This window comes from Drosophila busckii, unplaced genomic scaffold (assembly GCF_011750605.1).
Source record: "Drosophila busckii strain San Diego stock center, stock number 13000-0081.31 unplaced genomic scaffold, ASM1175060v1 hic_scaffold_38, whole genome shotgun sequence".
NCBI lineage: Eukaryota > Metazoa > Arthropoda > Insecta > Diptera > Drosophilidae > Drosophila > Drosophila busckii.
The window spans coordinates 1-136,878 of record NW_022872748.1 but is presented as its reverse complement, the minus strand read 5'-3'; the positions used below and the strand labels follow the sequence as shown (position 1 = coordinate 136,878).

The 136,878-nt window shown below is 37.0% G+C and overlaps 18 protein-coding genes and 1 non-coding gene across 22 annotated transcripts; 13 read left to right on the top strand and 6 right to left on the bottom strand.

The window, feature by feature from the left end:
* Positions 1-2,425: 2,425 nt before the first annotated feature.
* Positions 2,426-47,594, bottom strand: LOC108606229 (protein eyes shut; the record flags this gene model as incomplete). Its single annotated transcript, XM_033294815.1, has 6 exons — positions 47,149-47,594; positions 31,478-32,475; positions 26,872-27,020; positions 11,924-12,076; positions 9,882-11,839; positions 2,426-2,778 (listed from the first exon to the last, which is right to left on the bottom strand). Coding segments are annotated over exons 2-6 (3,068 nt in total), but the record flags the coding sequence as incomplete, so codon positions are not given.
* On the top strand, positions 9,105-60,771 carry LOC108606268 (MKRN2 opposite strand protein). Of its 2 annotated transcripts, XR_004458952.1 has the most exons (6): positions 9,105-9,127; positions 27,922-27,984; positions 48,776-49,246; positions 54,554-54,740; positions 54,800-55,303; positions 60,755-60,771. XR_004458952.1 is itself a non-coding variant. In XM_033294813.1 (5 exons), the coding sequence occupies exons 3-5, from the start codon at positions 48,945-48,947 to the stop codon at positions 55,199-55,201; spliced, it is 891 nt and encodes a 296-aa protein (XP_033150704.1). In that variant the 5' UTR covers positions 9,105-9,127; positions 27,922-27,984; positions 48,776-48,944; the 3' UTR covers positions 55,202-55,455. The 2 variants fall into 2 exon arrangements, 1 of the variants encoding a protein (XP_033150704.1); XM_033294813.1 differs by lacking the exon at positions 60,755-60,771 and having other exon boundaries at positions 54,800-55,455.
* On the bottom strand, positions 56,018-57,549 carry LOC108606282 (Golgi-associated plant pathogenesis-related protein 1). The gene is made up of 4 exons (XM_017996266.1): positions 57,458-57,549; positions 56,699-56,806; positions 56,414-56,640; positions 56,018-56,360 (listed from the first exon to the last, which is right to left on the bottom strand). The coding sequence occupies exons 1-4, from the start codon at positions 57,470-57,472 to the stop codon at positions 56,120-56,122; spliced, it is 591 nt and encodes a 196-aa protein (XP_017851755.1). The 5' UTR covers positions 57,473-57,549; the 3' UTR covers positions 56,018-56,119.
* A 6,576-nt stretch (positions 60,772-67,347) lies between the features above and the next one.
* On the bottom strand, positions 67,348-69,422 carry LOC108606232 (CG5792). Of its 2 annotated transcripts, none has more exons than XM_017996167.1 (2): positions 69,331-69,422; positions 67,348-69,285 (listed from the first exon to the last, which is right to left on the bottom strand). In XM_017996167.1, the coding sequence occupies exons 1-2, from the start codon at positions 69,370-69,372 to the stop codon at positions 67,399-67,401; spliced, it is 1,929 nt and encodes a 642-aa protein (XP_017851656.1). In that variant the 5' UTR covers positions 69,373-69,422; the 3' UTR covers positions 67,348-67,398. The 2 variants fall into 2 exon arrangements, with proteins under 2 accessions (XP_017851656.1, XP_017851666.1); XM_017996177.1 differs by having other exon boundaries at positions 67,348-69,279; positions 69,331-69,407.
* Positions 69,423-73,204: 3,782 nt separating this feature from the next.
* Positions 73,205-73,644, top strand: LOC108606306. Its single transcript, XM_017996304.1, has one exon. It carries the CDS (start codon positions 73,316-73,318, stop codon positions 73,607-73,609), a length of 294 nt encoding a protein of 97 aa, XP_017851793.1. The 5' UTR covers positions 73,205-73,315; the 3' UTR covers positions 73,610-73,644.
* Positions 73,645-75,945: 2,301 nt separating this feature from the next.
* LOC108606299 (myosin-2 essential light chain) lies at positions 75,946-76,773 on the top strand. Its single transcript, XM_017996291.2, has one exon. It carries the CDS (start codon positions 76,197-76,199, stop codon positions 76,659-76,661), a length of 465 nt encoding a protein of 154 aa, XP_017851780.1. The 5' UTR covers positions 75,946-76,196; the 3' UTR covers positions 76,662-76,773.
* Positions 76,774-77,951: 1,178 nt separating this feature from the next.
* On the top strand, positions 77,952-79,328 carry LOC108606273 (vesicle-associated membrane protein-associated protein A). Its single transcript, XM_017996254.1, has 2 exons — positions 77,952-78,599; positions 79,107-79,328. The coding sequence occupies exons 1-2, from the start codon at positions 78,002-78,004 to the stop codon at positions 79,151-79,153; spliced, it is 645 nt and encodes a 214-aa protein (XP_017851743.1). The 5' UTR covers positions 77,952-78,001; the 3' UTR covers positions 79,154-79,328.
* A 2,450-nt stretch (positions 79,329-81,778) lies between these two features.
* Positions 81,779-82,528, top strand: LOC108595405 (trypsin alpha). The gene has a single exon (XM_017980634.1). The coding sequence runs from the start codon at positions 81,779-81,781 to the stop codon at positions 82,526-82,528; it is 750 nt and encodes a 249-aa protein (XP_017836123.1).
* Positions 82,529-89,035: 6,507 nt separating this feature from the next.
* Positions 89,036-91,162, bottom strand: LOC108606241 (protein no-on-transient A). The gene is made up of 5 exons (XM_017996189.1): positions 90,894-91,162; positions 89,816-90,842; positions 89,453-89,761; positions 89,337-89,398; positions 89,036-89,189 (listed from the first exon to the last, which is right to left on the bottom strand). Exons 1-5 carry the CDS (start codon positions 91,056-91,058, stop codon positions 89,109-89,111), a joined length of 1,644 nt encoding a protein of 547 aa, XP_017851678.1. The 5' UTR covers positions 91,059-91,162; the 3' UTR covers positions 89,036-89,108.
* Positions 91,163-98,495: 7,333 nt separating this feature from the next.
* On the bottom strand, positions 98,496-99,242 carry LOC108606290 (Golgi-associated plant pathogenesis-related protein 1). Its single transcript, XM_017996279.1, has 3 exons — positions 98,950-99,242; positions 98,668-98,894; positions 98,496-98,618 (listed from the first exon to the last, which is right to left on the bottom strand). The coding sequence occupies exons 1-3, from the start codon at positions 99,145-99,147 to the stop codon at positions 98,528-98,530; spliced, it is 516 nt and encodes a 171-aa protein (XP_017851768.1). The 5' UTR covers positions 99,148-99,242; the 3' UTR covers positions 98,496-98,527.
* Positions 99,243-103,085: 3,843 nt separating this feature from the next.
* LOC108606261 (cilia- and flagella-associated protein 410-like) lies at positions 103,086-104,296 on the top strand. Its single transcript, XM_017996223.1, has 2 exons — positions 103,086-103,192; positions 103,253-104,296. Exon 2 carries the CDS (start codon positions 103,295-103,297, stop codon positions 104,195-104,197), a length of 903 nt encoding a protein of 300 aa, XP_017851712.1. The 5' UTR covers positions 103,086-103,192; positions 103,253-103,294; the 3' UTR covers positions 104,198-104,296.
* Positions 104,297-109,871: 5,575 nt separating this feature from the next.
* Trnay-gua lies at positions 109,872-109,963 on the top strand. The gene is given in 2 exon segments: positions 109,872-109,908; positions 109,928-109,963. It is a non-coding gene; the product is annotated as a tRNA-Tyr (tRNA).
* Positions 109,964-114,842: 4,879 nt separating this feature from the next.
* Positions 114,843-115,589, top strand: LOC108595394 (trypsin). The gene has a single exon (XM_017980623.1). It carries the CDS (start codon positions 114,843-114,845, stop codon positions 115,587-115,589), a length of 747 nt encoding a protein of 248 aa, XP_017836112.1.
* A 5,850-nt stretch (positions 115,590-121,439) lies between these two features.
* Positions 121,440-121,844, top strand: LOC117135017 (putative uncharacterized protein DDB_G0275629; the record flags this gene model as incomplete). Its single annotated transcript, XM_033294814.1, is given in 2 exon segments — positions 121,440-121,487; positions 121,719-121,844. Coding segments are annotated over 2 exon segments (174 nt in total), but the record flags the coding sequence as incomplete, so codon positions are not given.
* A 1,388-nt stretch (positions 121,845-123,232) lies between these two features.
* LOC108606251 (phospholipase A1 2) lies at positions 123,233-130,032 on the bottom strand. Of its 2 annotated transcripts, none has more exons than XM_017996202.2 (4): positions 129,743-130,032; positions 126,894-127,173; positions 125,372-126,208; positions 123,233-123,834 (listed from the first exon to the last, which is right to left on the bottom strand). In XM_017996202.2, exons 1-3 carry the CDS (start codon positions 129,936-129,938, stop codon positions 125,374-125,376), a joined length of 1,311 nt encoding a protein of 436 aa, XP_017851691.1. In that variant the 5' UTR covers positions 129,939-130,032; the 3' UTR covers positions 123,233-123,834; positions 125,372-125,373. The 2 variants fall into 2 exon arrangements, with proteins under 2 accessions (XP_017851691.1, XP_017851699.1); XM_017996210.1 differs by lacking the exon at positions 129,743-130,032 and adding an exon at positions 127,232-127,443.
* Positions 130,029-130,472, top strand: LOC108595383 (endonuclease G, mitochondrial). Its single transcript, XM_017980612.1, has one exon. The coding sequence runs from the start codon at positions 130,029-130,031 to the stop codon at positions 130,470-130,472; it is 444 nt and encodes a 147-aa protein (XP_017836101.1).
* Positions 130,473-130,564: 92 nt separating this feature from the next.
* On the top strand, positions 130,565-131,685 carry LOC108606228 (endonuclease G, mitochondrial). The gene is made up of 2 exons (XM_017996137.2): positions 130,565-130,778; positions 130,832-131,685. The coding sequence occupies exons 1-2, from the start codon at positions 130,608-130,610 to the stop codon at positions 131,621-131,623; spliced, it is 963 nt and encodes a 320-aa protein (XP_017851626.1). The 5' UTR covers positions 130,565-130,607; the 3' UTR covers positions 131,624-131,685.
* Positions 131,643-132,889, top strand: LOC108606221 (endonuclease G, mitochondrial). The gene is made up of 2 exons (XM_017996122.2): positions 131,643-131,875; positions 131,942-132,889. Exons 1-2 carry the CDS (start codon positions 131,702-131,704, stop codon positions 132,782-132,784), a joined length of 1,017 nt encoding a protein of 338 aa, XP_017851611.1. The 5' UTR covers positions 131,643-131,701; the 3' UTR covers positions 132,785-132,889.
* Positions 132,890-133,240: 351 nt separating this feature from the next.
* Positions 133,241-136,874, top strand: LOC108608338 (protein transport protein Sec24C; the record flags this gene model as incomplete). Its single annotated transcript, XM_033294812.1, has 6 exons — positions 133,241-133,780; positions 133,938-134,957; positions 135,015-135,465; positions 135,521-135,636; positions 135,696-136,563; positions 136,623-136,874. Coding segments are annotated over exons 1-6 (2,995 nt in total), but the record flags the coding sequence as incomplete, so codon positions are not given.
* Between the last annotated feature and the right edge of the window lie 4 nt (positions 136,875-136,878).

The window sequence follows — 136,878 nt, the reverse complement described above, 5'->3', positions numbered from 1 at the left end:
GTGAAAAATTCCAGCAGAATGCTATTGTTAATTAATGAAAAATAAAATATTTCTTAGAAATATACAGAGCATTTAAATGTATTTTAAATCAGATTTTAATTTGAAATATAAGAGTGCTGAGCTCAACATATAATTTTCCATTACGCTTTGTTAGCTTAATAGCTAAATTTGTAGTTGTTGCGCTTGAATTAAAACTTGATTATCTGTTTGCCACACAGCAATTAAACTGCTTGCCACATGCTAGGCTAAATTATAGTGCTTGACACTTGATCTGAGCTGCGGCAATTGGCAAGTTTACAATTCAGTTGAGTGCAATTACTTAAAATATAGAGCGCGGTCAAATTGTCGAGTAATCATTTTATAAAATCAACAAGCAAAAGGAATTCCCAGAGCGTTCAACGCTGCTCCACGCTCAAGGACGAACAAGCATAAACAGCACATTAAGGAATAAATATATCAGGCTGCTGGCCCCCAAGCTGGCCCCAACAGCAGCAGCAGCAGTCTGGCCTATATAAATAATTGAGAGCGAGAGTCAAAGAGGGAGAGGGAGAGGGAGAGTGTGAGCACATTTAATATCTTTTACTTGTTTTTATGACTATCGAATCGACCACAAATTTACTTTTTAGCACTTGCTCGCCCCTAGCCCAAAGGCATGTGTGTGTGAAAGAGAGCGCGAGTGAGTGTGAGAAAGAGAGCGGGACTATGCATGCTACACTGGATTTACGAGCAGCAAATTTATGAGTGTGTGTGTTTGTTGCCTATTTTTATTTGCCTTGCGTGTCTAATGGTCAACAGACCCAAAGGACTCACACCCTAACGCATTTTCACTTGATTTGTCCCCAAAGGCGTCGCATAGTCGCGTCAAAAGCTTTGGTCACACTCAAACCACAAAAGTAGCTTAAGCCTCTAATGATCCTAATACTTCTCTTCATACAATTGACATTTTACTTAAGCAATATTTTCAGCTACTGCGCTTGTAATTAAAAAGCTATAACAATTACCGCTAACTTCGCCTAATTACCGTTGGTTTACTTGCGGCCAAAAAACAGCTTGAGGCCTAATTATTGCGGCTTATGCAAATCGAATTAAGTGCATTAATTTGCTCCGACAACAAATTGAGCGTAATACTTTTGAATTTCGAGTTGGCCCAAACATTCAGTTTGGCATAAAAGCCAAGTTTGGCGAATTTAGTGTTTAATCAAGTGCAACTAATTGAGATTATCAATGACACAGCGCGGCAAGTTGATAAAATTTTCAAGTTAAATTGCTGCGAAATAAGCTCGAGGTCAAGCGAATTTGCCAAGGGAATTTAATTTGCAAAATTTACAAAGTTCTTTTAATAAGCAATTAGTTTTGAAAATAAATAATAAATATAAGTTATTATGCATTTTTTTTGTTGAAGTTATATTTGTTTTAAATATGCAAAGGTATTTTCTTTATTATTAAATTCCATTCAAGAAAATTAAAAAGGAAAATATTAAATAAATTTAAAGCACTTAATTGATTAAAAAAAAATTTAATATCAGCTTGAGGTAGTTAATATTTTTAAAAATGTGTGGTTAACATTGATTAAATTCGCTTTAATACGCCGCAAAGTATGCTATGGCAAATATCTATAGCACACACAACATTAAACAATTCTCGTGCTCGATTCATAGTCACTGATAAATTACAGAGGCTCAAAAAAGTATTTACCCAGCTTTTAGTCTGCGGCGAACTCTTATCAAATTGTAGCATAAATTGCTTAAGTAAACTTTTGGCTGACATTGCGCTGTGGCTTTGTTATCGCAATTGTCTATTGTTTTACTTATTTTTTTTTGTTGCTCTTGTTTTCTCAATAACATTTCTCATTTGAGAGTTGCAGCAACTGTTAGTTAAACGATTAATTACGCACGAGCCACATGCTCGCTCTCGCTCTCTCATGCGCTTTGTGCTTTGGCTGTGTGTGTGTGGGGGGCAAAGTTGAGCTTCCGCTTTGGCGCTGGCGCTGGCAAATTAAATTTGAGCCAGAAAACCTAACTACGCCAACTAATTACGCATGAATGCGAAGCCAAGGGAACGTTGCTGGGGACGACTTTGGGGCAGCGCAGCGGAAGCGTAAATGGAATAAAAATAAAATCGGCAACAAACGCAATTTATTCTACACTTGGCAGCATTATAATTTGTGAGGGGAGAGGCCATTTTAATAGGGGCGTGGCCACTGCTGACTGCTGACCCACATGCTGACCCAACACGAGACTCGACTCCGAGCACTCAACACTCGACACTCGACTCTAGTGTCAGGCGCAGTTTAAAAAGTTAATTAACGTGCCAGCGTTGACTCCACCCCCCTGCCCCAGCACTATTGACCCCTTCGGCCAGTGTGAACCACATAATTGCATTCCGTGAGCTTCTGCCAGCCACATCAAACTCCCTTTTTACTTACTCAGCTCGTATGGTAATTTCGTGGCCTGTATTTACGGGCGTTTCCAGTTCGCTCAGCAGCATCGTTTGCAGTCCGCATGAGAACTGGAATTGCATCAGACCCTTTTGCAGGAACAGCGCCATATAATGGCCGCCCTTGGTGCCCTGGGCGGCGGCCAGCATGATCAGTCCATTGGTGGCACGAGTGCGCACTTTCAGTTGTATATGCATGGGCAGCACGGCATCGAGTGCATCCTGCTGTGGTATGTCCTTGTAGATGCGATGCGATACATACGAGTCGCCAGAGAATGCGGCATTTCGTATAATAATGGGCAGTTCGCAGAGTGGACCTTGGCGATCAAAGCGGCAGACACACTGTAACAGAGAGAGAAAGAGACATAAGTTAGCTCAAATTGTTTTTATACACTTTAGAAATCAATATAGGGTATATAAAACTACTGCAAGCGTATGTAACAATTGTTGTATTAGATTATTTAGCTAACTTTACTTATAAATATGTTTAAGCAGCTTAAATTGTTGCTTTATTGTTTAACAAAGTGTATGCAGTAGTCGGTTTGTCACTTATTTGTTTTGTTTGCTATACAAATACACTTTGCTCAGTTCATTATCGCGTTAGCTTTTAGCTTATATTAGCTAAAATGATTTGTATACACTTTAAAAATTGAAAAGGGTATATTAAAGTTGTGCAATAGTATGTAACAACGAAAGGTATGACACATGTAATGCTTTTAAATATTTATATACTTCATAAGCAGTCTAAACTGTTGTTTGCTTGCAGCAAAGTGTATATAGTAGTTGGAAGCAACAAAGTATTGTGAAAATGAGAACTGCGTGCACTTTAAATGCTTTCAACTCTATTATTATTTATTAAAATTGTTATAAGCTAGCTAAACTATTGCTTAACAAAGTGTATACAGTAGTTGGCTGCAACCATTTTATGCAAAGCTACAAAAATATGAGAATTGCATAACTTTTAACTTTATTATTATTAAATTATTCAACTGCCAGTTAAGCTGCTGTCTAACAAAGTGTATGCAGCAGTTGGTTGCGCACTTATTTTGTGCTGTATACATTACACTCGCACAATTATTTCAGTTGAAAAGTTTGTCATATTGATAGCTATCAAAAGTTGACGGAAACGCGCCACGTGAGTTGCCAAAGTTGCTGCCCACAAACATATGAAACAACTTGCCACACAAGTGTTGCCCCCTTGCCACTTGCAAACTACCCCCTAGCTGCTGCTGCTGTCGCTAGTTAACAATTTCGTTCTCAGTTCCCAGTTGCCTTGCACTTCATTTGTTCCATTTGATGTTGCATTGTGGCTCTTGCTGCTGCTGTCTTGTCTTTTGAATTGTGTGGAGGGGAGCGTCGTTAAAATACAAGTTAAAAACAAAAAGTTTCTCAACTGACGCTCACTTAGTTGCCTCGTTGCACTCTCTTTCTCTCTCTCTCTCTCTCTCTCTCTTCAAGTGTCCCTGGGTGCTGGCATAAATTATTAAAGCGTCAGCAGAATGACGCCGCCGGCAACGCTCTAACAAAGTTAATTCATATTGCTTTTCAATTTATTGGCATTTATTTTTCATTTTTTCGGCAAAACTTTCCTAAATTGAAAATTGTTGCACTTAACTTTTGCGCTCAGTGCACATGAAAAGTCAAACTTTAATTGATTTAAGACTTAATTGCGGTCAAGTTTTATATTTCTTGGAAAGAAATCAAAAAGAAATTTTAGCGAATTAACAGAAATTTATTAAAGCAGCAAAAGCAAGCAGTTTAATTAATTTGCAGCAAATGCAAATGCAAAAAGCTTTGCCAACTGTCTAACTTTTTGTTTACTCATTTATTTATTTATTTTTATTTCACATAGCACAGCATGCAGTTCATCCCCCTCACTTTTTTTATAGACAACTTGCTTACACATTTTTGCTTTGCCACATGTGCGCTTCGTTATATTATAAAAAACATATATATGCATTTTTTTCAAGACCTAGAAGAAGGCTAGTGCTAAAAATCAACCCTCAAGCATATTTTTCTACACTTATTAGAGCTGCGTGTGCTGCATGAGATTTAAGCGCTGCTTGTTGCTTATGCAAAGTGAAGTTTTTGCCGCACACTCTGGCAACATTTTAATTAACGCATATTAAGCTGACGGCATTAAAAAAATATAAGCACACACAATGTGCTAAAGGTGCATAAAAGTGGAATTTGACAAGTGAAAAATTTAATTTTGAAGTATTAAGCTCAGAACTTAAATTCAGTTTGGCCAAAAAGTTGGTTTGCAGTTTAATGTACTAATAATAAATTGATTAAAAAAAAATATGCACGCATGTGGCTTGAAGGCTTTTTATACAAAAAATTATTTGCAAATAAATTATATTTGTTATTTGCTACGAAATATTTAAATATTTATTTTAGCTACTAATGTTTATTGATATAGTGAAATAAATAATAAATATTTTTCGCAGCACAAGAATTTAACAAATAAATAAAATAAAATCCAAATTAATTGTAAGATAAAACAAAAAAAAATTAGAAGCTAATATAAGCAAATTTTTGTATTAACTGTGAGTTGAAAAGTAATTGAAAACAATTTAGTAGCCTTAGATAATTTTGGCAATACTATTTAGTTTTTATATATTTATTTATTTCAAAATTTAAATTTGAAGTTCCATTTTTTTTGTTTATATGTATTTTATATATATATTTTTTTCTGTAGGTAGATATTCGCTACTTGCTTTAAGCTTTAGCTCTGTAGTGTTGACTGCTTAGTTAGACTTTTAGTGTTTGCCTTTGCACTTATTTAGATTCATTTGACAGCTGCGTTTGGCAAGCCAAAAATTAATTGTAATGCGCCTTTGAATGTCAACAGGCAAATGGCTAAAGGACACGCTCAGCTGTCTATGTGTGCGTGTGTGTGTGTTAATGACTGAAGTGCACTCTTTGGTAGCAGCGAATGCGCTAACGCAAGCGAGTGACACTCAGCGCACATTATGCGAGACGTGTAAAGGCTGCTGCATAAGAAAGAGATAGAGCGTGTGTGTGCGACAGAGAGGGAAAACGCAGACATGTGGTGTGCGCCTAAAAGGGCTCAACAAAGTTTTCATTAGTGGCGTCGCCTTTTTGGCGAATGCAAACGCAGCAGCAGCAGCAAGTCGGGGCTGAGGATTGGGTTAGCGCTAACCAAAATCCAGGCAAACATTTTTTGGAAAAAAAAGAAGAAGAAATGTATATAACAACCAAAAAAGTCGGCGACTGCCACTTGAAATGTGCTTAATGCCACTTTACGAGTGACTTTCGCCGAGTGCGACTGCCACTTTGCGTGACTCGCGCTGTCTCTCTCACTCACTGCCACTCTCCTACACACACACACACACCTACTGTCATGTCTTTTTGACTAGAAACGTTAAAAATATGCTTTTTCATAAGCTTACGCAGCTCACTTTGCTTTTCTTCTTCTCTCTTCCACTCTCTGTCTCTAGTTTTTCGCCTGTGTCAACGCAATGACAGCTGACATATGTAAGTGTCTGTCTAACTGTTTGACTAGCTTTGTGTGTGTGCATGAGTGTGCGTGTGTGTCCTTGTTGCTTTTGCTATTTATGTTGACTTCATACATATGTAAGTGAAGTTATGTTATTTTAGCTTGCGCTTCGCGCTCACGCTGTGCTTAAAAATTAACAAAATGTAAGCACAGCAGGGCTGCAAAGTTGCAACTATAATGCAGAATATTATTAAGATTAAAATAGCAAACAAAAATATTAACTAACTGCTGTTTAAATTAAATTAAAAAATCTTTGAAAGAAATGCATAACTTTAAATTTGTAAAACAAAATCATTATAAAATATAAAATAAAATTAATAGCTAAAATATAATAAAAATTAATATAAAATAAAATTAATAGCTTTCAATTTGTAGAATATTTTTTTTAAATATGCAAAATAGTTGATTTCTAATTTTTTATAACTTTGATTAAATTCTACAAAAAAAACATAAACAATAGAATTTATTTTTGAAATAATTTTTTATTTTAACAAACTTCAAACTATTTTTTATTGCATACTTTTTTGAAAACTTTTTGAAATTTATGCGAATATATATATTTTGTTTATATAAAAAATTTCAAAAGTATTTTTTAATTAATTCCAAATTGCTGTTATATCTTTATATATTCAATTTGAAATTTAGTTTAATTAATTTAAGTACAAAATGAATACAACCGATAGTTCTCTCTAGTTAATGCAGCCCTGTTATGCCATCTATTATGCATGCGTGTGTCGCACTTTCTCTTTCATCTTAGCCCTCTCTGCTACGCTCAGTTTTGTTGGCTTGCCCTCCCACCTGTTTGCTTTTGTGTATTTGTGCAGTTAGTTAAATTACTTGGCAACAATAAAGTGGCGCTTGCTCTATGAAATAATTTCCTTTGGCTTTTTATACACCCACACACAAACAGAAGCACACACACACACACTCATATCAGCTGCACAAACAGCTGTCATTCATTTTGGTTAGCTTACCTGCAAGCTACTCAGCGCTTTTGCTTTGGCCCTAACTAAGCTCTCACCCTAACTCGCTTCCACTCTCTTTGCTATACGCTATTATGTTATGCTAACAAAGTCAAACTGCGATGATGTGTCACTCACTCTAGCGGTAAATTTGTTATAAAAATTAAATTTTTGCTCCTGTTGACATGTTGGCCACTGCACTGCACACATGTGTGTGTGTGTGTGTGTGTGTTTGTTAGCCAAAGGTGTACTTTGGAGATCTGCACGTGTTGCTCACTGACCGAGTTGTATATTAGTTTGCTAGCTCTTCATTATATTCTGAATTTATTGCTTAGTTTTATTAAGTGGCGTTAAATTTTGCTTGCTTAGTAATTCATTTAATTGCATCAAAAGTTTTGCAGCTCAGTTATGATGTAAGACTAAGCAGTGTGCATAAATAATGTGGCTCACTGAACGAGCTTTAAGTTAGTTTACTAGCTTAAAATTGATTAACAGTGTTGTTAAGTGGCAATTTAATTTGACTGCTTTGTCAAATCATTTAATGGCAGTAAAGGATTTTTAGCTATAGTGTAAGCTTAGGCAGTGTTGATAAACAATTTGCTAGTTTTTATTTAAAAATTTGTTCAAATATTAATTTGACATCATTAATGGGCTTTTAGATTTGTGAATTAGCGTGAGACTAACCAGTGTTGCTTAACAATGTTGCTTATTGATCTAAATTAGTTGGCTACCTTTATTGCCAGTGTTGTTAAGTAACATTAAAATGCGCTTGCTTTGTTATTCATTTCTGTTTATTATACATAATTGCATTAAGGGCTTTCAGCTTAATTAGCACTTTATATAAGACTTGCCAGTGTTGCTAAACAATGCTAAAAGCTTTGTGTTTAAATCTACTTGTGTACAAATTACAAAATCTAGCAAATTCAGACATTAAGCTGAGAATTCGCAGAAATGAGCAAAGCTGCTTTACTTTGCTGCTCTCATTGCTCAGCTTGCTGCAAAATTCTTGGAAAATGTTCTAATGTAAATGCAAGTTGAGAGCTGCTGAATTTTGTGTATGAAACGGAAATTACTACAGTAAATGCGCAAGTATGTGTGTGCGTGTGTGTGTGTGTGTGTGTTAGCCCAAAATCCCCGTTGAAAAAAGTTTGTTTTTTGTAAAATTACCGCAAATATTTTCATAAATAGTTGAATAGGCTTACGTAGTGAGTTAGTGCTGAGGGGGAAGCAACGCTTTGTGGTTTTCTGTTGTTGTCTAACAAATTTCTGAAGCTATTTCAAGTCTGATTTTTAGCTGCTCTGTGGGATGCTTTGGCATTTGGCAGGCTATTTAAATAAACTTTTGACAAATTGAAGAGCATTGCAGTCGAATTTCAATTCGAAATTGAAATTGCTAGCCTCACATAATTAGTTTGGAAAACATGTCAAGGCTGCTGCAATTTTTCAAGCAAATTAAATGGGGAAATTGAGAGAGCAATTATACAAATACACAAGGTCTAAGCTGCAGCTACCAAACTTAGACAAAGCCTGCAAGCTTAGTAATGTTGCAGCAAATGTACAACTTGCAACTTGCAACACATTTCCATCCACAATTGTGGCACATTTGCTCGACAATCTACATGATTATTTATGCATTACCCAAGCTCAGGCCAAATCTGCATATGCATACGATGTGTGGGCTGCCTCTTTACATTTAAGCATGTGTACTACTATATGTTTGCCCATTTCAACTTGTCAATTTACAACTGTGTGTGTGTGTGTGTGTGTTCTCTCCTACAGCTGCTCATTAAATGCTGTGATTAAAGTCATTTGCCATTGCATAAATGTGAATTTATTTATCAGCATACTGCATTTGGTTTTAGCCTTTGTATCAAGCGTATTAAATTTGCAAGCATACAATGCCCCCATTAAAGTCAGGCTTATATATCTCTCTGCCAGAAGCACAAAACAAATGCAAAATGCTTCACAATATGCGTATTAAAGTGTTTAAGCTCTTTTGATATATTTTAGCTACCGAACAAGAGAGTCGGGTGAGCAATACAAATTATGCTAAAAGGCAAAACTATCGATTTCAGTGCTTTATTATATATTGTATATATTATATATCTAATAATATTTTCTTTCTTTCTTTCAGATTAATGAAAAAGGGACACAAACGAATTAAACGAAAAAAATAAGTGCGTTAAAAAGAAAACAAATTTTTGGGGTAAGTTTCACAATATGATAAATGAAAAGCTTTTTAATATTTTTCTAAATATTATTAATAGATCTTAAGGTCCAACTTGAGTGTTCTTAAGTCCCCACTTTGTTATTATTTTTCTTAATATTTTTAAAAGAGTTTATGCTCGCTTTATTTACAATTTAGGTTATTGCCATTTTTTTTTTTAAAGAGTTTCATATTTAATTTCAACATCAATTCAAAAATATTAAAATATTTTACTATATAGTAGACTCTCAAATACAATTCAACATTTGACTATTTAATTAGTGTAAAGAATTGCACGAAATTTCTCAAATTCATGCAAAATATTAGAATATATAATCTAAAAATATTTGTATTTTTTTGAAATATTTATTTTCAATTGTTTCGCTCAATACTTTTCTCTCTGCTGTATATCCGAATATTTACTTTGTAGCCGTCTTAAATTCTTTTGTAAAATTCTTACAACCGCTATTGCCACTAAAATATTTCTAGGTTTGTTAATTTTTGTTTTGCCTATTGCTACGGTAATTCGAGTGTTCGCTTAATGAAGCTTGCTTTGAAAAAAGGGGTTGGGGGTAGCGCCCACGCTGCGTCCAATTAGCAGCTCAATGGGGTTGAAAACTATGAAGTTCCTTTTTGGCGTTATCGTAGTTAACTTTTAGTGGGTTAACACACACACACATCGAACAAACAACAATCGATTACTGGGCTGACCCAAAAACTAGCGAATAGTGTACAGTTGGGTGGTTGAACTTACCCTGGAGCCCTCCGAGGTGGTAACACAGGTGCCGCCATTATAGCAGCCAAGCTTAATGCAATCCACATCGCCAGACTTTTCATCCGCACCAGCAACACCGGTGGCTACAGTATTGGAGCCTTCGGTTTCCTCGCTGCTTTCGGTGACGGGTGCTTTGGTTTCGGGTATGGCAGCGGTGCTGTAGATATGGAGTGGTGTAGTGGGTGGTGGCATAGTCTGCGCGGATTGTGTGGAGGGTGGTGTAGCGGCTGGCGTAGCTGGCATAGTGGTGGGTGGCTCAGTAGCGGGCGGCAGGGTAACCACAGGCCGTGGTGGCAAGGTGGGTACCATTGTGGGTGCCAGCGTAGTGAGTGGTGCAACATAGAGATCTTCGGTTATCATTGCAGGCGGCGTTGTTAGCTCCACAGGCTGTGGCATGGTAATAGCTGGCGGCATAAAAGTGGTGCTGGGTTCACGTTCCACTGTGGTGGGTGGTGCTACGGTGGTCAGCAGCGGCAGTGGCAGTTGCGTTGTAGTTGCGGGCGTAGCAACTGGCTCCAGTATGGTAACCACAATGTGCGGCGTTTGTGCTGTGGTTACAGGTGGTGCATACTCCTCCGATGAGGCACTAGTAGTGGTTACTGCCAGTGGTGGCGCATTGGTGGTGTATCTGCCAGCGCTGGTGCGATGTGTAGTGATGAGCACCTCAGCTGGGAATTCAGTAAAGAATGGTGCCGCGGTGGTGGGCACTTCATACCAGGGCTGCTGTGTTGTTTCATCTACAGCTGGTGCTGGTGGTGTGACGGTGGTTGCAGCTGGTATAAAGGGTGTAGGTGTGGGTTGACTGTACTCCACCGAAATGCTTGTCTCAATGGTGGTGACCTGATGCACGTGTATGCTGCTGGGTGTGGTAATGGACAGCGCTGGCTGCTCCACCGACTCGGAGCTGCTTGAGGAGCTGGCATAATCCACAGCTATGGTAATGCCGGGTGACACAACTGCTGGGGGTGCAGTGGGTCTTGGCGTTGTAGCAGTCTCTTCGCTGGAGCTGCTGCTGGCGCTAACATCAAAACGCCGCACTGTGGTGTATTCCGCTGAGGTAACCTCCTCGCCAGAGCTGGAGACAGCGCCAGCGGCAGCGCTAACTGTAGGCAGCGGTGGCAAAGTGGTGTAAATCTGATGGCTTTCATCGGAGGAGCTGGAACTGGCGACGCTGGCGGGTGCTGCTGTGGTGAGTGGCAAGCTGGGTGCTGCAGTTGTGGCTTGGACGCTGTGGCTATCGCTTTCGGGTGGTGCCGCCGTGGGCTTGAGCTCCACTGAAACCTCCTCGGATGAAGCAGAGCTATCAGCAGCAACGGTAGTGGTTAAGAGTGGAGCAGCTGGTGCTATTGTAGTCTCGGGTGGTGTTACTGGACGCACTGTAGGTGGCGCCAGTGTTGTTGTTACTGCAGGCGCACGTGTAACTGGAGGCGGCGCAACTGTAGCTGGCGCTGTATAATTGCAATCCAAGGACTCCTCGTTGAGCATTAAGCATTCGCATAGCATGCCCGTTAACAATGGCGGACAGGAGCAGCTAAAGGTATCAACGCCATCAATGCAAACGCCACCGTTCATGCAACGCGGTCCCAGCTGACATTCATCGTATTGGAATTCACACTTCTCGCCATGATAGTCGGGCACACAATAGCACGTGGGTATGTCCTCCTCCATCAGACAGAGCGCATTGTTCTGGCACGGATTGTCCGCACAGATGAGTATCTCCTCCTCGCAATTGACGCCCGTATAGCCCATGGGACAGGCGCAAGCATAAGCCGCCAGTTTGTCCACACAAACGCCGCCGTTTTGACAAGGCGACGAGTCGCATTCGTTAATCTCCTGCTGGCAAATGCGTCCATGCCAGCCCGCCGGACACTCGCAGGTGAATTCCAGACCACGACCCTCAATGCATTCGCCGCCATGTTGACAGCGCGCTCCAGTGCCTGTGTGCCCCACACAAAAATAATTATCAGAAATTAAAAGCGAACGATAACTTGATATTGAATTCGAGGGCTTGGGCAACTTACCCGTGTCACAGACGGCCACGTCCAGCTCGCAATGGACGCCTAGATAGCCCGGCTGGCAGGTGCAGGTGTAGCCATTGTTACGGTCACGGCAAAGTCCGCCATTTTGACATGGATTTGACATGCACTCGTCCACATTTTGCTCACAGCTGGTGCCTGTTGACATTCAACATTGAAAAGAGACAGCAAGAGCGAGTGGTGAGTGAGTGAGAAAGTGACGTTAATTGATAGCGAGAAGGGGGGGGCGGGGGGTGTGGGGTTTAAAAGTTTCGTAGCATGTGCTTTTTAATTAAAAATTTATGTTTGTGGGTTAAAGTTGTCGCTGTGTGTTGCGCTCATAAATAAAATCTCGTTATCTATAAGGTCAACTTTATATTTTGTTGTTGTTGTCACTTTTGCCTTTCATAATTTATTTGATTTTTTTTCACTGCGGTTTGGCTTGATTGCATTTTACCAATTGAATTGGTTTTTGTCGCCAACTGTACTTTGTAGCTTGAGCTGCTTGTAAGCTTATTTCTTTTAATTGCTCGCTCAATAGTCAAAGTCTCGTAAATTTGCAATTTGCATTGCCATTCACATACTTTTAGCAGCAACTGTTGCAGCAATAACCTTTTGCATTTTTACGCTTCTCTCTCTCGTTTTCAAGTTAACAAACAAGTGTACACACAATTCGAAGTGCAATTGAATGACTTTTCATTATATGAAAGAGCTGCTCTGCTCTTCGCTCTCGCTCTCTCTTTGCTGCTTGCAACTCGCTTTGTAACCCAGTATGTCTGTCTATCTATCTCTCCATCTATCTATCGACAGCACTCAATAATGAAAACTGCAAAAACTTTTTCGATACAAGCGCATCAATGGCAATCAAAACAAACCTACAAGTGCTGATTTTTTTATTTTTTGCAGTCAGCTGCAAGCAATATAAACAATTCACAAGTATATGCAGCAAACAAACAAACAGACACACACACATACAGAGACAACTACTGTTGTCTGTCAAGCTTCTAAGGAAGTAGCTAAGAGCGAAAGCAACTGCACTCAAAGTTGTTTAGAATTTATTGCTGGAACTGCTAGACAAACTTACAATGCTCTTCAATATTTAACTCGCTAACTAAACTTTGCTAACTGCAATTAAAAAAAAAAGCGCTAGTGCTTACTGCTGATTTCTTAAAGCTATTTGGCATTTAATTTAATATATTTTAGTTGTTTATAGTGCTAAGAGTAAGTTACGCATAAATAAAAATTTATGTTTGCACATTTTTATACGTAAAATTAAAAAATATGACAGTACGCTAGTGATAAACTTTAAAATTTATATTTTTAATATTTTTATATTGTTCATTTAGCGTTTGTTCATTTTGCTGTTAACGCTAGTGGCAAAAGCAGTAAAAAATAAGCAACGCTAGTGACGCAGCTATTAAATAAATAGTTTCAATATATTTAATTTAATATTTCATAAATTTAATTTCAAGATTTAGCGCCAAAAGCAGTAAAAAATATGCTGCAGCTAATAAATAAAAAGTTTTTTTATAATCTAATATTTAGTGCTAGTGCCAAAAGCAGTAAAAAATATGCAACGCTAGTTACGCAGCTATTAAATAAATAGTTTCATTATAATTTAATATTTCATAAATTTATTTTCAAGATTTTCTGCAAATGCTAGTGCAAAAAGCAGTAAAAATAATGCAAAGTTAGTGACGTAAATAATAAATAAACTATTTTATTATAATGCTGAACTTTAAGCTTAAGTTTTACAACTTTGCACACACACTGGCGCCTTAAAGAGCGCCCAAGCTTTGATGCTAGTGACAAGAAATGCCTGAAGAATACATTTTGTTGTTTATGCTAGCTAATATTGCATGATACAGTTGTTATGCCGCATCAAGTAGAATATTGACTGCAACAGCGCAAAGCATTGGGGGAGGGGTGTAAGCTGAGTGTGTGTGCGACAAGAGAGAGAGAGAAAAACAATGCTGGGGCGAAATACTTTTCAATTTTGTGCTCAACATGCTCAAGCAACAGCGAGAAGGCGAACGAGTCAGTCAGTGGTTGCCAACGGCAGCGAAAGCTGACGGCCAAAAGGGCAGACAGCTCTAGACAGAGATAGAGACAGCCAGAGCGACTGAGCGGCTGGCGGGCAGACTGACTGGCTGGCTGTCAGTCCTTTGTTGTTCAAGCAGCGCCCCATTGTGTATGCTATAGTTTTCTTATAGTTTGCCGCTTGCTGCAAGCGCCAACAGTGCGTATGAGTGATTTTTGCTGCTTCTTTCTTCTGTGTTTGTGTGCCTTGGAAAAATTTATTGCCAGCGAAATGTTTTGTAAGAACTTTTCGGCAAAATTTATTTGACTGCATACATGCGTTTTAGTCCCCCCACCCCACACACTCGCTCCCACCACTTTTTTTTTTGCTTTATTTTGGCAACAAGTTGGCCGAAATAAAAAGCAAAGAAAATGTGTTTAAAGTTTTGTCTGCCTTTGGCTTTTGAGGCAAAACTTGCTGCTGCTGCTGCTATCGCCTGTCTGCCCGTCTGTCTGTCTGTCCGTCACGTTGCAGGCAAAAGTTCTAGAACAAAACACCGAGCACTTCAAAGTGTCGAAAGCAAAGTGTCAAAAGAGCCAGCGCCAGTGCCCCCAGTGCTGGTCCGAGTGATGTCAAGCAAATTCTTTTGCACTTTGTCTAAATTAATGCGCGTAACTTTTTAATTTAATGCACAAAAATTGCATTTTATGTGCCACACGGTCGCTCTTTCTGTCTCTGTCCCTTTCGCTCTCACAGGTGGCAATTTATCACTCATGGCACATAAATAACGGCAGCCTACACTGATGGACATGAAAATGGCAGCAATGCTGTTGCATGCACTCATAACAGGCTACCAAAAATAGATAAATGTCTCTTACTCTCGCCCTCTCCATCTCTCTTCTGTCCACTCTGTGCTTTGCTGTGTTTGTTTTTTCCTCTGCTTATAATGCAAGTACAATGTAAGTCTATGCAAATTTAGTAGCAGGAAGTGTGTTTGGTTGTGGGGAGGGGGTGTTGGGTGCTGGGTGTGGGTGGCTGAGCAAAACGAACGTATATTAAATTTGCATAAGCACTAAATCAACACAATGAGCACAATGCACAATTCAAAGCTGAGAGCCAACAATAACAACAAAAAGAAAAATACAACTCTTAGTTTACAGTGTGCATTGGCGTATGCGCAACTTTGTTATACACTTTATACAAATTTTTTTAAAAATAAAACAAACGCAATATAGTACAAGTATATATAAATTAAAGTGTTGCATGTGCATTGGCTATATGCCCAACATTTTAATACACTTTGTACATATTTCATTAGTTGCAAATTCATTATTAATTATATTATATATATATAATTTAAATATAAAAAATTCGACACGAATTAAATTTGCTTGCGACTGGGCACAACTTTTTTTACACTTTATATAAATTTCAGTAAAATAATACAAACTAAGTACAGTTTCGTACTATATAAATCTATAATTTGTTAAGTTTTAAAACAATACTCGTACTAGATGTGCATTAGGCTCGGCACAACTTTGTTATACACTTTAAAAAATGTAAATTAAATATTCAAAAGCAATTGATTAAGAATTCATTTGCATATAGATTCTTAAGCTTCAAGCTCAACACATTCTAAACAAAGTTGCTGTATATGTTATAGCAATAATTATGATTTACGCTTGCGAACTTTAGACACTCTTTACTGAGATCTATAAACTTTGCTGCAGTGTATACAGAAAGTCAAATTGATTTAACTCTAATATACTGCTATCGTTTGCAGCACAATTTGTTTGCTCTATGACTGTGCACACATACACACACTCAATAACTCGCACTTTTATGTATGCATATAATTTTCACATTTGTGGGTTAAAGTGCGTGTAATGTAGGCATAACCAAAATATGCAAATCTGCTTGGCTGGAGTGGAATGAAATTTCAATCAAGACTAGACGAAAGTCAATGGCCCAGACGTCGCTTAAATTTGGCAAAGTATTTAGATTTGCCTAAAAGTAGACTACATATATACTTTTTGTTGTTATGCACAATATTGAAATTGTAGCATCATCATCAGTCTTAAAAGCTCTCAGTGCTCTAAATCGTATCGTATCGAAGTTGAGTAATAGTCGCCACCCCACCCCTCTCTTTCTCTTTCTCTATCTCACTCTCTTAGTGAGTAATGTTTTGTGCTCGCTTTTGGCAGCATATTGCGCTTTTACATTTAGCTCCGTCTCTTGCTGCAATTCAATATGTTTATGTGCCAAGCAGTTGGTTTATGATTTGATAGCGGCCTGGCTCTTAAAATGTTTCAATTTTATTTACAAACGTTGTTAAAAATTTAACAATTCATTCCAATTGCTGCACTTTATGTGCGAACAATAAAGACAGCGTTATGGGTCTAGGCATTGGGAATTGTAGCTTAAAGCACTTAAATTAAAATTTGACATAATTGTGAACGCCAGCACAAGCGTTAAATTTTAATCTATTTAATGTTTATTTAATTTACAACTGGGATTATTTTATTTTTACAAATTATGTGTTATTTATTTATTTAATAATTACCTTTAATTTTTTTGACGAAAAAAGTCAAAGAAGAAATTATTTATAAATGTTTTTAAGTTTCAAGAGTTGTTTTTAATTAATGTGTTAATATTTTTGTTTAATTTTTATTTCATTTATTTTTGAAAATATTATTTAAGCTCTTAAAAAGAACTTTTTAATAAATGTTGCCAACTTATTTTTAAATTATGCAAATAAGCTAATAAAAATGCAGTTGACATTAAGCATACGACATGTTGCACAAGCAAAATGTATGCTGAATGGCAAAAAGAGCAAACAGCAAAGAGAAAGAGAGAGAGAGAGAGAGAGAGAGAGCGATATGTATTTATTTTTGTTGCCAAAAGGCGTAACATAAAATGTCACATTACGCTCCAATTCAGGCGCAAATGCAGGAAGTGGTCAAGCCAATAGCCCGGGCAGGTTAAGAAAGAGAGAGAGAGCAACAGTATTGCTGTTGCTGTTGCACTTGCGAGGCTACATTATGCAAGCTGGCAAGACCCAATGCTTAACCCAGTTTTGTGTTTTTCTTTTATTTTTTTCGGTGCACATTTGCTTTTCTTATTATAGTTGCAAACCAACGACTTGTCAATGGTCAACTTATATGTATGCTGACTGCTGCTTATATATATTTTTGTTGTTTTTGTTGCGCTTGTGGTTTCTGCCTCGCAGGTTGAGTTTTTATATTATTTGTATACTTTTTTGCTTTCTGCTATGTGTGAAGTCGTTAAAGTGAAAATCGATTTTCATTTTATTGCTGCCATTGCCTGCGTGTGGTTTTGACTATTGTCTGCATGAGTGAGTGAGTGAGGGGGTGACCATTGGTCAGTTTTGAGTGCTAGGTGGTGTTTTTTTTTTATTTTTTATTTTGGTAAGAATGTTCACTCTCAGTCGCTGGCAGTCGCCGCAATCTATGGCATGTTTTATGAATGAATTTTTCAAATTGAATGCACACTTTCTTTTCGTGTTTTGTTGCTGGTTAATGGACGGGCCAGTGGTTGCCATGAACCACTTCACTCTTTTTTTTCGTTGTTGCTTTTAATTTTTGTTCATGCGCTTTGTTACATTTTTTTCTATTTTACAGCATTAATCAAAATTTGATTTGCTAACGCCACAGCCACAAATGTCAAAGTGCAAAGCACTTTAATATTCAATTGTGCGTAGGCAAATTTTGTAGTCTTCATAAATCTTTGATGGATCTGTAGAATTGACAGGCGAGACAATGATGCCATTAAATAGCATTTTATTTATTTCTGGCGCTTAACCTTGAGCCTGAGCTCAAATATATGAAAAAATAGCATGTGGTTGCTTTTATTTGTTTGGCATTCATTTAATATATGCTGGCAGCTGTTAACTTGGCTAAAATTGGCATAAATTTAATGGCTACATTTAAAATTGATATGAAGGTTTTACTTTATTTAGTACGTTGCTTTCTGTTCTCAACTATTTTTTAGTATCAAACTTAATTTAAATTTGTTTGTTGAACGTTTCAAGCTTTTCAATATTTTTGTAAATACTTTAAAAATAGCAAAAAATTCAATTAAATATTTACTCCAACTGTTTCTTTTTGGGCAACTATTTGTTTATATATTTCTTTAAATATTTTATTAAATTTGGCCAATTTTTTCTTTAGCTTCGCTGACAAAAATGTTCAATCTTGATAAATGAATTAAAAGCTCAGCAAATTCTTTTGTGTTTGTTTCGTACTTTTCATATTTTGTGCCATTATTTTATTTTCTATGCATTGTGCAGTTTAGTGAGCATGTAAAGTGATTTGTTTGCATTAGATACCCATGAGCTCAATAAATAGAAAAACCTAGAGTTCTGTTGTCTATTGCTTTGTCATTTTACCTTTTACGAAATTCTCATTTATTTATTTGCTTACGAGCTCAAACTAAAATTTATAAACAACAAACAGTAGCTGCATTTCTTTTACTTCTTATGTTTGTTTCTCCCCCTCTCTTTTTAATGTTTATTTATGTAAACTTGTGCAAAGTCACATGCTGCTGCTGCTGCTTCGCTCAATATCCTTGTCATGCACATGTTTTGCTTTCTTTTGTGCAACGCTTGTTGTTGTTGCGCTGTGAACTGTAAACATTTGTGCAACAAGGTACGAACATTTGTTTTTAGACTAGAAAGTCACAATAAGCATGAATGAGCTGCAACCGATAGAGAGCAAAAGACTGAGAAGCTGCAGCTGCTGCTGCTTCAGTTGCTTAACAGACTTGCACATGTTTCAAAAATTAAAAAAAAATGCAATATGGCTATACAATTTTTTATTAAAACGCTCTATCGATATATGCAAACTTTTCTATTGCTTTGCGTATGTATGAGCGCCAAGATTTCAGCAATTATAAGCGCTAGGCATACCAAATTTAATACGCAGCTTTGTTTCGATGCTATGCTTAGCTAGCTTATTTTAAAATTTATATATAGCGCACTTTGCCTGCTAAATTAATAAAAAATTGTTAGGTTCACGCATAGTCGACTGTGCGTGTATTTACTTTAAGCATTTTTTAATTAAGCGCGCAATTGTTTTGTTAGCTTTTAAATAAACATTTTGCTACAACTCGATTTCATTTTGGAAATGACAAAAAATGTACGCTAAGCCAGCAATAATACCAGTGCTTAGGGCCAATGTATAAAAAAATAAACAGAAAAGTGCAGCAGCGAGTCCTTTTGGGACTAATAACATTCTGTGGCTTTGTTTGTGGCGCAATTTGTATGCGTAGTTAATCCAGCCAGAAGGCAATCTATTTTCGTGGCGCTGGAATTCAAGCGCTGGAACGTAAGCTTCGAAACCAAAATAGCCGTCAGTAAATCGCAGACAATTGAGCGTAAGAGCGAGAGAGATAGAGAGACGGCAGCGTGCGAATGAGACAGTGAGCAATGAAATGCACTTTAGCTGCAAAGGCAGCATCACTAATCAGTGAATGCAATGAAACCAATGCAAGTATGTCACTCACACACACACACACACACACACACACACACACACACATACACATAACTTAAAGCTGCATGTGTGTGTGCACTTGAATGTCTTGCGGTTCGCATTGTTGCGTTTGCAATTGCAGCTCGCAGCTCGCTTTGCCTTTTTTTTCAACAGGAAGTCCCCAAAGCGCACACACACACACATATGTGTGCGCATGTATGTGTGTGTTTTAATTAATTGAATTTTGTACTATATTTTACACAGCTTTAGCTTACGTTTTGGCTTCTCTTTTTTTTTTCTTTTTTTTTTTTTTTGGTTTGCTTTGGCTGCCAATTTTCTATTGAATTTAGTCCTTGCTGCCTTTTCAAACTGCATGCGGGAAAATTGTGCTATTGCCAGCCTGCAACGTTGCGTAAAATTAGAAAGTATTGTGTTTGAAGTTCAATGGGCAAATTTATGAGTGAGAAAATCGTATTTTAGCCCAGCTGCCTGCCGTGCCGATGCCGATGCCGAATTGCTGAATGCTGACGCTAATGCCTAAAGCAACGCACACTCACATATGTGTGTGTGTGTGTGTGTGTTAGCTGCAATTTAGTGTGTCTGTATGTAAAGTAATTAATTAATGAACTTGTGCCACCTTCGACAGCAAATTTCCTATTTCCCATCTCGCTCTCTCTTTGCTATTCGCACTCTTTGCCGTATTTATTTTCCAACTTAATTGGAAAATGTTTATTGCCATGGTAAATTATCAGCCTAGCTGCCTACCTGATCAACATATTGCATTTCAGCAGTATATGCTTTATAATTATGTGTTTAGTTTACAACTGAAGTGCACTTGGCTTTAAATATAAATAAAAATACTTTGAAGAGTTAGTTAGTGCGCTTATATGTTAACAAAATGGCTGCAAGTTTTTTAAATGAATTAATCTACATAATTAAATAGTTTCTGCCTCTTAAATCACTTTAAACGTAGTAAAAAGCGCTTTAAAAGCTCTTTAAATAAATGTCAGTTTTTAATTAGCTACTAAGCTTATTTGTTAAACATTTAAAAGTTCTTGAAAGCTCTCACATTTGCTATTTAGCGTTAATAACTTCTCAATATGGCTGCAAGCTTATTATATGCTTAAATCTTTTAGCATTAATCAATATGCTTGTTTGCTAAAATTTTAAAAGTTTTTGGAATTTAATAAAAAATTATCAAAAGGCGCATTATTTGATAAATAAATAATTTAACAGCAGTTATTAAACTTATGTAGTAAAAGTTGAAGCAATCTGAGCTGCTTAAAAGCTCTTGAAAGCTCTGCCATTTGATGTCTTATTATATGAATTAATCTTTTATAATTAACTATTAGCATGTTTGCTAAAACTTCGATATAAATAAAAGTTGATGATAAGCTAATTATTTTGATTATAATAAATAATCCGCAGCTTTTTAATACTAAAAATATTAATAAAAAGTACTTGAAAGCTACAACATTTACAGATTTATTAATTTAACTTAATAAAATATTACAAAACTTTAGTTTTTTAATTACACTCTTAACAATTTAAAGCTCCTCTCGCTTGTTTTTAAATATTGTTGAAGACTAATGCAACAGCTAGTTAATTAAACTGCTTGGCAACTGTATAAAAAAGTTATTAAAGCTTATCACACTTTTTTATATAAATACTACAAATGTTATTTAAGCCTTTAATAAAATATGCAAAGTCGTGCAGCTGAAAAAAAAATACTATACATATATATATTGTTCTAAAAATCAGCTATTAATATTAATAGCGGAAATGCATGCGCATACAAATGGCAATTAGTGTGTGCTTTTGACATTATTTATTATACAGCCAATGTTAACCTAATTTGTAGTGTTGCCTGCAACAAGCAAAACGAAGCGAAAGAAAAAAATCTGATAGCTTTCAATTATGCGGCTGGCTAATGCCAAATCCAATAACGTACAACTCAAGCCACACACTCAAAAGTTCAACAAACTTTGCACACACGTGTTCATTATAAAATCAATATGCCAGATTATGAATATTTGATGTTATGTGTATGCAAAAATAACTGTTAAAGTCGAAATACCCAAAAGGCGATTGATTAGCTACAAAGTGGGCGCTGCCAAAATCAAATTCATTTTAATATGAAGTCAGACACACACACACATGCAAACAAACATTAAAAGCCATTTGGCAAGCGTAAATGAAATAAAAAATGTATGCAAATCGTTGAACCACATGAAATTCAATGAATTTCGATTTGTTTTCGGGGCTGTGTGCTACGAATCCCTCGATAAATCAGCAGCTGTGGCATTTTGCTTTTAAACATTGCTGCTGCGCTTTCAATTTTCCATATGCACATAGCATATAGATCTATGCTATATATGCTGGCTATGATTATGATTAAAGAGCATGGGGAGAATGCCAAAGCGCCAAGTGTGTGTGCCGCGCTCTAAAATTGCACAAAGGCAATGTCGATTGGGTACGTTTGTAAACTGCTACAAAAAGGCCAAAGCGAGACAAAAATCTGTCTGGCTACAACGCAAATGAAGGCATGACTGAATGAATGAAGCCAGCAGCAGCCAAGTCAAATGCATGTTTGATTGAATGCATGTGTGCGCTCTGAATACGTGAAAATGCGCAAAACTATGTGAGGAGAGCAGCAGCGCAACAATTTCGCCATCGCAATCGCAATTGCAATCATATTTACATATTCATGTTCACCTGCTGCTCAAAAACGAAAAGCACTGAAAACATAAAAGAAAATGCCAAAAAGGTGGCTGCGAAATTACGATAAAAACATCAAAATTAAATAAAAGCAAAAGATAAAAGCAGCAGCGGGAGAGAGCGAGAGCGAGAGCGTTGAGAATGTGAATTAAAAACTGCATTGCTGCAAAATTGCGCTCAATTTTTAATATTGTAATACGCTAACTACGGGAGTCTATCTATAGTTAAAGGCAATAACTTTTATAAAGCAAGCAGTAAACAACATTTATTTAAAGCAGCTTAAGGCTTTTAGCTGGACTTACCAACTAATAAGCCAAATTCAGTCGAATAATTCAATTCGAATTATTCAAAAACAAATATAAGAATAATTTTATATTCGATTTGTAAACTTGCCAAAGCTTATTAAAGCATTTATTCAAAAATTTGTCGCTTAAAACAATTTATTTAATTTTAAAAAAATATTTTCCTTATTGATTTGTAATTTTTAAACAATTTATGCGAATAAAAAACCACACACTCTTTCTCTCTCTCTCTCTGTCTCTATTTATTCAAAAATAAGAATAATTTTATATTCGTTTTGTAAACTTACTAAAGCTTATTGAAACATTTTTTATTATTTTCATAGCTTTGTTACTGTGCAAAAAATATATTTATTTAAAAATTTGTTGCTTAAAAAAATTTATTTGATTTTAAGTACATATTTCCCTTATTATTTTTAAAGAATTCTTTGAATTTCTCTCACTCTCCTTTTCGTTATAAATTAGTACAAATTTGTGAACTTTCTTCTATAACTTTAAGAAGTATGCGTATGCAATTGTTAAATATTATTCAAAGCAAGTTGAACCACATGAAATTCAATGAATTTTGATTTGTTTTCAGATAATTGCTTTTAAATTAAATTATTTTCTTTAGCTTTGTTATTAGTCACAAAAAATTAACTTACGAGTATGTTGTTCAACAATTCAAAATGCTACTAAAATATAACTACTTTTAGTTTAATATAAAGCTGCTAATTTTAAATTGGTAAAGCATAAAAATTCACTGCATAAGTTCAACTTATAATGCTTAAAAATTCAAAAGCAATTATTTGAACTAATTAATGCAACATTTTGTAAGCAACGAAGCTGCACAAAAGCTCATTAAAAATATTTATTATATAGCACTCATATGTTTGCTATAATATATCATTTCCATTTTATATTTATATTCATTGAGTTTCTTTTATTCAATTTAAGGCTTCTCGTAATTTGTTTATTTATAGCATGTGGCTGTTATTGAAGTGCAGCTAAATAAAAAATGAGATGCCAGTGCAGATTAGATGCGCCCAAGCTCTCTCCTCAGCTATGTAGAGTGTTGTGCAACTATTTTTATTGTTTATTTGCAGCAGAGTTGTGCATGAATATGAAATCCGAATAGCGAATGGGCATTGTGCATAGGCTGCAACTGCAAATTGCATTGTTTTCGCGCTGAATGCGGCACTCCTAAGGATGCTTGCCTGTTTACAAATTGTGATTGCATAAAGGCAGCCCAAGCAACCAGCCAACCAACCAACCAGCCAAGCAAAGCAGGCAAAGCCATGTAGATGCAACTGACCAGCATAAAAGGCAGCAGCAGCAGCAGCAGAAATTGTGTGAGTGTTGGGCTAAGGAGCGCAAGGTTATGTGCCCCAGTGAGCATAGATGTGTGTGTCTGTGTGCATCATTAGAGCATTGAGGCAAAGGCATATTGTTTGCATTTGAAAGCTTTAATTAAATTACAAACTGCAACTGTTATGCATACAATTCAAATGCGTTTGCCTTTGTCTTGCTCAACAGCTTTTTTAATCAAGACCACCACGGCAAAGGCTTAAGCTCAGCACTACTACAAAAATAGTTAAGTGGGTCAGTTATTATGATTTTTGCTTTCCGCTTGACCACCTCAAAGTGATGCTGCTGCTAAAAAAACGCAGCTCATCATATTAATTAGAATTGCTGCCAGCTGCCAGCATTTCCGGCAGTTTTTTATGCTTAAAATATTTTTAAAAAATATATATATATTTTTTTTGCTGCTAGCCACAAGCCTTAGCTATAACCCTATACGTCGTTTCGCTCTATATTTCTTTTTGCCTAGTTTATAGCTTTATTTCCGGCATTTCGCGCTTTGCGCTGCAACAACAACAAAAATCTATTTATTATAAATTCAGTTATATACAAATCTACTAGGTTGCTGTTGTTGCTTTGCGGGCAGTAAACATATTTTTGCTGCATTTTTGCTTTATTTACATTTCATTCTTGATTTATGATTTTGTGTGCTGGCAACATTGTGCATAATTTCATTTTGTTATTTGTGTTGATTTCATTTGCAGTGCTTAGTGCCTTAAAAAATTGCATTGCATTGTTTTCAGTAGTTAGTACAATGCTGCGTATACGCAATGCATTTTTGGTTTGAGTGTAGAAAATTAAAACATAAATTGCTAAGCTTTTAATAAAGGCATAACACAAATTGCATAAAGCAATTAGCAGCGCAGTTAGTGAGTTAAGTTCAAAGCTTAAAAAATAAGTTGTTAGCACTTAAATAAATATTAATTTTTATTACTTTAATAGCTATGCACACTTTATAGCTTAGAACTTTAAAATGTTGCCTACTTCATTGAGCTCTACTAAAAACTCTTTAAAATGTTGCCTACTTCTTTGAGCTTACAGCTAAATTACCAAACTATGCAACTTTTTATTGCTTGTATTATTTTTTAACACATTTATTTTTCTCTAATTGTTGTACATTGCAGCTATGACATGCGTTGCCTTTTGTTCAGCAGCTTTACCTTGCTAAGCTTGCATATATTTCTTTTTTCTTTAAGCTCTACAAAGTTTTGCCACTCACACAAATTTGCTGCAATTTGAATTTCGGTATTAGTTGCTGTTGATGGCTATATATTTCACTAAAATTTTATAAAGTCAACTGTAAAATACACCCCAGCAACACACGCACACACACACACATACACATGTATGCATAGTGTTAAGTGCTTGGCACACGTAGCTTAAGTGTGTGTGTGTGAGCCAAGAGTCTGAGCATTAGATACAAGCATGTTTAGACTTCCGTTCAGGGGCCAACGAACACACACACACACACACACACACACACTGCTGTTCACACTCATGTAGCGTGTGGCAAGGCTAAGCACCCAACATTGACTACCACAATAGACAACATTAAAGTTTGGTTTACCAGCCTCGACAAAAAAAAAGCAAGAAAATGGCAAAAGCTGGGGTGCTCCACATAAAATAAAAAATGCTAGAGTTGGGCAGGAAACACTTTGCACGGCTGCAATTTTATTTTATTTGCTTTTGGTAGCTACGCTAAAAGTTCTTTGGCATATTAAATGAAATTTTTTAATGACATACTTATTAAAATTTGTGTAAGTAATTTTGCAATAAGTAATGCACTTTTCAAATTAGTTAAGTTTTGCTGAAAAACTTTTTTTTTAAAAGCGCTAAAGTTAAAGCTAAAGAGCTTTAATGTGCTTTTAAAAGCAGCTAATTATAATAAGAGCAGTTAATTTAGTTTAAACGCAAAATATTTATGTAAAGCAAAGAAAATTTAGTACTTATAAAATAAAAATAACAATTATAACAATTAATTGCAGCTAAAATGCTATAAAAATAGCTAAAGAGCTTTAATGCGCTTTCGGTAATTTTATTTATAAAATTAAGTATTTAATGTATATGAATAATATTAACTTTAATACAAGCACACAACATTTATTTAAAAGAATTGTAGTTAGAAATGTTATAAAAATAGCTAAGGAGCTTTAATGTGCTTGAAGATTTTATTTATAAAATTTAGTCTTGGCTTAGTTTTGTAACAAAACAGTTATTGAAAGCAAGTAATGCTTAAATATTTTTATAATATCTAAAGAGCTTTAATGTGCTTGTGAAGCTTTAGTTCAATCACACAATTATTTAAAACAATTGTAGTTAGAAGTGTAATAAGAATAACTAAAGAGCTTTAATGTGCTTCTTAAGCGTTTAGATATATGAATTATGCTTGCATTATTTCAATAACAAATTTATTTATTTGCTAAAAATATTGCTAGAGCTTTAATGCGCTTTCGCAGCTTTGCAAGCTCTTGGCGCTAAGTGTAACTAATTGTCGCCTTAAGCCCCTAAAAAAATATTGCATAAACTTTACTCAGTCAGCGCCCTTATTTTTAACTAAGGTTTCTTTTTTTTTTTGGGTGATTCAGGAAACCAGCCACATGTGAGTAGTATGAGAAAATAAGTAAAGCAGCTAGAGCATTGTTCACATTTTTGCGCTCTCTCTCTAACACTCGCTGTCTCTCTCTCTCTCTCTCTCTCTGTTGTTGCAATGACTTGGCGCAAATTTTACAAATACGTTTGGCGTGCGGCAAGGCATTCAGTTCTAGAGCAGTAGACAAGGCTCGTTTTTGCACTCTCCGTGCTTGGAGTGGCTCGAGATTCGTTTTTATGTGTGTTGGCTTTTTTCGTTTGGCTTAATAAAAATACATTTTGCACGTGGTGTGTGCTACTGTCAAGCAGCCACTCCCTCAGCACCTCCCTATCCGCTCTATCTGTGAAGTCTACGCAACGATTTCAGTTTTAGCTGCTCAGCGAGCTGTGCAGTTTCAACTTCCAGCTTGTTGTTTTTTCAGGGTGTGTGTGTCTGTCTGTCTGTGTTTCTTTTTTGGTAGTATGTAGCATAAAAATAAAACCGCACACACTTACCAGAAAATCCTTCCGGACACGTACAATTGTAGTAGGCAACGCCATCCACACATGTGCCGCCGTTTTGACACGGTCCCGACCAGCATTCATCCCAATTCGTTTGGCACTGGATCCCTGTGTAGCCGTCAATGCAGTAACACGAATACGAGCTGCACTCAGTCGTTTGTTGTAGTTGTTGTTGTTATCATGACACGTGACGTGGGCGTGGGTGTGGGCGTGGGCGCAACGGTGTGTCAATGATGCATCAAACGTGGTGCATGCAGCAGCAGCAGCAGCGATAGAAAAAAATTACGTTTGTAGGCAAACGTAAAAAAGAAAGAAAAGTTGAATTGAGTTGAGAGCGCGAGAGGCAGGAAAAATACACAACAACAACAACAACAGAACAAGAAAACATTTTAGATAAAAATAGTTTTACAAATGCCACAATATGTGCGCTCTAGGCGTAACATGTTGAGCGTAACAATTACACTGAGCGAAATAGCTGCGTTAAAGCAATAGTAAAATTAATATAAGCATAAGCGATTTGCTTGTATATAAAATCGTTAGTAAATAAATTAAAACTGTAATTAAATTAAATTTAACTTAAATTATTTAATAATGAATATATTTGGCCTAAATAGATAATTTCTTCTATCACAAAATGAGTGATAAGATTTTCAAGAACGAAAGAATATTTGCTTGAATAAATAAATATATAATTTTTATAAATTTAATCAATAGTAAATTTAGTCAACTTAAAGTAAACTTAAAAATATATTTATTGATTTTATTTACTTATTTTATTTACTTTATTTTTTTTTTTATTTTATTAATTTTTTATATTTTATTTATATTTTTTATTTTAATTATTTTATTTATAATTTATTTATTTATTTTATTTTTTTATTTTTATTTATTTGTTTATTTATTTATTTAATTTTTTTTTTTACTTTATTTATTATATTTATTTTATTTAGTTTAATTACTAACAAAACTTTTAATGCACTTTTTGATTTTTGAAATGCATTTTCTTTTAAACTTATTTAAATTGTTTGTATTATTTATTTTTAGCTAAAACTGAGCTGTTATGAACGAAATTTAATGTGGCTTGCAAACTTCTACATAATCAAAAAGGTAAAATAATTAACATTTAATTACTTAATAATTTTTAGCTTAAATTGAAGCATAAAATTTGAACTGCTGAATTTGGAAGTTGAAGATTTGTATTAAATCTAAACTGTCTTTTACGAGTAAAACGAAGTTAGCAAGCAAACTCTCAATTTTCTTTTTAAACACAACAATAAAAATTCTTACACTTGATTAGCATATTTCTATGTTCATGGCTCTTCATTGTCACTTGTGGCAGTTGGGAACGTAATTGAAGTTTGCACACACACACATTGGCAAATAGATAGTAGATACTTTTGCTAGTTAGCTACATGGGCAATGTATCTTTATCTATGTATATGGATTTTGTACAGTGGCTCTGGTGAGTGCTATAAACTACGGCCAAGGCACTCGAAACATTACACTTGAGTAGAGGAAATAAATATTTGGTAGCCATTTGGGATTGGTTTTGTGTTTTTTTTTTGCAGCTACAGTGAATTGAAATTGAAACGAGTGGGCAGTGGGTAAAACTGTAATAGTAATGCTAACAGTAACGGCCAAAGGTAAACCCGTAAATGTTACCGTAACCGTAACCGTAACGGAAATGCAAAAGTGTCAGGGGATTGTTAGCGACAAGGCTTAACATGGGCAGACATTTGGCCTGCATCTGGATAAGTTAGAACACAACAACAACAACAGCAGCAGCAGCAGCGTTAATTAAAGAACTTTTCTATTGTATCAGTGTGTGTGTGTGTGTGTGTGTAGCGTATGCAGTGTTTTATAATGGATTACATTAGGATGCAGTACTGCAGATAAGCACTCGACTCATGTCAGTGCGACGAACTCTCTGAGTAGAAAACTAAATGGAATAGCACTTTGACGTTGACTAGTTTACCCTTGAGTTTAGCTGATTTGTTACATGACTTTGTAAGTGCATATGTAAGCAGCCTGTCATGAGAAGCGCATAGAGCGGCACTAACAATAAACTAATCAGCTGCCCATCAAATATCAATAACTAGCCGCGATGCCTTACAAACTTTATGATAAGCTTTAATTGCAGTCATAAATTTTATGCGCCAACGCATAAAGTTTAACTTATCGTCTCGTAAACGTTTTTTATGCTGCAAATTCTTGCCACAAGTTAGCTGAGCGCTCTGTGTGTTTGCAGCAAGCAAACAAAATAAAATGCCAGTTACTTAGTTGTATAAATGATGCTCGTGAGCCAAACGTAGCGCTTTGACTTGTTTGTTGGCAATTGGCATTGAGCAATACGTTAGGATTTAAGCATATATATATGGTGGGCTATATGGTATACTGAGCATTGCAATTGTGCCACACACAGCTCAAGTTGCATGCTTAAGCCACACAGCATGACAGTTTGAGCATTTGAGAATAGCTGCCTCGCTAAATTGAGATATTGTGTGTGTAGAAAAATAAAAAAAACTTTCCACTTTAATGTGCATAACGTAAAATAACAAGTTAAGGCTAGCGGCATTTCAAATTTAATGATAATATATAGAGCAATCAAAGCTTAAAGAAAATTTAGTAGAAATGGTGGCGTATACTTATTTTTGTTTGCTGCTGTTTTAAATTTAATTTTAATTTTTCTAATAAAATTTTTTAAATAATTTTGAAATGATTTAAAAATTAATTGATTAAGGCAATATTAAAATTATTTTTTTATGAATTTGGTAACATAAGAAATTATTTGAAATGTGTGGTAAAATTTTCAATAATTATTTTAGCTATCAAGGCTAAGAATTTATACAACATTCGACGCCATTTTAATATCTGAAACATAAATTGGCACAAATGAAATATAGACATTTTTAAAATGAAAATTTTGCTTTAAACTTTATTTTAATAACATTTTATTCAAAAATTATATTGGGATATTGCGTAGTTCTTTCACTTTAATTTATATTGTTTTATCTTATGCATAAAAAATTAAATTAAATGTATAACAAAATAAAAAATAAATAGCTTAGCTAGTTAAATTGAAAATTCATAAAACAATCGCAATTATTAAACTCAAAGCAATGCAAATAAATTCGTTAGCTTAGCTGCTCATTAATTTTTCAAACAAATCTTTGCTTTTTTTAAATTCCTATTTAATACAAGTGTCTGCAATGATGCTCAGCATAGTTTAAGCCACATTATCTACACAATTTGCCGCTGCAGTTGTTAATAATGCGCAGCTTATGCCGCTTTCAGCAGCATGCACTCAACTTAGCTGCTGCTAGCTGCTCGGCTTGACCTCATTTCAAAACAGGACATGCATAAAAAGTTTGAGTTTTATGTCTGTGTGTGTGTGTGGCGAATTCATTTGCCTGCAAAGTGGCGGCATCAACATATTTGCCACACAGCATATCCATGTGGCAACTAACTGGCTATCGATGTGGCCAACAGCAGCTGCAACTGCTGCTCTTGGCTGCTGGCGCGCTCAAGTGCCACAAGTTTATTGCCACTCCAAATTGCAGGGCAGGCAGCCAGGCAGTCGCACTAGTGTTGAAGTTTATTGGCTGGCGATAATCAGTGGCCAGCTGCAGTAGAAGTTGCATGCAACAGCGAGGTGCAACAACAACTACATTATTGTAATTTACACTGACAGCAAATAGGGCGCGTAATTTGGTAATTACTTAGCAATCAAAATAGTAGTAAATAACAATAAATAAATACATAAAAAAATAAGTAAAAAAGTAATTTTGATTTTTAAGCTACAATAATTGATTTAATTACAATTATTAGCGGCTTTGTATAGTTACTAATTACTACGATTAGAAATTCTTAAAAAATAATGCACCAAATATTTAAAATTATGCAAAATAATGGAAAATAATATAAAAGGGAGAAAAATAATTTCTTAGATTATATTTCTAATTTTTCTAATTATTTCAACTATTTATTTTAAAATATACTATTTGATTCCTTGATTAGTTTAATATAAAAAATATATATATAATAAATTAAATTTGCAGCGCCACTTACTTAAAAGTTTGTAGCAGATTATTGCTTATAAAAAATAAAATAAAATAATTGAAATAATATAAGAAAATTCTTTTTTAAATTATGTTTTAATTATTTGTAGCCATATATTTTAAAAAAATATTTAAATATTTTTTAAATATAAATATCACCAATTATTTTAAAATATACTTTAGATTCTTTGCTTACTTTAATATAAAAAAAATATATAATAATTTATATAGCAGCAGATTATTCGTTGCTTGCTCAAAAAAAATGGTTAAAAAAATAATATAAAATAATTGTAAATAAACAAAAAAAATTCGTTTTAAATTATTTGCAATTATTTGCAGCATTTTAAGCCATAGGGCATTACTTTTTAATTAATTGTATTAATTTCAATTGAATATAACTCAGCTGCAAATTAATAGCTATAACTTATAGACAATTTATCAAAGCTCTTACGCTCAGTGTAGTTACGCTTAGACATTAACATAGTCATGGGGTTGGGCTGTAGCTTTAACTAGCCAGCGAACTGATGCTGTCTTCCTCTTACCTGTTCAGGCCGTCAATGCAGACGCCAAAGACGCAGGGATTGCTGAGGCAGGCGAATCCTGCCTGGCTGCTGCCCACAAGTAAACTGAGACTGAGTAGCGTCAATAGCAGTCCATGTTGTTGTTGTAGCTTTTGTTGTTGTTGCCAGAGTCGTGCTAATGTGCTGCTAGTTGTTGTTGCTGTTGCTGTTGCATTTGTGGCTGTTGTTGTTGTTGTTGCTTTTGTTGTTGGCATCTTTTGCAGGTGGTTTCGTTGCATATCCGTTAATGGTTTCGTGGCTGTGACACTCAGTCCCGTGGTTGTAGTTCCATTTGCTGTCAGCGGTGTTGTTGTTGTTGTTGTTGCTATTGTTGCTGTTGTTGCTGCAATTATTTCAGTTGCTTTAGCATATTTAATGCATTCATTAATTAAATCGCGTCGACGGCACGTTTCCGCTTTTAATTTCTCACGCTCCATGGCTTACAAAAAAACAAAAAAAAAAAACAGCAGCTCGCTCTCTCTCTTAGTCGCTCTCTCTCACTCGCTTGTTTGTTGTTTATTTTTATGCTGCGTTATTCATACGCCCCGTTGCGCGCCGTACACTTTTGATTGATGCTGCTTCGTCTGCGTTTTGTTGTTGTTGTTGTTGCATTAAAAAGAAAGAAGCCACGCTCAAGTGCTTTATTAGTTTGCATTGTCGTTTTGCCTCGCACAATTGTTTACACACACACACACTTGAGTGCTTCTATTTATTGCCCAGCATCGTATCCTTGCCAGCGTCTCGCATCCTTTTGCATTTCCACTGGCCACTGGCCAACTTGTAAGCTTTTTTTTTTCTACTCAACTGCTTTCCGTTCGCTATTATTATTACTATTATTACTTATTATTATTGGAATCTCGTTTTTTCGCTCGGCGTTTCCTTTTGTCGCTTGTCGCTGCTCACATTTCAATTTTTTTCTCTTTCTCTTTTTTTATTATTTTGCCGCTGCAATTTCGTTTAGCATGTTTTCAATTTGCCAGCTGCAAATAGAAAATAGATACAGTTATAATTGTAGTGCTTGCATTAAATTTGCCAACAATGTCAGCATAAAAGAAATTGTTTGCAATATATAATTAAAAAATATTTATAATTCTTCTTTTACTATCAATTGTCTATAGTCAAAATTAAATAAATAAATAAGGCTTTAAAAGTAGCAGCAAAAAGTATGCTATAGAAATTTTTTATTGGAGTTTATTCAAAAATTAAGCTGGGTAAATATAAAATTAGGTTTTAATAATAAAAAAATATATAATTTATATCAGCAAATTTTCAATTGAGTGCTGTATTCGTCAAATTTTAAATTTATATATTTTAATTTTTTATTAAAATAAATTTAAATATTAAAGTGAAAGCTTTAATGCAGATTATTGCCACAGAGCTTATTAATTAAGTTATACAAAAATTTAGCTTTATTAAAGTTTTAAATAATTATAAAATATATAATAGGTGACAGTAAATTTTAAATTGAGTGTTATATTAGTCATTTTTAATTTATATATTTAAATTTTTTATTCAAATAAATTCAGCTGCATTTCTATTAAACTGAAAAATGCTTCAAACTGCAGATTATTGCCCAAAAGTTTATTAATAAAATGCGCATATTTAATATTAAATATTTGGTGCTGCATATCTGACTTAATTTAACTTATGCTCTTGGCTTTGACAAAAGTCACAAAATAGTTTTGTTTTATAGCTGCCCATATAGCATATGTCAAAAAGGGAAATGCAACTCGCTTACATGTCTGTGTGTGCTTAGTTTTGAGCATTAAAACAAACTGACAGAGACCAGACCATAACACACTGTTGCTGAGTAGAATGGATTAGAGAGCTGAACTCGAACAAAAAAGCAGCAGCGCAAAAGTTAACAACTTTTTGTTTGCACATGGCGAGCGCGGAATAAATATTTTTCATGGCAGCCACAAAAGACGCGCCACACAGAATGGGAGAGTGAAGGAGAGTGCAGATTTAGTAAGTGCGCGACAGAGATGAAGAGTAATAAGTTCAAAATTGAAAACGACGGCGAACAGTGCACGTCAATTAAGGCCAAATGCGAATGTGTCTGGCCATAAAACTGACCAACCAAAAAAGAAAAAAAAAAAGCAAAACGACAGAGAGGCAACAACTGTAGATAGTGAACGAAGCACACATCAACATAAATCCGACTTAACGCTGCAATGTGAGCCAAAAAGGCAAAACCAACAAAATCAGACAGACGAACAACGGGCAAAAGACAATAAAAGTTTCCAACGCAGCCAACGGGACGTATGTGTAATGTGTGTGCCAGGCAATGTGAATAGCGCACAATAATGCGAGCGAGTCTGGCTTATGCCAATGAGCACAATTGTTGCATCCGCAACAACAACAACAACAACAGCAACAATCTGTAAGCTGAAACCAGCAACACAATCATCTGCTATTTACAGCCTTTAGAGCCAAATTATGCAGTAGATCAGTTACTGCTAAGGATTAAGCTGGACATATGCTTATAGCATAGATAAGACTCTCAATCTTGTCAATCTACTAAAAGTATATTCGGCATAATCTTAAATAAGCTTAATAACAATTTTAATTTTAAAAAATTATTATAAAAATATGAATGGGTTAAGTTGGGCTTTCAGTACTTAGAAAATGCTTAAAGTATTAAATATATTTATTTTACGCATGCAAAAATTATTGATGAGCATAAAAAATGCTTAGGTAGACTTAAAAAAAATTTTATCCGACATTTAGTATAATATTAAGAATTAATTCATATTGATGACTATGAAACTCAATATATTTTTCATAAAAAGAATTAGTTTTTAATATTATATTAAATTTTCGCAAATATTTTTTATCTTTTTTGAAGCATGCTGTGATTTTTATAGTTGAGAAATACTTTTAATCTAAATATTTGCAACTAAAAATATTTTTATTTTTATATACATTTTATTTTATATACTTTTTATGTTTATTAAATTTAGTAAAATATTTTTTGCAACTAAAAATATTTTTAAAAAATACTTTTTATATTTATTAAATTTAGTGAAATATTTTTTTGTTGCTTATTTTGAAACAGACGATGTTGCTGAAGTAGTTTATAGCTGCATTCAACTAAGAAATTATATATAATATTTTTCTATAACTTGGAAAATACAACAAATAATATAAAAACATTTTTTTTTATATTTATTAACCTTCGAAATTATTTCTAGCAGCTTTAACGTTTTGTTTTATAAATCAAGCAACAACTCATTAGTTTGTATTTAAATACAACAAGCTACAACTTCTATTTAGATTTAAGTTTAATTTTATTAAACAATCTAGCCAATTTTGACTAGCATTTAGTAGAGCAGCAAACAGCAGCAAAAACTGTTGGCTTGACATGCTCAAGTGTTGCTCGTTCTTTTGCTGGTTTTGTTTGTTTAGTATTATTTTTTATTTTTTGGACGGTAGCACGTTGAGTGTTGTCAAGTGTTGAGCTTGGGCAACAAATTGTTTACACCTGCTGAGCACAAAATTTTGAGAAAAAAAAACACATACACACAAATTTTAACTAGCGCATAAAAAAGAGTGAGCGAGCTAGAGAGGAAGCGACGACGACTTGGCAACGTTGATGTTTCTTGTTTGTTTTTGGCCACACCCCTTGCTGCCGCCTTTTTTATGGCATTTGCACAACTGCAACTTTGTGTGGCAAGCTGCGCTGCTTAGGTGAAGCTTGGCAAGCTTGTTTGCACGCCCATGTGGCATGAGCTGGGACAGGAAGCAGTAGCAGTGTCATTAATGTTGGTCCGTTTGCTGTCCGCTGGGTGTGTCAACAAAATGTTGCAGATTTTCAGACGTTGACTGCTGCTGCTCCTTTTGATGACATTAATGAATGAGCCTTGTTGGGGGTAAAATGTGTAATCTACTGGGTAATTATAAGCAGGTTTATATGTATGTGTGTGTGTGTGTGTGTGTGTGTGTGTGTGCAAATGTATTTCTCTTGTGCTCTCTTGACTGCTGAGTGACAGCAAAAGGTTTGCAGGCAATGAGCAATGCAACTGGCAGCCAAGGCTAACTGCTCTGAACATTGTTGGTTGATAATGATGCATTGCCTTGGAAATGCGTTTTGTATTATGATGGAAGCAGCAGCAACAACAATTAACAGGCATGCCCAATGTAATTAAATGTTGCAACAGACACTAATTAAAGCCAATTCAGCATTGCAACTTGCATAATTTTCTAAAGCCAGAATCAAGCAAAATATAGCAAGAATACAAGAAATGAAATGTAAGACTTTAGTGGTAAGTTTAGCTCAAATATATTCTTTAAATTTTATAATATTTCATATCAAATATATGCTTCAAATTTATGAAATATTTGAAATAAAATTCCATATCAAATATATTCTTCAAATTTGTGAAATATTAAATAATATTCCATATCAAATATATTCTTCAAATTTGTGAAATATTTTAAATAAAATTCCATATCAAATATATTCTTCAAATTTATGAAATATTTTAAATAATATTCCATATAAAATATTATATATGCTTCAAATTTATGAAATATTTTAAATAAAATTCCATATCAAATATATTCTTCAAATTTATAAAATATTTGAAATAATATTCCGTATAAAATAATAAAAATAGCTCAAAAATATTCTCCAAATTTTTTTGAAATAATATTCCATATAAACTAACAATTATAATATTAGGTATACAAAAATTATATAGTATACTTATATTAATAATTTTATTTTTATAATAATTTTATTAAGAAATAAATGAAATAGTATTGCATATTGCATGAGGTATAAAATAATTCAAAAGATTTAAAAATTAAAAGCAAAATAAGACTTAAGAAATTACTTGCTATTTTCTTAATTTAAATTTATTGAATATATATTTCAACGCAAAACATAAAAATAAGCTTTTAATTTGCAATTTAAGCTTAAACTCATAAAAGCATTTGCTCAAATAATATAAAAGTTATGTCTACATTTTTACTACGACATAAATTAACGTATAATTTCATTATTTGAACTTTAGCTTTCAACTCCCAAAACAATTGTTCAAAATATATTTGTACTTGCCAAATATTGAATTAGCTTCAGCTTTAAGCTTTGATGTTTATAAATTATGCTTTTAGTAGCTGCTTGGCCATTAATTTAAGTTAAAAATGTAATGGCCAGCTCGCGCACTTCAACTGTCATTATTTGCCTAACGAAATTCAATTAACTTCACTTTGGGTGTTGAGCAGCCACCAAATTGGGCAAAGAGCACTCGCTGGGCACTTGGGGCTGTCCGAGATGAGTTATGAAAATGATTTGCGGCAACTGTGTGCGGTTGGGAAAAATGCTGCTCAATACGTCAAAGTCAGAAATTGATTTAAGCCAATTAATTTAAACGAGCCGCAACAATAACATGGCGCACGCCCCCCGACCCCTCCCCCCAACTGCATGTCGAAGTGGAAAAGTTTTGCTTCGCTTACGCTAAGAGTGCGCGGCGGCAGACACGTAAAGTGCCAAAGGGGGTGGAGTTGGGGGGGGATGGGCGTAATAAGTAGTGCTGGCTGTAATTGTATTTGTATTTGTGAGTTGCGTGTCTGAGAAGTTGGAATGGGCTATTCACTCATATGTCTAGCAAAAGACAAGTTAATTATTTTTTTTTCTACTGCTGCTTTGCTTGTGTGTGTTTGTGTTTATTTTTGGGCAATCGATTTACACGCGTGCGAACACACACATAGACAATTTCTAATTGTTGTTGCCTACTTTTGTGCGCTGACCAGCTGCTCTTGTGTCTACGTGCCCTTGTTTGCCTTTAACAGTTGTGTTCAAATATTTGCGCCATGTTTGTCAGAATTAATTAACAACATTTTAAAGTGCACACACAGCAGCACCAAAGGTAAGCACACTGTGCTAGCAATAGAGCGAGAAAGAATGAGAGAGCGAGAGCGATAGCCTGAGCTCATTTGCATTGCTGACTCGTCATATGCCAAGTAGATGATTTTACATTGTTTGCCAGCCGACGCTTTGCATAAATTCAAAACTTGCACACAGCCAAAAGGACAGAAAGAGAAAGCGAATAAACAATGATATTTTAATTAAATTTATGTGCACAAATTGCCTGCATACTTGTAACGACTACAACAACGACAAAAACACAAAAGCTCTGCAATAAATTTGCACAAAACTTGTTGAAGGCTTTATGCACATTTTTTATTTTACTCTTCTTCTTTTTTTTTTGGTGAAAACTGCATCTCATTTTGTGTTATTGACAGCATTTTGACATAACTGACAAAGACATTTGTAAAGCGAAAAATTTGCAAAAGCAGCGTCAAAAGCATTGACAAGAGTTTTGGGCTATGTGCAATTTTTTTCTCATGTAATTTATTGCAAAAGTAAAAATTTAGAAATGTAGCTAGCTAAAAATATTTGTATAATACACATTGCATTTAAATATATATTTTATATGACTATAGAATGCAACGATTTTATTAGAAGATTTAACATTAAAATTTTAAATTTCATTTATTTTTATTGATATTACTCCATGACTATTATTCACTATTATAATGCTTAATTAGTATACAAATATTTATTATTCTTTTTATTTTATTATATGCTTATATTCTTCAATTTAGCATAAGTCTTAATATTTTTTTTAAATCTTTGCCTTGTTTAAATTTAATTAATAGAACTCATAAATCTATGCTGCTTTCGTTTTGTATTAAGATTACTGCGCATACGTAAAATTCATAATATGAATGCTTGCTTAAAGCCAAAAGACGGCTTTTGTATAATTTTTGGTAATATTTTAATGGATTACTGCAAAAGCCAGTGCAAGAGGCCAGAGTAAATGTTGCGCCAGGCTCTCGTCTCTGCTGCTGCTGCTGCTTTTGTCTGTCTGGCAATATGCTCTGCTTCTTTTTGAATATATATGGCTAGCATATCCTGCGCCAGTTGTGAAGATTAAGTGGCCGTACGCGCGCAGTACAGTGATTCCACACACACACAGACGCACACAATGTGGCGTATACATGTTATAAGAAGATTGCGCATACGCCACGTGGCACCAAACTATCTATTTTGTCTGAACAGCAAAGAGTCGTGGGCAAGTGTCTGTGTGCGCTCGCTCGCTCGCACTCTCTCCCCCTCTCTCTCTCTCTCTCTCTCTCTTTCTCGCCAGCTTTTAGCTTGAAGCAGACAGCCTTGATAGCTGACCCCTCAATGTTTACTTTGGCTCTTGGACTCTTTTGCTTTGCTTGTTTTCTAAATGTGTTTTAAAAGTGTTTTCCAAAATTGCTCTTGATTTGCTTTGCTTTTTTGGCTGCTACGCTTCTAATGGCCTTTCGCTCTCTCGCTCTCTCTCTATTGCTCGCTCTTTCTTTTGGCTGTGTAAACACGCTTGTCTGCTGCCAAGCCAATATTTATTAATGCCATCTATTTTGCTAAATTTATATAACAATATTTGTCTTTGTAAGCTACACAGGCGCTGCCTTTAACCAACGCTACGATACTCTGGGCTAGAGAGTGTGCTTTTCATTAGAATTGATTTGTTGCTCAGGTAAAGGCAATTGGCATTCGAATTGATTGTTTTTTGGTTTTAATGAAAATGAACAGCAATTTGCAAATTAAAGTGAGATCTTAAGAATTATTTATGTATTTTAAGTACAGGTAAAGGGGCTTTTAAGTTAGTGGCATGAGATTTGTGTGGAAAAATATAAAATGCTGTCGAGTTGTGCCTTTGAAGTCATGTCTGTCTGTATGAGCGTCAAGATTTCAATAACTATAAGGGTTAGAAGCACCAAATTTGCTACGTAACTTTGTTTAAAACTTAGGATAGCTGAGCTTATATTATTAAGCCATATATGTCTGTATGAGCGCCAAGATTTCAGCAACTATGGGAGCTAGAGATACCAAAATTGCTATGTAAATTTGTTTATATTTTACGCTTGCTGAGTTTATATTAAAAAGCCATATTTGACTGTATGAGCGTCAAGATTTCAGCAACTATAGGAGCTAGAAGCGCCAAACTTGGTACATAGCTTTCTATTTATAATACGCTTATCTAGTTAGCATTAAAATTGTTAACCCTGCCTGCTCATGCCTACAAATTAAGGAAAACTGTTAGTATAATATTATTATACAATGTACTGGGTCTGCTTATGTCGACTACAACCATTTTTTATACATTTCTTTTGTTGTTTTGCTTTAGAATATTTATATTTCAAGCAGCAAACTCCAACTATTGCATTTGATTTTATGCTACAGCATTTCTCACAGTATTTGGTAATTCTCTTTGGTTGCTTGCCCGCAAGAATTGCAAATAACTTTAACCAAATTGTTTTGGGTGTGACGAAAGTGGGTGGAGATGTAGGGGCGTACGCTTTATTTATCAAAAATCAATAAGTGCACAAAATATGCTTGGGCAGCAAGCCTAAATGTATGCTACGTGGCTTTCAACCAGCAATTGCCGAAATGCGTAGTCTACGCTTCAAGGCAAACACACAGCGTGCCACAAAATCACGCCGCAAAACACAATAAAATGCCGCACACACACAGACAGCGTGAGGCACGTTAACTGTAGCATAAACAACATAAGTAGGAGGCGTGGCAAGTGTAGGCGTGCGCTTGGGGGCGTTTGGAAATGGAGCATGGCCATTGGGCCTAGGCGAAGTAGCAACAACTTGGTTACATCGATTATACAAAAACTGGGCGGCATTTACAGTAACAAGCCAGACGCGCTATATATGTATGTGTATGTGTGTATGTGTGTGTGTGTAAATTGCAGCTGTAGTTGAGCTACAGCTTATCGCCTTCAACTAGATTTTCAATGTTTACATTTGGCTCTAGCGACTAATAAAAGTTTTTATCGCTTGAAATGAACATTTTTTCGCTCACTCGCTCTTTCTCTGTCTCTGTCTCGCTTGTAGCCATGTGCATAATAATTTGTACGTTTTGTAATTAAAAATGTTTGCAGTTGTGCAACTTTGGGTACGCATATTTATGCAACTAACTGTGTGTGTCTCTCTCTTGCTGTTTGCATTTGCAATTGACAAAGTAAATGAAGCTAATTTGTATGCAGCTTTATAATTCGCATTTTGTGAATTGCGACAATTCTGTTGCCACACAAAATGTATTTTATATATTTGCATATAAATTTAACGCCATAGCGCGAAAAATCAAACAGTTAAATTCATATATGCATATGGCTTGCTGTTAACAAAATCTCAATTACCATAGTCAAATATTTAAATGCGCAATCTGCCGCAATTTTGATAAACTGCACGGATTGAAATGTAGGCTAATAATAAAATCGAAATTAATATATAAATTGCATGAAGATAAGCATAAAACTAAATTTATATTTAAAAAAATATTTGCAAAAGTAATAAATAGCATATGTTTTAAATATATTGCTCTAAAATCTTTTATGCATAAAAAATATTTAATTTGCAAATTAATTGTGCATTTTTATTTAAATTTTGCTAGTTTGAGGTTTTTAATGAATTACCACAATTGCTCTAAAAATGTAACGCTTTAGCCTAAAATATGCAATTTAAAATTAATCTACGCTTAACATATAATTTGTGAAATTTATAATTTAGTTCAACGATATTTAATATTAATTTTTTTTAGTTTGCGCAAATTAGTTTTACCGCAAAGCTGCGCGCTCTAAACAGTTTTGGGTATAATTAACAGTTGGTTACAAATATGCTGGCAAATTGATGATAATTTCTGTAGCCGCACTTTAGTAGGGCGCACGCCACGCCCTAATTGCAATATTTTCGCCTGATTAAGCGACAGCACGTAGCTGCAATTAAATTAGCTTGGGCCAAAGTGCGCGAAACGCTGAAATGGCGAAAAATTGTGCAAGCGCAAGAAAATGAAAATTCTTTTTTTTTCGCTTTTTTTTTTTTTTTTGTTTGTGAAAAGTTGAGCGTTTAACTTTGTTTGCGCTGGCATACGCTCAAAGGACTTTTATGCAATGCGAGAAGTCAAGTTAATTAAGCGTTAGGTGGGGGTGGGGCAGGTAATGCTGGTGACATGTAACCACCAAACGCGTTTGTTGTTCTTGTTGTTGTCAGCAGCTGACCAGACAAACGTGTGTCTGTTTCTGTTTCTGTGTCTCTCTCTCTCACTGAGTAGCTGCTGCTCAGTTTGCTGTTAAGGTCCTGGCAATAGGCCCACAACAGTTAACCGCATGTCCTGGTTGCGACTGGCGACTGGCGACTGTTGCTGCTGGCCATTGCGGTTGCAAGTGCGCGGCGCCATTTGTTGTTGCTTTTGACTTTGATGATGTTGCCACCAGTTGGCTGGTTGGTCGGTTGGTTCTCGCGGCTTTTGCACACAGTTGTTGACATTGTTAACGTTAACGTTACCAGTTCTTAGCTGTTATTGTTGCCTTTGGGCTTTGCCAATTATCAATTGTGTTGCCTGCTTTGAGGCGCATGCGAATTAAACTTTTATTTTTGTATAATATCTGCATATTTATTATGAAATTCATTTATGTGTGCAAACCACATGGCGTATGTGCAATAAAATTAAGTAGTTACCAATATCATATTCATTTTTTAAACGCATAATGCATTGCTTTTTTTTTATTTGGCAAAAATTAATTCAAAAACTTTTAAGCTCCTCAAACTGACAAATCGTGCGTTCAAATTTTTGAGCCAATTAATTAGCAGCAAATATTGAGCAAGTTACTTGCCTAAATTTAGTACAAAATTTTGTACGTTTATTTTGCTTTACAAAAAGTTTGCGTGGATTTCATTCAACAAAATCAAATATTCATTCAAAAGTATTTTTTTATTAGCTTTTCTTTAAATATGCATGTATTTTTTGAAGCTTTAATTTATTTATTGATGTTTATTTTTAAACATTTTTATTTGCAAGTTCTTTTAAAAGTTATTAAAGCAAAATTTTATATTTAAATATTTTTTTAGATAACATATTGTTGTTTTAATTATTTTAAATATTTTTATGCATTTTTTTAAATTTTTAAGGTTTAGCTTTTATTTGCAAAGAATTTTCGTATATATTTATTATATATTTCAAAAAGTATTTAAAAATTTATTATTATGCATTGTTTATTTTATTTTTTTTTGATATATTTTTAAAACTTGGAAAATTGCCCAAGCCTAATTCCACAATTACAATCTACAAAACCTTAGCTTGGGCCTGAGCTTTATAATGGCAAAAGTCCAGGGAGCTAAGCATAAATAACGGCAACTTTATGCGTTTTTATGACTGCAATTTTATGTGTAAAGGCAAATAAAAATATATAACAACAAATACAAATACAGGCAAGTCAGTTAGGTGTGCTTATTGCCTTTTTTTTTTTTGTTTTATTTGTTGTGAGGCAAGCAAGTTGGTAACTTGATAGCAGCCAGCTGAGCAACACTTTCACTTTGTGCCCATTAAAGGTTGCTGCAATAAATAAGCGACTTATGTATGCGACACTCACACACACACACACACAGACAGACAGACAGAGACACACATATAACCAATAACAGGTATTTGGGTTAGTAATGCCATTTACGAGCCCAAAAAAAATATACGAAAGAAAAATGAAGCAGAGAAAATGCATAAAAATGAGAATATGCAGTCAGTTGTGTATGTGTGCGTGTGTGTGTAATGCTATGCGAGCTGCTTTGTTTACAATTTGTGCCTCACAAATCCGTTGCCAATGTAAGCTGCAACAAAAGCCACCACAAATATGCTAAAAAATATGAAAAAAAATAAAAATAAATAGCGAATATATTTAAGCAGCAGTGTCGTGCCAGCAGCAAGTCTATTTAACTAACTGTGCATAATTCATAATTTAATTAAGAACTCAGCGAAATGAGAAAAAAAAGTTACAACACACACTCTGAGCCAAGAAGCCCCAGCACAGCTGTGTGTGTGTGTGTGTGTGTGTGTGTTTGGCTTACATTTGTGACCCTTGTGTCTAAGAGTGGGGCGCACAGCTGAGTTGCTGCACTTGCAGCTAAAATGGCCAGACGCCATAGTTAGGGGTCCGCCGTTAGTTATAGCCAAGAAAACTTCCAAGGCAAACTTGCCAGCAGCTTTAATGGCAGGTGTCGAGCTAACTCGAAGGCATTTCTTTTCATTTCGTGCAAAATGCATTAATAATAGAAATCGAAATCAAGACGAGTAGCAAGGAAAAATGAATTTGATTTTCAATTGGCAGCAGCATTTAAAATAAATGATTTTGCCAAAGCTGTGGCACTCAAGTTGGCTGGCTGCATAATATAAAACGATTTGGCAGCAAAGATATTGAAATTACATTAAAAATATAATGCATTTGCATATTGAAAAATTCTTAAGCTTTAAGAATTGTATATATAAAAAAATATTAATTTATCTAAAATATCATTGAAACTTAAGATATATATAAATTAAGCCAACAAAATTAAATTAATGCCAAGAAATGCTAAAGAAATATTTTTTTAGCTCAGTCAATTGCATCAGCTAAAATATTTTGAGGTTGTAGAACTAAATTAAAAAATAAGCTTAACAGTTTTATTTTAATTTTAATGCATAAGTCAATGTTTTTCGCTGATTTAATTGCATTAGCTAAATTATAAAACAATATCTATTATATATTAAATAGATATTATAAAACGTAACTCTAACTTGAATTAAAAACAAAATTTAAAATAAAATATTAATTTTTCATTATTTTTATAAAAGAATAACAGCTATAAAAAATATTTTGCAACCTTAAAAAAAAATAATTAAAAATTGTTAAAACCTTATAAAGCAAAAAGAGTTGCTTAATAATTTAAAGCATAATAATTTTGGCATTGTTAACAACTTTGTGCCCAAGTTCAATTTGTTTCTTATTAAATTCTTTATAAAATTTACAAATTATTTATACTCATAAATTTTACTCATAAATATGCATAGCACAGTTTTGAGCGTTACGAGGCATGCCACCAATTTTCTATGAAAATTAACTACATGCTCGACTTTAACGTTACCAAGCAGACAAAATTTAAGAGCGACAGCACAAAAATTAAAAGCATAAGGGCAAAAGCACTTTAAGTTTGCGCCATTAACATGACAGGCACATAAGCGTTTCCTAGCTTGCCACACACACACAGGCACACACATACACACACTCAAGTGCTAACTCAATGACAACAAAGAGTAAACTAAATTAGGTGTTGTACAGGAAGAGCGAAGCGAGCAGCAGTCCGAGGACGAGGCTGTAGTCATATGAGCTTGAAATTTAAATTTTATATTATTTAAACAACAGCGGCGGCAACAACAAACTGTGTGCGACCAACTTGAAATGTGTATGGGTGTGTGTATAACGGAAGCGGCAACATCAAAGCTTGCTTTTAGGGGGCGTGGCATGCGCACACCTCAGCGCCATTGTGTGTGTCTCTCACTCTCTGATTTAATTCGACTTGAAGTCTCAGCACAAGCAGCGCTGGGATTGCTTGCCACACACACACACACACGCACACACACACACCTTGCTAACTTTGTTGTCAATTTGGCTCATTTCATTTGAGCCTGTTTGGCTGCCTGCCTGCCTGCTAACTTGGCTTGTAATTTATGTGTAAACAACTGCAGCAGCGCTTATAACAATAAAACAAATTGTTGTTAGCTGCAATTTATTTTTATAAATATTTTTTCAAATTTATTTGCTAGCCAGCGAGCAAAAATGCTTGCGTCTTAATTTCCCAAGTTGCTACTAAATTTATGAAAATATTTTTAAATGAAAAGTAGCTAAAAATATTTGAAGCAGTCGCAAAGCCTAAAATATTCTCTCTTAAAAATTATTTAAATACATTTTAGGCTGGAAATTAATTTATTAAAAAATGCTTTAGCTTATTTAATAAATAGGTCGGTATGTTTTTTAATATCTGAGCTTGCATTCCGCTCTAACAAAATTTGTTTAATAAAATCTTTATAAATAAAAAATTGCTGCCTTGCAACTTCTTAAACAAATAAATTGCAGTTAAGTTGCTTTGCTTCTTATAAAAAATGCAAGCCAACTATGATTACAAACTTTATTAAACTTAAAATATAAAATGCTCTTTATATGCTTAAATATACTGAACGCATTGAATAAATAATTCAATTGCTGCTGCTCTTTGTCTATAAATGTTGCTTATAAAAATTCAATGCCAAGCATATCGAATGTCGTTGATTATTTTAAATTTTTGGTTTGGCTGGTTTGGCATATCATTTGCATTTTTGATGTACCACATTTCTTTTTGTTGCTTTAGTAGTAGTAGCATTAATATTTAATTTATACATAAAATAAAAATTTCGTAGCGCATTAAATTCACTTAAATGTGTGAGATTTTAATAAAAGGGGGAAGCGAGTGGGCGAAATAAGTTTCGGCAGCCTCTTTCATGTATTTGGTTGGCACAAACAATACTTTGGGTATGTCGTGCCAAGTTCTGGGCCAAAAAGGATGCAAGTTGTAATTTCATTTCAGACAGCTTGTCGACTAAACACACACACACACACACACACATGCTCAAGAGATAACTAGAGATAAACTTTTTGTATTTTCTCTGTACGCAGTTTGCAGCTTCTTCGAAATGTTTGCTACCGTTACGACAAACAGGCAAGACAAAAAATAAAAGAAATCAGAAAAAGAAAGCAAGCAAAGGCAAGCCGGTAAGGACTGCTGCATGTCCTTGGCTTGGACGCGTTGTCATATCCTTTATTGCATTTGTGTTTCGCCAAAAGGAGTCAAGTGTCCGCTTACAAAATGAATTTTTCACAACCAACAATTTTGTACTTTTGCGCCTGCTTTAGTTGTTGTTTATTTGCTTTATGCTTATTTTTTACTTTGCCGTTTCGTTTACTTTTGCGCAAGTAAAGCAAATTGAACTTTTCACTTTGCAGCTGCTGCTGCAAATTTTCATTCTTAATATGCAGCTTGACATAAACTGAAATAAACAAATTTAATTTCTAAATATGCGCAACTCATAAACAAGCAGAAAAGAAACGAAGACTGCGGCAGCTTTGTAATTGAAACTTAGTTTGAATTTGCTTTAATTATATTTAAATTGAATGCAGGCTTGTTTATTATAATATTATTAATATGCATTTTAAATATAAGCAAAGTCTTAAAGCTGGTTTTTAGTAAAGCTTAGTACAGCACATTAAATTTTAATTTGTTAAATAATAAATAAATATTTTGCAAGATTCTGCTGCCAGTTGAATTTTAAAAGCTCATGCCTAACTTTGTTGCCAAAGAATTTCTTGTTAACTTGAAATCAATGCTAAATTTACGCCTAACACAAATGAATCCTTTTTATGCAACAACTTAATCCCATTGTCAATATCAGTTTAATAAATGACTTATATGCTTGCCAATTTTATTTCGACGTTAAGTCAAAAAACTGTCACTTAATTTGCATTTCGGCGAAATTTATCTGCTGTTTACTTGAAAGTCGAACCCAAATCAACAAAACAAACGTGGGAGCTGTCAAATGAGAAACTGGGAACTTTGCCAAAGTAAACATTTTAATTTCTGGCCACGCCCATTAGGCGCATAATTGGCAAGATGAGAATCAGCTAAAAAAATAAGCAGTTATGCCAATTTACTTCAGCATTTCATTGTTGACAAACTTTCTGTGATGTATTTAAGATAAAAAAAAAGTTTTGTTGACAAATTTTTAAAAATTTAAGTAGAGTACGCACCGTTTAGGGGTTTGGGTCATTATCCTTGCATTATATGCGCTGCTGTTGTGTTTGTTTATATTTTTCGGCAGCTCTCATCGATTAGCCAAGTGTTGTTGCCATGCAACAAAAGGCGGCACACAGTAGTAAACGAACGACAGTGCGGCCAACCGAACTTCAAATAGATATTTAACCAACCCCTCAGACCGCAAAAGCCACAAAAACCAAACACACAAAACACTAAACAAAGTAGAGCAAACTATTAGACAGTTAATATTTTAAATGTTTTTTTATTTTTTATTTTTGTTTAGCGACAGGACAATTGCATATTGTCAAAGCCTTTAACACAAACACAAACACAGGCACAACACACTGAGCAGTGAGCACAGTTGGTTTTTAGTTATTACAGTTATTGTTGTATTGAAACTGTTGTTTATTTTTACCGTTAACAACTGACTGCTTGCACGGCTCGCCGTCAACTAGTTCCGCCTGCCAACGCATAAGCCAAGCCAAGCAGCCAAGCAAAGGGAAATTAATGTCCCCTGCACTTGCTGCTGCTGCTCTCTCGCTCTCGCTCTCTTAAGCAGTTGCGCTCGCGCTCTCTTGCATTGTTTGTGTCAATTTGGTGGTGAGTTTGCGCTTTTTATGCCAAAGTTTTGTTTTCATTTTGCCGGTTTGTTTACGTTTTGTGCCGGCTTTTTGCTATTGAACATATGGTTGGTGCTCTGCTCTAACAATTTAAGGGATATTTGCTGCATGTCAAGTGGTTGCTGCGCTATATTGACATAATTAGTTAATGTGTTTGTTTTCATTGTGGGCCACACATTACGCGTTGTATTTTCATTGATTTATAGCTTATAACAGCATTTAGTAAGAAGTTCACTTGGCCTAGTCAGAGCAAATGCAAATGATAAGCACTCAGATCAAGTTCTGGACAATTAAAATATTTCATTTACTTTGACTAACTAAACATTTCTACACTTCAATTTACCGCCCGCAGTGCCGCTTTGATTTCGCTCATAAGTTTGCTGCAAACCACAAACAAATAAGTGCACAAATTAAAATTGAGCGCAACCAACTTTTATATACACTTGGAGTATTTTTTATGGCGCGTCATATATTGAAAATTAGAAGTTATTTATCCGAAGCTTCTGAAATTCGGCAACGGTCAAAAACATGAGCAAGCGTTTTTGTGATTTATTTCAGATTTTTAAATATTTTTGAATTGCTTTTAATATCGTTTCTTTCGTTTTGCGGGGGAGGGGGCTGGAAATAACAAAATTAAAATAAAAGCATTCGGGTTTGGGTATAGAAGCTGCAACATACAAAATTTGATTGCACTAGCTCTTATACTTGCTGAAAAACAGTCGCTCAAACAGTCAGGCGGACAGACAAACGTAGCTATATCGACTCAGTTTATCTTGCTGCCCAAGAATATATATACTTATACCACGCCTGCTTCTCCCTGTTACATACATTTGCACAACTTCCTTATAAGCTTTTTCCATTTTTTACAAAAACGTCAAAGTGTATACAAATTTGATTGAATTTTGCAAGCAAAACTTACTCGTTTGTTAGCTAATGCAAACAACTTTGCTGACATGCGGCTGGTTTGGCTTATTTACAAGAATTTCACGTTTTATTGCAGGCCTGCGTAACCACAGGAGCGCAACCCCAAGGATAGCAACTGGAGCTGTAGCCTAAGCCTTTTTGCCTGGCTGCTACAATAGACGCAAGTGTATCAATTAGAATACGGGCCAGGGGCAGCTGCTGCGACAGTCTCTGTGTACAGTTGCCTGCCTGTCTGTCTGTCCGGCATGTTGGCGGCAACCGCAATGGCGTCTGCGACGACCACAATTACCTCAGATCCGGGCATTTTGTGCTTTCATCACTGCAACGTAAAAGTTTTCTGCTTCACACTGCCCCACACTTGTCCGCATTGCAATGCGCCGCTTGCTGCAGATGTGAATTCCAGTTCTCCAACCGACACCGCCCAGAACGAGACCAGCAGCCAGACCAGCACCAGGCTGCTGCCCTTTCGGTTGCCCTATCCCTTTGTGCGTGCCACACAGCATCCATGTGCGATTGTTTTGCGACCCTCCACTGGCGACTTTCTCAAGTGAGTATCAAACTAAAATATACAGAGTTACTTGGTTTGGTATCTATAAATAAATGTTACTAGGCTCAGTCATCGTAACTTTTATTTATAGCAAAATAATCTTGAAAATGTTCCAGAAGGGTTTAAATAATGTTTAGAGGCAAATAATGTTTAAATAAACCTTGAAATGTGCATAATTGTGATAACTATAGTTTTCGTTTTTACAGAGAGTTTAAGTTTCCTTTTTATTTATAGCTAAGTCTGAGTAGGCAGTCCCCAAAACACTGATGCCAAAACTTCAACTACTTAAATTAACAATCCAGCATCATATGATCATCATCATCATAAAAAGTATTTAAACAAGAAAATTAATATATAAATAGTTTAGATAATTTTTTTGAGTGAATTAATATTATATTAAAGATATTTTATATAGTAAATATTTTTTATGCCGTTAAGGGTTCAAAATATAAAAGTTACTGAGATTTGCTTTTTAAGAGTAATTCGGATTGGAAATTGTTTTTTTGGAACCAACGCCAAATTTGCTTGTCATAGATTGCAATGGTTTCATCGGCAGGTATCCTGATTCTAGATGTGAATTTTTAATATTTTTAGTTTCCTGCAGTTCGATTGCCTCATTTATTAATTCATTTCGACCCGAATTTATAGTGTTTATATAAATTGGTCCTTCGGGAGCCCGCGTCATTTCCATATAGGCCATTGGTTGATTATTCATTTCCACCGCATTTGAAACCATATCCATATTATTCATTGACACACAGTCCTAAAAATATTAATCATCTGGTAAATGAATCACATTTTCACAAATATAAACTTACACCTGTTAGTTGCTCATTTAGCATGCTAGAAAACTGTTTCTCTAGTTGATGGAATAAAGGTCTTTGTTCAGGGCTAAAGAAAGATGAGAACAATTGAAATATTATAACTTATAATTTATAAGCGTTAAAAATAAAAATCACTACCTTTCATTCCAGCAGTCAAGCATAATATTATAAATTTGCAGATTAGCATATGGAGGTTGACTCATTCGATAGCCCGTACTTAGTAGCTCAAATAGCTTATCAAGAGCAACCTCATCATATGGGCTTTGAGCTAGAGAGAACAGCTCCCAAAGTGTAACTCCAAAGGACCAAACGTCGCTATATATACTAAACTTTCTATACTTCAGAGACTCCAGAGCAATCCACTTGATGGGCATAGCGTCGTTTCCTATTAAAATAAACTAAAATTGATGCTCTGAGCATGAACAATTTTAGAATTTAACACCAACCTGACTTCATGTATATGCCAGTGGTATCAGTTGAGCGCGCCAGGCCAAAGTCACAAATCTTGACCACATTTTTTTCGCACAGTAGAATATTGCGAGTTGCGAGATCCCCATGAACGACTCTTTTGGATGTCAAATATTCCATGCCACGAGCCACTTGGAGGGCCCAACTAACTAAGTGAGTTGTGGTTATTGTGATCGTTGAAGAATTTGTTTCGTCACTGAATGGAAGATTGGGGTTGTCATCTAAAATGGATAACATGGTGTAATTTGAAACTCGCAATCAATAATCTAGACTACTTACAATCATCAGTCGTGCTAGTGAATTCCATAGCAGCATATCTTAAATCATTACTGTTGATAAATCAGATTATATTAACATGAATATAAATAAACTTACTTGAGTGAATTCTTGGCTACATTCTGCGCACTTCCATTCAGATCAGTTGTATTCAGTGTCGAATTTATCTGATTTATAAAGGCTTTCCGATTGCTTCGAAGAATGTCCTGGATACACCCAAAGCAGCAATACTCAACAATGACCATCAACTCACCTTATTTTTAATAAAAATTAATTTAGAAAATTGTAAACGGGTTGGTTTTGATTTGAGTCTTACGTTTGATGATATTTTTCGTAACGGCGCCCAAAAGATTCACAACATTCAAGTGCTGACCGAGATGAATCATTATTTTGAGCTCAGAGATTAATGCCTTAACTGCATTTTCGCTTGCTGTACGATCCACCATTTTCACAGCAACCGTAGTGACTGTTTCCATATCGTTAATATCTTTTGCTTCTCCTTTGTAAACTATTCCATAGGCACCGGCTCCTAACTGTTCAACTAAGTTAAGGTTTTTAGGGGAAAATTCATATTTGGGATCGTACGGCAAAAGATTAGCTTGCTCGCTTATAAGTATGTCCGGATTTATATTTCCTCCTTGTTCGAATGCGATTCGTAGTGCTTTGTGCTTCTTACGAATAAGAAAGTATCGAACAGAAGTAAAAATACAGAAAGTAACAAGCAGGCAAATGACGATAAGTAGCCGCACCCATGAAGTTCTTAGTGCTAAAATAATAATTAAATTAAAATATTTTCGAATATAAAAATAACACGAAAGCTAATACAAACCGCTTATATTGACTGTAACTGTTTTTTGAATAGAGCCTTTCCAGTTGCTTGCCACACATTTGTATACACCACTGTCACTTGCTTCGAGACGGAACACTTCCAACTTATTTGGATTTTTGCATGTGTCTCTATGATCGTTGTCTTTAAACCATTCAATAATCACTGGAATATTGGATGTGGCGTTGCATTCCAGCGAAATGACATCATTGTACCCCAGATCCATTACGGAATTGTCACTAAAACTTGTGTGTTCCCATTGTGGTACCTCTGCCTCCACCAATATTACATTGAGCTCTTGACATAAACTAAAATAATCTGAGCAACATTTGTATGTTCCACTGTCCTTGGCAGAGAAATTTTGTATTTCAAGTACGGAAATAGAACTTTCATCTGATTGTACATATATATATATATTAATAAATTTGTTTTATTTAAATAATTAATTTATAACTTACGTTCTTCAGAATCCAGTGTCTTTTCATTATGATACCAGGAGACATCGTTATATCCTTGAACAAAACAAGCAAAACGTTTTGATTCCCTTTCAATTGCAAAACGAGCTTGAGTATTACAGGAACCATTATAATTATCACAGGTTGGAATCTGATCATAATAAGTTTCTGCGTCGCATATAGCTATCTCAGGCAGTACCGAAACTTCCCTTGAAACTTCATCAAAATAATTTGTTCCAAAATAATTATTCGTTGCTTTACAAATCAGTGTTCCGCATGTTATGAGTGAAGGTATGAATTCATATGTATACATATCAAATTTAAGAGATTCCTCTGTAATCTAATATAAAATTAATATAAGATATTATACGAAAACATAATTGAAAACTTACATTAAAATAATTAGTGATGTTTTTAGGCTTAATTTGTAATCTTGGCTTGAACTCAAACGTTACATTAGCTTTCGGCCATGATGTTATTTCGGTTTTAAGAGTACCTCGTTTATTAAGTATTCTTATGGACGGGGGACTAAAAACGGTCAAGTTAAAGCATTTTAGTTCAAAATCTTTATTGTCACTTCCCTTGACTATGTAAATGTCATGTTCTGCAGTCTTCTCATATTTTCTTATTAGTGTAGTACTATTTTTAGTTATACTGATGTTATATTCGACACGATTTCTATCGATAATAGAAAAATCTCCTTCGTACCAGGTAAATGAAGGCTGATTCAGACTTTCAAAACTCGCAGTCAATTCCATTTTAGTTTTTGCTTCTATAAATGCTATTAGAAAAAGTCTCATTAAGTATATGCAGTATGAGCAATAGTACAGTTCTTAAATACTTACTGGGAATGCATTCAATAACACGTAGATTTATTTCTATCATTTCGCCAACATTGTCTGGCGAAGGCATTTTAGGTCGACATTGATACTTCCCACTATCAGCAATGCTTCTTAAGCTTAGAAAAAATCCGCGTTCACTATCGTAGTCTACTGTCGAGTTGCTAAAATAGGTCTGAAATTCAAAGTAATCAGTGCTAATTATATTATTAGTTCGTTTACATACCTTATTGTTAAACGTCATCATAACCTCAGTTCTAGGCATCGTTGGCTTGCAAGGTATATACAACTCCCTCCCTACGATTCCAAACAGTATATTATCAAACGGCACCATCAAATTTTTGGAGTCGTTGACGTAAATATAAATCAATTCGGCATTGTCTCTTTTTACGCTGTTATATAAAATCGGTTCATAAGCTCCATTTTCATAATAATATCCCAGCTTATCAGCACAGAAGAAAGCTCCAACGTTTCGTGCGGAAACATCGATCAGATCTATGCTAATGTTCCTCTTGCCGTAGGACTTTAGGTTTTCACCTGTCCTATTATACCACACGTACGTCTCTCGAACACATTTTAGGGTAATATTTTCGCCAGGTTGCAACACAAATGAATCATTACATGGTATTATTAATTTATTAGACTTTTTACCACAAGCCGAACCTAGAAGCACTTGTGTAAAACAAAAACACTGCTTGATTGGAACTTATATGTAAGATTTACCGAAATTATGCTTAAGCATATAGATAAATTCATTGTCATCATCATCCAAATAGAGATCATAATCATCATCATCATCGTCATCATCATCGGCTAGGTACGTTGATACAAATAATCCAAGGCACAATAGTAAAATCACAATAGTTCTCATTTTAAATAAATATTATCCTTAATTTTAGTATATTTAATTCTTTGCTTTGTTAACTATTGTGCGTGTTTCCAGCTTCAAATTATTTGTGAGACTAACTCGATTCCTATTGCTACACTTTGGAATAGGATGAATTTCAATGATTAAGAGTTACGGTGATTAAATTAATTTTATTAATATATATTGCACACTCCACCACACTCCCTGTTTATTTACCAAAAATAAAATTAATTTTATTTCAGCCTCTACTCATTATATTTAGTTGCCCAAGCTTTTATATATTTTATATTTAATTTATTTATAGTATCTGAGTTCATGTTGCTCATACATTTATAAAAATGCAACAAACAAATTTTGACTTTGATTTGCTCGGGACCTTGTAGAACTTTCCTCTACAAAATCGAGACACTCTATTGTAGACACATATGTGAAATACTTTGACCAAGTACGCGCACCTTTTTCTGTTCACCTTTCAAGTTGCTGATTGTTCCAATTCCATGACCTGGCCCCAGCACATCTAGATAAACTGTCATTGATGCTGTAAAACTCTTGATATAATTAATATTACTTTTTAGTGTGTGCAAAGTTAAGCAATTTTTTCGTAAAGCCTTTGAATTTACGAAATTTGCTGCTATGATTTTGTAGCATGTTTGGTAATTTTGGGTGATGCAGGTGCAGCAATTTATGTGTTCGCCCTGCTCTGAGTATCTATGTGTGTGTGCGTATCTGATGAATTTTGGTGTTTCCGCAGCGATTACAGCAACGCGACAGATTTGCATATCGCGGTGACCACATCCGCCGGCGACATTGTCGAATTCGATAGGCATGGACTGCGACGGCATCGACGCGATGATAATCCGCGCGACTGGTGGCAGTCGCTGCTCGTGGGCGATCTGCCTGAGCCCTGGCACGACTACTGGGACGAGCTGCTGCAGCAGGTGAGTGCGCCAGCCTAAATATCTGCATTCCACATCTCTAAGCTTTGCTTTACCTTTAGATATGCGCGCAGTCCGAACGTTGGTCCATTGCCCGCTACGAGGAGAGCAGCCACAATTGTTACGCCTTTGTGCTGGCCTTTCTCCAGGCACTGGGGCATGCCCAGCTGAGCGAGGCGGCGCGCAGCAAGACAAGCTTCTGCGAAAAGTACATTGTGCCGCGCACCACCACCGCCGGCAAATATATATCGCTCTATCGCCGCCTGCGACATGCCACCACCGGCAGCATTCATGTGCAACGCCAGCAGCAGCCCAAGCCCAAGCCCAAGCAACGTGGCCGCTGCCTCACTGCCAAAGCCACCGCCTGCAATGGCCAGACAAAGGCTGCGTCTAATGGCTGTGCCAACAACAATCTTGGGACACGTAGCCAGGCGCGTCAAACGCTCTGCACCATCGAGGAGTGAAGTTCATAATTGAAAGTGTTGTGTCAATTGAAATCTCATTAAATTTAACAGCAACAAATTGCAAGCGGCGGCAACTACGGAAATATCTGCGCTCTCTCTCAGGTATTTCCAACTTTTGCTCACACAAGTATTTATCAAAATTATACACACTACGTACTTTGTTCCTAAAGTATAGCCTATTAGCTAATATACCATATTATTATTATGCTGCACCTCTATTACATATGCTTATGTAAACAGTTTTAAGTCTTGCACGCCGATTGAATTACGTATTGTATTTTTCAAATTGAATACAGTTTATCTTATTATTATTATTATTATGTTCTTGTGATTTTACATAGTTAATTAAATTTATAATAATATTTAAAACGCATACGTCTTTTATTCTTATTCTATTGCTGTACAATAAATAAATTGTACATAAGCAAAATTCCAAGTAAATATTAAGCTACAAGTATATAATGCCTTTTCTTATATTTATTTGAACTACACACCCAAGGGTTAAGTTATGAAATTTTAAATGATTACACAGAATGCAATCGAATTCAACAAACAAAAAACTATGATAAGGTAGCTTTATTTAGAGTACAAGCTGCAAAAGAATGAAATTTGAAATGCTAATGCTAAAAAATGTTTTTATACACTTTTGAATTTTGCACCAACAAGGGAATATATATATTCTTCAGCATTTATATTTATTTTAATTATAAAGTTTTCTCTGTTGCTTAATTAAGTCTATCGACTATCAATAGCTACCAGATTCATAAGCTGAATTAAAAATAAATTGTTTTGTTGAATAATTGTTATGTTATTATGTATAATACTTGTTAGTATGCAAATGCATGTGAAGTGTATAATGAATTCTTAGAAATATTCTTTGCGCCTTAGAGTATGCTACACATTTTTAGCTGCAATTATTTAATATTTTGTATGCTTTTGAACTAGTTCATAATGTTGAAATGTTTGCACATAACCACTGACGTCATAGCTAACATTTGTGCTTCTTGTAACAAGTCTGTTTGGTTGCACTGTAGCAAGCTCTGACTGACTCTGACGCTGACTCTGCCGTTGGCCTGACTTGGGCAACACATTCGCTGCAAATCTATTGGCATAATTGCCCGGTGGGTTATAGTTGCAGACCACATACATTTCATTGCCGCTGCAAATAGTTGAAATTAACAATTGCTACAACTTTAGTTTGCTCAGACTTACCGTGTGGCCAAGCCCACGCCCAGTTCAGTCGAGTCCTTCCACACCAGCTGCGTGAAGTGACCAGTGCCGCTGCGAAATGCAGGGCGTGACCAATCATACAATTTAATTTCATCATACCAACTCTGCACTGTATCCGCACCCGTACGCTTGGCACCCGATGACCAATAGATGTTCTCACCATAGCCAGAATTTTGACGATGCTCCATGCGCTTAATTGCCAGCAGATGCTAAAGAGTTGAGCGTACACTTTGAATAATTCTAGAGTTACTTATGCTTATGACATACCTGTGCCCACTCTCTAGCAACTTGATTAAGTTTGCTGCTTAAGCGTAAAGGAGCAGCGCCATGTTCAGCTCTCAGCACATTGTGAGCCTTTAACACTTCCTGTTCAAACTGCAAATTAATTTAAGTAAGTATTAAGTAAGTATGTGCTAGCATAAAGTTAGTTTTAATTATAAGTCTATGCATTTTAATAATATAGAATTAACTAAGTTCGTTTGCTGTATATTTATTGCTTTATTAATCAATTTTAAGCTACTTTAGTTTTCGAATGTCAGTCGAATATAATTTAATTCAAAATTTATTATAAAGCTTAAACACAAATTCATCATAAGCAGAATTATGAAACAATTATTAATGAGATACATTTAGAAGTTAGAATAAATTTTGAAATATATTTTTAAAGTAAATTTTGAATTTTTTTAAATTTTTATATATATTTTTTGATTATTTGTAAGTCACTTTTAAAAACTTTAAAATCTATAGTTTACTTTTGCTTACTATAAAATTTTTGTTTACGATTTATCTATGTTACTTTAAATGAATGCAATTAAATGAATGAATTATTTTAATTTGTTTTTACAATTACATTTGTTGCGTATTTTTAGTAAAAAGTATAGATCGTAATTTTAATTTACTTTTGCACAAATTAATTTTGTAGATTACACATTTTAGTTTTGCAACTTTTGCGTAATGAGTTTCAATTATTCATGCCGTTATGTTTCAACAATTAACTATAATTATTCATGGCTTTGCTATGCTTACTTGCTGCACACTCATTGTGCTGCTTCCTGTATATAGTATTTTGCTTTTGTTAATTAACAATGCTGTAAGTTTTGGAGCTTGACACTCGTCAATATTTTAATGCAACTGAGCAGCGTTGAGCGGCAGCTGGCAGCTTTTAAGCAAAGCCAGTGCCACCCACAAATTGCTGATAAGCCAGAGAGAGAACGAAAATTGTAACGTTGGCTGACTAATCTGCTTATCAGCAGCAGCAGCAAAGCTGTTGCAAGGTTCTTTGCGCAGACTTCTCAGAGTCAATATTGATTTAAAATGCGAGTTTTATAGCCCAGCTAGGCATGAAATAATTGTTAGCTAGTAAATGGGCGAACTGCATTACTCATTGCATTGAGCTCAATGCTTGTCAAACTGGGCGACTGGGGCTGTCGTCCTGTCTCATTAATAAACGACATAACCATGAGGCAGGCAACACGTGGCAGTTGTGGCATGAGGCATGGCCTTTGCTTATGCAAAACTGTCATGAATCAGGTGAGAAAATGTAATTACATTCGCCCACGTTGATGAGACCAGGGCTCAGGCTCAGTCACAGGCACAGGCTCAGGCCTCGCTCTGCTACCGTTTGCAACTCTGGTCGACATTTCAACGCTATGTATATATAAATTGTATAATGTCGCTGACAACTTTGGCGACACGTAATCTACAAGTAAATAAGTTTTCCACGCAAACTTTTGCTTATGAGTTTCAGATCCGCCAGATCCTGCGAGACAGCGGCCTGAGCGGAAGTTTGCTTGTTGTTTGGCCCATTGGCTGGCATAATAATTTTCAAAGTTATTGAATTTAGCTGCAGCAGGCGCTTAGCTCAAGCCTTCAACTAAAATAAGCTTGCATAACAATTTTTTTTCATTGTTTTTTTAACAAAATTTATGCAAGAAATAAAATAAGCTTGAGGTAAGCTGCATTTGCACATTGGACTCAAAGCCTTTAATTAAAATTGTATATAATAAATGTTGAATGAAAATAAAATAATAAATTATTAAATTATATAAAGTAAATTTATGAAATTAATTAACAGCTTTTATATAAGAATTATATATGAGAAATGCAAGCTAAGCTATTAATAAAATAAATTTATAAATTTTTTAAGCATTAGCTACTATTTTTTATAAGTATAATATTTTTAGATACTATATTCCACACAATAAAAGTTTACGTAAATCGGCTATAATAAATTTATAATATATTATATTTTTTTAAATATATTTACTATATTTTATTCTATAATTTTATTCTATAACATAGAATAGTAGTAACATAGCATAAAATTAGCATTTTTTATATTTTGATTCAATATTTGAAAAATATTTGAAACAGCGATTTACTGATTAACGTTTATATATATATATATTATATATATTATGCTTGATCAGCAAGAGATCAAATCTCTTTACCTAGAGTTCAGCAACTATGACTTTTATTAATATCAAATGACCCAACATTTTGTATTCTATTTCCTCTGTTCAAACTATAAACAAACTTAGGAAAACCTTAGGAAAAAATTCTTCATCTTAGCAAATGACAAAACAAATTACATGCCAATAAAATTGTCCCAATAGGGTCAATGCCAGCATAGATTATCAATATGAATGCGATAAGCGTATGCCAATGGCTCCAATTGGCGTAAAAATTTGTTTGCGTATTTAAAGTGGGTCAATGTCGGGTTTACCGCTTTGTTTGAGCCGCGGCCCTAATGGGGGTGTGTGTTCAGTTCTGTCGACGTGTAAATCGAATTGACCAAGTCGTGTGTGTGCTTATCGCAGCGACTGAGTCAGCGCGGGATAAACAACGAACAACACACATTGTCTGGTTTTCAATTGTTTTGTTATTCTATAAAACGAAATTCCAAATAACAAAAGACAAAACGTGCTGAGCGCGTGTAAGCAAAATAAAATCAGATCACACCTTGGGGCCTTGAGCTGTGCTTACAACGGCAGCTCTATGGCTGCTCATTATACCAAAAAATACCCGCCCGCCGCTCACTCTCTCTTTCTCTTTCTCTTTCTCTTGCCTTTCAACACGTTCTCACATTGCGCATTGAAAATCTCAACTAATGTCAAGCGCTTTGTCGTCAGCATTGCAATGCACTTGCTGCTCAAAAGTGGGCGTGGCTCGAATAATACAAAATCATGCCACAGTGTGGCAGACTGAAAGCGATAAATGGCATTGCCCACTTTGATGAATGCCACTCCCCTCTCCCACAAAAGATTTGCCTCAAGCAAACTGCTTGCAATTTTTCAATTTTTCAAGTGTCAAGCTGCAATTTACATTTAAACTTAAATCTGCTTATTAGAATTATGCTCAAGTTGCGCCAATTGTGCTCAAGTGTTGCTTAAATATTTACACATTGATTGCGCTTGGGGTAGACAGCGTGGTTTGCTGATAAGAGCGCGTTTACAGTTATAGATAAGAAGCTGAGCATAATCAAAACAAAGCTAAACTTATGGCAAAGCCGCTAATAGAATTATTTTTATAAAATAATATAAATAAACATAAATCGTAGCTGCTATAATAATTACGATATAACAATTGGTTATAGATTTTATTTAAATAAAACAAACTAAATAATAGTTTTCGTTTCTATGAAAAATATAATAAGTTATTTAAATTTGGATTAACAAGTGAACAATTTTAACTCTTCTTATAAAACTTAAATTTATAAATCCTTATTTAATTCATTAAATATATTTTAAGACAAATAACAAATAAAATTGAATTGCATGCATTTTATGTTGATTTAGACTTCGGATTCTGGAAATAAGCTTAATAAATATAAAATAAATACTATAATATAGTATAGCATTTTTAACTCTTTTTTTAATTATATGTAAGTTGTTGCTTAGACTTACATTTTAATATGAATTAGTTTCTATTCTAAACATTATTTTATCGTTCTTTAAACTACTCAACATTGTCGTATAAATTTTTTAACTTTACTATTTTGTTTTCAAAAGCCAAAGCCAGCACTTGAATGGACCAGCAACGTTTGTTTTCCACTTGAGCTTGCTGCATTTTCACTTTTTTTGGCAGCGCATTTAACTTAACAAAGCAAAAAAGAAAATTCGCACAAATTTTTTGTGTCAACCGAAAGTTTTGTTCTTATTTTGAATGAATTTGTCGGTCGCCTTGGCAACTTGCATTAAATTGCAAATTTCTGTTGACTTTGTTTTACTTTGCTTGGCTCTAAAGTAACTTATATAGCATATCATTTATAAATTGTAATTTAAAAATATTTAATTTATTTTTATGCTTTCTCTTTGCTTACAGCGCATATGCGGGTAAGTCCAGCCATAAACTTTCTTTATACAATTATAATATTTCATAATGACAGCAGCGAAAAATTGCTGTTGGCAGTGCTTATGTTGGCCTTGCTGACCCATAGCCATAAATTATTGCGTATACGCGGCGTATGTAATTGACAGCTAGTGCATACATATGTAGGTATTTTGAATTATTTATGCTTATGAGGCATACAATTTTAATTGCTTTAAGCGCATGCCAAGCATTAAAAAAAAAGTTTTTTGCCATTTTTAAATAAAAATGGAATTTAAAAATTCATTTGAAGCAGCATATAGAACAAAAAATTAAGTTACGCTTGAGCTAAGGCAGTGCCTGTATCTATAGACAAAGATAAATGTGCAATATTTAAATGAAATCTAGCCAAGCTGCCCGTCCTCAGCGAGTCTATCGAGGCTGCATTTGCATATTGTCCACTTGTTTGTTATCTTTTTGCCAATATTGCAGCTAGCTGAGCGTTTTTCAAGTGCTCAACATGAGCTGTGGTTTGCACTCTAAACAGTTTGGATTCGAGACAAAGTTTACGCTTGAAATGGATATGCAATGCTCAAGCTCAAGCGCAGGACAAAACATGAAGCAATTCGCTTTGCTGGCAACTTCAGCGAGCAGCAGACTGCTTATTGGAAATGTCTGTGTGTATGTGTGTGCAGCAATAAAACTAAATCGTATTCAAACAGAAAGTTCATTTACAGTTCATCAAGTAGCGCTGCAAGTCTCGCTCGCTTCAGTTGGCCCCAAACGCTGCGTTCCACTTTATGCGCTTGGGCCAAGTTAGCAACTTGGCTTTTATGCTAAATTAAATGGGCTAACAAACCAACAAGCTATAAATATATACACATGTGTGTGTGTGCCAAAAAAAAAAAAAAAAAAGTTTAGCATACAAACTGCTAAATTGATTTACCCAATTTGGCGTTGCATACTTTTTGGCTGCAAGGCTAAAACTTTTGCCAGCACAGGTGACTAATGTAATCATTTCTGCAGTCAAGCGTTGCACAACTGTTGCGTAACGTTTTAATTGCTTGATTATATTATGTATATACATATATTTTTTTTGCCTTGTCAGCGCAATAATTTTCACAAATTGTTGCATACTTTCAATAGAGCAAAGAAATACATTTTACAGTTTGCTCAAAGGTCACAATCGTTGACTTATTTGCGCTCGAACGCGCTGCACAAATCGCTTTAGCTCAACGCTCGCTAAAAAAAAAAGAAAAATAAAATAAAATACAAATTGAAAGAGAAACTGTACTGGCCAAGGCGTTCAAGCATAAAATACCCTTGAAGCGTTTCAACATTTAGTGCAAACTTATTGCATACATAGCTATATGTATATATATATATGCTTGGAATATATACACACGTGCTATTTATGCTTTACTTTTTGATATTTTCAACGCTTCCAAATAAGAAAGCAGCTCAAAATGCATGCGAATCTTAAAGTTGCCTAAACAAATTTTATGTTGTTAAAATCTGAACATTATTAATATGACTGCTTTACATTTGTTTTGTTAGTACTAAAAAATGTTAAATTAATACCATAAATTATATGGAATGCAAAAAAAATATTTGATAAATTTATTGCATTAAAAATTTGCTTATAATTTAAATGAAATTAGATATTAAAAGTTATGAGTCAACAAATATTTTCAAGTATTTCTTTGCTATAAATTTGTTAACTAAAAATCAGTTGTATAAAATTTATTGTATTAAGTTTAGCTCTTTGTTAGGATTTGAATTTTTATAACTTGTTTGAAAACAAGCTGGCACTTGGATTAATTATTTAAGTTGAAGCATTTTTAAGCAATCTCCTTTGTTATTAATTGTTAGTTAGTTACACTTTAATATGCCTATTAAATTGGTGCTGTTTTCTCAATAAATTTGTTGAAATATACATTTTCACACATTTGCAGCCAATTAGCCAACATGGGGTGGTGGGGTGGTTAGGTGGTAACTGCTATGTTTGAGGCTAAGCCGCCTGCTTGCAATTTGCCTGCTAATGTCGAGTGGTGGCATAGAACTTGAGCATAGCACTGTGCAAACATTTCAAGTCATTTCGTCAACATGCAACATGAAAAACACACAGACAGTCCTTGAAAGCTTACATAGGAAGTGAAAGAGAGTAAGAGAGAGAGAGAGAGAGCGAGAGCGAGAAAGCAGAGCTGAGATTTGCATATCTTTTGATGCATTTGATGCAGAAAGTGGAAAAGCAGCTTGCCAAACCACTTTGAGGTTCTCTGAAGTTCACTGACGAGGCTTAGACAGCATATGGCTCAAATTGCCAAAAGCTGGCAATGCAACTATCTAACTATTTTGCCAGCTTGTTTGCGGTGGCAAATCTAACATGCACTTGCACACACACACACACATATATATTTATATATATAACTGTTCGACAGTCAGTTAATTGGCCAGTGCTGCAGTCAAATCATTTGAAAAGCCATTAACACAAATTAAAGTGCAACAATTTGAGTTTCTTAAATTCTATTCACACACAATTAGAATCAACAGCCGCAGACAAAGCAAATAATATTTCAGTTACCCAGACATAACTCACATGTATAACTTGCCAATTTAAGTTACCAGCAAGAGTTTCAAGCTCAAATTCAACAATTGTCTGTTCGTCTGTTTGATTGTTCGAGGCTACCTTGCAACAATTTTTGGTAAATTGCAGCTGGTCAGCCAAGCGGTCAAACGGCAAAACTTGCACCATAGTATGAGAATACACTGAGAGAAATTATTAAATTGTAATAAATAACACAACAATTTGCACTATGCTGAAATGTAGCGCAAAATTTATTTTACAAAAGTGAATAAATTCCAAGCAAAGCATTTCAAAGAATATTTTATTTTAGATCAAATGTTTTCAAATTTATTTTATAATAAATTTATAATATATTGCATATTTTATTCAAATGAAACCGAAGTGAAAAAATGCCAAGCGATTAATCTTAAAGAATATTTTATTTTAGATCAAATATTTTCAAATTAATTTTATAATAAATTTATAATAAGTTCCTTGCATATTTAGAACTTATTACTTATTCATTTCAATAGGAATAAATTATCTCAGATAATGCTAAGATCTTTTTTGAAAATATGAAATACATTTTGTCGTCAAATTACTTAAATTTCAATATTTAATCGTGGTTTTTATAACTCTAATCTCGCTGTTTACAATTTTTTAAAGAATAGAATATATTGATTAATTTTTCAATGCAAATTTTATTTTATCACATTTTGTAAATTATATTTATTTCATCAAAGAAATGTCTTCAGTATTTCATATACTACTTGCTCTTCACATAGTTGCCCCCAAATTCTTTCAAGTGTATCTTCTCGTTAGTCAACTGTCATCAGAAGCGCATTTACCTGCTGGCCGCAAAGCAAGCGTTAAAGTAGCAAATAAGAAAAACGACAACAGCAGCCAGTATATGGAAATGCCAGCCGATTATATGAGACTGAAGCTTTAGCTAGGAAGCAACATCAGTTGCTTCTGCTGCTGCTGCTGCTGCCAAGTGCGCCTCTATCAGCCATTTATCTACAAACGGGTAGCTAAGGCATCATGGCAATTGTTCCGGTTGCCCAGGCTGTGTGTAGTTGCCAATTAGAGACTGACAATGGGCACAGCCAGAGAAAGAGAGAGAGAGAGAGAACAACGGGCGCAATTCGCTGCTCGTTTCTTTCACAGCTCGCACAACTCGATTTCCATTGACGTTGAAACGTCAGAGCTCGTCGTTGTCATGACAACGTTGTCTTCTCACCACGTCCCAAAAGCTCTGCTGCAGTTGCAGTTGCAGTTGATAGGGCTTAGATGTGCGTTATAAGCGGGTTACGGCATTTTCATTTTGCCCAAGCACATTGCTCGCTCCTCAAAGGAGCACAGCTGCCACTCGAAGATTTATGGCTCTTTTCGCTTCTCACTCTCTCCGTCTCCTTTCTTTGCTGTGTTACAGCAACTGAATTGATATTATTGTGATTTATAGTGATGAAGCGACACAACTATGTCCTTTGCATATGAAGAGCGTTGGCATTAACAAACATTTGACAGTTAAGAGGCTCCAACGTCTGTTGCTGTTTGTGTGGAAGTTTTTAAATGAGTTATGCTATTCAATCAGCAGTTAACATCTATTTAAATTAAGCTATATCAAATGCTACACTTGCAAAAATTGCTTTAAAGTTGCCAACTAAAATAAAAGACTAGTTGGCAAATAAAAAAAATAGTAAATAATTTACCATTATTTTTATATTTACATCATATGCGTTTGCGTTTGCTTCCAACTATTTTTTAAGCAATATAGAATTTATTTCTTATCACTTACATACAAAAGTAGTAAAAAAAAAATTCCCATTATTTTTATATATACTCAATATGCGCTTGCTCTATACTGCACAACTATTTTTTTAACAATAGTTTGCCATATAGAATTTATTTCTTATCACTTACATACATGAGTAGTAAGCAATTTCCCATTATTTTAATATTTACTCTATACGCGTTTGCTCTATACTTCACAACTATTTTTTAAACAATATTTTGCAATATATTATTTATTTTTGATCACTTACATACAAAAATAGTAAACAATTTTCCATTATTTTTTTTATTTATTGCTTTTGTAATTACGATATTGTATTCAAACTAAATTTTCAAAATTTCCCTCTATTAATATTTGTGTTTATATCACACAAATATCCCATTATTTTTCAAACTGTTGCTGCTTTCTTTAAACACATTTCTAACATATTTTAAGTCGCATCTCTTGCTGCTTAGTTTATTCGCCACCCTTTAAGTTGTTTACCTTACAGCTGCTGATTTAGTGTACCTTGACCAGCAGTCAGCAGTTAAAGCTCGTTGCGGCTTCTTGGCCTTTTTGACATTCAATTAATATGCAAATTAAGCAACAACTCAGCTCAGCAGCCAGCAGCAGTCTCAGGTCCCTAACCCAATTCACATGCGATAAGCCAAATGCCAAAAAGCCAATTCGTCCCGAGTCCTTAACCCGCTTACTTCACACACACACACACACACACACACACACGACTTGCGCTTGTCGCTGCACATAGAATAAACAAAGAGAAAGAGGAAGAGAAAGAGCGAGAGAGTAGAGAATGCAAAAGTGTGAGATAGAAATTAGAAAACCAGCTTAGTGATTCCGCCAACGTGCGCAGATTTCGTGCATAGTTTCAATTGCTTGCCACAGGCAGCAAGCAGCAGGCAGCAGGATGCTGTATCCTTGTATCCTGGCAGAGTGGTGGTGGCAAGCCCACAGGAATGCCCCATGGAATTTACGAGCCGCTTGAGATTAGTTTCGCCGCTCTTGTTTGCCCTTAATTGCAAGTAGTGGGCGTGGTCAGAGCCGTGTCGCCAACTCAGCGAAACAAAACAAACGAAACACACAGCGTAACAATATTTCACATTGCGCATACGCCGCATGTGCCGCCACACAACACTCTTCTGTATCGGCGGCTATATGGGCGTCAGTGCATACTGTAAATATTGCAGTGGCAAGCTCAAATAAATACACTTATCTGTAGAGTCAGCTCGCATGCATAAATTGCTTGGCCCTGGCACTTGGGCTCGCATTTGTTTGGCATTTTATATCTCTTATTTATTTCCATTTTTTTACACGTCCCCCACATTTTATTGCAATCGCTGTTTATTTTTGCGTTTTTATTTATACATTGGGGACTGCAATTTTTTAAAATATTGCAGCCAACACCAAGCTCCATTTATATTTTATAGATTGTCGTTTCGTTACGCTTTCGAATTTCACTTCTTTTGGCTTTGCTTTTGCCATCGCCATCGCCATCGCCATCGCCATTGACTTGAGTGATTGTAATAAATTATTGCCAAGTTTATCACGGCCAATGGAGCAAAAGCTCTGGAGCATGCTTTTTAGTCAGCTTAAAGTGTCAATTGAAACTGCAGCAGCAGCAGCAGCAATGCAAATGCCAATTTAAATAGAGAATGAAAGCCACACTGCTTGCTAAACTGTAATTTATTGCGCTTATCAAATTCACGCTCACAATTGATAGATTTACTTACAGAATTTTCGTTTTAGTTTGGATATCAATATTAGTTTATAGCTAATTCTATAACATTTAAAAAGTTTTCACTATGAATCCATCAATGAAATAATGTACACAAATTTTGTATTAATTAGCCCTAGTCGCGAATTATATTTTGCCTTAAAAATTTCACTTATAAATTCACCTAAAACATTTTAGTTATATAATTGCGCTTTCTTAGCTATTCGCTTTCTTTTCTGTTCTATTTTTAAATTACTTAACCAAATGACAAGTACAATTTAATATTTAAAAGCCATTATATTTGTTTGATATACACAGTATTTGTTTAAAGCTATTTCTACTTCAATTAAAAAGTTTCTTTTAATTTTTGTAAATTTTTAAAAAAATTTATTTCGTTATTTAATTATTACTTTTAAGCCAGCTTCAAACCTAAAGCATTTAAAACTATTAAATTAGATTATATAAATTTTTAATGCTCTTTAATTTCAATTAACTAGAAGAAAGTTCATGCCAATATTTATAATATAGCAATATTTTTGTTTATATTTATTGAGCTTGTTTATAACAGTTGAGCGTGTTTAACATTAATTGGATGCAGTATTTTTAGTAGCGTTGGAATCATCATCAGCATCTGTTTTGTCATCGTTAATGGTTATAATATCTGGGCCAGAGCTAGTGTCCGCTTTAGTGTTACTAGCTGAATTATTGTTAGAGCTTTGTTTAGTGCTGCTGTTCGTCTTCGGCTTTGGTTCAGTGCTAATCTTTGACTTTGTGCTTGTCTTTGGCTTAGCAAGTGGATCCGTTTTGGGCAGCGTTGGATACACCTTGTGGAACTCTGGCCACTCAAAGTGACTGACGCGCCTGAGCTCATCCAGCGCCTGCTTGGCCTGCCAGTGAAAGATGGCCGAGTCCCACTGAGCCTGCGTGGCAAACACATCCTTGGCATCGGCTTCGCTGAGTGGTGGCGTTGCCTTCTGTATGCGATAATAGCGTGCCCACAAATAGACCATGGAGCGCATTTTGTAGACCCACATGCAGTTGGGCAAATAGCGTATAATGTCCTGCAGCACGCCCAGCTGATATGGACTAAGCTGATCCAGCAGCTGCTTCTTCATGAGCTCGAAGATCGTGCCCAGAATGGCCTGAAAGTTGGTGGTGTCCAGCTCCAAGGCAAGATGCGCAAGATTCATCAGCGTCTTGACCGCCTGCGGTTTGCTATAATTGAATGCCATATGCAGTAGCGGCTTATCCTGCACATTGACGCCCTTGTGCAGTTCCAGCTGCTTGGCTATGGCCGATTCGCACCAGCGAAAGTCGCGCCACCAGTTTGGCCAACTGTCGTAGCCCTGCTCATCGTAGTGCAGCTTCCAGTCCTCGCGCAAATGCTGACGTATGCGCTTGGCCGAGCTGCGTGTGCAGAGCGATGAACTTGCTGGCGGCTCAGCTGCAGGCTTAGCCATGGGCGTGGCAGCAGCCGGACCGCCTATTATGTAGCAATGGCGACGCTTGAAAAAATGCACGGCATAGGATTTGTGCTCTGGCTGCGGCAATTGCGTGGATTTGTGTGTTAAATACGGCAGCGTATGCTCACCGATGCGAAAGTGACGCGGCTGCTCCAGCTGACGCCGCTTAGACTGCGCCTGGCCCTGCTGATACGGCTCAGCTGCGCGCTTGCGTTCACGCCAATCATGACGCGGCGGCTCACGATGCGGCGGCAGCTCACGACGCGGCGGCGGCGGCGATTCAATGCGCAAACGTCTGGCTGGCGGCCTGGGCGGCATTGGCGTCAATGGCGGCTCATCCTCTCTATAATAGTTTATAACTGGCGTGCGATTGCTGTAGTTTATATCAAGCAAACCCGTGCTGGCTTCAAATTCTCGCACTGCATTTCTCAGCTGCAGCGAGCGTTCATATGGCTGCAGATAAGGCAACGGCTCTGGCAAATCACGCGGATCTGCATGTATATCGTACACATCCTCCAGCGGCGACGACTGCTGCTGCTGCTGCTCCTCCTGCTGATGCTCCCAAATGCGCACTGGCGTTGAGCACATGTGCAGTTGAAAGCTGCCCGCTCCACGATTCGCATAGGGACTCTGATAATGCGACTCCGCGCCATGCCAATTGATATCTCTAGGCGGCGATGGCGTGCGTGGATAACAGCGCTGTGGCTGCTGCTGCTGCACTGGATTGGGCAGCAGCGGCTGCGTCTTATTTTGCAGCACTTCGCGTATTGCACGCAGCACCATTGCATCCACCTCGGGCTGGCGCTCACTTCCCAGCTGCGCACTCAGCTGAGCCCAGCGCTGCGTATAGTAAACAAAGTCCAGCTCCTGATGCTCCAGCGTATGCAGCGCCAACTCATGCGCGCAGTTTGGACTCAGACCCAGCTTAAGAAACCAGTCGCGACGCTCGCCCAATTGTCCATAGTCCAGCTGTGCGCCAGCGCCATAATTAATGCCAAAGCTCTGCGGCTAACAATTTATATTATATATATAATATAATATTTATTTACTTACCTGTCCAAAGTTAGCACGATTCTGATAAAGATTAGTACGCATTTTTCCAAATATTTATTTAATATTTATTGCAAAGCGTTATATTATTTTATTTATTATTTATTTATTTTTCTCAAATAATATTTTTAGCTGTGTTCAGTTCGAGCAGCAAACTGTAAATGAAATCTGCAGTCTTATTAATTTCTAGCTGCGTTTGGGCTCTACAAAATTTACTTGAATGCAAAGCAAACTAGATAGGTAACTTAACACTATTATTAGTGCTTTAATTATCGATAACTTAGCTGTGCATAATTCGTTTATCGAGTGAGCTGTATTTTTGTATATGCTGTTGATAACGATTTACAGCTAAGTAAAGTTAGAAAATTTATGTTTTACTTTCAAGTGTTAGCAATAAAATTCACGCACGTTTTTGATTATTCAAAATATAAAATACAAGTTTGCTATAACATATAACATAGAATTAATGCATATAAGTATTTACTGTTTAACAAAATATTAATGCAAAATCAAACTTATCAATTACTTCAAAAATATTATAAATAATTTGTATTCCTTAATTTTAGATTATTTTTGAATTATTATATATTATCATTAGCATTAACATTATGTGCCAAAAATAATAATTTTGCATAGTTATTGTATCGATAAATATGTGTCGATTACTTATTATATTGAGCAAGAGTCCAAATAATTGTTATTTGATTATTAGCTTAGCTGCAATTCGTAATTTCCAATGATTATGCTTAGCAATTATTATTTAACAGCTTCGATTGTTATTGTTCTTGTGTACAAATCCAATTAATTATTTGAATAGTTATGCACTTATAGTGTCGCTGATTAAAACTATGCTCAGCTCTGCGGCGTGGCGACTGCTTAGAAAGTAAAGCAGCAAACTAAGCTCAAACTTGTGCCTGCTCGTTGGGAAATAAATTTTGAGCAGCACTTGCATAAAGTTGTTTAATTTGTTAACGTAAAGTGCACCTGAGCCAGCGTCAGAGAGCCCAGCGTCAGTTTTGTAGTCAAGCCAGCAGGCGAAAGCCCAAAGGCAAATGAATAACAAAAAAAAGAAAGAAAAACCTCAAAAAAAAAGACGTTGTTGCATATTAATTCAACAGAGTATTTCACTCAGCGGGCTGCCAGGCAGCCGCATACAGGCGAGGAGAGGGGGGAGTGTCCTGGCCAGGACATGCGACGCGACGCGACCACGAAAGACATTTATTGTATCCTTAGCGCGCTTGACAGACGCGTGCTGAGACGATGATGAATTTGCGAGCGACGACGACAGCTCCGCAGAGAGAAGAAAAGCGAGAGAGGGGTGGAGAAAGTGGGAAGCGTGTTGGGAATTTTGGGGCAAGGCAGAGCAAAGAAAAAAAAAAATGCAAATAAAATGCCAGCTTATTGAGTGAGCTTTAAGGGCGTTCGTCTGCGTTGTGGGCGTGGCTGGAGGACATGGATAGCTGCTCTTTAGTTGATTGAAAAAAGGTGATGCCAAGGTTGAAGCCAAAATGTGCTCAGACTTACGCCAGCCTGTGGGGTCGATTGGACTTGAAGTAGCAAACCCCAAAAAATTGTGCTTAAGCTAAATATTACATTTAATTTAAATAATTATGCAAATGATTTATTTAGTTACACATTTTTTTAATATATAGCAACCTCAATTGCCTTTTGATTTGCAGGGTATTTGCAGTTATCTCAATGTTGAGCGTTGCATTTAAATATAAAAGCCAAGAGTAGTTGGCATTTATGATAAAGTGCAGGGCATTTTGTATAAAATTTAAAAAGCAAAATAACTCAAAAGCAGTTAAGCTGAGTAACAGCTGAGTAAACAAAAATATTTTGTCAACAAAAAAATAAAAATAAAATTGAGGCAGGTAAATAACTTGGGATAAAAACAGGATCACAACACAATAAGGTGTCAAGTGAGCTCACACACACAAACACACACGCGTGTTGTTGAAAATATTTAATTTAAAATTCGTAGCCTCAAGCTATGAGTTTGAGCTGGCTTAGGCTAAGCTAAAAAAAGGGCAGAGTTAACTTTATTGCAGTGTATTTTTTTTTTTTTGCACAAATATCTCATTACTGCGCGCATGTAAATTAATTAAAATTCAATTAAATTCGGCACACGCACGTGTCGTTGTCGTTACTCTTGCCGGCGCGACGCTCAATCATAATTTCAATTTAAGCCAAATTACATTAAGCCAACTCACATGCGTGGGGGACGCTTCAAACAAAGCAAAGCCGCTTGTAATTGCTATATTTTAAATTTATCTATGTCTGTGGCTCTGTCTCTGTTTGCTAATTGCAAATTGTAAATCAGTTGCTCATTAACAACGCGTGGCCCTCATAACTCTTTATAGCTGCTGCACTTAAATTTCACTCTTGGCTCTTACTATTTGTATTAACACCTTGCCAACTGGCCATCATTTAATTAATTATTATGCATTATGCATTTAAAAGCTGCAGCCAATTACGCAGATAGCAAAGAAATATGTTTGAAAATAAAAAGCCCGCAAGCTTCATAAAAAAATCAATTAAATGACAATTAATCATTAAGCTAAAAGCATGCAGCAGTTTATTTATTTACTTTTTTAATGGAAAGCTTGTGATAGTGAAAATCACTAGAGATTATTGAGCTTGCAGCTTAAATAGCGCAGCTTAAATAAATTTTAAAAACAACATTTTAGTGGCTATGCTAATTTAAAGAGTTTGTTAAACTAATTTATATATATGTAGAATTGTTGTAGCTTATTTATTGCATTTTTTAAAATTATTTGTATATAATTTAGTCTCATTTTAAAGAATTTTTCAAACAATTTAAATTCTTATGGAAAAAAATTAATTAAAGAGCCAAACTAATCTTCAATTTGAACTTGACTTAACTAAAGAACTTCTATTAAATTTTATAGTATATTATAGTACTTAGTAAAATATATTTTATATATTTTGTGTATAAATTGAGTCATTAAAGAATTAAATTTCCATAGAAAATATTCAACTCAAGTCCATTTGCCTAACGAGCTGCAATTAAAGCTTTAAACAAGTTACACAACATTTTTCATTTGAAAACATCAAAATATTTATTCTTTAGGGAAACAACTTTACATATTTTCTTACAATTATAAACAACATATTTTACGCATTTGTGCCTTTGTCAATTAAAAATGCAACAACAAAATGATTTGAGTTATCTTTTTGCATTGTTGTGTGTGTGTGTGTAAACAATAAATAACAAATTTGGAGCCAAAAATGCAATTTTAAACGAAAATGCAGACAAACAATTGTTTGTTGTAATAAATAAATGCAAATGTGTGCAGCTTGGATTTGTCAACAAGCGGTCAACAAATTGACTTAACTGTAATATTGATTTAATTATAAAAATGTAAATTTCTGACCCACTGTATGTTGCATATGGCAAGTGCTGCATGCCACAGCGCCTGTCTGTCTGTCAGTAATTTCATTATGAGTTTTATGACTTTTAATTAATTTCAAAAGTGCACAATTTTACACCAGCCAACAAAAAGTTGAGCACAAGACTGAGGCCAGACCAAGAGACAGACCACCCACCCAACTGTCTGTCTGTCTGTCTGTCTGTCTAGGCTGTCCAGCCAGCCGCTCAGACTGACCGGAAGTATGCCATAATTTCCGCAGCAAACTTGCTCACTCAACTGCAATTCGCCAACAGCAGAGCAAGACAGACTGACTGACTGACTGTGCGATAGAGACAGCGCATTCAATTAATTTCACGTACTTCTCTTTTTTGGCCAGCAGCCAAGCAAGCAGCAGGCAAATGCTCATCCGGCTTTTGTTATAAACTTTATGCTTATTTACAGCTGCCAAACAAACAAGCAAAAACTTTCAAACGGAAATGAAACGAATTTCATATTTTTCACTCAAATACATTTCAAATTAGTCGACTGTAAATCATACAACAACATATATACGCTATATATATATACAACTAATTGAGGACTAAACACTCAACATGTCCGCCGAGGTGGAGGAAATGCTCAAACGCTTCTCCAGCGTTAAGAACATCATTGGCATACTGGTGGTCGATAACGATGGCATTGTCATCAAGTCCACAATGGATAACAGCGCCTCCATACATTACGCCTGCCACATGCAGATGCTCACTGAGAAGTGTCGCCAGGTGATCTACGATCTGGATGCCACCAATGAATTCATCTCCATTCGCATGCGTACGTCGTATTTTGAAATTATGCTCATGCCGCACGATAATTATTTTATTGTTGTGCTACAAAATGCTTGCGATTAATACGAAAATTATATTAAATTATAATATATCTAAATTAAGCAATAAAAAATGGGCAAAGCTTGTGTAAATAAAGTTTTGGCATAGACTCAAGTCTGGCAGCTCTACTTAGCAACCAATCAGCTAAAGTTGTAGTAGCTGTTTCCGATTTTAATATATTTACCTATATGCTCTGAATTTATAAAGCTGCTTGCTTGATCCATACTTATGCATTAGCATTGGTAATCAAATCAACTGTGATAAAAAATCTGCAAATAATTCTAAACTACGAAGCAATTCATAGAATAGTTCGTATAGAAATGGGCATGGGAAATTTCATTTAAATTAATATAATATAAATTTTTTTAAAAATTAGCAAATTGTTTTATTTTGATGCTAAGTAAAAAATTGCATCAATATATTTTTGAACTTACAGTTTTATATTTAAGAAGACTGTTGCTTATTTTAGAATTTAGAACAATGATTTCTATGCTGTATATACTTATTTCTTATATTTTCTTCAGCCATCAAAGTTACTCAGTCTAATCTGTGGCTTAGCATTCGAGTTGCTTGACTTAACTAAATAAAAATGTGCAGCTCTATTTTATGCACTTGCGCTTCATAATTAAAGCAAATAATTAAATGCTCTGCAATTAAATGCAATTTACTTAAAATTTAATGCGCATTTCAATTAATCAAATAAATTATGAAAGCGCATTAAAAGCTCAGCTCGCAAATGAAATATATCAATGCATCGGTTGCCATTAATGCAAATTATTTGCATTGGCAAAATGTATGCAGATTGTATTGAAAGGCAAATAGTTGAGTCCTTGCTGCTGCTGCTGCTGCCACTCGGCAAACTTATTTACAATAAATGAAGACTGACTGGCGCAACAAATGAAACTTTTTTGTGGCAGGCCATACCCCTGACGCTCTTCAGCTGCACTGCAAAAAAAAAATGTAGTATATAAAGTTGAGTAGCTCATGCATTTCATTTGATTACTTAAACATTAAACACACAAAATGCATTATGCAAGCAGCAAGGCTAACCAAGTGCATGGAAACGAGTCCTTCACTTGCGCCAGGACCTGTGCTGTGCTGTACGCTGTGTCTGTGAGCGTTGAGCTGTGGGCTTGTGATAATTTCATAAGCTAAAAATTGCATGAGATGCTCAGGCAAGCGCAGCCAAACTGACTGCAAAATTGCATCAAAGCATGGCATGGCAAACAGGACACACTACGACAGGATATAGCTGCTGCTGCTGCTGCTGCTGCTGCTACCTGCAGGCAATTGACAGCTTAGCCACAACTGCACTTGTTATCACACACACACACAGAGATAGAGACATAGACAGACTCACTGACAGACACTTGAGCGCAGCATAATTGAAGCTTGTTAGAGCAAACTAGTCGGAACGTTGACGTTGTGCGATGCGCTTGACTAATGAATGTGTTTTTGAATTTGCTACATGTCAATGCAATTGACTGCAAAAATTGTTGGAAGAAATATAGTATAGCAAATAAATTATGAGCCAGTGCCCAAGGTAGGTCTTAAAAGCTGTAGCTGTAGTAATTTATACTGTGTTATTATTTTAAATATAGTAAAGATATATTCAGAAACGAATCGAGAACTATATCGTTCACTTGCGATATGCCAGTGATAAATATGAGTTAAATACAAGTTACCATATCTAATACTAATAGGATAGAATTACATCAAGTCCTTAATAAACATACAAAATATTATTAAGAACCAAAACATCAGTTTTCAGTCTAATTGTAAGACTATTTTCAGATTTATACCACGCAATAAAAATTATAAATAATATTTTTTCATTACTTTATCAACTCTGGTTGGAAATATATTGATATTGATTGGGCTTACAATTTGAGCTAACCTCTAAATTTCAAAATACTGCAGCTTACTTTTATTTGTTTTTAGCTGATTTATTTTATTTTGATGAGCTATTGGATTAAAAATCCGACTCAAAGCAACCCAAAACTAGCTTCATGCTGATTTTAGTAGATTATGTAATTTTTGTAATTTTCCATTAATAGTAGAAACTATTAGTAATTAAATATTTTAAGCAATAAAATATTGCCTGCTGCGTTTTTTTCCTTGCGAATATGGCAACGCTTAATAATTAGTGAAGCTCAAGCTAAAAATCTAGCTATTTAGTTGTAGCCTTCAGCTTTAGCTTTTCTCAAGCCATAACACTAAGCTTAGTGCAATTGAGACTGCATAATGAATTTGCTTAAGCGAACACAACTGCTTTATCTTTAGTAAATTGAAAACCTTAGTGTGCGTTTTATATATTTCGTTAAATTTAAAGCAAGCTAAGTTAAGTTGCCTGCTCACAAAATTGTTTTGCTGCTTTTTATGTTGTTATTGTTACTTTGTTGTTTTTTGTGTCAACATGTCAAAATTAGTAATTGTGCCGTTTAATCAAATCACATAACAAACGGAAACAGTTGTCGCCCGTGCAGTTGTGCCACGGAAACGGAAATGTGTTTCCTCTAGACACACACACACACACACACACAGCCACAGTGAAGAATATTCGCAGCTTCCAATGTGCGCTTAATGCAATCAAATCCAGCAAGTTGTCAACATGGCCAGCCAATGCTCAGCCGAGCAGCTACAGAAGATACTTTGGACATTCTTGCAGTACGATCTGCGTGGCGATGGCAAACTGGAGCTCAGCCAGCTGGGCGACTGTCTGCGCGTGCTCGAGCGTAATCCCAGCGAGGCGAGCATACGTCAGCATATTCAGAAGCTGCGCGCCAGCAATGCCGCAATAGCTCGCATCTCCTTCGATGAGTTTCTGCCCATTTTGGAGAGCTATCCAGCAATTGCAGCCACATCGACGGATGAGGCGGCGCAATTTATCGACAGCCTGCGCATGTTTGATGAGCAGGGAACTGGTTATTTGCCAGCGGGTAAACTACGACGTATACTGGCCAGCTGTGGTGAGCCGCTCAGCAAGCATGAGCTGGACGAGCTGCTCAGCAATCGCATCAATGCGCAGGGTCTGGTCAACTATGTGGAACTTATACACGCAATTATAAAAAGCTAAAAAAGAAATACAAAAGCCGCGAACCGATTCACAATCTACACTACACACTACACTCCGCTACACATCACACGTTTCGTTACAATTTGTGCAATAAACAACATGTAGCAACATATATGCTATCTCTCTCTCTCACTCTCTCTCTAATCAGCGCGTGCTGCCAATTTTCAATTTTAGGCCAAATAATAAATAAACGCGCTTGTTCGGGTTTAGCCATTGCCTAGTTTCCGCTTACGCCTGGTTACGTAATGTTGCATTGCGTTACGCTAAAGGAAGCCCATAAATTGTCATAATACGCGTAATTCCCGCACTTGTGCGTTTGCATAAGCTGCTACACTGGCAGAAATTAGTTGAAGAAAAATTAAATATTTATGGTAAATTAAAAAATTTTCAATAAGCAACAAGTTTTGCTTTCAATAATAAATAGTTTGTATATTTATTTAGTGTAAATTTAAAAAAGTTTATTTTTTAAAACAATTTAATATTCATTTTTAGAAGTGTTAGTCAGCGTCCAAGATTTGTGCATCTAAATAATTTTGTATTATATATTCTTATTTTTATATTCGATTTTTAATACAATATATAATTATATTTATTTTTCTAAAGGCAACAGCTTAGTTTTGTTTAGTTATCCTAACTAAAATAGCCTTAAAATAGTTGACTAAATTATTTTCATATTTAATATGCAACTTTATAGCTTACAAATAATTTTATTTTAAATTGCTACTTAAAGTTCATTTAATTGAAATATTTATGTGCTTGAGTTTGGCAAACGAAACAGAATTTCTTGCACTACAGTTTTATCATTTAATGGCCAAAATAGTTGCCAATATAGTATTCTTATATTCGATTTTTAATATATAATAAGCCAACAACTTAGTTTTGTTTAGTTGTCCTAACTAAAATATTCACAAAACTGCTGATTAAATTATTTGCATATTTATTATGCAACTTCAAAATATTTTTAGTTTATTGCAAATTTTTATTTTAAGTCATATTTTTATTTGCTTAAGTTTGCGAATTTCTCGCAGTGCAGTTTTATCATTTAATGGCCAAAATAGTTGCACATTTGACAGCTGCGCTATTATCATGAACATGCCACATGCAACATGCAGCAGCAGCGGCAGCAGCAATGGCAGTTGATAGTTGTTGCTGGTCAAGCGCAATGGATTGCAAATAATTCTGGGCAACGGCAACTCTCTTTGGGTGGGGCTGGGGCTTAGAGCTGCCAAAAAGTTCGACTATGACTTTGGTAGCAGCTGCTGCCATTTCAAGTTTGTTTGTTGTCATTTTGTTGTCAAGCAAAGCGAATCAATTTTTACGTAAAATTTTTAGTTACAATTATGAGTGAATTCAAGTCGCAGCTGCTGTTCAATGTTAATCCGAAGCAGCTGATCTTCTATGCTCCTTACGATCGCAAGCAGCGCCGCTTGATCACCATACTCAATCCCACTGCACAGCGTCTGCTCTTCAAGGTGCGCTGCACTACGCCGCTGCACTACAGCGTCAGTCCCAACAGCGGCAGCGTTGCTGCCTACTCCACCGTCGAGATTAGCGTCACGCTCTCGCACTTTGACTACAACAATCAATTGCATGAGGGGCATCGCTTCTGTGTGCAGTGTATGCCCGCTCCGGACGACTGTCTGGCCACGGGCGAGTCGGTGCTGTCGCTGTTCAAGCAGGTGCCGAATAGAGAGCAACTTAGTGTGCGCATACCCGTCGAGCTGCAGCCCACGCCCATTGGCATTGAAAATCTGGACCTCGACTGTCTGCTGCTGCATGATGTGCAGGATCTGTTGAACAATCTGCGACCACTCGGTGGCAACTGCGTGGACATGTTGCAACAGCTGCCGCACATGCCGCAGCCAAGTCGCAAGAGCACGAATCGCTTCATGTGGCTGCTGTTAATAGTGTTTCTGGTATTAACCGCCGCCTCGGGAGGTAAGCTTACAATTAATTCCGAAAGTTAGTCAAAGCTAGTTGTAGCTTTCAATTTAATTTAAGTAAAACTTGCAGCTACTTTTAGATTTCAATGCAAGCTTAAAGTGCTTTGCATTATTAATGAGCTTTTAATATTTTGTTATGTAGCTTAAGCTTCTTTTAAAGTTCTGGTAACTTAAAAGCAGTTGATATTATTTGCAGAGCTACCAAGATCATTTTTAATATGTGCTGTATCCTTTAAACCATTAAGTTGCATTAGCCATTAAAGCTTTTATTATTTTATTCATGTGCTTTGCCATTTTATTAAGCTTGAAGCTTTTTTAATTCATATTAAAGTTTTAAGTAACTCGCAGCTTTAAGTACTAAGCTTCATATCTATGCTTTGCTATTTTATTGATAATTTAGTTTAATAATTTGTTTGCTATTTAATTGAGTTTTAAACCATTTAAGCCATTACTAGTCTAAAGCTTGATTTGCCATTTTATTCAAACTTAAATTTCCCTTTAGTTTATTATCGTCAAGAAATTGAGGAACTTTTTGGATGGAGCAACTGAAAGTAATGGACAAGCCACCAATTGGTCTTCTATGGCTCACTGTTGCTCTCTCTCTCTCTGTGTTCTCTCTCTGTCTGGCTGTTGTATGTGCACTACTGTTTAAACATTAATTTTCACGCACATTTGCCACTTAATCCGCTTTAATTAATCAATAAATTGTGCAAAACCCTTTTCAGACATGTTAATTGAATTCGTTTGCGCTCGCACTCTGTTCAATCATTGAATGTGCTCTGTGCTCCGCTATGCTGCAGTCTGAGTTGCTTTTAATTGAAGTTTAAAGCGCAACAACTCAACTCGACTCGACCAAAGCCAAAAGGCACTTAATCATGTCGCTGACAGTCGCTGTAATCACAGCTCGTTGACTCTGCATAAGGATAAGGTCAGTCCAATTGTAGGCGTGGCTACTACACATTGCCTAATTGGCGGCTGCACTTCATTAACCCAGACACATACACACACACACACGCTCGCTGATTAGTTGGCTCGATTGCGGTCTGAATGGCCACAGAACAATGATAGCCACAATGATAACAGTGCATAGATGAAGTGCACTTTGATTATCGCGACCTGATTGCCAATGACCTGGTTAACCTCAATTTAAACAGACATTAACACGTTGTGGGGGTCAAACAATGGCAATTTCCACAAACTGCACATGCACAATTGAGGCCTGCAATAATCGAAATTTATTCTCTATGTGAATAAAACAATATTTATAATAATCTCTGATAATGAGTAATTATAATAGTCCCAATCTAACGTGACATCCCAAATCAATTTCAAAGCAACTGAAGACCAACTTTAACTTGGAATACACAGATCCCTCTTCTCTTTATAATAAAATCTCTCTAAGCTTCTACTACAATTTAGTTTGTTAGATTCCAGCTGAAAATCTCTTTAGCACCTGTTGTTTCTTATCTCTATTTTAATAAAGTTGCAATATTTATTGCTCAGGAAGTTATAAATTATATACGCAAGCAACTTTAGAATTATTATCTTACCAATTTTGAATTCCATGCCTAGCTAGTGTTATCTTAATTAAGTTCCACTTAGGCTTGGTTAAATGATTTCTTGCTATATAAGGTTTTGTTAAAGCCACAGTCAAACTCAAACTCAAAATGTTTGTCAAAGCTTTTCTATTGCTCTCGGCAATTACTTTGCTATCGGCGAATCGTCTACCAGCAACTAAGAGTCAACTGAATGGACGAATTATAAACGGCAAAGCTATTAATATTACGAAAGTTCCCTATCAGGTGTCACTATTATTAAAAGGAAAATATTACTGCAGTGGAGCTATTTATAGTGAGCACATCATTCTCACTGCTGCTCATTGTACCTACGCGAGCGATTTGAAAGGAATTAAGATATCGGCTCCCGCAGAAATATTATCAGTTCGTGCTGGAACCGAAAGCAAGGTTGGAGGACAAGTTGTAGATGTAAAAAGCTATTGGTGTCATGAGCTGTATGACGCACGTTATCTTCCTTTTTATGATATCGCAGTGTTGATGTTAAGCACTCCACTAGAGTTCAGTACCAAAGTGCAACCTATACCATTAACCGACAAATTACCACAAACTGGAGCTAAAGCGCAAGTCTCAGGGTGGGGAAGAACTGATCGGAACAATCCAATCTACCCTGAATTTTTACAAGCTGTGAATACGACTATTGAAGGCTGTGAAACAAACGGCGTAGTACTCTGTGTTATAAATCCTGGTAAAAGTGCATGTGATGGAGATTCTGGTGGTCCTTTGGTCAGCGACAATAAACTGGTTGGCCTTGTTTCCGTTGGCTATGAATGTGGCTCACTAACGATTCCAAGTTACTTTGCAAATATATTCATGTTTCGTGAATGGATCCAAAATATTGCCCTTCGGACAAAAAACGGATCTGGCTTGTAACCGGTGGCTATGAATGTGGCTCACTAACACTTTCTCGTTACTTGTAAATATTTCAAGCTTCGTAAATGGATCCAAAATACTGCCCGTAATATAAAGTTGCAGTAATAAAATTTCAAACATATTTATAAATAAAATATTTTAATCATGAACATTCCAAAAATATTATATTTTTTACTGTCTTGAAATATATTTATTCAAGTTTGTTTTCCAATTAGCTTGAGTTGTGTTAAAAATGATTGACACAGCTAAAGAGATATATTTGCTAATTTTAAAAGCTGAAATATTTAACATAATATTAATATTGCTGTTGATCAAGTCGGGTATTATATAAAGCTGGTGCTTTCAGCTAGCTAAATGAACAAAGCTTTGAAACTCAGTTGTTAGTTTTTTTACGTACAAAATGTTTCTAACCAGTTACAAAGAAAAATTTGTAAAAGAAAATATTAATAATAATTTGACTTAAATATTTTTTGCAAGATTTATAAGCTTGACACAAATAAAGCGAAACACCTATTTAGGAAATTAAAATTTTTGTGTGTTTACATTTTAATCTGTTGCTGCTTCTAGCTCTGTTAGAATTTGTTACAAATTGAACTAAATATGAAAATGTTAATATATTTTAATTAACAACTGATAATTACAAAATGATAAGCTGCGCACTTAAAGCTGATAAGTCTATAACAGAAACGTATAAAAGAGCTCTGAGCCAAAGAAAATTCAACACAAAATGTTGCTCAAAGTGTTGATCTTGTTGCTGGCATTCAGCTTAACAAAGTCGGATAATGGGCGCATTGTTGGAGGCGCGGATGTGTCGATTGAGCAAGCGCCTTGGCAGGTGTCCGTGCAAAAGTATTACGCCCATCATTGCGGTGGTGTCATCTACACTAAATACTTGATTATAACTGCAGCACATTGTGTGGAGAACACCCAAGCTCATGTGCTAAAGGTACGCGCTGGCTCCGAGCTGCATAACCGAGGCGGCCAATTGGTGGCAGTGCTGCGCATTTTGTCGCATTCTGAAGCTGACGTGGCACTGCTGCTGCTCCATGCGCCACTGCGTCGATCCGAGCGCGTGCAAACTATTTCGCTGGCAAAGCAGACTCCGCCGCCGGCTGCTCCAGTGCAGGCGTATGGCTGGGGACAAACTGAGCGTGAGTACAGCTCCATGAGACTGCAGCGCGTCGCTTTGCAAATTGTGAGCCATAAGGATTGTGAGCTTGCCTACCAGCAAACCCAAATTACCGAGACAATGCTTTGTGCAGCAGCAGCTGGCAAGGATGCCTGCCAAGGTGATTCGGGTGGCCCATTGGTTAGCGCTGGCAAACTGGTGGGCATTGTGTCCTTTGGCTACAAATGTTCACATCCCTATTATCCTGGCGTCTATGTGGATGTAGCTAAGCTGCGCAGCTGGTTTCAGCAGGTGGACTATACAGTAAGCCAGGACTCATCCGAGCCTTTTGAGTCCGATGGCGATTAATAGCAATCATTTTCAATCAAATAGTTACTTTGTCTATTTTGTTTAACAATTTAACTTGTTTTTTAAATATACTTTGCTGCTTTAGCTTTTATTATTTAAGCTGCCTGCAATTAACACACAAAGCTTTGATAATTATTAATATTTTGTTCTGCTTTCTTTTGCTGGCTCATTAAAAATGTTAAAAGCAGATGCCAGCCAGCAAAAAGAAAACGCACAGTCAAGTCCTTTGAGCTTGCCAAGGTGAAAACTCAAAGCAGGCAATGCGCCTGAACAGCATTTGGCGTTGCATTGTTTGTGCGGCAAGCAGCTGACAGTTTAAAAACACAAACAAAAAATCGTCTTTAAAATAGTACAAGGCTACCAAATGGCCGTACACATGGCATGCAAATAGTAAAAAGCAAAAGCGTAAAGCGATTTATGTATCAAGTGCACGGCATGCAAATGGAATGCCAAAGGTTGAAACGCTTCATAAACACCAGAGTGAACTTTCAACCCAGCAACAATACATACACACATATGTATGTACAGACGTATGCGTAACCATTACGCATACGCCATGTGCGACTAATTGCCAAGGCTTTTAGCGCTGCTTTTACGCTATCGATCCAACTGATTGAGCTGCCCCATTTCGTTGTCGTTCGGGTTAGACTCTGGCTGATTAGCTATTTATTTGCCTGCTTTTCCATTTGCTTAGCAGCCTCACATTAATCGCTAAAAGTATTAATTCACGCCCACTTCTTGTTTCTACATTACATGTTAATGGGCAACTGCAATTTGAGCAATAATTTTTCAACTTGCATAACATAAATTCAATTTAACCTCTTAACAACATTAATTGTTGATTGCTTATATAGTACAGTGCAGGGAAATTAAATAGATTCAGGCACTGAGCCTTGGAAAAGTGAAAAACATGCTACAAAAATTAACAAATTTTTAATTAAGTCAAATAATTTCAATAATTGTATTTATTAATAAGTACTAAAACGATATTGACTTCTGTAGTATTTTATCATATGTGAATTTATTTAAGTATTAACATTTTATGCTTACGATATTCACGGTTACGATATTGACATACACGACATTTGGTCCTAGGATATTCAGTTTGATAATATTCGACCTTAGCATACTTAGATATTCAGTGCTTAGCCATACGATATTCATTTCCACAACATGAATTTTTACGATATTCGTGTTTTATAAAAAATTGGTATACGATATTTTATTTTACGATATTCAGTTTGACGATATTCAACCTTACGATATTCAGACATGCAATGGTCAACAACGATATTCACTTTAACGACATTCAATGCTAATTTGACGATATTCAGTTTGTCGATATTCACTTAACCGATATTAGTCTTACCGATATTCAGTTGAACGATAGTTAGTTATGCGATTGTTAGTTTGAGCGATTTGAGCGTACGATAGTGAGCGTAAGGTTAGGCAGGACTCTCACTTGCTTGACTCTCACTTGCTTGACTCTTACATATGAGTGGGGGGAGGCCGCTAGGTAGCTGAGCTCAGCGAGCTCAGTCTGCGATCAGCCCTCGACCTGTGCGGATCAACTTGGCAGCGTGGAATTTTACCAGCAGGTGAGAGCAAGAGAGTAAATGTTAACTAGTGAGATTAGTTTGTACAGTTAAGTATTAAATATATGTCAAGTTAGTTTATTAACAATAAAACTTGGCGCCAACGTTGCATAAATCTGTTGATGGCAAAGCTTGACTACTGCAATAAAATAAAATTATTGCAATTGCATGCACACTCAACAACAACAACAAAGAGAGAGAGAGAGAGAGAGAGAGCTGCTGGCATTAAAGCAACAACAAAAGCCACTTGAATTAAGTGGCAGCTGCGGCATACGCAACGCTAAATATTAAAGTGGCAATGAATACAAATTGTGTCGTCAAACGCTGGACACACGCTTCAGTGCCTAGGAGGCTGCAACATGTGAGTGATTGCAACGGACTTAAAGACTTAAAGCCGCAACTTTCATGAGAGACAAGTGTTGCTTGCTTGCTTGCTTGCTTGCTTGTTAGTTAATTATGTGAACTTGAGCAGCAACTAAATAAAATAAGTTGTTAAACAAAAGTTCTTTGCAGCTGCTGGCAACAAAAACTTTGTTTGCTTTACTTAGGCGCAACTTAAAGCTTTGCCATGCAATTGGTAAATTAAGCTCAAGCTGCAAGTCAAGTGCAGCACAAAAGAACAGAGACAGAGAGAGAGTGAGAGAGATAAAAGAAAACTGACTTAAGTATGACAGCTCAAGTGGCAATTTGAAAATTTTAAGACACTAAGCTTACACTAATTTGCACTTAAATATTAAAGGTCAACAGTTTATAAGTATAAAGTATACTTATATATTAAAGTCAATATCAATGTCATTGACAAGTTGCCTTTGAGCTACGAAAATTCAACTCCACTTGCTTAAGTTCTAAGAAAAATTTTGCAATTATTTGATGCACTCTAAGCTGCCTTTGTAAATGAGTTTCTGTTGTTTATTATTTGTTAAATTTTTCTATTTGTTTTTCTTTTTTGGCGCTTTATATATTTTCTGTATTTTACGCAAAATTTGCTTAACAGCAATAAAATTATTTTGTGGAGTGCGCTTCATAAAAGTTGCCAGTTGCCATGGCTTTTGTTGTTGTTTTTGTCCTTGCTGTTGAGTTTTTGGCTCAATTATAAAAATGAGTTGCAGCCTCAGCAACTGAATGTGCCAACAACTAAAACTAACAGCGGAATTCGCTTAGTTGCAAAGGAAACTGTAAAAAATGTAAATAATATTTCGTGCACATAAAAAATACTTTAAATGAAAAAAAACGAAGCAAGCTATTTTTTATTTCCAAGAATTTAAAAATTAATAGAACTGCAAAAAACTTTATAGCATCTAAATTTTTTCTGATTTTTGTATATTTATATATAAATAAATATTAACAAAGCTTTAGCCGCAAAGAAAATTTAATGTGTGCAACTTTGAAATAGTAAATAATATTTATGTGCTATCGCTATATATATAGTAACATCTGCTATATGCCAACCCACTTGTTAATGCCTAACTTAAGTCCACAATTAATCAGCTTAAAGACTAAGCAGCTAAAGACACAGCTGCGAGCTTTGCATACAGCCAAAGGTGTCAAAGTCTAGCAACAAAACATGACCACAACAATTACAACGAAGACTGTAAGCCAACTATGTCTGGGGTGGGAGGCTTAGCATATGCCCAACATTAACAAGATGCTTAACTGGCACTTGGCTAACTTGCAAGCAAACAAACAAACAAGCAAGCAAACGACAATCTTTAAGCCATGTCAAAAGCTAATGGCATGAATTTCAAACACACACACGTGTATCGATTTGATTGGGTTGGGTGGTTGGGTGTTCATTAAGCTGATGTAAGTTAATTAAAACGCAAACTAGCAAATGGCAAATGATCAAAGTGCCAAAGACAGAAGCAAGAGCAAGTGCAAGAGTGAGAGAGAGAGTAGCGCTCATAATAATGCCAAATCACTTTGCACCGCAAAGTAGAGTGGCTGGGGTGGGGGAGGAGGTTTGAAAGTGACTGGAGACTGTGTCCATGCGCTACACTTGATGTGCCGAACATGTGTCAATTGCTTTGCAGCCTGCGGCAACTGTGGCAGACATGAGACAGTTGCCACACACGCACACACACACACATATGCAGCAGTAGTACTGGGAACTCATTAAGCCTGGTTGGCACTCCTGCTCATTGGCTACCTTATTGCCTTTTAGGCCACCAATATTAGTCGCGAGACTGCCTCAAACCGCAGAGCCCAGCGTCTTCATTAGCTTGGGCACTAGCTACAGCATTGATGATGCAACATTAATGCCTGCAACAAGGGCAACAACAACATGCAGCATGTGGCAGTTGCAACTAAGCTGGGCTGTGTGCTTTAAGCGTTGCCAAGCATTTGTTTAAATATACTTGATAATAAATAATAGTAACATTAGTATTTGATAATGATATTTATATTTATTTTATATTTACAATTTTTTTTTATTTTATTAAGTATATTCAATCAATTATTTAGCTTAAAGTTGCTTATTATTATAAACTTCACTGCTTCACATTTTCCTTTTGTCTTTGTAAATCAAAAGCAACTTCACTTTCGCCTACACTTTGGCCTAAGGCACTTGCAACCTTTTGTGGCATAGTTTAGCTTTGCTTTGCTTTGCGCATATTTTTTGTACAGTTTGTTTATTTTTGGGCGCCTTTACACTATTGTTGACTCTTGCATAAATCATAATTATTAAGTGCAGTGCAGTCACACACACTCACACACACACACACACACACTCAGCATGCAATTTTCCCTTTGGCCATTTTTCATCATATTTGTTTGGCTGCTGCTGCTGCTGCTGTTGTTGCCACTGCAGCAATTTGGCTGCCCCCACCCCACTCGAACCTGCACTGCTGCATGCAACATTTTAATGCAGTTTGCTTTACGCTTACATCGAGAAAAGAAAACAAAAAGGCAGCAGCAAGAGCACAGCGATGCAGCGATGCGTGCACTAAAAATAAAAGAACTGCAAAATACATTTACAATGCACACACACACACACACACACACACAGGCCAAAGAAAGACTATGATGGTGCAGCGGGGGTTGTGGGGGCTACATGCGTGTGCTCCCATTTCATGTTTTGTATAATCGATGTTGCCATGCGCAATTGTCGCCTTTCGATTTTCACAAAAGACAAGCCCCAACTACAAGTTAAAGCAGCTAAATTTAAGCTTCAATTGCTTCGAGCTATTTAAAGCATAAAAACCAATTTTATGTATTTTGTTATATATGCAGTAAACATTTATTTTTGTAGCTTAGCCTAAATATTTATATTACAAAATGCCATGCGTATAGGTAACTAATTTAATTTGATAGCTCAACAAATTCTTTCTTATATGCAGTACACAACATTTTGTTATATTTTTACATATACTATTATTTTTGTAAGTAGCTTAACTTAAATATAAAATAAAAGAAACAACAGGTGTTTGGTTAACAAAATTAATTTCATAGCTCAACCAATTTCTTCTTTAACGCACTTAATTTTTACACATTTTTTATACTTTTACAATTAAATTTTGTAATTTAGAAATGCAAAAAAAATAACTTAACTTAACTATTGAAAAGTAAATATAATTTCAACATATACGTGACGTATACGTAACAAAATAAATTTATTAGCTCAATGAATTTCTTTAAACAAATTTTTGAATATTGTTTTGACTTAAAATTTCTAAGCATACACAATTAGTTATAATGCAATTATTGCTGTTTGCGACTAACGAACAAGAGTCCTGCATAATTAAGACATTAACCCATTGAGCGCAAGCTAAAAATTTCCCCTTAGGCGCTCTTAAATTTCTGTTTGAGTTTGGTTTGGCAGCGAATGTGGTGAATTTGCATTGAGCACCAATGTGGGAAATATTTTGCATGTGTGTGCGTCACAATGTATTCTTTTGTCTGTGTATGTGTGAGTGTGAGTTTGTTGCTTTTTGCCGGTTTGTTTATCTTAAATTTGGAAGCATATCAAGTTTTTTTTATGAGACTTTTTGCCGGCATTTATAGCCTGACGCCAAAGAGAAACAAAACTTTATGCATGCATGTGTGTGTGTGTTGTATCTGTGTATGCGTGTGCTTGATTTAATCTGGCAATTGATTGTGTGTGTAAGCCTATAAGGGATTGATGGGCGGGCCTGAGTGGGCGGTCTGCTGGGTATTGTGTCTACGACAGCAGACTACAAATATTTACAAGCGCTTTTATTTGTTTGATAGATTTACTTAAATATTTATGCAGCCTGATTGCTCCAAAAAAAAAAGCTAAAGTTCTTTAATTGAAATGCCAGCAAGTTGAGCTTTTGATTGCATATATAAATATATATAGATGATCAACTGGTGTCCAGTGCTAGTAGAATGTGGGCCAGGCAGCCATACAACTGGAGCGTAAACCGTGTCTCAGTCTCTCTGGGGGCTCTGGACACAAACCCCAACAAATGCTGTGGCGCATACACAAAAAGTTTTAGTTTAGTTTTGCAGCAAAACCCGCAGAAATGCAGAAAATGTTAAATGCATTGGAACAAGCCAAACAAGTTGGCAAAGCAACAATTAAAAATTGGTGTCAGCTGAGAATTTTAAGTGCATTTCAAGGTGCGCCGCATTAAGCATACGCCACATGTGGCACACACAAGCATTTAGCACATTATTAATGCCAGAATGAGAACTTAAATTAATTAAGCGCTAACAAGTACAGCAAATAAATATAACAATATATGCCTTAAACCTTTATGCTAGTCTAACTGCAGCTATTTTTCGATTTGTCAGTCAGACACTTGACTAGCGCATAGATTGACAGACATGACTCAAGTGCAGTCGCTTATCGCGCCTTGCAAATATTTGTCAATCTACACTTGAAGTCAGACACTGACTGCGTCTGTTATTGGAAGCAGCTTAAATATTATTTATGATACGCGCATACTTTATTTATAAAGTTGCATATGTTGTTTGTAGTTTAATATGTTGTTAACTGCATTTGTTGTTGTTGTTGCTTGAGCTGCTTACAGCGTACGACGTCCCCAAAGCGCTGGATTCTCTGGCTGTCCATTGCCATCTTCAAAGTGAACAACATCAATTGAATCCTTGAATTGAAAAGAATCATTAGCAAAGATAGCGCAACAAAATTATTATAAACATGTGCATTGTTTAAAGCAAGGCCACTTAAAATGGCTTCGCTGCGTGAATATTTTCTTAACATTATTATGTGCATTAGCTATAGATATAGCTACCTGATTATTAAAATTACGCTGCACAGGCGGATTGTCAGCAATGGGCGCATTAGCTTCGCTATCTGCAAACAGATAACGATTTATAAATATTTATGCTAATTGTTGTTACTGTTTACCTTCAAACACAACAAAAGGTGAGCCCACATCAATGCCCGAATCGCCCAGTCCAATGGCATTGCGTGCCATGTTGAACGACTGTGGCTGCTGCTGCTGTTGTGGCGACGGTCCAGGCACAAAAGAGTTGCGACGTCGAAAGAACATAGCGTCGCGCTGCTGCTGCTGCTGCTGCTGCAGCTGTGGCACGCTATGCTGGCGACGCAGCATTTGCTGCTCCTCCTGCAGCATGCGTTGCTCCTCCTTTTGCTTCTCACGCATCTCCCACTCGAGCTTCATGCGCTCATTGTCTGCCTCACGCTTCAGCAGCTCTGCAGGCAAAAGAATTCAATATGTAGGCAGTTCATGGAGTAGCGCATACTCACCCTCGCGCAGTAGCTGCGTCTCACGCTCGTAGCGTGCAAACTCCATTTGAGCATCCAGCTGCTTCTCCTCCAGCTGCATCTCTTGCTTGAGCGTCGCCATGCGAGAGTTGTAAAACACATGCAAATCCTTCCAGCGATTGCCATACTCATGCTCAAACGTGCCCACGTCAGCGAAATGCGGTCCCACATTGCGCTCCTGCACATACTCGCGGCTCTTGGCCAGCGCCTTCTCGGGCAGTCCATCCGGATCCTTAAAGTCCTCCTTAATCTCCACCACGCAAGGACGCAGCGAGGCCGTCAAAAAGTAACACTTGTCATTGCACCAACGTAGACAGAGCAGCGCCGAGCTGCGCTTGAGAAACTCCACAGTGCCCTCGCCCATGTGATTGCCGCGATCATCAACGCTAATCACAGCGCGCTCAATCGGGCCAAAGATCTCGAACGACTTGTACAGCAGCTCATTGGACACAAAGTGACTGATGTTGCTCACACGCAGCGCATTGCCGCTTGGCGCAAAGCGCACGCGCAGCTGGCGTCCATTGTGCGTGGATGCATCCAGCACGCGCTTGGCCTTCTCGGCATTGCAACGCAAGTCGACCTTCAGAAAGGCAAAGCCCTTTTCTGAGTTTAGAAACACATCCTCCACCTCGCCATAGGGCTTGAAGAGCTCGCGCAAACCGGTCTCCTTGAGCAGATCGCCCGATAAATTGCCAAGATAAAGGCGATTGTGATTGGAGAACTTCTGCTCCTCCAAATCAGCTGAAGATTCCTCCTCTAGATCCAGTGTGGGGCCGCCCAGTTGACGCAGCTTTTGAATTATCATATAATCATCGCTGCGTTGCTGACTGCCGCCGCCACTGCGTCCACCACCGCCGTTGCTGCTACCGCGCTGCCAGCCCCCACGCTGCCCCTGATCAACCGAATTGCCATGAGCAAAGTTACCGGCCACGCGTCCACGATAGCTTTTGCCTGCATAAGGAGTATGGCCGGCGCTGTTGCCACCGCCACCGCCACCGCCATTAAAATACTGTGAAGAAATATGATATATGGGTCGTCATTACTTACTACACTGACTTACATGCTCATTGCCATTTGGTGTTTTAACAAATTCCTGCTGATTACGCGGACCTCTGAACCTCTTGGCTGGCGGTGTAATCATTTCATTGGACATAATAATGGGACCGCGTTTGTCTGTAGTGGACACTATCTTATCATCGTCAACGGAAATAATTTCATTCTCCATAGTCAAATAGTTAAAGCAATATGAACCGTAGAATGAAAATGAAAAAAATCACACAATTATTTTTTGGATATTTTTAGAGCTCACAAAATTTGCTGCGCTTTTTGATGTCTGATTTTAGACTGGCATTAACTTATAAACATGTTGGCATACGCCTGCTGTGATTAAATTTTAGCAATATAGTTAAAGCTGTTTAAAGTTAAAATCAAACCTAAACATTGCTTTAGCGTAATGCATTTGACAACACTCAACATAAACCAGCGACAATAATCGATGTCGATCACAATTCGCTCTTAACAGAATGTTAGGCAGTGCTTCGTTCTTAACAGCACTGGTAAAAGCACCTATCGAGCAGCATCGCTCATTTGAACTAAGTCTACGTTCAGTAATGAATAAAGTGCGTGTTTACTTTTCATGCTGCGCAATTAATATAAAGTGAAAGTGCAAGTGCAATTAAGAAACTTAAGTTCATTACACGAGCATTAACGCTTATTTAAGCTAATAAACTTTTTTTAAGTAAAAATATTTAACTTCATCGCTCAACTGAAGAAGAAGAAGCGGCTGCGGCACATTGCAATGACAATGCATTGTCTGGAAAATATTGTAAGTCAATGCTTAGAAACTTGAAATAGTTGTAAGTACAGTGCCCTTGAAAAGTATAAGCACAATAATCTTGAACATGGTGAATGGCAGCGGAAAGGAAATTGGAATTTAGCAATTGGGATGTTATATGTTTGACCTTATTGAAGCTGCTAGGCTGTGGCTCATTTAATTAAAGGCAAATCGACAGCCATATCCTTAACATAACAAATGACTTGGCTGGCGTTGAGCCTTAGGTGCTGAATTATTGAGCAATGCTAACAGCTCAACTAAATATATAAGCACCTTCTTTTTTGCAACTCATTGTGCTACAAATATTACAAATATTTGTAGCCTTGACTAAAGTGTCAATGTCGCAATATCAACGAATGTTGTTAAAACTATTTCAATAGAGTTTGCTTGCCTTACAAATTGTGTTATTCGAAAGTTTTCATATTTGGAGTTTAACTAGTCAATCGGTCAATCTTATACCAATTCAATTAAATTATGTCTTGGCTAAATCCGTACAAAAGCATTCTGGGCGTTTTCTGCAAGTTATTGCCGGGACGCGAGGTCTGCCGCAGGCAGCTGGAGCAGAACTGCGCAGTAGAGGACGGCGGCGTGGGCTACTATTTGGTGCGGCTGCCCCAGAAGGTGTGGCGACGTATTGTGTCCGACGGCGATGGCGAGTGCATGGGCGCCCATTTCTTGTCGGCGGAAAATCATAGCGAGCATTATCTCATGATGGGAGTAAAGATACTCAGTATAATTGCAATCAGCCTGGGATTAATGTATGCAATATTCAAGGTGGCCATACAACGACGTGCGGTGGATAATTGAAAAAAGAAAAGTGTGTGTGTCTTAAAAATAAATTCTAATGCGCTAAGGTGAATTTGTTGTTGCTGTTGTGAGTAAGCTTGCCAAGACTACTGAGCGTATGCGCAATATTAATTACATATTACTTTGCAGTTTTGTTAACGTGTTAATAGATGCATTGGTCTGCATTTAAGTATATGTATAAGCAAATTAATAAATGTTTAAATTTAATGTTCAAACAAAAGTGACAAATATTGTTGCTTAAGTTGGCTTTGAAATCTCAAATTGACTTGGGATTATAAATCTTAATTATAATTTAAATGCACTGTGCTTAAACTTTAGTTGCTTTATTTTTGCAATCAATGTGCATTAACCTTAAAAAGCTTCAACTTTCGATATTGACACTACGCCCGTAGAATTGAATCCAATGAAGCGCATACGGACGGACGGACGAACCGACGGACAGCAGCAGATGCTGCTGCGGTTGTCATTAAAAGCGACTGGATAAATGCAAAAATGTTTGCTGTTATAAAATATACTACTAGCTGCGATTAAACATTTATATATAAAGAGAGAGAGAGAGAGAGAGAGAGAGAGAGAGCGCAGCATAAATAAACGAAAACCGAATTTGCGAAATTAATTAAATCGACGGCAAGTAACGCACGCTTTGGGTTTTACGCTTTGACTCTGCCGCGTTGCACATGCAACCGCAGCAACTGCATATTGTTTGCTTGTGTGTGTGTGGCAAGTGTGAAATCAATTGCAGCAGTTTAAGCTGTGCGGCATTTTGACAGGTGAAAATAAAAGCAGTGCGCAGCCATAGATAAAAGCATTGGAACAAACAAACAATTGTTTATTTGATTTGTCAACAAGATAAATGCAACGAAGCTTAAGCCAAGCTATTTAAATTTTTAATTAATTCATTAATTACACTTTAGTGTTTACAACTTTCTTTATAAACTTAACATTTCTTTTGCTGTTTGTGCTTTGCTTGTTTTACAACGCGCAAAACTTTTTTACACAACTAACAAGCTCATTATAATCTCACACCCTTTGCTGCTGCTGCTGCTGCTCAAGTTAAAAAAAAGTTGCAAACAAAGCTGCAGGCAGCTTAACATTTTGATTGATACCCCAGCGAACAGACGCACCTAAATCCTAAAGCTGCTTAGCATGTGGCCTGGCGGCCATTGGCAATGTGATGAGCTGTCAGCTCTTGGCTTGGATTTCTCTCTCTCAGCCATTCGCCATTTGCAGGCGTGTAATGAATGGATTAACCAACATGACGTATGAGTGATGTATGCTACATTTGCATTGGCATTTCGCCAAGCTGCGGTTATTAATGAGCTTGTCTAGTCACACACACACACACACACACACACAGACACATAGGCAAGTTAAGTGACACTTGGAGTCACAGTTTTAGTCACAGCTGCGGCACATTAATTGTCAATTGAGCTAAAGAGACTGAGCACAGCATTTTCATTAGCATTAACATTTATATGAATTATTTAAATAATGTCTTGACATTTATTTATACGAAAGATTTACTCTAGAGTAGACGCTGATTCAAAGTGATTGATGTCAGAGGTTTCAATTAAAATTTAGGCAGATTTTGTATCAAAAATTTTTAATTTTTTGACGTATGCGTCAAGACTGTTTTAACTACAATTAAATTATTTAATTTTCTTGAATTTTTGAATACAACAATTTGAATAAAGGTTTGTGCAGCTGAAAATATATAAAAATAAAAATTTTCTAAATTATTTTCATCACAATTTTAATTTTATTAATTTTGAAACACATGAATTCTTTAAAAACTACATTATTTTTATTAATAAACCTTCAATTAACATACGCAGCTTGTCTCCAAAATATGTTAATTCAAATTATAATAAAAGTAGAAATTTTGTTGAGTACAAACAATAAGTTTGTGCAGCTGAAAATACATAAAAATTAAATAAAATAAAATAAAAATTTTCTAAATTATTTTTATTACAATTTTAATTTTATTTAATTTTTAAACTGATGCATTCTTTACAAACTACATTAATTTAATTAATATATTTTCAATTCACATGCCTGCAAAATATGTTAATTTAAAATTATAAGAAAAGTTGAAATTTTGTTACTATAACTTTTGAATAACTTTTGCACATTTACCACAATTTTTTAAGCTAACAAACGCAGTTACTTTCGCAACTGTTGAGCAGCTGCCAAAAAGTGTTGCATTCATCATTTGGCATTATCCGTGGCAAAAGTAGGTTATGCGCATATAAAGGATGAAAAAAACTGAAAATTTATTGTGCATGTTTTACAATTACATGAAATTTGGCTAAAATTGGCAAAATGTTGTCGTCGTTATTGTTGCTGAAAAATAAAACTGAGCTGGCAAACAAAACGCGCAAACAAGTTGCGCGCATGTTGAACAAAAAACTATTTTTATTTAATTTTTGTGACGCTTTTGTGTGCAAATAAATGGCGCATGTTCCAATTGAAATTTAATTCGTTGTGTATTGTGCGACTTACGTGGGCGGCGTGTGGGCGTGTTTGGGCGTTTGGGTTTGAGGTTGAACAGTTGAATATTATTAATACGCCCCGTAAGCCCAATAAATGCGTATCATCAATGTATGCAGCGCTGTTGTCTGGCGTTGTTGTTGTTGTTGTTGCTGTGCATTTTTTATGGTTATGGCCTTACTGTAATGACCGTTAAAATTGGCATTGTTATGACCATTGTTGTTGGCCCTGTTGTTGTTGTTGTTGTTGTTGTCGGGTCACAGAAATTGAATGAAAAGTGCAGCTGAGTTGAGGCACAGCAGGCACAGCTGCAATGCCAGCTTAATAATTACAGCATGCAACACGCACAAACGCACATATGAGCTACACTTTAAAAAAATATACATATATTGAAAGTCAACTACGAACAGTTGACAGCTAAAAGAAAATATTAAAAAAAAATATAAAAATTAAATCTGTGTAATAAAAAGAAAAAAAACAGTTTATTTATTTATTTTTGTTTATTTATTTTATTTTATTTCAAAGAATATTTTACAAATTATTTACAATTTATTAATATAAATATTTAAAATTAAATCTATTTAATAAAAAGAATAAAAGCAGTTTATATATTTATTTTAGTTTATTTATTATTTTATTTTAGCAATTTGTTGTCTTTTTTATTAAAATGCAGCAAAACTTCAAAGAATATTGCAAAAATGTTTTAAAATGTATTAAAATAAATATTTAAATTTAAGTCTACAATAAAAATAGCATAAGTTGATATATTGGTAACCAACATTTATTTTATTTTACTAATTTGTTTTCTTTTTTGTTTCAAAGCAGGCGCAACTTCAACGAATATTTTCTATGACGGGTAAGTGCGCATTGCTAACTAATTTACTTGCAATATTATAAGTTAAGCTTAGCTGCGACTTAAGCTTATTTCTTTGACTGTATTTGAGCTGCAGTTGTCGTTGCAGCTGCAAGCAATTTTCCAAAATGAAAAGCAGCCGTGGCAAACTGCTGCTGCTGCTGCTGCTGCTTCAACCAATGCATGTTGCTGCTGTAAAAAAAAGAGCTGGCAGCCATTTGCACGTCGTCAGCGTCGACACATTAAAATAAATGAGACTTTGCCCGTAAGCAGCTGACAACGGTTGCGCTTGTTCTTCTACTTGCTGTTGTTGTTGTTGTTGTTGTTGGTTTACCTTTGTACACATTGGTTGGTTGTTGTTGTTGGTTGCAGCATTTACACGTTTGGCCATGCAAAATTACGCGCAAATTACAATGCATAACGGACAGCGCTTCCTTTTCAACTCTTCAGCCTTTGAGCTGCAGGTTAAGCTGCAGCTTTGTCCATCGAATCTTATTATATTACAGCACCCCCCACCAGTTGCCGTTTCCAACGACTCCAACTGACCTCAGTTGTCAGCTGCTTGGCATTGTTTTATTCATCGGCTTAATTACATTGCATGAGTTCATTCGATATCGCCGCCCCCCCCCCACAGAGCTGACCAAATACAAAGTATTGCGACATATTCATGTGCTGTTAAAATTTAAATAAAAACTGACACAGTTTGGTATTGACTTTCAGTTCAGTCTTTAGTTAAGTGTAGCAATCATTAAGTAATTTCAACTGCAGAGCAAACAAAACTTCGCTGACTTCTAATCTGAAATTAGATACATTAACTTTATTCTGTTTTCATATAAAAAACATTTATTTTTTATGAAACTATATAATGCATTTAAAAAAAAAGTAACTAAAACAAATGCTTATATGTTTATTTTATTAATATGAACAGACTTAGTTGTTAACCTTTTAAATTTATACTTATCCACGAGCTCTAGAAACTTATAGACCTTTGACTGAGTTTGCATAAATTAAATTTAGCAAATCTTTTGCCTATTAAATTCTTAAAATATATTTATATGTAATTTTTGCAGCAGCAGCAGCGCTTAAATTAAATTCTTACATTTGCTTTTTGCTTTAAATCTCAAGATCCGCTTGCTTCAGATTTGCATAACTCCCACTGCGAGTTGAGCGCATCAAAAACCTTAAACGTTTTACTTCTCATTTACAGAGATTTGTCTAAGGCAAACATCAGTCTGCCTGTTTGTCCTGCTGACTGTTCGTCAGTCACTCAAACGTAAGTTTGCTGCCTTGTCATTGGGCATATTTTATTGAATTTTATGCTGTGGTCGTGTGGAATTTAACGCTTCGCTTGCTTTAGCCAAATGCGCTCTCTCTCTCTCTCTTTAGCTCTGTCTAGTAGCAATATTAACTTTGTTTTTTCGCTTTTGCAACAATTTCACGTCACACGTCATTAATTTTGCATTTTTGCCATAAATATACACAGTGAGGCGTTAGCAGTGGGCGTGGCAGCCTGACTGACACTAACATGTTGCGCTGCCTGCCAACGCCAGTGGCTCTGGGTCAAAGCAAAAGGTGTCCTGGGCCAACAATTTCACTCGCTCTGCAGCTTTAGCGCTGCTTTGCTTTTTGCTATACATTTATATATATATTTTTTTTATTTATATTTCGTTGCTGAGCAATGCGTTGAAATTAAAAACAGCAAATTTTGCCATAAAAATTCATAGTCTACTCTCTGGGGCGTTAAATCGTATGACGACGCCCACGCTCTGCGCTGATCACAGTTTGTTATAGTCGCGCAGCTGTTTTTCTTGCTATTGTTGTTGTTGTTATTGTTGTTGCTGCTGTTGCGCTTCCCATATTGCCATTTGCGCCTTTTGTTGCTGCCTGTTTGCCTTTGTTGCTGTCATTGTGCCCAGCAGCATATTTGTGGCAGCCTGCCAGCCCTATATATATATGTGTGTGTGTGTGTGTGTGCACTTGTCACTTGTTGGCGGCGTGAAATTGAAGCCAACAGCAACAGTCAGCGCTGCTGCCACGCAAACTGGTTTATTGGGTTAGGCTCACTTTTTTTTTTTTTTGTAAATGCGATTTTCAATGTTTAAAGTTGCCCGCTGCTAACGGTAGATTTTGTATACAGTTTGTTTGGAAATTGAGTGCAGCGTCTAATAGTTAAATCATTTTAATATACTGTTTAATTATTTTATTTTATTCTTAGCAGTTTAGCTCAATTGAATGTGCAGTTTGATTGAAGTGCAGCGTCTAAAAGTTGCTTAAATCATTTTAATATATTTTTTTAAATATTTAATTTGACTTTTTGTGTTGCTTAGACATATAAATAAATTAACTACTTCATGCGCTGCTTATAAAATAATTTATTATTAGCAGTTTAGCTCAATTGAATGCGCTCTAACTTTTAAATTTATTTGCATTGAAGCAATAATTATAATGCATACTTTATGTTTTATTAATTTAAGCAAAGAAAATTATTTTAGTTAGCTAAACGACCTTTGCCTAAGCAGTGTGCGCGCACATTGCGTATACGCAACGTTTACCAACAAACTAACGCTAGCTTGTTTACTTTTAGTGAAATCATTTTTTGTTGTACGTGCGCATAGCAAAAATTTAAATGCAGTGAATTTAAAGTTTAGCTTAAGCCTGACTAGCAATAAAAACTAAAAGGCATCGAATATTATTTCTGGACCTGCAAAATTTATTCTAATTTGCGTGGCACATTCTCTTTAAACTGTCCCACAACATTTCCAGGTGGATTGTAGTTGCAAACGACCCAAGTGCGATCCGCTCTGCGGGTAGAAATTGTACAAAAGGATAGAGAATTATACGATAACTTACTTGCGAGCTACGCCGGATCCCATTTCGGTGGATGCTTTCCAAATGAGCTGCGTGAAGTGTCCAGCGGTGGGTGCAAAGTCGGGCTTGTTGAAATTGAAGGCGTTGATTTCTCTATACCACATGTCCACAGGCAGATCGCCGGTTACATCCATGCCGCCGGACAAGAAAATGTTCTCACCATACTTGGGATTGGGACGATGCTCCATAATGTTCTTATCGCGCAGATGCTGCAAGCAGTGAAATGTAAACTTGGCTTAAATAAATTTGATTTTCAATTGATACATTGGCCCATTGCTGTGCGTGCTTGTTCAGCTCATTGTTGATCTTCAGCTCGGGGCAGCCATGCATCTTGCGATACTTGTTGGTGGTATTGAAAACATCTTTGAGGAACTTCTCATTGTTCGCGGGCGTATCCTGGCCCAGCGGTCCAGGCGTGCGCTCATGCGTCTTGGGTATGGGCGGCAGCTTACGCGGCGGCATGGTGCAGGTCCAGAAATTAGTTCAACCAACTAACTAGACTGACTGGAATTTTGTACGATTAGCTTTGCCAGGTTGACATGACAACAGCTTTTGAGTTCAATTGTTCGATTTATGCCTTGACATAAATCTCTTTAAAATCTCCAAGGATTTCGCATAACAAACTTCGTTTGGAGTGCGGCGCACGTTTGTCTCTTGGCATTATGTTCGAAATCACAAAATACACTTCAAATTGCATTTTAATGGAATTTATTGCGCCAAGCGATACGAAGCGAGCGTCTCTAAATGGGCGTGGGAGTGGGTGTGGCATCCATTGGGGGTTATACCAAATAATTGCGCGCAACTGCAACACTTGACTTTTTATGCTCCATGCCCCAGCGTTTACAGTTACAGATAAAAGCATGCCAACAGTTAAAGGCAACAAACAAACAAAACAACACAAACAAATAAAGTATGTAAAGAAATAAAAGAAAGTATAAATCCGCGCGCAGTCAGGACACAAATTATTACTTGGCCGAGCGCCAAAATGTTTAAATTACAATTTGCTCAGCTCAGTTGCAAGTACAGTGAATGTCCGATATAGAGAGCATTTTATAATATTCATATGTGTTAGATTTTGCAGTTATTTATTGACTATACAACATTTCAACTCAATCAATGATTCGTAAGTAGCTAAATCAAATAAAATAAAGTGCTTGAAGATTTTATTGCTTGCGCTTAAATTTGATTAGCGATAGCAGCGTCCAATTGATAGTCATTAAATAAATCAAATCAAAATTAATTAAATAAAAATAAACTGCTTAGAGACTTTACATTTTATTAGAATATAATATATAATATCAATTTACATAAACTTTTATTTATTGAGCTTAAAATTGCTTTACAATAACTCAGTGCTATTAATCAGTTAGTAGATTAATCAAGTCAAAATACAACATATATAAAAATAAAGTGCTTAAAGACTTTATATTTTATTAGAATATAATATAAAATATCAATTTATAAAGCATAAAATTGATTAACAATAACTCAGTAACTTAAATCAATAACTTAATTAGTTAGTAGATTACTTAAGTCAAAATATATATAAAAATAAAGTGCTTAAAGACTTTATAATTTATTGAAATACAATGCTTGATATGAATTTATATAACATTTTATTTATTAAGCTTAAAATTGATTAATTTTAACTCAAGCCTTGATCATTAATAAGTCAGTGGATTAATAGTTTAGATTAGTAGATTAAGTCAAAATACATTATATAAAAATAAAGTGTTTAAAGATTTTAATTATCTATCTATGTATAAATTATAATACAAATTATTCTTTTGGTTAAATTTTTATTTATTGAGCTAAAGCTTAGTAAATAAATTAATCAAACTAAAATGGGCAGAAATAAATAGAAAAATTAAAGAACTTTATTTCTGCCAATTTTAGTTTGATTAATTTAGTTACTAAGCTGAAGCTCTATAAGGTTTCCTTAAGTTTTCTATTTAGTTTGCTTAGTTTAATTTCAATTTGCTTTGCATAGCTTAAATATTTATATTATATTTTATATTCGAGACGCTTCGAGTCAACTCAAGCGAGCGTCTACTGTGCTCAAGTCGCTGCTTGTGCTTGTGTGTGTGTGTGCAACGTTATCTGCAGCGCTGGCAACTGCAACAAACTGTAGGAAGCCATTTAGTTGCACTGTCTGGCCGACGCCGCTGTCGCTGCTGGCGTCTCCTGTGGCGCCTAGTCCCAGTCGGACACAAATAATTTCCATAAAAATCAACAAACTATATAGCGTTAGTTTGTGCGTTGATAAACTGCAAGCACAATTGCCACCACCCGCTGTTGATTAACGTTGCGTATACGCAATGTGTAATAAACGTTACGGCAACTGTAAGGAAAAAATGTTATAAAGCTAAAAAAAATGACGCTGCAGTTAATTAAATATATGTAGCAGCTAAATTTGCAGCTAAAAATCAAAAGTTATAGATAAAATATATATTTTAGTATATAAAATATTTTGCTTTTTTTTAGGGAATTTTAAGCGCAAATTTAAAGCAATTTAATTATCATTAGCAGCGCTTAACAGTTAGAGGCAGTGCGCTTAGCCAAGGCTACACCGCAATTCTGCGGTCACATGATGACCTCTTGGCCAGCAGTTGGTGCCGGCTCTTTATGCTTTTTGCTTAAAGAGCCAGCGCGCCATAGAAAAAAAGCAAACTTAATGATGTGTGAGCCTAAAAAAAATGTGAAAAAAACTTGTTTTATAGCCTGGCAGGCCATTTAAAAATGCATTTGAAAAAGTTTTAATTAAAATGCTGTTTCGGTCAGCGCGGCTAAGATGGGAGCAATGTACGCGGTCAAAAAAAAAAGCAGCGCAGCTGCTGCATGTTCTGACAACGTGTCCTATTCATAATGCTGTGTGCAAAAAAAAATAATAAATTATTAAAACAAAAGTTTATAAACATATGTGTGTGTGTGTGTGTCTCAAAGGATTTAAATTTGTCAATGTGCTGCCAGTCAAGCTGTCAATATAATTATCAATGTGGCATTGCAACAATTGCAACAATTTTCATAATTAGTATTTGCATAATTTGAGGTCGACCAAATGCAAATGTTTAATGTGCTGTCTCTCTCTCGCTCTCTCGCTCTAACAGTTGCATACAATATTCAATTACAAGCAAATGTGCTAAACATTGCGAATGTGTGTGTTCTGGTCCAAGCGCCGAAATTAATTTGTTTGTGTTACAGCATAAACTAACAAACTTATAGTCACCTAACCCCCAACCACCCCCAACCACCCACTTTTGCTACAGTTTGCTTGGCCAGGTGCTGTGCAAACAAATTGCGTACGTGTAGCTCTCTTGGTCCTTTGGCTCCTGCTTTTGGGTAATTGTAATGCGAGCAAATAAACGAGCAAGTGTAACACGAATATGCATGCCAAACATTGTCTCGCTCTGTCTCTCTCACACACACAATGTTTCTCTGTCTCTGCTGGGAAGCAGCGTGGCTGGTTACAAGCATATGAAGCATTCAGAACATTGCATTTGATGTCGTCTAGCTGTTGTATATCACTTTTTGCTGCTTGTTGCCTTTGCTCACACGTTGGGCTGCCAAAAATTGTAGCTTCGTTTTTTTAATTTTCAAATTTATAGCCAGCAGCTATAACAAGTTTGAAACTTTGCAGCGAGTAATAGTATTTAAGTCATATTGCAATTTAAAATGTAGTAAATGACAAATAAAATTAATCAAATGAGCATTTTTATATATAAAGCAAATAGGCAGTAATACAGAATTTTCTAAATATTTTAGCACTTTATATTATATGAAAAAGAAATTAATTTAAAATTATCTACGTGCACACAAAATGTATCGAAGTTGAATTTGTGATTTGTTTGAGGCTAATTTGAAATTCTGTAGCAATCCAGCATCAACTCTTGTTTAAAAATATTTATTTAAATTAATTTTACTTATTTTAATTGTAACTTAGAATTAATTCTATAGTGATGATGTAGCCACAGCAGCTGAGGCCTTCAGGCTATTGAAATTAATTAACTTGAATGCTAGCAACGATTTTGCTTAAAGTTTTTAACAGCTTATAAAGCAAAGATTATTTATTTTAATCAAAAATTAGCTGAAATTTACTAAAGTGCTATTAAGCTTTAGTATTATTTGATGTGCTATTTACTTATTTATTTTTAATTGTAGCCTAGAATTAAATGCTATAGTACAATTCGTATAGCTAGAGCACTAAAGGCCTTCAGGCTGTGCTATTTATTTTTTATACAGCTTTGGTTAAATGACTTAAACTAACAAAGATTAATATGCTTAAGCATAAGATCAAGCTAAAGCCCAACGTTCGACTCTTAGCTCTTCAATTAAAATTCTGTAGCACCCATTGCCTTAATTGTCAAATGTGCCAGCTTAGCTTTTACTTATTTATTTGTCATGCAACATTTGTGCGTCTTCTAGGACTACATACAAACATAGAATTGAAAAAAATATATAAATCTAGCACATGAACGTGCCACAACGAACAAAATTTCAAGTCTTTCAGGTGAGAGAGCGTGAAGTGACTAAACAAAGTGAAACTAATTGAATTGATTGATTATTAAAGCAACAACACAGCAGAACAAAAGCATAAGAAATATTTAAAGCGATGCCGCGTTTAACCGAGGATATGATCAAGGCGCGCAGCAAGATCTGCGATCTGCAGCAGGTGAAGAAGCTGAACTGCTGGGGCACCGATATCGATGACATTAGCATTGTGGAGGAAATGCGGAACATTGAGGTGCTGGCGCTGAGTGTGAACAGGATCAGTTCACTGGAGCCGCTGGTGCATTGCAAGCGACTCAAGGAACTTTATTTGCGCAACAACAAAATACAGGACATGAGTGAGTTGTCCTACCTGACGGGTCTGAAGGATCTGCGCTGCCTTTGGATGACGGACAATCCTTGCTGCGAACAAGCTGGCGACAATTATCGCATCAGCGTGCTGCGTGCGCTGCCCAAACTGCAGAAGCTGGACAATGCGGATGTCACGCCGCAGGAGCTGGAGGAGGCTAAGCGCCAGGGTCTGCTGGAATACAGCAGCTCGTCCAGCTCCTCGGAGCAGACGCCAGAGTCGCCGTCGCCGGCGCCTTCGCCCTGCCCATCGCCGCCGCCGCCATCGCTGCCCTCGTCACGCTGCTCGCCAACGCCGTCGCCTCCAGGCCACAACTTTGGTCAGCTCAACAAGCAGCGCAGCATGTTCGCCAGTCAATACATGCTCAACCAGTCGGAGCAGCAGCTCGACTGGCGCTGCGAGCAGCCAAATGCACGTCAGTTGCACTACGAGCGCAACTGCAACGAGTGCAGAATTCATGAGTCCGACGCCGGTCGCCTCATGCGCTCCTCGGAGCCGCCAACTGCGGCGCAGCAGCCGCGTCAGCTGAATGCCGCCGATCGCAGCGAGCATCTGCTGACCACCACGCTGTACCTTTTAGACGAACTTGACTACGCCTCGCTGGACAAACTGCAGCAGGCCGTGCGCTGTCGCATGGACGAGCTACGCAGACGCTAGTCCAACTCGTTAACCCCATTGAATTCAACAAACAAAAGACACTTCCCATACATTTCATTTGTTTAACTGTCCCTATGCATATGTTTTTTCAATTTCATATTTAGTTTATATTTGACACTTCAATTTGGAGTAATGCATAAAATTTCGAAAATTCTAAAATAAATTTCGATTGTTTTAATTTCAATATTCAAAAAAGCAACAAACATTAGATTCATTTCAGCTAAGCTCAACTATTTGTTGTTATCGATATTTGCTTACAGCTGCTGCTTACCGATATCAAACAATAAGCTGCAATACGGTCACACTTTAAGTAAATGCGCATGCATTTTGAATTATGTTAACATGAATACAGCTTAAAAATAAATATAAATTACAATCTTTCAATTGCAAATGAACATAAATTAATTTTCTTGCGCTGCAAATATGAAATAAAATCCCAAGCCGATTTTAAAAGCATATAAATTCCAATATAAATAATTTAATTTAAATTTCTTTGTAGGTCTACGCGCTGCTAACTTTATACTTTCGGTTTTCCGGATATAGGGTAAGTCACCAATCTTCTATTTATTTATGTTTAAGTTAATCAAAACACAAGCCGATTTTAATACCAAAATATAACAATTTGTTGCAAACAACATTAATTGTTGAATATGCTGCATTTATTTATAAAATAAATACATCGACGCCTTACTAATTCATCACTTAAGCTTTGACTGCACTTAATTTATTTTCATATTGACCAACTGCATGTTGTACAGTTAAATTTCAAGTCGAGCTATTTCAAATTTGTAACTAGAGTGCTTTTTAATTAAATCTGTCGAACATTAAGCAAGCCACATACCCAACGTGCCAACAATGCAATGGAAAAACAATACCTAGCACAAATATGTGCAGCACCCAACCCCACCCACTTTCATTTGTGTGCGTTGAAGTTTCAGTTTTTGTTTTAATTATTAGTTTTCATTAATTACAGTTTGTTGTTTATAAAGTGTGCATTACAATTGAATTGATAGCAGAATAGGTGAGGGGGCGCCTCTTAACGCTCTCTGCGCTTCTCAAAAACTGCAAACTACTTTTGCTGCTGCTGTCAATGCAGCTGTTGTGCGTTTTCGATTTCGCTTTTGCTTTTGTTTGCCACACAAGCTGACCTATAAATCATCTAATGGCCAACAGTGGCCATTGGGATTCAATTCCCACAACCCCACCCCACCCCACCCCACCCCTAACCCCTTTCACATGTGTCAATATTTGTGCGAAATGCGGTCGCAGTTGTCTGAGTTACGAGTTGGATTTTGTTTTGTGAGCGAGACAAGCTTTTAGTTGTCTAAATTTAAGTTCGCTCTGTCTGTCTATCAACGAATTTTCGTTGTACATTGCTTTTTAGCAAATTTCCTATTGCATATTTCAAGCATTTCCGCTTGACCAAGAGCAAGTTCTACTCGACGGCACTGTTGCTTAATTTCCGTTTATTTTTTATGCCTTTGAGTGCCAGTGCGACTGAGCAGCTGTCCAGCTTATGCAGTTTTCACTTTACAATTTCCAATTGGCGTACGTGGCGTATGCGCAACAAATATTAAATGCAATGCAGTCAAGCTGCAAATTGGCTGCATAAAATAACGTTTTAGTCTCAATTAAAAACTTTAAGGCCTTTAAAGCAGCTTAAAGCAACGAAAAAAAATTTATATGTGAGCACATTTTGGCCGCAAGCTGCGGCAAGTCCCCAAATAGCCATAAATTCGAGCGTTTTTAACAAGAAGCAGACGGCAAAAAGCGCAGCAAACATAAAAAAAATATGTGTAAAAAAATAAAGAGGGAGAGCGGTAGAGAGCGAGAGGGAAAAGGTCAACTTTGTCCAGAACGAAAACAACTTTGGCCATGTTACGCCCGAGGAATTGTTAAGGAATTGTGCTTAATTTACTTTTGTTTTGCTTTTGTCGCTGCTTCGCTCTCCCTCTGTCTCGCTCTCTCTCGCTCTTTTGGCCACTTGAACTGTGACACTAATGACAACGCCAAATAAAAATCCATTTAATTTCGCACATAAAATTATGCATAAAACTTGAGCTTTAATGTAATTAATTTGCTAAATGACACGCGGCCAAAATGAAAAGTGTCTATGGCGTTAATATATTGTTTAGTGGGGGGTGGGTGGTCTGCAGTTTGCGGTTGCAACACAACGAGTTTGTTATTGTTAAAAAGCGCGAATGCTAAGTGCCCAGCATCATTATTATGCGCTGAGAGTTAAGCTGGCAAGTGGGTGGTGGGTGGGGGGTAGTGTAGCGGGTTGCAGCGCAGTCTTTTGTTTAACGACTACATTATGTGTTGGGCGCACAATCTAGCGGCATGAGAATTGGCAAATGCTCTCTTCATATTTATACCAGCAAATGTTGCCTAGACAAATATTTTGCCAACATTTGAACATTTGTTTATTTCGCAAATGTGTGCAGCGCTTAATTAACATAATTATTTTTGCAAAATTCAAATTTGCACAAGAGTATTGAAAAATAAAGCCTTGAAGTTAAAAACGCAAGCTTAATAAATATCAAATATTTTATATATATTTATTTATTAAAGTTAAATAACAATCATCAGTTAAAATACAAATGCATTTTTTTGAGCTTATGTATAAATAAATTATATTGCGAGTCACTAAACTTTGAATACCAAAGGCTTCATTAACTATATTTCTTATTTGCTTAACTTGTGCTTATAAATTCAAAAATTTAAATTATATTTGATAGAATGCCATAGAAATTTGTATTAATTGTTTTTGTTATGCATTCAATTATTAATACTTTTTTATATGTATTTATTACCTTATAAATTTTACCAACAGCTGAGGCATTTGCTTGCTAATTTTTTATTTAATAACTTAATTGAAATATTGAATAGATAAAAGGCTTTTCTCTCATATAGAGTATAGCTGTGCGCATAGATACAAAAGCTGTTTAGAAACATGAACACGCACGTAGAAAAACACACACACAGCCAAACAAACACACACACACACACACACATGTATGGAAACTAAACAGCGAGTGCTGTGCAGTGAGTTTTGCTTGAAGCGTTTGGGGAAACGGGTTCCGTTACCGCTAAGGGAGTAAGGTGGGTTAGTGGGTGAGTGGGTGGCTGTGCGTCGTCGTCAGTGTTGTCAGCGGCAGCAGCAGCAGCAGCAGCGTCGCATTAAGCACGTCGGCAACATAAATATTTTAATTTTGCTAAAAATTTGTGCTGAAAAGTCGCTTTTTTGCATTAGGAGGAAGTGCGAGGCGCTCAGAGACACAAACACACACACACACACACACATACACATGCATGCTTGCCGCATAAACTAAACAAAATGGCGTCGACGAAAGGATGCGCATTGTTGTTGTTTAGCTTGTTGTTGTTGCTGCTGCTGCGGTTCCAGCCTGGCACGGCGATGCTTGTAATGATAAGCGCTGTTTGTGTTTTACTTTAATAGGCAAAATTATGTGCACACACACAGAGAGAAACACACACACACACACATAGAGAAAGAGAGCGGCACACACAAAAGGCTTTGACTCAAAACACGGCTCAAAGGCATAAATTATTGCGGTTAAACAGACAACAAACGCGTTGGCCAGGGCCAGCGGCAAACTAGACGTCAACCCCTTTGGCTCACCACCCCACTCCTCGCTCCAGTGGCCGCGTGTTGGCCAAATTAAAATAGTGTCTGGCCTGGCCTAAATGCAAATAAGTGTGTTTTAGTTTTTCGTACGGGAGTATACAAATATAATGAGGCATATTTTTGAGTATAATACTTCGAGTGAGCTGCAATGCAATTTAAAGCGCTAAATTTATTAAATGCTCAAGCGCTAGAGTTGGCCAACAGTTTGCCTATGAATAACTTTCAAGTATAATTTTCGCTTTATAACTTCATTTTGCATACATATGCTTAATAATTATTTTTATGTTGATAAATAGCTATGAATTTATGTTTTATATATTTATGTATTATAATTTTTGAATTTTAAATTAATTTACTCAGTGTGTGCTTTTAATTACACTATAATTCAAATGAACTGTGACTTATTCTAGTTCACGCGTTCTAGTTCCTTTTTATAAATGCCATTCACTCTGCTGCTGCTTATTCCAGTGTAACCGCAACTACAAAACATAACATAATTAATCGATAACAAGCATAGCGATAGTCATAAAGTGCAGTAGCCTTTAGTGCAGTCGCATTTTAAGCAGCGCCACGACGATCTTGTTTGGCATTGAAACATATCGCGTTGATGCTGATGCACTGGAGGCTTTATTGCATCAGCACTCAAAGCCAATAAAAGTGGGCGGCTGTGCGTTTGGGGTGTGGCCACTTAATGCTACGGCGGCCATAGCAGTTAACCAGGCTCAATTGAATAGACGGGGCCAGAGCACTCTGGCAGTAGCTCAGCTCAGGCGTGCAGGCAACACCTTTTACCCAGAAGTGGGTGGGGGGGTTGGTAGCTGAGCGCCGTATGTAATCCACTCTGGTTGGCATTTCGCTTCTTGCTGCCGTTTCGTTTGAGCCGCCAAACATTTTAGCTTTTATGGCCCAAAGGGGCAAAAATATGGTAACACACATCGCTCGCTCGCACTCTCTCTCTCCTGCTCTCTCTCTTTCGCTTGCAAATGCAATTTCCCAAAAATTGTTCATCGACATGGCAGCTGCAAATTGTTGTTGTTGCCTTCGAAATATTTTTCAGGCAGGGCAAACTCTTAATATATTCAAAGCTTGTTCGTTCTTCTTCTTTTTTCTGTCTAGCACTGGCCCAAAAAGTTTTGACTGTCGTAAACGATTTGCGGTACAAGTTTTTAACGTTTAACGTTTTTCTGCCTGCATTCAGTCGTAAAAAAGCGAATTTAAGCCAAATCTAAACCCGAAAACCAATTGCAATTCGAATTCGCATTCAGAATCACAATACGCCTGTCAATTCACCAAAATGCGCAAAATGCAAGCGCTTCGTCCTGCTCTTTTATGAGAGGTCAAAGTTCACGCGAGCTGACCAACAAACATGTCACGTTCCGAGCTTAACGTTAAACGTCGAGCGACGAAATAACTAAATACAAATAGCTGTGAGTTTATTTAGCAACAAGACTTAAGCTAATAGCAGCGAGATTGTAAATTTTATAATTTTGTAAATGCAAATTTAGTTAAAACTAAAATTTGATGATTTAAATTGATGATTGATTTCACAAAATAGATTATTGCTTTTGTTATTTTTTATATTTATAGATTAGATAAGTCTAATAATAATAACATTTATTATTTTATGTGAATTGCCAGTTTAGCTGAACTTTTTTCTCTTTACTTTATATATTAAAAACTAATTATAAGAGTTATATCAATTTTCAATTTCCATTCCGAATTGAAACGCATTACAACAATAAAAATAGAAAGGCATTGGGCGCTATAAATAGTTTATGTCTTTATTGTTATATTGCTGACCAACTTGTTTTCGATTTACATTATATATTTACCTTGAAATACATATATTTTTATTTTGAAAGTATTTCTTATCGCTCAACACGTTTTGCTTACCTGTGCAGCTTTTGGAGCAGTTTTAATGCTGCGATAAGCTTTTGTTGTTGTTGTTTTTTTATGTTTATTTATAGAGCGCGTTTAACATGCAAAACGCTTTATGTTTAAGTTTTGACACGCAACATTTATAGACCTTCGATAGCTCAGTTGGTAGAGCGGTGGACTGTAGCGAGTTTACAATTGTAGAAATCCATAGGTCGCTGGTTCAAATCCGGCTCGAAGGATTAATTTACTTTTTTGTTATATATTTTATTAATTAATACAATTTAGATTGCAATATAAGCTTTAAATAATATTAAACTAGCAATTAATTTAATTAGTGTTCAATTGGAAGTGTAAATTTAAATTGTTTTTATTGTAAAAATTTTATAATATTTAAAAGCTTAAATTTTATTGCTATCAAACATTCTAAAACAATTAATTCAAATATTTTTAAGCACTACTGTTTTAAAATTTAAATATTATAAAAAATAGTGTAAACTAGTCGAAATCAACGCTTTGTATTTTATTATGCACCCTCTCAACTGTTTGGGTTAACCTCGAATTTAGTTTTTAGCGATGTGTTGCATGCGCTGCTGCTCATAGTTTGGGGTTTGGCTCGCTTAGCGATTTTTTCTTTATTATGCTCATCAAAAGCATATAATTCAATATTTCCAATCGAGCAAATCGAAGCGGCACGCTGTGTGAGAAAGAATTGCGCATACGTTAAATAAATGGCATGAACATAAGCGAGAGAGCGAGCCCAGGCTCCAACTTTAGTTTTAGGCAGAGCGTTGGGGGTGGGGCTGGTGGTTATTGCAGCTATAAATCATGTCGTTGCATTTGTGGCACGCTTGGTTTTTCTTTTTTTTTTTTGGGTTTTGGGTTGTTTTTGCCACGGCGGCCACAAAAGAGTTTGGCGAACAGAGTTTTATGCAGTCGACAGTTGTTGGCAACAATTCGATATTTGACAGGCGGCATTTATCATGCGCCCCATGTGTGTGGCAAGCTCTCGGCGTGTGTCTGTGTGTGTGTGTCTTTAATTGCAAGTGCACTGTTGACATTTAATGAAACAATAAACACAAACTGCAGCAGCATCACAATTATAACATATTCTCGAGCAATGACAACACACGAGGCGTATGCGCAATAAAATAAAATGCAAGCTGTGCCAGCATCAGCCACATGCAAGTGCAAGTGGGCGTGGCCTCTGGGGATTGCAACTCACGTACAATGCATAAATATTTTAATTCAGCTGCTGATAGTTTTATGTTTGTTTCCAACTCTGTCTCAGCTGCTGTCTCCCTCTCTCTCTCTCATCTGCATTTGTGGATTAGAGCTCGGCATATGCGCCTCATATTTCAATTTATTCTCACAATTTCCCAAACTGTTGCCGGTTGCTTAAAAATTTTTGACATTTATGTGCAAAATAAATTGTTCAAGTTTATTTTATTTTCGTTTTGCGGCTTGCAAAGAATTTATGCTTGACAGCAATTAATTTCATATGTATTTAGTTTTATCAAATGGCTTAAACAAATTCTTCAGCAATCACATATATCAAAAAGTAGTTGCATGGTTTATTGCTATGTAAAGTGAAACGTTTGAGCAACTTGAGGAAGCAACATAAAATACAAATAATAACTTTGCTGAAAAAATTGTACGTTTTCATGCTATATATGTATATTAAATGTAGCTAAGTGTCTAAATACAGTAAAAGCTCGATAAAGCAAAACGCTACGCTCAGCAATTGTACCACATAACAATTTATTTGTTTTAATTTCAATGTTTGAAAAGCTGTAACTGAGTTTAAAAAAATTGCAAGCAGCTGCTTTATAACATTTTTTGTTGCTGTGGAAAACCAAATTAATATGAGCATGAATTTATTTAGCTCAAAAAATATTAAGCAAAGTTATTAACAATATTTTAAACACACAAGCAAATTTTTTTTAGAAATTTCATATTTTTAAAGCCTTTAAATTAGCGAAATGACAACAGATTTTAGAGTTTCCAGCATTTTTAGACTCGTAAGCTGCATGAGAGTAAAACTGCATTAAAATTTGGTAATTTTAAAATTTTTGATATTTAGCCAAAAATGTGATGTTACCCCTTCAAATTTCGTCAAAAAATTAAAAGTCTTACACAACAAAATGTAATGATGCAACTTTGTTTTTAGCTACAAAGCGAGCATAAATTAGTAAAACATTTAAAAATCGGTTGAGTTTTGAGCAAGTTATGGCTAAAAAGACAGTGATGCTAACTAATTTTTTGTTTAATAAATTTAAGCTAGGAGCTGTAACTTAGCGGGAATAAATGCGAAACAGCAAGTGCTTAGAACTTTTAGACACATAAGACTCTTAACTACAATTTTCTATTTCATTTTGTTAATGCAGAAATGTAGCATAATACACTTTATATAAAAATGTAGAAGAAATTGCGCTAAACAGCAAAAAGGCGCAGTCACTGCTATTGAGACTCTACTGTTTATTTTATAAGAAATCACAACGCAGTTTGTTTGCATGCCAAGCTCATTTTTTTGTGTTATATTTTTGCTGCAGCTGCTCCACTCAGCTGACAACGTTCGTCAACTCTTTTGGGCCAAGTACATACTATAAGTTGCCTGCATTTCGATTACCTTTGCCTTTGTGCTATCTCTCTCTCACTCTTGCTGTCTCTCTTTCTACCGCTGCCTGGGTATGCAATTAAATACAACGTTATTCAACAACAACAACGTGAAGCAGAAGAAGAGTAAAAGCAGCAACTACTTGTCTGTATTTATTTTCTCTTACTTGCTGCGCTGGCTTCGCCTTTGAGCCAGAGCCAGGCATGCAAACATATTTGTGTTGATTCGCTTTGTGTGTGTTTCTTTTGCTCGAACTCTTCTTCTTTTTCTACCCCATTTTTAACCTATTAATGGCAATTCAATGTAACTTGCAAGCGCAGCTCTCGCTTTGGTTCGGGTCTTTATTGCCAATTTGCTTGCTTTGCGTTTAATTAAAAATCACAAGTTAACGTGTTCGGCAACAACAAATAATAAATGTTGTTTGAAGTGCTGCACAAACAAATGTAAAAGCAAAAGCAAAAGCATTTGTGCCACAATTTTGCATTTTACACATAATTTTGTAATTAGTTTATAAGCATACATTTCAAATTTGGCAAAGTCAACAATAGCCATAGGCTGGACTAACCTAAGTCAACTTTGTTGGGCGTGCATAGTTTGAATTTAATTACACTGAGAGAAAGCAGTAGTAAGGGCAATTGGTAGTGATAATAAATAAATAAAGAGCGCAGCAGTAAAGTAAAAATATTCTTTAATTATTTGTCATTTTTTAAATTTATCATGCGCTGTTTACTTGTTTTAATTTTACAATAAATATATTAATACATTTAATTAAATTTAAATTTGATTAATATCCATATTCATTCACATTTTTAAACCAAACTTTTGTAATGAATTATTATATCAAACTTATACAGTCAAGACTAAGTTAATATATTAACACACTTAATTTAATATATTTCAATTAATTTCCATTTCGTAAGTGTATTTGACAGTCGAGCACGTCTCTTGCGTTGCTTGCTTCACTCGCTTGACTTTAATAAATTGCTAAACAAATCAAAAACTGTTGTATAAACTAAAAGTACTGGCCAGCAGCATCAGCTGCAGGCTGCATTAATCATGCGCCCCGTGGCACGCGCTTTGGTTGCATTTGGCTACGGCTACAGCTCCCCCAAAAAAAAAAAAACAAATTTCGCAAGCATTTGAGCTGAAGCATCCATCAAATTAATGGAATTTCATATTTGCCTCGCTGTGTGTGGAGGCGCAAAACCAACGCATAAACAAAATTTCTGTTGATAAAGCTTAAAATGTTAACGCAGTTGCTTTTGCTTTTTTCTGTGCTATTGCTTTAATAGAATTACTTTGCAGACTTTTCGCAAAAGAACAAAACAGGGCAAATGGCCCAGAGGGCGGCGCAGACACAAAAGCAATTTAAAATGCCAACGGTAGTTGGCTGCTGACTCATAACTAGCTACGCTCACTCTCTCTCTCTCTCTCTCCTTGCACTCTTGGCCTGTGGCAACTTTGTTTGTTAGCGTTGAGATTTTATTGAATTAAAGCAATTTGGCATGCATGTGAAGGCTTCTTGCAGTTGTCGCCCCCCTCAGCTAATTCCTGCCTTGATAACATGCCAGACACGTAGTTCCGTCCGTCCGGCAACGTTTTAAACGCTTTTCAATCCACAATGCAATCAACTAACGGTAACGGCACTCAACCTTGTCAACACCAATGTGACAATATGGCCAAAGCTCTCGCTTAAGTCCTTGCCCAGCGGCTAGTCACGCTGATTTTGCTTACCTGACTCGCTCGCTCGCTCTCTCTGGCCACTTTCTTTACTCTTTTTGGCTCTTATTGCGGCCAATTAAACCAAAGCGAGTGCTTCAGCTTCAGCTGCCAATGCACTTGGCATTCAAATTGCTCGAGTGGGCGTGGCGCCGCTGCCAATTGAATGATAACAGCAACAACAACAGCAGCAGCAGCAGCTCGAGCTGCCGCTTCAGCTGCATTGACTGCCGTAGCGCATTAAACAAAATTGCCCAAATGCCAGGCAGAGTGTCTATAGTCCGCCCACTCAGCCCGCTTCAGTTCATCCATGGCGCATTCTGCGTGGCAAATTGAAATGAAAAGCGCAACGCGGTTTTGTTGGCTTTGTTCGATGGCTGCCTCGTTGGCCTAGACTGTCTGCTGCTCCCTGCTCTTTTTCCTGCATACGCGTTGCTCCAGTGATAAAGCTGTAACCGCAATAGACAAACCAACATCTGTGCATATCTGTGTGTGTAACATTACGAGCGATGAGTGCACGTTCTGAAAAGCAATTCCAACAGTTTTTAATTTACATTTCAATCATAATTGGCAGAGTGAAATTCGAAAGTAAATTCGTGGCTTACATTTTCCAATTACAAACTTTACTTTAAATGCAGCGATAGCTTAACAGCTTGTTTGCTTATTAATTTTAATTAGCTGTCTCATTAGTTTGCCTAAATTATTGTTTTAAATTATAAAATAGTTAGATAAGCCAAGCGCTTGAGCTATATAAGCAAGCGATGGGCTCAGCCTAGTCACTTGCAATGTTTTTCAACTGTTTGCTGTTAGTTCTGGCCACGATCTGTCTTTGTGCAGCGGATCAGCGCATTATAGGCGGCGAGGATGAAAGCATCGATCAGGTGCCCTGGCAAGTGTCCGTGCAGTTCTTTGGCAATCACATTTGTGGCGGCGCGATCTACAGTGAGCAGCTAGTACTAACTGCAGCGCATTGTGTCAAACAGTACCCCAGCAAGTATCTGAGACTGCGCGTGGGTGCCACAAAGCATAATGCGGGCGGCTTTCTTTACAAGATCATCGCCAAGAGCGTGCATGAGGATTTCGCTTGCCCTTCGTTTGTCAATGACATTGCGCTGTTGCTAGTGCGACGTCCCTTACGCTTCAGCTCCAACGTGCATCCCATACCGCTGGCTGAAGCGTCGCCAGCAGCTGGCAACGCTGCCAAGGTGAGCGGCTGGGGTGTGAGACATATGCAACGCTGTCCATATGAGCCATCGGCAACGCTGCAAAGCGCTGAAGTTGAGATCATGGATAGCAGGCAGTGCTCACGGGAAATGCAAATTAAAATTGGTGACAACAGAATCTGTAGCGTTGCTGAAGATAAAAGCGCCTGCAAGGGCGACTCCGGTGGTCCACTGGTGGTCAATGGTAAGCTCGTGGGCATTGTTTCGCTGGCAAAGATGCCTGGATGTCGTGGACCCAATGTGTACGCCAATGTGGCCAATTTGCGTGATTGGATTGAGGAGGCAGCTGACAAACTGAAAAACAAATAAAAGTTAACAAGTGCATGTGATATGTTAGCAGCAGCTGCATAATGTAAATAATAAATATTGCAAAACAATAATTAACTTAATAATTACAAAACTCAACAACATTTAGACGCGATAGCTTTCAATTTGTGTAAACGTTTAAGCAACAAACGAACGTTGAACCAATTCGATAAAGCTGAACTTGAACCAATTTATCGAACTGCTGCGCTCAATGCTCAACGGTTCTGCAACTGTTGCCAATAACAGCAGACTGATCTTACAGTTGTTGTTGCTATCGATAGCGCAGCTGCTATTGCTGTAACAGTTGCTTTCAAACTTTCAAAACCTCACTTGAGCAAGCAATGAAAAACTACAAATTTCATTTCAACAGTCGCTTTGCAGCTGAAAGCGTTCGCTGGAACTTGTTTGGCTTTGCCCTCAACATGATTGCGCGGAACTCATAGAAATGGCATTCAGTGCGCCAAAACGCAAACGCATTCAAGCCACCGCAAACTATTGGCATGCCTGCAGGATATATGCGTTCCAGCCATATCCGTCTCACTGCCAGCTGCCTGCCGCTTCCGTTAAAGTGCGTCCGTCCGTCCGTCCGTCTGTGTGTCTGTCTGTTTGACTGTCTGACTTGTGCATTGCAATTTTTTAATGCGCCATTGCGCAATTTATGATGATTTCATGGCATTTTAATTTGAGTGTAGTCAGAAGCAGCGCAAGCTTTAAACTGAATAGTTTGCCCTCAGGCTCTGGCTCATTAATGCCATGCACGTTGCCTGCATAAAGAGAAGAGGGAGAGAGCAAAAGAAAGGCGACTTTAGTGTGTGAGCAAAAGATACGCATAGCAACGTTAATAAAACAAAAATGGAAAATATATAAATCAGTGTCCTTGGCACGTGTCGTTGTCGATTTGTGTCCCCAAAGGCGGCGGAGTCGACAAGCCAGCCAGGTGCTTGTCTCAGGGGTTGCCTACGGCAAGGACTGGCATCCGCCCTGGGTCAATACGCAGCCTTGTGCGCTGTCACGTTGTAAATCTCATGAGAGCAAACACACAAGACAACAGCGCGACAGACGCTGACACAACACGCGCGTTAGCGTTAGCTTTAGTCCTTTCACACAAATATCCTTAACCCATTTGCATGTGTGTACGTGTATGAGTTTTCAGTGGGGGTTATAGCTGTTGCCAAAGGCCCAAAAGGCAACACGCCAAGCGATTGCATTATAAATTAAACAACGTCAACGCAACAAATCAACAGCTGCGCTTGCAGCTAGCTAACTCTCTCTCACTCTCTCTCCCTACCCTTTCTCTTGCTCACTGCGAAAGTAGAAGAAAAACTATTATTGCCAAAACAATTTATCAAAGCAACTAAAGAACTAAAATCAGCTGCAGCTGTATCAAAGCTTGAAATTATTATAAAAACTTGCTGAACTGCACAGGTTTTCAAGTCATAACTTGCTCAAAAGTTATTCGAATTTTTAATGTTTTAATGCAAATTTTAATGCAGTTTTGCTCAAAAGCTTCTCACAAGCATAACAAGGCATGAAAATCTGAAATCAGACGTTATTTCGCTGAAAAACGGCTTACCAAAGTGCAATATTTCACAGAAATTTGTCTTGTTTGTTTACTCTTTTGTTTATAACTTTGCCAAATATTTTTTTTAAGTTACATGTTTTTTTTTAGCTGAGTTATAGCTTGTCAAAGCTTGAAATTAAGCAAAAAGTAGCTCTGCCGTATTGGTTTTATTGCCATAACTTGGTGTAAATAATTTTTTCAATAATCAAATACAACAGCATATGCTTAATTAGTAACTCATGAGTAAATTAAGCCTAAAAGCACTTCAGTGTGATTTTTGTTGGCTGAGATATAGCCTCGCAAAGTTAGAAACTGATAAGAAATTAAGACGGCATCATTTTTGGCAAAAATTTACAGGGGTTACATCACGTTTTTTGCCAAAAAATATCGAAAATCTTAGACTTTCCAAGTTTGAATGCAGTTCCTATCTTGCATCTCACGAGTCTAAAATTGCATTTAAACCTCTCCGTCCGGCAATTCTGGATGCAATTTCGTGAATTAACGGCTTATCAAGTCGCGATATTTTCACAAAAATCTTTGTCTCTCCTGTCTGCTTTACCATTTTCGTTCATAACCTTCGCCCCAATAATTTTTATATCATACAAGTTTCTTATTCACACATTTCTAATCTGTGCTTGCCACAGCCAACAGAATTTGACGTCATAGCGCATTTGGAATCGGGTTATTTTATCTCTTAACTGCGAGTTTATAGTGCTTTCGCACAGTCTGGAAATATAAACAAAAAGTTACTCTTCGCGATTTGGTTTTTTATAGCCCATAACTTGTCTGTGTCCAAAAAAGTCAAGCCTTTACACTATTGAACCTTACTCCCAAGAGGACAACCGGAAGCAGGTAGATTGTTTAGGTTCAGTATGCTCATGGCGCGTAGCTGGATTAAGCCTTAAAACCACTCGCAGTGCCGGTTTTTTTCCCTTTCGCTGTGGGTCCTCGAATTTATAGCTTCTGAACCGGTACGTTGAAAGTGATAAGAAAGTGAAGATCGGCATCATTTTGAAAGATACAGGGGTTACATCACGTTTTTTGCCAAAATATAGAAAATCCTAACTTTTCCAAATTTAAATGCAGTTCCGTTCAGATACGTCTCACGAGTCTAACAATGCGTAAAACTCTGCAATCGGATGTGATTTCGCTAACTTATAACTTCTGAAAGTTTGAAAATTGAACAAAAAATTGTCTTGCCTTTTGCTTTCTTTTGAAGAATATTGCATTTCCTCTTTAAATTTTGTTACAATTTCAATTTGAATAGAAGGCAGATTTTAGTTCTTGGCTGAGATTTATTTGGCAAACTCCAAAGCCAAGGCATAAGCCTTTTTTGCTTTAGCCAACATTGCGGTGCCCTCTGGCAGCCCGAAAGAAACTTTACATTGTGCGACGTCTGACAACTAAAAGTCCTGCGCCTTTTGTGCGTACTACTAAGTACTGCAGAGCCTTATATCTATTTGGAATGGAAGAGAGAGAGAGAGAGAGAGAGAGAAAGACAGCGAAGATGACTTCCAAGCCATTGGATAATGCAAACTATGCAATATAATCATAATCGCATGATATATGCTCAATCTCTGCAGCAAAAGTTTTCCAAAATTGCCAGCAAGCTGTGCCACAACCTTAAGCCGCCTTCACCATCAGCTCAGCACTCCCCCCGCATCCCGCTCTGTTTCTTGCTTTCGCACTCTGGAGAGTCAATTTCCAGCGATTAAATTAAGAATGCATAACTTGCAGGGTTTAACAACGTCAGACGCTTGGGTGGCCAATTGCTATGACTGCCACGCCCACCACAAGTTTGCTTACGGCATCCTTTGCAGCAAGACTTTGATTTTTATTTGCCATTCTCATTGCGCCCACACTGATGAAGTGGGCAGTTGACCCGAGACGACGGCTCCTGCTGCTTATTCCACTTTCTTCTCATGCTCAGCTTTTTATTTTCAATTTGCGTTATGCTTTGCAACAGCCTGACCTGCTCACTGTTGCCTTTATATAGCTGGAGCTATAACATAGTAGTGCAAATACACTAAGCAACAAATAAATATAAAATCCTAAATGCAGTTGTTTTTAAATTTTGAGCAAACGAACAACAATTTAGCTCTATTTAATATAAAATATTCTTCTGCATGAGCATACTATTTTCTCTCAGTGTAGCCCTGCATATAAGCTGAAACGTGCCCCGTTGTCTAGCCTTGTGTAACATGTTGTTAAAGTCCAACGAGTGCCCAGACTGAGCAGAGTATTTGTTTTTAATGCCGTTTGCATCTGCAAATAGTTTTCATAAACGAGTTGTTGCCTCCTGCTCTACAGTCTGTGGTTGCATAAAACAGTTAGCAAGGACAACAGCAGCGACAATGGTTGGCCAGCTCATAATGATGCTAGTTGGATAACTGTAAATCTGGGAACCAAGTAAAGCTCTCTTCGAATCAGAGAGAGGGAGAAAAAGGGCCGCAGCTACCATTGATTTGGTTTTACGCAAAAGCAAACAAAAAATTGTTAAAACTTGTGCCGTCTTTTGTTGTTGTTATTGTTGCTGCCCAACACCAACACATGGATAATTGAAATAAGCCTATGCTTTGCGTCTCGCACACTCGCTTGAACTCTTTGTTTTAGTCGTAACGCCGCCTATTGTGTTTAAATAATTCCTTGCCTGCTAATCTGCAAGGAAATTAGAATTGCCCTGCCCAAACGAGAACACAGACATTTCAAATTCATTTCATTCATTTTTATTTGCTGAAAATTGAATACAATACTATCAATAACTTAATGTATATTATTAATGAGTAATACATTAATACAAAAGCAGAACTTACAAAATTATATTTACATGCTTATATTTATTTACATTTATATATTTAATGCTTATTTCCGTATCGTTACAGATACTAACAAAAGCTCCGGACATTGCTGTAAGCCCTTTTGGCCTTCCGAATAAGCCAAAATACACTACCAAATAATCTTAACTACTTTTAGTATTTATTATTTAACTATAATACATATATTAAGCCGCTTAAAATTATAGAAAACAAACTGCTTTTGTTAAGTAAAACCTGAAATTAAAATTAAAACAGAGTCTTAAGGACTTACAAGTTAAACAAGGAAAGCTGTTATTATTATGTTATTTAGTGGATACTATTAAAGTTTTTGTGGTAGTAGTTGTTTTTGTTGTTGTTGTTGTTGTAATGCTTATTGTTGTTTTTGTATTAATAACAAGTAGTTTTCTTGTATTGCTGTTGTAGACAGTAGTAGTTATTGTTATTATTTTATTTGTTGTTATTGTTGTTGTTGTAGTTGCTGTTGTTGTTGTTGTTGTAATAGTTGTTGTTGTTGTAATGGTTGTTGTTGTTGTAATGGTTGTTGTTGTTATAAAGGTTGTTGTTGTTGTTGTTGTTGTAGTTGTTGTTGTTGTAATAGTTGTTGCAGCTGCTGCAGTATCTACATGTTGTTATTGTAATTTAAGGAGCTGAAATTTTTCAGGCTTTGGTCGCAAAATATGCTTAAAAATCACAAAATCGACTGTATCTCAAAAACCGTAAGGACGATTTTGATGTTCTTTTGCAGGATTGTAGTCCTTTTGAAAAGAGATCGTTTGAGACTATTTTCGTCCTGATCCTGGAAAGGATTCGGGAGTTATGGACCTTTTTCTACATACGCAAAATATTGTTTTTCTCAGCTCCTGTAAGGACTTTCGTCCTTTGAGTTGTATATTCTTAAAGCTCTCAAGGAGCACTCCTTGGACACCAAAGGACATCCTTGTAGTCCTTCTAGTTTCTGAGAAAAGGAGCATTTTGTGATTTTTGGCCAATTTTTGCGACCAAAACCCTAGAAAATTTCCGCTCTTAAATTACAATGTGTAGTAATGGTTGTTGCTGCAGTAGTTTTTGTAGTGGTGTTGTTGTAGTGGTTATTGTTGTACTGGTTGCTTCAGTTGTGGTTTTTATTGTTGTTGTTGTAGTTGTTGTTGATGTTGGTTGGTAGTAGTTGTTGTTGTTGTTGTAGTGGTTGTTGTTGTAGTTGTTGTTGTTGTAGTGGTTTTTGTTGTTGTTGTAATGTTTGTTGTAGTAGTTGTTGTTGTTGTAATGTTTGTGGTTGTTGTTGTTGTTGTTGTAGTAGTAGTTGTTGTTGTTGAAGTAGTTGTTGTTGTCGTAATGTTTGTTGTTGTTGTTGTAGTAGTTGTTGTAGTGTTTGTTGTTGTAGTGGTTGTTGTAATGTTTGTTGTTGTTGTAGTGGTTGTTGTATGGTTTGTTGTTGTTACAAACATTACAACAACAACAAACATTACAACAACAACTACTACTACAACAACAACAACCACTACAACAACCACAAACATTACAACAACAACAACTACTACAACAACAACAAACATTACAACAAAAACAAAAACCAGAACAACAACTACAACAACAACCACTACAACAACAACAACAAACATTACAACAACAACAAAAACCAGAACAACAACTACAACAACAACAACTACAACAACCACTACAACAACAACAACAACTACTACTACTACAACAAACATTACAACAACAACTACAACAACAACAATAACAACCACTACAACAACAATAACAACCACTACAACAACAACCAGTACAACAATAACCACTACAACAACAACCACTACATAAACTACTGCAGCAACAACAATTACTACACATTGTAATTTAAGAGCGGAAATTTTCTAGGGTTTTGGTCGCAAAAATTGGCCAAAAATCACAAAATGCTCCTTTTCTCAGAAACTAGAAGGACTACAAGGATGTCCTTTGGTGTCCAAGGAGTGCTCCTTGAGAGCTTTAAGAATATACAACTCAAAGGACGAAAGTCCTTACAGGAGCTGAGAAAAACAGTATTTTGCATATGTAGAAAAAGGTCCATAACTCCCGAATCCTTTCCAGGATCAGGACGAAATAGTGCTCAAACGATCTCTTTTCAAAAGGACTACAATCCTGCAAAAGGATATCAAAATCGCCCTTACGGTTTTCGGTATACAGTGGATTTTGTGATTTTTGGGCATATTTTGCGACCAAAACCTGGAAAATTTCCGCTCCTTAAATAACTATAACAACATGTTGCTGCTGTAGTACTACTTGTTACAGTTGTTGTAGTTGTGTATGTACAACCACAACAACAACAATAATAACAACTACAACTACTACTACTACAACAACAACAACAACTATAACAACAACAACAACTAGAACAACAACAACAACTACCACTACAACAACAACTACAACTACTAATACAACTACTACAACAACAACTACTAATACAACTACTACAACAACAACTACTAATACAACTACTACAACAACAACTACTAATACAACTACTACAACAACAACTAGTAATACAACTACTACAACAACAACTACAAAAACAGTACTACAACAACTACAAAAACAGTACAACAACAACAATACATTTATTGTTCTTTGAAATTAGAGGAGATTTTTACAAGTGCTAGTCGCAAAATTGAATAGAAAAATACAAAGCGCATTGTATCTCCGTTATAAGCAGGACGATTTTAATGTCCTGCGTACAGTTGATAGCCCTTCCAAAGGAGCATCGATTGATACTGATTTGGTCCTGATCCTGCAAAGGATAACGAAGATATGCTGTATTTTATGTTCAGGAAAAAGTCCTTATATATCCGCTCCTGTAAGGATATTCGTCCTTGGAGTTACTAATTCTGGTAAGTCTCGCTGAGAGCTACCAGCATGCCAAAGGACATCGAAATCGTCCTTGTAGAGTCCAGGATAATAAGCATTTTGTGATTTTTGGCCATTTTTCCGAAAGCCTTGCAAAAATGTTGTATTTTGTAACTCAATAAAAATTATAACAAATAGCAACAAAACTTTTTGTTATGGGCATAACAATAACAAAAACAAGTAGTAGAACAACAACAATTACAACAACATCATTGTAGGCAATGTTTGGTGTGCTTTGGTTTTTGACTATTGCCGCCTGGAGGTATGCAATACTTTTATGAAAATACTTAACATAACTCAGCTTATTTTTAAAATAAAGTTTCAAAGCAGCTGCAGTTCAATTGTATTTCAATTCAATTTGCATTTGTGCATTCGAAATGAATTTAGTTCTTTGCATTTATTGATCTGGGATCATTGCCTAAATAAATTGTTCGAAAGCAAGTCTAATTTAAAATAATGCGACATTTTTCTTAAGCTTATTACTTGTGACATTTTGAAAGGCTTTGTGTTAACCACAAGCCATCTGCATAAACTTGAATCTAAGTTGCCAACAATTTGGCATGTGTGTGTGGAGAAATTTATGCAAAATGATTTACCTTTGGCAAGCACACAACAATTGTATAAATTTATACGCTTAGCAAAGCGTCAAGTCGTGCTAAATAAATGCATAACAGCTCTCAAGACGATTCGATTATGCAAAGCGCAGAGAACTTTTGGCAATGCAAGACATAGACTGTTTTTTATATATTTACAATTTATGCTTATATTAGGTAAAATAATTTATAAGCTGCGTGGGCTAATTAAGTCCGCCACACAAGCTAATGGGGCATTATTACAAGATGTCCAGCTCAGATGTTACGACGCTGCTTGCTGCTGTTGTTCGCCTGGCTGCCTGAAGAGCAATTTGTCGAGTCCTTAATTCAGTTTATGTGTGCGTTGGCGTTGGCGTTGAGATTCCCATGCGCTAAAAGCAAGCAAAAGAAATATTAAAATGAAATCTGTAAAAGTTGTCAAAGAAAAGGGTTACATGCCTGCCAGCAAATGAGACGCTGACTAAGGCAACAACAGCAACAACAACAACAAGAAGAGAGAAACAAAAAGAAAGGAGCAGAGGTAAGGATGAAAACGACAATGACAATGACAATGACTTGACATCAGTGTCTGAGAGCTGCGTATCGGGAACACTTAAACTTTTCAGCCCAAGCGCGCACACACACGCACACACACACACACTCGTAAAAGTTCATGAGACACACACGCACTTAGGTCAGCAGATACTTATGGATCTGTAACTCACACATGTGTATATTGTATCTAACATTTTATAGCATTTTTATGGCACACAAGTTTTGTATTTTAGCTGCCGCATTGCTTTAAAATATTTAAATTCAATGGCCATGCAAATGTGTGTGTGTGTGTGTAGTCAACTATGTAATGTTCTAGACTTTGGTAGCATGCAAATGTGTCTAAAATTCAGGGCAACAATAATATAATATTATTTAACAAATTATTGTAGCTGCTATTTTGATTGTGAATTTTTACTATATATAATATATTCTGTTTAAATAAAAAGTCTTGCCGTGCAACTCAAAGTTAATTTTTCGGTATTTGCCCCTTTGGCGCGCAAACTTTTGGTAGCCCTGATTACAGCCCAAAGTCCTTGTGGGGACAAGCAACAATACAAGTGCATGCTTCGCTTGCTGGCGCCCTAGCCTGTCTTAAGTTTGCGGTGTGATTTTATGTGCAAAACTTAAATTATACAATTTGAGTGCTATGAATACATTTTTCGGCCTCATTTGTTGTTGTTGCTTCGCTGCTGCTGCTGCTGCTGAAAGGGACAATGAGTTGCTAAATGCTTTGAATATTCTTTAGGCCATTCTTTGGGCCATGCATGCATAATACAAGTCAAGCGTGTATGTGTGTGTGTTGACAGCATGAGTATGTCATGTGGTTGGGCTGTTACTGAAACTCTGAGATTTTTAGACTGTAAATTGTTTTACATTTCATAGTTGCAACTGCAAGTTGTGGTTAGAAACATGCATTGAACATAAATTAAGCCAAGCAGCTGCAGTTTCGAAAATAAAACCACAAAAAGAACAACACAATAACAAACTAATAACATGCACATTAATATTTATAAATGTTAGACAACAATGTTGTTAACTAAAACTTGCAGCCAAACTAAATTATAAAACTGTGTTGGTGGTACACATGGCGTATACATAATTAATAATGACAACCAACCTTAATAATTTTGCAGAGCAGCTTCTATTATGCTATAAATGCTTTTCTTTCTAAACAGCCTAATGTAATCCTCATCTTCCAATAAATCTGGAAAGTCTACATTGTCATCAAATTCTGGCTCATCTGGTATAGCAATTGACTCTAGCAGTCCAACAATTTGCATTAAGCAGAGCAGCAAGAGAAACAAACTCATTTTACAAATGTTTATAGTGAAATTTTAAGCTAAACTAACTGCGTTAACAAATTGAGCTGCCTACCTTTAGTGATAGACCTCAGTAGTGCGCTCTGGCTCCATAGCTGGCGGCTCGGTTAGACGTTCGCGTGGTCCCATTGCATACGGCGGCTTGTCGTAGGTCTTAACATAGAAGGTGCCATTCTTGGGATTCGAGGGCTCGCCGCCCATGCGAAACTCTCCATCGTTGTCCAGCAGTATCCAATTGTGCTTGGACATGCGTTCGCAGCGTATGCCCCAGAAGCCTCTGGTGCTATTGATAGTTTCAGCAAAATAATCATGCGCGCGCTTATGACTGCAGCCATACATATAGCACTTCTTCTGATCGCGTCCAAAGTTGGGATAGAAGGTAGCATGCCCCACAGGCTGTTCGAAGCCCAAGCCCGTGCTGGTTTGTATGGACTCCACGTAGCGCGCATCGCTGGCATCAATGCGATACTCATCGCTCTGCTCGCGAAACTTGGGACCAGCTGGATCCAACGCGTATATAGTATTAAAGCGATACGGACGTATCTGCTTGCCGGCGCTGCCTGCAATTTGTGCGCCCAGCGAGTGTCCAATGAGATAAACATCATCGTATTGCAAATTCGCACGCATGTGCAAATGATTCACAAACTCCGCCAGCAGCGTGCCCAAATGCTCGACCATGTCAGCAACGCCAAAGTAGTTAACATTCGATGATATTTTGCTCCAATCGCACACAATTATATTAAAGTCCTCATAGTGCGGCAGCTCCACAACGTTGACTTCATTGCTGTCCTGATTCAGCTGCTCCTTGGGCTTGGTTAGACTCAAATATGCGCTCTTCACATCGCGATTCAATGAACCCTTGCCCTGACTCATCCAGCCGTGTATAATAATTCTGCAATAAAAAAGTATTTATTTAATATTTGTTTAAAGCTTATCTTATCTACGCGTTGTTATTTGCTGAATTTATAGTTAACATTTATTATTAATGCACAATTTGTGTTAAACAGTTAAAGTTGTTTGTTATAACAATTTGGTAGCATTATCTGTTTGTATTTGGCCAATGTGACTCATTGATAAGCTGCTAAAAATGAAATGAAAACAAAGTGTGTAAAATATCGCGCCGAGATAAATGCGCAGCATAGTCGACTAGGCAATACCCTATATATTAAATTGAATACACAACTTATAAAGCAATTTAGTTGCTACTGAAAGCAATTTATAAATTTTAATTATTATAATTGCATTAATATGCCCTTTTGGCATTTAATTTGCTAAAAACCAAACCAGTTTGAACAATATGATTCAACAAAACAACTGACAAAATAAATTTGTTTACAGCTGTTTGTCTTTTATAAATTAATTGACAAACTATTAGCTTCTATAACAGATGAATAAATTGTGCAATTAAAGCGCAAATTAAGCATAAACAATATATATATATATATATATATATATATTTAATGTGTGTGTTGGCTTTGTTAGTTTGTCTATTTTGCCAATTGAAAATGCTGCTCATTGCAATCTTATTGTTTTAATCTAATGAACTGAACTCGCTGGCTACGTGTGTGGGTAATTACCTTGTGGGATGACGTGCATCAAAGCCGGAACGCTCCAGCGTCGCATCGTCCCCCGGAAACAATTCGCGACCACAGTCCGGAAAGTCCCGTTTAAACAAATAGAATTGCATTTTAACACGTGCGCTGCTTGTGAACGGAATCCAGTGCTTGAAGAACTTTTTCCAAAACCCAGTGTCCATATATTTATTCGATTTGGTCAGCTTGTGACAATGCGGCGCATTGGGCGATTCCGTAGGCCCAATGTCGTCGAAGCTCTCATTGTTGTCTGCAGGCGGCGCAGCTGCAATTAAATACCATTAATAAAAACAGCAACAAATGTATATAATGTATTGTTATACCTAAAGCTAAGCTCAAGCTGAGCGCTGCTAATATGCACACTTTAAGAGCTATCATAGTTTAATAAATGATAAACACCCGCTTCTTAAGCGTGCGTTGCTCCAATAGAATAGATCACACTCAATCTCACACTAACACACACACAGACACGCACTTTAGACACTTGCCAGCAATTTGCACTGTCCCGTTCAATGCTGTGTGCTCAACTGACAAACAGCAGCTCACTCACTAGCGAAACTCCCATGCGGCACAGCTGATCGCTCAGCAGACGTTGCGTCGCTGCTGCTAACTGAGAGCGCAGCTTACTCTCACTCACACTCCCACTCAGACACTTTGCATTGCTGTGACACACTGCGGCTCACTCACTAGCGCAACTCCCAATTCGGCACAGCTGATCGCTCAACGCACGACGCGACGTCGCTGCTGCTGCTGCTAACTGAGAGCGCAGCTTACTCTCACTCAGACTCACACTCTGTTACTTTTTCGCTCGTTTGTTCTGTCGCTTGCGGCGCTCTCTTGCAGGCAGAGCTCAGAAGATAAGCAGCGACAGATTTACAGCTATAAACTCAGGCGCTAATTGCTTTGCCAACTAAATTGCTATGAGAAATGTATTTAAAATAAACAAATGAGCGCTGTACTAGCCTAGAATATAATAAACTGCTTTCAAAAATTATATATAATATAATAACTCCTATAACTTAGCAATTAAACTTAATTTATGAAGATTGCATTTAGTCATTAAATACCATTTGAAAATGAATTATATTATATTTGCACTTGCACTTCATTTAGAACTTGAATTGTTTAATTTATTAGCCTTAACATGCTAATATTTGCTTTTATCAGCGCTATATATTATATATATGTATTATATAATGCGCCGCACTAAATCAAACAATTTGCCGTGAGAAATTTATTGGCTTTAGCTGCTGGCCATTTGAGCAGCTTGCTCATAAATTTGTTAGGCCAAAGGCTTTTTGTTTTCTGTTTTGCAGGTAACAAATAATTGGCTTGGATGAAAAGAAAAAAAGGAACTTTATAAACGCGGCTAATTGCTTGGCACAAAACGGATTTGCAGCTTGGTTAATTATGCTGGCTCGTAATTTATTTATGAGTTTAACAAATGAAGCGACAAATTTTGAGCCACTTAACAAGTCAATCACACGGGCTGAGGTGGCAGCAACGTGAGGCAAGCGACAACACTCAACACCTTTTGGTCACGGCGCCTGAGCGACTGAGCCACAGTTTGAGCGTCGTCGGCATTTCAATTATGCAAATTCTGAGAAGGCAGCTTGATTAGAAAATCCGCAAAAACCCCTTGAGCATACGTACGCCGTACTTGGTGGAGCAACTGAAGCGTGGAGTGGGCGCCACGAAGGTCCTTCAGGGCTCAATCAATATGCGCGCTGGCTCACACTTAAGCAGCAGCAATTAGATGCCAGAAATTAATTGACAGCCCTCGGGCTACTTTTCAGCCCTCAAGTGGCCAAACGATTATGCATACTTATTATAGATTAGCAAGCCTTTTAAGCATGCAAGTGGCTGAAACTACAAATTAAAATCAGTTGTATAAACAAACGTTGCAAGCTGCAGCTGCCGCTGCCGCTTGTGGCAACAATGCTGACAAAAATACAAAATGTATAATCATAAAAATGTGTAATTTGCTAGCCCCCCACTTGAGCCACAAAGCTTTGGCTACCTGCAAAGCAGCACTTTACTTAAACACTCACCCCCAACTCCACCACTTACCCCTTTGGACTCTGGGCTTAACTTTTGCTGCTGGGGTGCAAAAACTTTTGACTTGCAACGAAAACTGTGTGTAAATCCGCAACTAACATTTTTAAGCATAACAAAGTGCGACGAGATTTACGAATAAATCTTTTGGTTTAGTCAACCGTTGCACTGGACGCTTATTATAAACTTGGCTTTGTTGCTGCTTGCGCGCTGGGTGGCAACTTGGCTTACGGACTTGGTTACGGCGTGCCAAACGCTGACTGCAGGCAACTTTTCTTATTGACTTAATGCAGTTGCCAAGTGCGCTCAACTGTTGCCAGTAGATTCTCGACAAAGAGCTGGCGGGACACAAAAAGTTTACTAGCGTAGACAAAAAGTCTGTACTGTGCAGTTAATGATCAAGAAATATTATAAATAATTAAATACTAAACGAAACTGAGCTAACGCTGCTCATTTGTTATTAAGCTTTGTGTATAAACTCAAATAAAAAAAAATTGGTTAGATTATTATTTTAAATTGCTAGCGTGTATCTTTTAAGTTTAGAGTTTAGCTGTTGGCAATGTGAACATGGACAGCGAGCTGAGAAGTACTTTGGCCATAGTAGCAGCCACCGCAGGCACCTTCTTTGCCTTGGGTGCTTACTATCAGCATCAACATGTTATCAGAAATATCAAAAAGTTGGAGCAACGCAATCCTCATGCCTTTTTTATCAGACGCAAGCTTTATGCGCTTGTAAGTCTTACTACTTTATAGTTAATTGCTATAACTAACGTACTCACCGCTTAGCTGAACATCTTCCGTGTGAATGAAAATGCAGAAGTTTATGAGGACTCCGGCGATGTCAGCTCGCATAAGCTGGGCAGCATTATGAAATACGGTTTCCCCAGCATGAACGAGATTAGCCTCAACGAAACGTTTAACTTTGTCACCTCCTTTGATCGTCGCAACTCCGCCATACAATGGATGTGTGAGCATATAGAACACAGGAGCAGCACGCCGACCAACACCAATCTCAATCTGCGGCAGACTCCGCTACATCAAACGGAGGCTGGCCGTGTTTTCTTCATGTCCAACATTAAACCCTTTCTGAGTCGCGGCTTCAATTTGCGCATTTGGGAGCAGCTGCAGCGCTATGTGCAGGAGGTGGCTCATGACTATGGCAGCGTCTATGTGTACACTGGTTCCATTTATTTACCACGTGAAGTCAAGTGCTCAAGCTGGTATCTGGAGTTTCAACCCGAGGATACTTCGCTGGTGGCAGTGCCCACGCATTTCTTCAAGGTGCTCATCATTGAGCCCTCGCGGCGCGACAATGCGCCCTATGCCGAGTCCTATGTGCTGCCCAATTTGAATATCAAAGATAATCTGGACCTGCGTATGCTGCTCTGTGATCTGCGCGACATTGAGAATGCCACAGGTCTCAAGTTTTTCGATGGTCTGGATCGCAATTTTGTCAACACGCAGCCAGTGCAGCAGCCCAGTGGATCGCAAACTATTGCCTGCAATTAAGTTGTTGTTAATAATTGTATAAGCTCTGTAAATTAGTTGGTAAATAATATAAAAAATTTTAAGTATTTAATAAACGCAGCAGCTGCTGCAAAAAATTTAAAAAAAATATCTTTTCATTTACTTAACTTACCCTCTATGTTGCGCCCCTGGCAGCTGCTACTGGGCGTGGCACTGAGCTTGGGCGGTGCTTTAAGCTGCTTTATAGCTGGCGTTTACTTTCAACATGCGCATGCGCAACTTTTGCTGCAGCAGCTGCTGGAGCAGGATCCTTATGTCTACCATGTCAGTCCCAAGCTCCAGGACTTGGTAAGGCGTTGACTACAACAAAAGGGAAGCAGCCTTATTAAAAATACACACAGTTTGCTTTTTTTCCTGCACACTTTGAGGCACACAATCGTCTGGGGCAATTGATGAAGTACGGCTTTCCTGGCTTGGATGATGTGCGTGTTTATAGCGATTATGTGCTTAGCTACGATCGTCGCAATCGCGTAGCCCACTGGGTGTGTGAGCACTTGGACGCAAGCAAGCTGGAGCCGCCTAGAGGCGTGGCAGTAAGGCGTAACCAGGCACGCTATCATGCGGACATGAGCGTGCCGTCAAATTTTCGCGCCACCTTGGCGGATTACAGAAGCTCTGGCTTTGATCGTGGCCATTTGGCTGCTGCTGCCAATCATCGCGCTCAGCAACTGCACTGCAACGAAACGTTTCTGCTGTCCAACATAGCGCCGCAAATAGGGGCTGGCTTTAATAGCGGCGCCTGGAGAAAGTTGGAGCTGTATGTGCGTGAGTTGACGGAGCACTTTGGCTCCGTCTATGTCATCACGGGTCCTTTGTATAAGCCCAGTCGACGTCATAACGGCAAGTGGGGCGTTGAGTACGAACTTATAGGCGCCAATATGGTAGCAGTGCCAACGCATTTCTTTAAGGTTATCATGCTGGAGTCGCGTCTGCCGCAGGGTAAGCCCTATATGGAGGCCTATGTGCTGCCCAATGCGCCAATATCAGAGCAGCTGAGTCTGCGTGCATTTCTATGCGATATACGTGAGATCGAGCACCACGCGGGCTTGCAATTCTTTGATGGCCTGCGGCGTAGTCAAATCTTTGGCAGCAATTTTCCCAGCGCTTCACAGGTATTCAGAGACTTTGATTAACAAATTTCTAATAAGCTTAGCACCCAATGTTTGTAAAATATTCCAAAAACTGAAAAATTAAAAGTTTATTAGCTTTCAATGTTGTCTTACTATGAAGCGTGTTTGCAAAAATGCGCGTTTTACGCCTTGGCCGGCTTTACGGGTTTTATGTGTGGCGTGCTGTTCCAGCAGGAGGCGTCTATATATCAATTATTTAGCTTAATTCACAGTGATCCTTATGTATATTATCATCGCCAAAAACTTTATCCAATTGTAAGTCACGCTTTGTTAAGTTGGCTGCGCTTGCATTTTCGATAAGCGATAACATTTCGTCAACAGCTATCGACATTCACAACAAATCACGAAGCACGCCTCTGGAAGAAGTCGCCTGGTTTAACGGATAGATTACGCAATTGCATTTTCTTTCAGCTCTTTGATCATATTCCTCAGCTTTTATTTAGCAAGCAAGTGACGTTGAGTACGCCTGATTTATTAGAGCTCGTCAAATATGGTCTGCCCAGCATGGAGAATCTGTATGTGCACCAGGACTATATTGTCTCCCAAGACTTGAGCACCAATGCGCCCAAATGGATGTGCGAGCATTTAAAAGGCAACTACACGAAACTTAGCAGTGATGATGACGGCGATGCGCTCAATCTACGCTATAACGACGTCTACGTTTTGAGCTGTGGCGCCACGCGCATCTGCAAAGCATTCAAGCGTGAGATCTGGCGTAAGCTGGAGCAGCATGTGGGCTATGTCACGGACAAATTCGGGTCTGTCTATGTCTATACGGGACCCATGTATATGCCACACAGTCGACCCGGCGACAGCTGGCACCTGGACTATAATATTGTTGACTGGATTCCAGTTCCAACTCCCTCGCATTACTTTAAAGTGCTCATTATTGATCCTGATCCTCAGTTAAAAGAATGCAGTCCTTATATGGAAGGCTATCTTATAGAAAACACAAGCGGCACCGGCTGCAGTCTTGACCTAACGGACTATCTTTGTGACGTGGCCGAGATTGAGCGGCATACGGGATTGCGTTTCCATGAAGGCCTGCAATTTGTAGTGCGTTATGAAAAAGAAAAATACCAAATAGGTAGTTCAATTAGTGGATTTAAAATTTTTAGCGAATCAAAGAACTCAGCTCACACTCATACACAAAATTACTTATAATATGAAATAGGTTGCCGAGGAATTTTAGAAAAAGAAATTTAAATGTGTAACGGCTATAAATATAACTCGTTACTTTCAACATGTAACAGCTGAGAGTATTTTATTTGCGGCTTGCGAGTTTCAAACATGACTGAACACTGTGTCTCTCTCGCACTTATGATTATTTGTATTGCTGCACTACTCGCACACTCAAAATAACCCGTAAGCGGCTTTACTCAGTGCTGCCAACTTAGCTATTCTGCGGCTACTTAATCTTATTGGGATAAAAGCAAAGCTACGGAATTGGAATTATGATTGATTAAGTATATAAGCAATTCAAATAAAATGAAATACGAATTTTACTTTTTCTATCTGCATGTATAAAGAGGGAACGAATTATATGCATTGCTATTTTGCTATACTTTTAGCTATTTTTGAGCTGTCGCCAAAGAGTTGGCAGCACTGGCGCTACTTCGTGGCAAACTGTCAGAAAAAAAACTAGCCAACTGACGTGGAATTGTAAGTTTGCTTTTGCTTTTAAATTTGTGCTTTGAAACGCGTTTAAACCGTGCACAACTTGAGCAATTGGACAGACACAAGGCTAACGGAAGGGCAGCAAGCAATAGCAAAGAGATTAACGTGTCTAAGGGACCAAACGTACGCGAACTTTGAGCTGCAATTTAAAGTTTTGTGTTTGTGTGCGTGTGTGAAAGTTGTGAGCCGTGAGCAATGAATCCCAATATGTACGGCGCGCCACCGCCGCAATTCCAACAGCCACTGCCACCGCAGCAGCAGCAGCAACCACAATTCGCTCCGCCGCCAGTAAGTGGAGCTCCAGGTTGGCCACCACAGCAGCAGCAGCAGCAACAGCAAGCGCCGCCTACAATGCAGCCACCACAGCAGCAGCAGCAACAACAACAGCAAATGCAGCCGCCTCCACAGCAGCAGCAACAACAACAACCACAATATGGCGCACCAACGTCACAGCCCTATGTCAATGGAAATTATGAGCAGCAGGTAAGGATTTCATCACAAGAGGATAAGATTGAGTTTGACTTGCCTAGAAGGGGTCTGTCTATATGTGTTTATGCTAACGAGGTCAGCTTGGCTGCCTGATAAGCATATTAAACGAAGCTGTGCTCATTGCTTATCGCCAACTCTCTCTTTCTTACAGCTGACGACATCAATGAGCGGCCTGGGCGTAAGCGGCAATCCACTGAAGCCCGCGATGCCACCAACTGCAGCACCACCAAACGCTGCTGCGCCGTACAATCAATTCAACTCTAATGCAGCGCTGCCGCCGACTTCGATGCCCACGTCGCAGCCCAGCTTTACAAATAACAATAACAATGCTTATGCAACAGCGTATGCTAATGGCTCAGCTGCTCCTCCACCAGCAGCAGCAGCAACGGCGACGTCGACAGCTCCGCCACCTGCTATGTTTGCGCCACCGCCCATGGCAGCGACGCCCACTTCAGCAGCAGCGCCAATGCCACAAAGCGTGCCCAGCGGAATGAATCAAATGACACTAAACAGCGCCAGCTTGGCGGGATTGCCACATATGCCACCGCCATTGAAGAATGCAGCTGGACAGCCACCTCAGCCTCAGCCTGCTGCGCCGGCACCAGTTTCTGCTCCCAATGCTTTTGGCAGGCCACCAGCTGCAGCGCCAGCCTTTGGCCAACCTGGCATGCCACCTCAGTCGCAGGTACAGCCCATGCCTAGTGCTTATGGTGCGCCTCCTCTTACATCAGCAGCGCCAGCTGGTCAGCCGCAAATGCCGCCGCAGCCAACTCCAGCTGCTGCGCCCAATGCCTTTGGCAGACCACCAGCTCCTTCGCAAGCTTTTGGACAGCCCGGCATGCCGCCGCAGTTGCAGCCACAGCAGTCCTTTGGTGCACCTCCTCCAGCAGCAGGCGGCTTTCCAGGCCAGCCACCTATGCCACAACAACAGTCCTTTGGTGCACCTCCTCCAGCAGCTGGAGGTTTTCCAGGCCAGCCACCTATGCCACAAATGCAGCCACAGTCCTTTGGTGCACCTCCGCCAGCAGCAGGCGGCTTCCCAGGCCAGCCACCTATGCCACAGCCAGGCGGCTATCCAGCTTATCCACAACAACAGCAGCAGCAGCCCGGCTATCCGCCACAACCCGGAAGTTATCCAGGTCAGCCCGGACCTGGACGTCCTGGCTTCAATGTAAGTGCAGCAGCAATAAATATTTCCAACAGCAACTCAAGTTTTTGCATTTTGTAGCAACCTCCTATGCCTGGCGGCTATCAGCAGGCGCCGCAGCCACGTCGCCTGGATCCCGACCAGATGCCCAATCCCATACAGGTGATAACGGAAAATCAGCAGACAGCGGGCGGCGTGTTTATGACCAATCAGCCAGGCTTGCTGCCACCACTGGTGACCACCAAGTTCGTGGTGCATGATCAGGGCAATTGCTCGCCACGTTATATGCGCTCCTCGCTTTACTGCGTGCCCAACACTGGGGATTTGCTCAAGACTACAGCGTTACCACTAACATTGAACATATCGCCGCTGGCACGCCTGGAGGAGGGTGAAATGGAGCCACCGATTGTGAACTTTGGTGACATGGGTCCCATACGCTGCAATCGCTGCAAGGCGTACATGTCGCCCAACATGCAGTTTGTGGATGCGGGCAGACGCTTCCAGTGCATGATGTGCAAGGTGACGACAGAGGGTAAGTCGTAGCTTGAGATTAACTAAAGTTGTTGTTACATTTAATTTTGTTGCAGTGCATCCGGATTATTATCAGCATTTGGATCATACGGGTCAGCGTGTGGACAAGCATGAGCGTCCCGAGCTGCTGCTGGGTAGCTACGAATTTCTGGCTACGAAGGATTATTGTCGCGTAGGTTTAGCTATAGATCCCATATAATCCTGCCACTGATTGTCTTGTTTACTTCTCAGAATAACACGCCACCTGAAGTGCCCGCTTTTATTTTTATACTCGACGTCAGCTACAACACCATCAAGTCCGGCCTGGTGCATTTGCTCTGCTCGCAGATCAAGCATATACTCAAGCATCTGCCGCTGGATCAGGGACAGCAAAAGTCGCAGGTGCGCGTTGGATTCATTACCTACAACAGCACTGTGCACTTTTATAATATAAAGAGCAGCTTGGCGCAGCCACAGATGATGGTCGTAGGCGATGTGCAGGAAATGTTTATGCCGCTGCTCGATGGTTTCCTCTGTCATCCGGAGGAGTCAGCAGCGGTTATTGATGCGTTGATGGAGGAGATTCCACGCATGTTTGTAGACACCAAGGAAACGGAGACTATACTTTATCCAGCTATACAAGCGGGTCTGGAGGCGTTGAAAGCTTCGAATGCCAGCGGCAAGCTGCTGGTGTTCAGCTCCACGCTGCCCATAGCTGAGGCGCCAGGCAAGCTGAAGAATCGCGATGACCGCAAGCTGCTTGGCGGCGACAAGGAGAAGACCGTGCTGACCCCACAGACTACAGCGTACAATCAGCTGGGCCAGGAGTGCGTGCAGCAAGGTTGCTCCGTCGATTTGTTTGTCTTCAACAATGCTTATATCGATATAGCCACCATTGGTCAGGTGCCGCGTCTAACTGGCGGCGAAGTCTACAAGTACACCTATTTCCAAGCGGAGCTCGATGGCAAGCGTCTGATCGAGGACATCATAAAGAACGTTTCGCGTCCCATTGCCTTCGATGCTGTGATGCGTGTGCGCACCAGCGCCGGCATGCGTCCCACTGACTTCTATGGACACTTCTTCATGTCCAACACCACAGACGTGGAGCTGGCCAGCATTGGTAAGTGCACACTTCAACTATGAACTTATTGCATTTTAATTTCCCCAATTAATTTACAGACTCCAGCAAATCAGTCAGCATTGAAATCAAGCATGACGACAAGCTGGCGCCGGAGGAGAATGTCTATATCCAGGTGGCACTGCTGTATACATCCTGCAGTGGTCAGCGACGTTTGCGCATTTTAAATCTCGCCTTGCGTGTTACTGTCACCATTGCGGATGTATTCAAGAGCTGCGATCTGGATGCCATGATGTTGTTCTTTGCCAAGCAGGCGTGCTTCAAGCTCATGGAGCATACGCCCAAGCAGGTCAAGGA

Excerpts from the sequence above, each read along its gene's own strand:
- LOC108606268 (XM_033294813.1), top strand. The coding sequence starts at position 48,945 with ATGTTGGCGGCAACCGCAATGGCGTCTGCGACGACCACAATTACCTCA. Across the intron at positions 49,247-54,553 it reads TCCACTGGCGACTTTCTCAA|CGATTACAGCAACGCGACAG; the intron begins GTGAGTATCAAA and ends GTGTTTCCGCAG. Across the intron at positions 54,741-54,799 it reads GGGACGAGCTGCTGCAGCAG|ATATGCGCGCAGTCCGAACG; the intron begins GTGAGTGCGCCA and ends CTTTACCTTTAG.
- LOC108606282 (XM_017996266.1), bottom strand. Across the intron at positions 56,641-56,698 it reads TTGCTAGAGAGTGGGCACAG|CATCTGCTGGCAATTAAGCG; the intron begins GTATGTCATAAG and ends TCAACTCTTTAG. Across the intron at positions 56,361-56,413 it reads GGCGTGGGCTTGGCCACACG|CGGCAATGAAATGTATGTGG; the intron begins GTAAGTCTGAGC and ends AACTATTTGCAG.
- LOC108606232 (XM_017996167.1), bottom strand. The coding sequence starts at position 69,372 with ATGCGTACTAATCTTTATCAGAATCGTGCTAACTTTGGACAG. Across the intron at positions 69,286-69,330 it reads ATCGTGCTAACTTTGGACAG|CCGCAGAGCTTTGGCATTAA; the intron begins GTAAGTAAATAA and ends ATAAATTGTTAG.
- LOC108606306 (XM_017996304.1), top strand. The coding sequence starts at position 73,316 with ATGTCCGCCGAGGTGGAGGAAATGCTCAAACGCTTCTCCAGCGTTAAG.
- LOC108606299 (XM_017996291.2), top strand. The coding sequence starts at position 76,197 with ATGGCCAGCCAATGCTCAGCCGAGCAGCTACAGAAGATACTTTGGACA.
- LOC108606273 (XM_017996254.1), top strand. The coding sequence starts at position 78,002 with ATGAGTGAATTCAAGTCGCAGCTGCTGTTCAATGTTAATCCGAAGCAG. Across the intron at positions 78,600-79,106 it reads ATTAACCGCCGCCTCGGGAG|TTTATTATCGTCAAGAAATT; the intron begins GTAAGCTTACAA and ends ATTTCCCTTTAG.
- LOC108595405 (XM_017980634.1), top strand. The coding sequence starts at position 81,779 with ATGTTGCTCAAAGTGTTGATCTTGTTGCTGGCATTCAGCTTAACAAAG.
- LOC108606241 (XM_017996189.1), bottom strand. The coding sequence starts at position 91,058 with ATGGAGAATGAAATTATTTCCGTTGACGATGATAAGATAGTGTCCACT. Across the intron at positions 89,762-89,815 it reads GACGCAGCTACTGCGCGAGG|AGCTGCTGAAGCGTGAGGCA; the intron begins GTGAGTATGCGC and ends TTTTGCCTGCAG. Across the intron at positions 89,399-89,452 it reads ACCTTTTGTTGTGTTTGAAG|ATAGCGAAGCTAATGCGCCC; the intron begins GTAAACAGTAAC and ends ATCTGTTTGCAG.
- LOC108606290 (XM_017996279.1), bottom strand. The coding sequence starts at position 99,147 with ATGCCGCCGCGTAAGCTGCCGCCCATACCCAAGACGCATGAGCGCACG. Across the intron at positions 98,895-98,949 it reads ACGCACAGCAATGGGCCAAT|CATCTGCGCGATAAGAACAT; the intron begins GTATCAATTGAA and ends CACTGCTTGCAG. Across the intron at positions 98,619-98,667 it reads GGATCCGGCGTAGCTCGCAA|AGCGGATCGCACTTGGGTCG; the intron begins GTAAGTTATCGT and ends TTCTACCCGCAG.
- LOC108606261 (XM_017996223.1), top strand. The coding sequence starts at position 103,295 with ATGCCGCGTTTAACCGAGGATATGATCAAGGCGCGCAGCAAGATCTGC.
- LOC108595394 (XM_017980623.1), top strand. The coding sequence starts at position 114,843 with ATGTTTTTCAACTGTTTGCTGTTAGTTCTGGCCACGATCTGTCTTTGT.
- LOC108606251 (XM_017996202.2), bottom strand. The coding sequence starts at position 129,938 with ATGCTCACACATCCATTGTATGGCGGAGTTGCGACGATCAAAGGAGGT. Across the intron at positions 127,174-129,742 it reads GGAAGATGTTCAGCTAAGCG|CTGCGCCGCCTGCAGACAAC; the intron begins GTGAGTACGTTA and ends ATTTAATTGCAG. Across the intron at positions 126,209-126,893 it reads GATGCACGTCATCCCACAAG|AATTATTATACACGGCTGGA; the intron begins GTAATTACCCAC and ends TTTTTATTGCAG.
- LOC108595383 (XM_017980612.1), top strand. The coding sequence starts at position 130,029 with ATGTCCAACATTAAACCCTTTCTGAGTCGCGGCTTCAATTTGCGCATT.
- LOC108606228 (XM_017996137.2), top strand. The coding sequence starts at position 130,608 with ATGTTGCGCCCCTGGCAGCTGCTACTGGGCGTGGCACTGAGCTTGGGC. Across the intron at positions 130,779-130,831 it reads GTCCCAAGCTCCAGGACTTG|TTTGCTTTTTTTCCTGCACA; the intron begins GTAAGGCGTTGA and ends AAATACACACAG.
- LOC108606221 (XM_017996122.2), top strand. The coding sequence starts at position 131,702 with ATGTTGTCTTACTATGAAGCGTGTTTGCAAAAATGCGCGTTTTACGCC. Across the intron at positions 131,876-131,941 it reads GCCAAAAACTTTATCCAATT|CTATCGACATTCACAACAAA; the intron begins GTAAGTCACGCT and ends TTTCGTCAACAG.